The 144,179-nt window shown below is 42.3% G+C and overlaps 2 protein-coding genes across 2 annotated transcripts in view; one reads left to right on the forward strand and one right to left on the reverse strand.

Annotated features, from left to right (window-relative positions):
- The window catches only part of Ecrg4 (ECRG4 augurin precursor), a 13,001-nt gene extending 2,732 nt beyond the window's left edge, over window positions 1–10,269 (forward strand). Inside the window, exons 2-4 of the mRNA XM_069988436.1 lie at window positions 3,652–3,699; window positions 6,208–6,365; window positions 9,798–10,269. Coding sequence (XP_069844537.1) covers window positions 3,652–3,699; window positions 6,208–6,365; window positions 9,798–9,959 — 368 coding nt within the window. The 3' untranslated portion in view covers window positions 9,960–10,269. The remainder of the gene's footprint in view (window positions 1–3,651; window positions 3,700–6,207; window positions 6,366–9,797) is intronic.
- Window positions 10,270–24,435: 14,166 nt separating this feature from the next.
- On the reverse strand, window positions 24,436–116,946 carry Uxs1 (UDP-glucuronate decarboxylase 1). Its single transcript, XM_069988629.1, has 15 exons — window positions 116,776–116,946; window positions 87,795–87,822; window positions 85,651–85,699; window positions 84,667–84,710; window positions 80,401–80,461; window positions 72,576–72,756; window positions 60,996–61,100; window positions 58,340–58,399; window positions 55,478–55,599; window positions 44,734–44,853; window positions 37,748–37,791; window positions 32,915–32,975; window positions 30,918–30,975; window positions 28,954–29,057; window positions 24,436–25,338 (listed from the first exon to the last, which is right to left on the reverse strand). Exons 1-15 carry the CDS (start codon window positions 116,867–116,869, stop codon window positions 25,207–25,209), a joined length of 1,263 nt encoding a protein of 420 aa, XP_069844730.1. The 5' UTR covers window positions 116,870–116,946; the 3' UTR covers window positions 24,436–25,206.
- Between the last annotated feature and the right edge of the window lie 27,233 nt (window positions 116,947–144,179).

Consider the following 144,179-nt stretch of genomic DNA (forward strand, 5'->3'; position numbering starts at 1 on the left):
GTACCCCAGACTTTCCTGGAACTTAAGATTCTTCTGTCTCAGCTCCTTGAGTTCTGGGATTACCACACCTGGCTTTCAAGAAATACTGTTAAATTTTTAAAAATTATTTTTAAGTAGTTGTACAAAAGAGTTACCATTTACCAAAGCAGATTATGACTACAATGCATCTTGATCCACGTCGAGAGACTCTTAATGAGACACTTGGGACCTGTTTCCTCTCTGGGTACTAGCATGGCCACTGAAAACACTACATCAGCCCCTCAACTCTATGGCCCTGTGGCCCCCCAGAATCACAGCTTTCCTCCTAGAAGTTTTATTTCTCTTGATGAAATCTCAAATGCCTTTGTTTTTGAGGGCTTAGGCCCTCAACTATCTGCTCTAGATGTTCTCCTTCAACTCAGCTCTGGATTTTCCATGACCTTCTCCAAGTGAGATGATATGAAAAGTAGAGAAGTGGCCTGAACTGTCAATCAGAGCAGAGAGGGACGGCTACCTGTGTCAGGTGCTATCCGTCATCGATGCAGCCTTATGTCCTTGCTTCTTAAATAGCTGCATGGCTGTAGCTCAACCTGGCCACAGACAGTAGAAGTCACCATGTCTCCCCCATAGGCTGCTTCACACCACACTTAACACCTCAGCTCCCTACCCAGGAGCCCTCAGCCCTACTGTGCAAGATGTGAGGAACAAAAACCAACTCTGTCCCTGACCCTTCAGCATGGACCTCAGAGATTCTTCCCAAGCCATTTCCATGCCATTTGTCCTCTGAAATCAGGTAACCACAAAAGCTGTTGTTCAAGCTAGAACATGTCTGAGGTAGAACAGAAGCACTGTCATTAATTTATCAAGACAATAAATAAAACCAGAGCTGTGCTGGAATAGCCAGCAGGTGTAGCCACTGTACCACACATCACTAGGAAGCCATATGGGTGAGAAACAGGAAGCAGTAAGTTCTAGTTCTAGTCTCCCTGTCCCATCACAAAGGCAAGGCCAGTCAGTTCACTGGTTGCTACCACTATTCTGTGTGTGTGTGTGTGTGTGTGTGTGTGTGTGTGTGTGTGTGTGTGTGTGTGTGTGTGTGTGCGCGCGCGCGCGCTGGCCTAGCACTCAACCACTGGACCCACAGCTCCACTTCCAAGTTTTTGATGGTTAATTGGAAATAAAGTATCATAGACTTTCCTGACCAGGCTGGCTTCAAACCATGATCCTCAGATCTCAGCCTCCTGAGTAGCTAGGAGCTACTACCAATTGAATAGGGGTCAGAAGGTAGAGCTCCCAGTGCCAGTCTCCAGCAAGGGCTAATAGGTCAGGTGGTTTCTGTGTATGCATCATGGGCTGTGTGAGTGATACAGATGTGTAATTTCAAGTTTTGTAAACACCAGACACACTAACAAACTACCTGTGCAGATAGAGTCTTCAAGAGCCAGTTGTTGATTCTTAGCAAAGAATGCAGTTTTTCTCCAAAATAGTATAGGTAATTGTTTAACAGATTTTTTTGTTTTTTGGTCAGTTGTGTGGCTTGAACTCAGGGCCTGGGTGCTGTCCCTGAGCTCTTTTTGCTCTAGGCTAGTGCTCTACCACTTTCAGCCATAGTGCCACTTTTGTTTTTATGGTGGTTAACTGGAAATAAGGGTCCCACAGACTTTTCTTCCCAGGAAAGCTTTGAACCATGACTCTCAGATCTCAGCCTCCTGAGAGCTGGGATTATAGGCATGAAATACCAGCACCTAGCTAATTCTTTAAAGTTACTTTACTAAGCTGGGCACCAGTTGCTCACACCTATAATCTTAGCTACTCTAGAGACTGAGATCTGAGAATCAAGATTTGAGTCCAGCTCTGTGCTGGTGGCTCAGGCCTGTAGTCCTAGCTACTCAGGAGGCTGAGATCTAAGAGTTGAGGTTCAAAGCCAGCCCAGGCAGGAAAGTCCCTGAGACTCTTATCTCCAACAAACCACCAAAAAACTGGAGGTGGTGCTGTGGCTGAAGAGCTGAGGGACAGCACCCAGGCCCAGAGTTCAAGCCCTATGGCCGACGACAAAAAAAAAAAAAAGATTTGAAGCCAGCGTGTGCATGAAAATCCCAGAAACTCTTATCTCCAATTAACCAGCAAAAAGTTAGAAGTAGAGCCAGGAGTCGGTGGCTCATGCCTGTAATCCTAACTACTCAGGAGGCTGAGATCTGAGGATCGCAGTTCAAAGCCAGCCCTGGCAGGAAACTCTGTGAGACTTATCTCCAATAACCCACCAGAAAAACAGAAGTGGTGCTGTGGCTCAAGTGGTAGAGTGCTAGCCTTGAGCTGAAAGAGCTGAGGGACAGCACGCAGGCCCAGAGTTCAAACCCCATGATGGACCAAAAAATGCTGGAAGTAGAGCTGGGGCTCAAGTGATAGAGCACCAGCCTTTAGTGAAAAGGCTAAGCCAGAATATAAGGCCCTAGTACCAGCACAAAAAAAAATGTAGATAAGATAATTATTCCAACTTTACTGATGTATAATTGACAAATAAAACAATCAGGTGTGTGTGTATGTGTGTGTGTGTGTGTGTGTTTGTGTGTTGCTAAATGAAACTGAGCAACTCACCCAGCTCGAAGCAAGGATTGATTCTTACTCATCTTTGGGATCCAGACACTTCAGAGTTCTGGCAAAATTCCTGTTTTCTCTAAAAATTGTACCTTTGCAGACTCAAACATGATTCTAACCCTTTTTCAGTCCTCTGGAACTTGTCCATAGAACAAGAGGTGAAGAGCCTGCCCAGAAGGCAGGCACCCCTACCTCCATGCATTTTTGCATCCTGAGCAGCCCAGACTCCAGTTCCTGGCCCTGTAGATATTCTGTTCCCTACTTGGGATGCTAAGGGCAAAAAAGTTCCCCAGGTCCTTGGATCCTAAGGACAGAGGTTTTCTGTAAGGCCTTCATACCAGCTCATGTTCTTTCAGGCTGGAAATATTATTTTCTATTAAAATGGCCAGAATGATTAGAAACTTAAAAAAAATCCATTATAACAAGTAGTCCTAATAATACTTGATTATGGGATGCTATAATCAAGAGATTATATAGAACAAGCTAACAGGTATGTTCCAAAAATTGTGGTGGCCTAAATCCCCTTTCTGCCAGGCTCTGTATGTCAGGGCTGCCCGGTCTATATCTTCTCCTCTCTTTACAAGGACACCAGTCACCGGATTTGGAGCTTACTCTATATCCAGGATACCCACATCTTGAGTTCTTTAACAAATTACACTTGCAAAGACTCTATTTCCAAGTAAGTTTGCATTTGGAGGTCCTGGGTGGATAGGGATTGGGAGACACAATTGGATTCCTTCCATCTTGAAGCAGGCATTTTCAGTACATGTGTGGTACATGTGACCGATGGCAGGCCCTAAGAGATCAGAGTTAAAAGATAATGTCACCTTTTCTAGGAAGTAGTTGAAGTGGCAATCCCTTTGGTCATCCCGAGTTACTGTCATCAATATTAGCCACAAACTCTCTGGATTGCTTTTTCTGAAGAAGTATGCAAGAAACATTAAATCTTGTAATCTTGCTGAGTTGCTCAACCAAGACAGGGACCCGAGGTCCTTATCTCCAATTCTGATTTTTGCATTTGATACATGATAGGCTACAGGGAAACTCTGAAACTGATTTCTATTTTCATTCTTTTAGGTGGCATAAGTGGGAATAAACTCAAGCAGATGCTTCAGAAACGAGAAGGTAAGTGTGCCTTGTTATGGGCAAGGATGCAGTCTTTTCAGTGGGAAAATGCTTTGGAATATACAATGTGCTTTGTGTTTGGAGAATCAAAAATCTCCCTTAGAAGATTTTCAGGTCTGAGGGACTTCCTCTGTGGTATGTGGGGTGGTATTTTTATTAGGTTAGTATTATTGTGGTCAATGTTTGGAGGTTGTTTCCCTAAGACCTGTTGATGATGGAGATCTCTGAAGAACGTCTGAGATCATGACTGGACTTAGGGCACACAGTCAGAGCACATGAAACCTTACTTGGTGGGGAATACATGGATAAACATTATATAGTACTTTCACATCCAGTTAGCAATTGGAGAATGTTATCTACACAAGAAAACCTTATGTTTGTAACTTGTGGAAAAATGCTCCTAAGATCTATGTGATAGACAGCATCAGGATGTCATGGAAATAGAACATTTTGGGCATCACAAAATATGGGACAGTTGACACCAGTTAGGTCAAGTGGGTCTATTGTGTGGTCTCATGAACATCATTCTCCTCCTCTGAATCTAACTCAGTAAGACTAAGTATTTCAGAAATAACAATGTGTGGCACATTTCTAATCTGGCCATTTAATACCTTATTTTCCTCCCTCTTCACTTATGGGAAAACTCCTAAAGTGGGGCCCTTGATAATGTATTCTCATACTTACCTGATGATCTTTAAGAACACCCCATCCACATGCACACAGGTGCTTGGAGTACAGATGATCTCTCTTGGCCACAGGAAATTTCCCAACATCCTTTGTGGCTTACCTATGAGGCTCTATTCCCTGTCTGTGTTGCTCATGCTCAAAAGCAGCCTTTGGGAATGTGCAGGAGTGAGTGTTGCTCTCACAGGCCCCACCTATCATAATTATGACTCCTGGTGTGCATGCTTGCCCTCAGCCTTTTCCCCCTTTACACCAAGAAATGAATACTGAGCACCTACTCTATACAGAACAGGACAACAAGCTTTGAAGGTTTTTTTTAAATCCCTTTTTGCCAGGCATGCATTACTCATGCCTATAAGCCTATCTACTCAGGAAACAAAGATCTGAGGATCTCAGTTCAAAGCCAACCTGGGCAGACAAATTCCTAAGAGACTTTTATCTCCAATTAATCAACAAAAAGCCAGAAATAAAGGAGTGGCTCAAGTTTTACAGTGTGAGCCTGGAACAAAAAATCCAAGTGAGGGCAGGAGGCTCTGAGTTCTAGCACACAACGATCCCTTCTGATAATTCTATTCATGTAATTAACAGACATAGCAAACTTTAGTTCATTGTCCTGTGAATTCCTTGTGATAGAACCCCAGCAAAGACTGTCAGTACTGTTTTCTAGATGAGGGCAGAGAGAGGATACAAACTAGACTGTAGGGGCCAGTCCAAAGGCACAGCTGCATCTCTGAGCACAAACTGCAGATGAGAATGGGAAGGGAAGATGTCAGAGAAAATATTACTAAAACAAGAGTCAGTACTCTTCAATCTGCCAAACTGGCCACAATCAGATGGTAAGGCCCAGAGCAGTCTTAAGGGGGTGCTGTGTGCTCCAGCAACTTAATGTCCGAACCCGATGGTTCTATCCCTGCTTGCTCCTGGCTCATCATTTCCGTTTCTTTATTCTTCCTTGTTTCCTAAGTCCAACCCGCTTCTGTTTGTGACTACAATACAATATACATGGTATGATGTATACAACACTAGACACTGGTTCTGTTTCCAGAGTGCAGACACTAAAGGGTAAGCCACTAGCAGTAGTTGAGGTCTGGGCTGTGGGCATGTTTTGCAGGGGATGAGCTGAATTTCATTGCTACCCTAAGAAATAGAAGTTGACTGTTAGTGCTTGCCTCTTTACATGGCTGTATACAAATAGGAAAGCTTACTCATAAAGAACAGGGAAACTATTGACTCTTACCATATGCATGTAAGAATGAAGTTGACTCACACCTGCAGTCCTAGTTGATCAGGAAGCTAAGGTTCAGAAGATCGTGGTTTGAAGCCAGCCCAGGTGGAAAGGTCTGTGAAGTTCTATTTCTAATAAACCAGCAAAAAGCCAGACTAGATGCCTGATTCAAGTGGTAGAGCATTAGCTATGAGCTTGGGCAAACCAAGAGAGCATAAAGCTCTGAATTCAAGCCCTGAGACTGGGTGATACAAAAAGGTTGAATAACAGGTGCCAAAATACAGGACATAGGAGGAGTAAAGGGTCTTGTTCTACTACACACTAAGGTGACATGTGATAGAGAACAAGATGAAAAGAGGTCAGATCTTCCCAACAGTAAGAAGTGACCAATGGTTAAGGAGGTGAAGTGCTAGTGTGATGTGATCATTGTGCATTACACATGTGCTGAATTATCACACCATGCACACGCTCATCCCGTGTCGGTTCAGGAAAACAGAAGTAGCTCAAACACAGAAACTCTAATACTGGAAAGACTACTCTCTTTTTTTGGGAAAAGAAATCACTCTTTGTACTTTGGGGTGGGGAACTGACCATTTCAGCACCTGCTCTGGCTAAGACAAATGTGGCCATGGATGAGAACAAAGCCAAAGAGTTCCTGGGAAGCCTGAAGCGTGCCAAGCGGCAGCTGTGGGACCGAACTCGGCCGGAGGTACAGCAGTGGTACCAGCAGTTCCTCTACATGGGCTTCGACGAAGCGGTGGGTGTGCTTTCCTGCTGGAGGCTGACACCTTGCAGGGCAGGTTGGGGAAATGGAGGCCTTGGTTGGGAAACAGAACATGGAAAAACTCAGCTTCTTGTTTTGTTTTTGTCTGTTACCTGATGCTGTATCAAAATACCCAGCATGAGGTACATTATAAAGAAATGAGGCTTATTTGAACTTGAAGTTCTAGAAAGTCCAGGGACATGCTTAGCTCTGATGAGGGCTTCATAGTGCATGACCTCACCGTAGCAGGAGTGTGTGCAGAAGAGGTCACACAGTGAGGCAGGACGCAAGCCTGAGCTTGCTTTATAGCAACCCATTCCAAGGAATGAGAAGCAAGCAATAATCTCTTGGAAGGATAAAGCCTCATGACCTAGTTCCCTTGCAGCTCTTAAAGGCTCTGCCACCTCAGTACTGCCTTCTGGGGACCAAACTTCCATGAGATGTGCCCTGGCCAGCATACTGAAAGCATATCCAAAGCATAGAGCTGTTCATTACAAATGTCTGAGCCCTACTATGTGCCATGTGCTATCCAGACATTAGATTACTTGAACCAACAGTGAATGGGCAAGAGATACAATTTCTCACTAGGAGATTGGGGAGTCCAAGTCCAGCAAAGGCAAGAGCCAAAAGCCTGGGTCTCTGATACCTTGACGATCGATTTGCTAGACATACCCTATTTTAGCAGCCTTAAAATTACAGTGCGGGGAGCTGGTTGGTGGTTTATACCTGTAGCTATTCTGAAGGCTGAGATCTCAAGATTGCAGTTCAAAGCCAGCCTGGGAAGCAAAGTCCATGATCTCTAATCAACCACCAAAATAGGTAAATAAAGCGGGAAGTGGAGCTGTGACTTAAATGGTAGCATTTGTCTTGAATAAAATAAAATCAGGAACAGTGCCCAGGTGAATTCATGCCCCAGGATTAGCACCAAACAAAACAAATGAAAAGATTACTCACAGTGTCCCCCAAAACAGCCACGTTTTTTAAAAAAAATATCAAAACATGTCCAAAACATCAGTATGAGTATGAAAAATCATACAGTTGTATAAAAATCAAAAGTTATATACACTTCTTTAATTCAGGGAGGGGAAGGGAAAAAACAACATGCTTAAATAGGGATACAGGTTGACCCATTGTTATGTACAAGACACCATGTTGAAAACAAACTTTACAACTTGGGAGGGGAGGGTAGTTGTGGAAGTGGGAGGGAAGGGATGGAAGGGGAAAAACAAAGGTGGAGGCAACAATGCTCCACAGAAAATGTACTCATTACCTTGCTCATGTGACTGTAACCCCTCTGTACAGTATTTTTACAATTAAAAAATGTACAAAAAATCAAAAGTGACTATTAAATAGAGGAGTTTTTGCAGCTATTAGGAGAAACTTTGTCGGTACACTTGAGAAAGATGGTACAGCTCATGCACCTAAGTAACTTGAGTAGACAAACCCAGAAAATTAAAACAAAAGAAGGTTTATAATTGCAGACTCCACCTAGGGTGCAAGAACAGCTCAGTGGGGGCCGGGCTGAAGGCCTAGACTGAGTCTGGCTGAGGAGTAATTGACCGGAAACCATGAAGCCTGCACCCCACTCCCAGGACAGATGGGTTTGTCACAGATGGCAACCAGGCAGCTGAAATGGGTACCTGCTGTGTATAGAAGGTGTAACCAAAGTACTGCAATCAATGGGTATAAAGAAGAAAGCTTTAGATATTTCTTGTGTGTGTGTGTGTGTGTGTGTGTATGTGCGCGTGGGCGCTTGAATTCAGGCCTTTATGCTTGCTAGGTAACTTTGAACTTTTTATTCTGTTTATTTTTGAGATATACTTTTGTTTAAAGAACAGGTCAGACTAGATCTTGATTCTCTTACCTTGATTTCACTAGGATGACAGTTGAAAGCTACCACGCTCAATTGTTTTCTATTGAGATGGGGTTTTGTGCACTTTTTGTGTTGGCTGGCCTCAAACAGCGAGCTCTGGTCTTCTCTTTCTGAGTAATTAGGATTACAAGTATGAGCCACTGGTTCTCAGCCTAGATATCTCATTTTTAATGGCTGAATAAAAAAATCATGTGGTTGTGTCATGGATTCCTGCCCATTGGTTACTCTCTAAATGGCTTTTTGGGCAGTAAATGTAAGTTCCCTTTTGCTGTGCAAATAGGTAAGCATTTACAGCCAAACCTTGTGCCATGTGTGTGATGCTAAGTACTTATAGGAATGAAGTTATTCATTATTTAAGCAGTCCAAAGGGCATATACTATAATTTGCATCTCTGTGACATTTGTCTCTTACTGAAGTTGATATTTTGTCCAGAGTTACTGTGGAGGTAGATCCACATGTAAGAATTCATAAGCATTTTTAAGTTGCATGATCCCCTAAGTCCTACATGAAAACATTGCCACTTGTAGAATCCTTAGGTTATAATCTTATATTTGAAATGTTCAATAAGATAGACTGAATTCTGTGGCTCATACTTATAATTCTAAGCAACTCGGGAGGCTGAGACTTAGAGGATCATGGTTTGAAGCCAGCAGGAAAGAAAAGTCTGTGAGACTCCTGTCTCCAATGACCAGCAAAATGCTGGATTGGAGGTGTGGCTCAAGTGATAGAGTGCCAGCTATGAGCAAGCAAATAAAGTAAGAGCTGGAGGTCCTGAGTTCAAGCCCCTGCACTGACAATAAGTTAATTAAAATGCACTCATATACATACATATATGTATATTTTGTATGCATATGTATGCATTCTTCAGTAATTTGTATTTCTTTGGTAGCCATCAGAAATGGGCATGAAGAGTTTAATGTGGAGAATAGCTAATATAATATAATATCTAGCAACAAAAGGTGATTAAAGATAAGAAGGGCTTTGTGTAACTGCTATTAATGGGTAAAGCAGGAAATCAGACCACCTAGAAATCTTGGTATTTTTAGCAGCAGCTGAAGTAAGCACAGGACTAAAATTCAGCACACATCCATTAGCAAGCTCTAGAAACTACTGAAGTAGGTGTGAAGGGCAGGAATGCTCAGCTGTACCTACCAGTTGGAAATCAATCTTGATTGGAAAAAAAAAAACAAGCCAACATTGTTTTAACTTTAAAAAGTCATCTTCTAAGCTAGGTTCCAGTAGCCTGTGCCTGTAATCTTAAATAATATTAACTAACTACTTAGGAGGCTGCAATCTGAGGATCTTTGTTTGAAGCTAGCCCACGAAGGAAAGTCCATGAGACTCATCACCAATTAACCAGCAAAAAATACCTGAAAATGAAGCTGTGACTCAAGTGGTAAAGCATGCTAGCCTTGAGCTAAAAAGCTAAGGGACAGTGCTCAGGCACTGAGTTCAATTCCAGAACTGTAGATCTAATAGTTATTTATCTTCAAAGCAAAACCACGATGGAGGAGAGCTGTAAGTACATCCTCAATCTTTCTTTTTTCCTATAGAAATTTGAAGATGACATCACCTATTGGCTAAATAGAGATCGGAATGGACATGACTACTATGGCGATTACTACCAACGTCATTATGATGAAGATGCTGCCATCGGCCCCCAGAGTCCCCACAGCTTCAGGCACGGGGCCAGCGTCAACTATGATGACTACTGACCATGCCTGGCCGCTCACTGTGCAGAAAACCAATAGGATTTCTCTTTAGCCATACCCATGCCTTATACTACTTGTGTAAAGCGCTTTATTTCAGTGTCACTCAGCAGAGTTTAAGCACCAAATATAAGTGCCTGTTCATGCAAATCCCTAACAATGCATCTCATTTAAAAATAGGAATAAAGCATTTTGTTAAAAAGAAAAGGCTCAGCATTCATTTAGGTAAAAATTAAGCTACAAGATTTCTTACTTCCTTCATACCTTGAAGTTGGAATGTCGTCTGAAGACCCTCTCTGCTGTATCTTACAAGGAATCCTCCTAGTCCCAAGCACAGCATGGAAGCCAAAGGGTTTCAGTTTGTTCAAATGCAGTGGATAGTGAGTTCAAAAGTTAGAATCAGCAAGAAAATCGAGTTGAAAATGGTTTCTTCTTACAGAGTATGGTTTAGAGGATTATAATCATTGGTCAGGCTCCAAGTCAAAGTTGGATATATTTAATATATCACCTAGAAAATGAAGAACAACGGAAAATACCCCGAAGGTTAGTTGATTACAGAACCATGCTCATCTAAGAAAAACAATAAAATTTTGTTCAATGAATTCAAGGAAGTTAAAGAAACCACTTTGCCTTTTATTTAAACATCTGATGAATAGTACTGGAGTGGGAAGAGGGAGAGTGAGAGGAATCTGAGCAGGTCCTCATGAGAAGGGGGGTGCTCCAGCTGTGGCACATCTGTAGCTCTGTGCACATCTGCACAGGTGTGGTAGGAGGAGATTTAACAGCACGAGGTGGGGGGAGGTGTTTCAGAATGGCTCCCCATATTTTTGTGGCTCAGAGCCCCTGCTTTCATAGATCCTGTCTAAGGAAAACCTTTGCTTTTTCCATCAGAAAAATTGTATGGCATTGCTGTGCAATCATCTCTGTAAGGCACCTTCATTCACAAACCTTAGGGGATAAGTAGCCATGTACTCTACATTGGAGATAGCAGTATTTATGATAATTAAATACAAGCTCATCTGTTTCTTTCTTGGGAATCCTATAACATCATCATCATCATACTTAAGTAGTTGTACAAAGAGGCTTAATTCCACATGTCAGTTTATGAGTACAATGCATCTTGATCAATGTCATCATGTTCTTCATTCTCCCCCATTTCTCCCAACCCTACCTGTCTCTTGAATGTCCCTGGTTCCATTTTCACATAAGAATGTATTTACCCACCTTTCCTCTCTACATCCACACCCCTTTCCTTGACCTCCCCACACAAGTTCCCAAGGAGTTACATTATTGGAATCCCCCTAAAAATACCATACTTTAATGTGCTTGTGTATATATGCACATGACAATGTATATGTTTACATATATTTATAGTTTAGATCTGACTTCCACTATGTTAGAAAACATGCACCCTTTGTCTCTCTTAGCCTGACTTCACGTAACTTTTCAAGGTCCATCCATTTCCCTGTAATTTACATAATATTCTTCCTGATGGATGAGTAAAATTCACACATACATTATATATGTATGCATATGTATATAGATGATATATATCTGTAGTGAAAAAAGCCAGGCAAGAGCATGGCTGAGTTCCAGCTCCAGTATCAGCACAAATCAAAATCACTCAATACCCATATTGTAAGCATTAGGCCCACCTTTGGTCCTCAGCTCCACCCAAACCTGAGCTCCTCCCTCCTCTCCCCCCACCCCAACTTGTAAAGTTCATTTCCAATATACTGTCTTGTGGGTATCACTGTTGCAATGGGTCATCCTGTGTCCTTGTTTCAGTGTATTATCTATATATATCATCTATATATATAGATGATATATTCTGTAACACATTGTGATAAATATACACTGCACCAAATGTACCATTTTAACCAGTCTTAGGTGTTCAGACCAGTGGCATTTAATGCATTTACTTTGTCCTGTATATCACTATGTACCTTTTGAATTTTTCCAGCCTCCCAAGCTGAAGTTCTGTTAAAAACTAGTTTCCCACACTCACAGCCCCCAGTTCTCTGTAACCACTATGCAATTTCCTGTCTCTATTTTGACTACTCCTCAGTAGACATAAGGTGTTTATCTTTGAGCTAGCTTTATTTCACATGACATAGTGTCTTCAAGGTAGCATGTGTCAGAACTTCCTTTTTTCAGGCTGAGTAACATTTCACGTTTTGTTTATCTGCTCATCTGAGGGACACTTGGGTAAGTGACCCCCTGGTGGCTAACATGAATCATGCTACTATGATCTCAAGATTCTCTTTGTGTCCTGACTCTAAATTTCCTTTTGAATTATTGGGCTGTAATTTTGTATTTTATTTTTTTCCTGTTGGTTTCTCTTTTTTCTTTTGTTTTATTTTTAATTACTTTTAAATTTTATGTTATAGTAAAAGTGATGTACGGGAGTTACAGTTACATGAGTAAGCAAATGAGTACATTTCTTATCAAGCATTGTTACCCCCTCCCTTGTTGTTCTCCCACTATCCCTTCCCTCCCCACTTCCCTCACTTTTAAGTGAAGTAAGTCAGACACAAAGAAATATAGGTCCCATGGTTTCCCTCATTAGTAATACATAATATATGTCTAGGATAATTTTATCAGATGAGCAGAAAAGCTCAAAAACTATGTGCATATGGCCATATAAGATGATGCTAAGTGAAATGAACCCCAAAATATGGACACAAGATGTCTTTTTGTTGTTGTTGGTTTTAATGTATTTTTTTGTTTCTTTTGTATGTTCTTCCCCCTATGGTATATCCCCTGTTGTCACTGTACTTGATTTTGGTACTATGCATCTTGTATATACATATGTCTAATCTGGGGAGGGGAAGGGAATAACAAAACACTGAAACAAGGACACGGGATGACCCATTGCAACAGTGATACCCACAAGACAGTATATTGGAAATGAACTTTACAAGCTGGGGTGGGGGGAGAGGAGGGAGGAGCTCAGGTTTGGGTGGAGCTGAGGACCAAAGGTGGGCCTAATGCTTACAATATGGGTATTGAGTGACTTTGATTTGTGCTGATACTGGAGCTGGAACTCAGCCATGCTCTTGCCTGGCTTTTTTCACTCAAGGCTGGCTATCTACCACTTGAGCCACAGCTGCACTTCTGGTTTTCTTCTGGTTAATTGGAGATGAGAGTCTTATGTGCCTGGGTTGACTTTGAACTGTGATCCTCAGACCTCAGCCTCTTGTGTGGCAGGATTACAGGTGTGAACCGCCAGCACCCATCTTAGATTCTCCCTTCTTTATTAAGATGATATAACATTTCCTTTTAAGTCTGTTCATTAATATGGTGACTTTTATTACTAAATAGCCTATCATTAAGTAAATAAATCTAGCAATTAAAATTTCAGAATAAGCCTAATTGGTCATCTTTTGACTACTTGCTAAATCTGGTTTGAAAGTTTTGTTTCTGCCTCATCCGTAAGATTGGCCTGTCCCTTTCTTTTTGGTTCTGTTCCAGTGGGACAGTTGGTACATTTAGGTTAGGCTGGTCTTATAAAATGAATTGGCCTTTTAAGATTCTCTGTAAAAATGAAAAGATTTCCAGAGTGGCTGATAGAATTCAGGTGAAACCATCTGGAGCTAGACACCAGTGGCTCATACCAGTGATTGATATGATGGAGAATTAGAGATGAGTTATAGTATTTGACTTAAACTGTGTAAGGGGGACAACAAATGAATCTAATAATATGATGGGGAATTAAAAATGAGCTAAAGTATTTCACTTGAACTGTGAAGTAAATGATGAATGGATTTAAAATGTGAATGTAACTAAGCTTCTTGTGGATGAGACTTTCTTGGTACCTAACTAGTTAGCTTTTGTAACCCTACCTCTGCCCTTTCCTGAACCACGTGTGTTCCCCAACCTAGATGAGCCACTAACATCCTTTGTTCTATTTCTTGAGCTTCCCAGGGAATCCGAGGCGCTCCCAGCTCCAGTGGGAAGCCAATGATATCCTTGGGTGGCAAGCTCGGACTTAAACTGGCACAGCCATTGGCTGGAATCTGAAGAACAGCCTTATGACGTCGGGTTGTACCTCCCCTTCTCCTCCCCTTCCCCCGCCCCTGCGGAGATCAATTGCGATTGAGTGGTCTTGCTGTTACTACCAACCCCCCTTCCCCCACCACACAATCAGGAAAGAGACACATCTAAGCATCATGGTTCAAAACCAACCACAGCAGGAAAGTATTGAACAGTCATAGTCATGTTAGGCCACATGCAGGTGGCCAATGGAGTTAGTCTGCCTTATAGTAGTTGCTTAAACTATCCTATCCTTTTGGTTTGAATTGGCATGTGAATTTGGCGGGCAAAAGGCAGGGTTTCTCTCATAAGCAGGTGGTGCTGCCAGTTGAGCAAGATTACAACTTATGTGCTTTATGGGTCAGTCTTTAACTGAACAATCAAGGGTGGGTTAGGTTGTTAAGGGGAGGGGGACCAGATGCATTTTTTTCATTCCTGGAACTAGGTCCATCAAATCTAAAATCCCTAAAACAAAGGCAAAGCTCAAAATGGAATCATACCAGCTTGGGCCCCATCTCAGGGTCCACTTCAGTGAAAGTGGTATATAACTCCAGAAGGGACAGCATTCAGGCCTTAAGTTTAAGTCCTAGTCCTAATGAGTGCATGTACACACACATGTACATACACACACGTACACACACGCATATTCACAAGCTATTTGGATGCCAGGCTTTCTTTACTCTTTTTTTTCTTCCTTCCTTCCTTCCTTCCTTCCTTCTTTCCTTCCTTCCTTCCTTTTTTCCTTCCTTCCTTCCTTCCTTCCTTCCTTCCTTCCTTTCTTTCTTCCTTCCTTCCTTCCTTCCTTCCTTCCTTCCTTCCTTCCTTCCTTCCTTCCTTCCTTCCTTCCTTCCCTCCTCTTTCTTTCGTTGGTCATGGGGCTTACTCTGGGCCTGGGTGCTGTCCCTGCGCTCTTCAGCTCAAGGTGAGTGCTCTACCACTTGAGCCACAGTGCCACTTCCAGTTTTCTGGTGGTTAATTGGAGATAGGAGTCTCATGGACGTTCGTGCCTGGGCTGGCTTTGAACTGCAATCCTCAGATCTCAGCCTCCTGAGTAGCTAGGATTACAGGTGTGAGCCACCGGTGCCCAGCCAGGCTTTATGAGAAAACATTTTGATTATTAACTGCATCTCTTTTTATTATTGTTGTTATTTTTTTTTTCATTTTAATTGTTCAGGGGAGTTGTACTTCTGGATTCCTCTTCTAAGTATACACTGAAGGCCTTGCCTCTCCCTACAGCCCAATTGTTTTATGTACCCACCCTGTTTTCCCAGGTGTAGACCGCTTGATGCAGGCAGGGCAATCTACCTAATCCTGGCTGTAAATATCCCATTGTGGGCCCAACCAAAAAGCCCCCTACCTCCTCAGACCTTATGGCTTTTTCATCAACCTCTGCCCCCTTTCTCAGACCTCATAAAAACCCAACTCTTATTCCACCTCTTTGCACAGTCTCCAAGCCCACAGTCTTCACCTGTGGAAGATCAAGTCCAACCTGTTTCCTTCTTTTTTCCTCCATTTCCCTAACAGTGCATAGTTGTATTTTAGGTCTAGCTTTTTCTTTTCTCTAAATCATTTCAAGCATTTGTTCAAAGAGGTTTCAATTCAACAAGTCAGATTATAATGCATCCTGATCAGTGTCACCTCTTCCATCATTCTTCTCCATCTAGCCAAACCCCACCTCAAGTTACCTGGTTCCACTTTCACTTAATGTGATTACAGTGTATTTGCCAACCCTTCCTCTCCATTCATCTGTCCCCCAATGGTTCCCTTCCCCCACCCTCTACTTGTTCCGATAAAACATATTTCAGTTCCTGTATCCATTTGTTAAGCTGTTTAAGTTAGTTGTTCAAAGCAATTGCACTATTGGAATCCATAAGATTCCTATTGATTATATTTCTTTGATAGTTAGAGGTTTGTTTTGATTTTGGTGTGTGTCTCTCTAATGTCCATCTTTGCAGGAAGTCTTACATATCAAACTTCACAGTGTAAACAAGAGTTGCTTTGAACATCCCTCTTTGAGTCTGTGGCTATTCGTTTCCCATCCCATTCTACTTGTGCCAGGTGGCAAACTGAATTTAGACTTCCAAACATGTGGTTTGTTAGATTAATTTCTTCTTTGGTATACTTGTCTATTTTTATTAATTTCTGTTCTTTTCATTTTCTTCTATTTTTGTGTCTTTAATTTGATCATTGTTCCATTTTAAGACTTCTGTGTGTGTGTGTGTGTGTGAGTGTGTGTGTGTGTGTGTGTGTGTGTGTGTGTGTGTGTGTGTGTGTGTGTGTGTGTGTGTGACTGATTACAGAATAAGAATTTCTGGACAAGTCATGATGGTAAGAAAACTTGGCAGAGCTTTATTAAGTAAATAAGCAGGCAAGCAAACAGAAAGCAGACACACACTGAAGGGCAGGTGTGGGTGCTCTCATCAGGAGAGACAGAGAAAAACACAGAGACAAACAGGCAGAGAGACACAGAGAGAGAGACACATACACAGACACACATACAGACATAGACTCTGAGACAGAGACCCACAGCTCCTTGGGCGGTTGGGTTATTTATAGGGTAAAGGCAGGGAGTCTGGCTCTGATTATACCTGGTGTTACTCTCTGTGTTTCCAGGTGAGAATGCATCCTGCATTAAACAGATCCTTATCCTTGAGACAAGGAGGGGCCCTCATATCTATTTGTGAGCAGGTGGTTTAAGTTTGGGGAAGCATTTTTCTTAGGAAGGCATATATAAACGCATTCCTCAGGAATGAATGCATCCTGTTGTCTCTCTGAAGCAAAGATGGCACTTTTATGTTTCTAAATACAATAGTTCTGAGTTGTCTTTACCAATCCTCAGTTTCCTTAAATTATCCGACTTTGTTTCCGCTAAAATGACTTTTTTTTGGGGGGGGGAGGGTCCAGTCATGGGGCCTGAACTCTGGGCCTGGGCGCTGTCCCTCAGCTCTTCAGCTCAAGGCTAGCACTCTACTACTTGAGCCATAGCGCTACTTCCGGCTTTTTCTTTTTGCTTATGTGGTGCTGAGGAATCGAACCCGGGGCCTCAGGCATGCAAGGCAAGCACTCTACCACTGAGCCACCTTCCCAGCCCCGCTAAAATGACTTTTGTTCCCTTATTCTTTATTATTTTTTAATTTTTTAAAATAAGTTTTTATTGTGAAAATACTGTACAGAGGGGTTACAGTTACACGAGCAAGGTAATGAGTACATTTCTTATCCAATATTGTTGCCTCCTCCTTTGTTTTCCCACTACCATCCCTTTCCTCCCATCTCCACAACTACACTCCCCCCTTCCCCCCCTGCTCCAGCCTAAATTGTAAAGTTCATTCCCTTATTCTTAAGGGAAGTATATGAAGGGATATCTCCTATATTTGCTGTATGCTGACCATTCTCATTTTCCTTAGTTTATCTTGCTTCATTTCTCTTTAAATGATTTTGTTTCCTTAATCTTAAGGGAAGTATATGGTCAATCTTTAAGCTTGAGTCTTTGAATTCCTGGCAGTGTCATTTACCATCCCTCATTTTCCCTAGGCTATCCTGCCTCAACTCCACTTCCAACTTTTTGGTGGTTAATTGAAAGACTTTCCTGCCTGGGCTGACTATGAACTGCCATCATCAGATCAGACTCCTAAGTAGCTAGAATTATAGGCATGAGCCACTGGTGCCAGGCCTTCTCATTCTTTAGTGCTCTAATATTATGTCCCAGGAGTCTGCTGTGAAAAAGTAGCTGGCAAAATCTTCACATTTCAGTATTTCTCATTTGACCTATGCATTGATTGTATTATTACATTTCCAAGTGCATGGGCTTTTCTAATTATCTTCCTGGCTTTGTTTTGTAGCTTAACTGCTTTGTAGTAACCAAGGCCGTCTGGCAGGTCCTTGTCCCTTCAAGCAGTGCCTTACAGCAGTATATTTGGGGTATGTCACACCATTAACTGTTCCACACACACTTGAAAGGACTATCTTTCTCAGATGTCAAACAAGGTGAAGTTCATTCATTCAAAGCCTGCATTTTTCTTTTCTAATAGGGTTTTTTTTATCTTAGCTTTACTTAACCATCACCAAGAAGTGTGTTAAAATCTCCTTCTATGATGGGGGTTTTGATGTTTCCCTTTAATCTTGTTGGTATGGGTAGTCATATTATGAAGATATAGAACCCACATATTTGAGACTGATGCATTTCTATAGGGAATGGAATGTCTTATCTTTACATAGCCATTTTTTTTAGTTTTAAATTTTTTTTGCTTATTTTTTTGTCTGAATCCTATTATTAGACAATGCTTGCCTCTAATTTTAGTAATATCTTATTAGTCTATTAGGCTCTTGTTTCTATTTGGTTATTCTTTTGTTTCTGTGTGTGTGTGTGTGCTGGAACTGGGCTTAAACTCGGAGTTGAACTCTCACTCAGCTTTCTTGCTCATGATTGGTGCTATCAGGTTGGAATAATGATGTTCACTTAAGTGAGAGCAGAGAAAAGCCTGGCTGGGCGATCAGCACAAAGGCCCTCCTTCAGAACAGAGGTTCTGCAGCCCTCACCATGGCTTTGGGCAATCTCATGTACAGGCCTTGAGCAGTTGTGCATGCAGGGCCCCTGGCCATCATGCCCATCGTCCCTGGAAGATTGACATTTGAACACGGAAGTGTGCACCAGAACAGGCCTACAATCAGAATAGCCAAAAGATGCGTGGAGAGCTCGGGTGGGCTTCATGGAGTCTCTGATTGGGTCTGGGGACTGATATGGCCTTCAGGCTGCCCCAAAATCTTGAGTCACATCATATAATTCTCTCCTAGAGGTACCTTATTAACCCTAACCCTGGCACAGTGCACTCAAGGTGGTGCCCTCCCTTGGGACCCCTCTCGTCTAGTAGGAGCTATTTAACTTCTTTAATAAATCGTCACCATTTTACTTCTCCCCCTGTCCATGGACTCCTCCTTTGAGACCACAGAGACAAAGGACCATACCTACCGATTAGTTTCTCAGTATCTCAAGCAGCCATTACTTCCCCATCCTTGCCCAGCCTGTAGGAAAAAGAATCTAGTGCCAGATTCCTGTGATATATGATTGCAATTTTTACTCTGATTAAACAAAGAGGTTGTGCGCATTATGAAGGCTAGCAGCACTAGATGTAGGAACTAGATGTAGGAATTGTTAAGAGGCCAAAGGGACCTCCTGTTTCCCTCAGGCTAAGACAAGTCAATGAAAGCTGGAGGAAGTCAAAGAAGTTGGAAACAATTAAGCTACACCTTTGCCAGCCATTGGCTGTCATGTTTACTGTAGCAAATGGACAAAACAAGTTTAGTAGACAAAGGAAACTGGGATTCATAAAGAACTCTGTACGTTCACTGAGGTGCATCCTTATCTTGTCAGTGATCAACTACGTAATGTGAAGGACTTGGGAAGAAGACAAAGCTGTGTTGCTGGGGGCTCCAGCAATGTGACAAGGACATCACAACATATATCTAGAAGGGGAATCAACTGTATTACAAATGAAATGACGGGGGTGGGGTGGGGAGGGGGTTGGCTCATTCATTGTAACCTAAGACTGCTGCTGCTGGCTTTTTATTGGGCTTTCTTTTGGGGGGTGGGGGTGGGGTGGGGTGCCAGTACTTTGCTTTTTGCTCAAGCATGGTGCTTGAGCTACACCTCCATTTCTGGCTTGTTGTTGTTAATTGGAGATAAATATCTCTCAGATTTGTCTGCCCAGACTGGCTTTGAACCAGAATATTCATGTTTCAGCCTCCTGAAGAACTAAGATTACAGGCATGAGCTACCAGCTCCTGGCTTGTCTTGTTTTTTTTACCTCTATTTCCTTTTCTTGCTGAAATATTTTGCGAGAATAAACTGAGCAATGTAGCATGGTAAACATCTATTATTTAAGAAGCTTACTACCAGCTTCTTGGGTCTCTGAGGAAGGATGATCACTTAAAGCCTTAGACTGGGGACCAGTCTGGTCAACTTCAGAGAAATCATAGCTCAAAAGATAAATAAATAGCCCGAATGTTGAAAGGAAACCACTGGGCAGGTCTGTACTACACTGCTAAGAGAAAACCTTTACCTACTGCTTTTTGACCAGAGAAGCTGAGAATAAAGAGTGTGATTAACTGTCCAGCTGCCAGCCTCCCAGTCAGCCAGCCAGCTCAGCTGCAGTTGTGTTCTGGAAGTAATAAAAAGACAGTTATCATCTCATCTCCATGTTACATCTGCTTGGCAACCTCACTACCTAACCTTCTAAAGTGGGAAGGTCAGGTGTCAGGCACTTTCCCCCCATTTTCAGTTTTTAGCTTCAGTTTTGAAGCCCAGTCTCCTGTGACATTCAAGGTAAATGCTTCCATTTGTTAAACCTGTAAACACACACACACACACACACACACACACACACACACACACACACACACACACACACACACACACACACACACACACACACACACACACACACACACACTCATTGAACTGTATCTTTCCAAATATAATACCAGCACAGGGATAGAACAAACATGCCTCTTCCCAAAGAAAGAAATAGGGACTATTAGTTCAAAGCAAGACTGAAATACAAGGCAGGCATTAAATCCTAAAGCTCCATGTCTGGCATATTTAGGTAGAGTCCAAATAGGACTCATACTATGTACAGATTTTCTTTTCATACTTTTTTTTTGATGCCAGTACTGGGGGTTGAACTCAGGACCTAGAAACTATCCCATCACTTTTCCACCCCAGGCTGGAGCTCTGCCACTCAAGCCAAGGGTTCTTTTCTGGCTTTTTGCTAGTGAAATGGAGGTTAGGAGTCTTGAACTTTGCTGCCAGGGATAGGTCTGAAACATAGTCCTCAGATCTCAGCTTTCTGAGTAGTTAGGAATATAGGTGCGACCCACCAGTACCTGGCCTTTTAGTGTATTTTATGTCGCTACCAACTCAGATTGAATAACCTTTTAAAAAGTTTATTTTGACTCATGGTCCAGAAGCTGCATGTGGTGATGTCTTTGCTGGCAGAAGTTTGAGGTGGCACAGATATGCACAGGGCAATAGACATTGAGTGTCTTGGTCTTTCTTCCTATAAAATCACCAGGGATCAAGGTAAGACTGCACTAATGATCTTGTCCAACCCCAATCACCTCCCAAAGGCCCTGCCTGAAATGCCACAGTACGAGTACAGTCCCACTCTTCTATATCCCAATAGGATTCAATTTCAATACACAAACCACTAGGATACACACTCCAGCCATATTAAAACACAGAATAAAAAAATCTGTATTTTTTCCTTCCCATCCTGTTGATTAAAAATGGCCCTTATTCCTCAGTGTGCTGAGATACATACAGGATACAGTCAAGAAAGCCTACCATTAAAACATCAAACCTTTGAAGCAGAGCATCAGATACTGTGGTCCCAGTGCTCAGGGGACTGCAATTTTCCAGCTCCCTACCAACCACAGAAAAAGATTTGGCCAACTATACAAGTCACTTTTTGTTGTTGTTGTTGTTGTCGTCGTCATCGGTGGTGGGGCTTGAACTCTGGGCCTGGGCGCTGTCCCTCAGCTCTTCAGCTCAAGACGAGCACTCTATCACTTGAACCACAGCATCCCTTCCAGTTTTCTGGTGGTTTACTGGAGATCAGAGTCTCACGGACTTTCCTGGCCTGGACAGGCTTTGAACTGAGATCCTTAGATCTCAGCCTCCTGAGTAGGATTATAGGCGTGAGCCACCGGTGCCTGGCTATACAAGTCACAATACATTAAAACTCACAATTCCTGTGTACCAGGGAATTATTGGAGACTTTCTACATTATCCCTCAGTCTATGAAAAAAACTATGATTCAAAGCAATGACCAGAGCACCATTTCACTGAAGTCAACTTCACCTATAACTTAAGAACCATGAACCAACATGGGCAACCTGTTAGTACCATAAACAGGAGCAAAATCACCAATGGGACTCTAGTAGTGATGGTGCTGTGAGATTCCACCTGGGGCTGGTGGGTTGGGATCAGTATCCAAGTGGACACAGCTCTGCCACGTACACAGTACATTCACACTGCCGTTTACACCTTGCTTAGCCTCCCCTGTCACTAAAACTAATGAGAAGTATCTGTTTCATCAGGAACCATTTCAAATTTGCAGGGGCAGTGTTGTCTTCATCTCTTCAGGCTACTGTAACAAAATACCACAGCCTGGGTCGTTGATAAATGACAGGAATTCATTGCTCATGGTTCTGAGCAGTGGGAAGCCTGCAATCCAGTTGCTGAGTTGGGGTATGACAAGAGTCCACTTTCTGGTTCATAGATGGTGCCTGCTTGCAGGAAGAAGTGAGAACATAAACACAAGGTAAAAGGGGCAAACATCTCCTTTTGTCTTCTTCTATACAGGCATTAACCCCTTCCATGTGGGCTCTGCCCCCTTAATTTCACTGCTTCACAAACACACCTCACCTGTTAACATCACTACATTATCGTTTCAACTTGTTAACTTGAGGGGGACACAAACATTTAAACCATAGCAGTCCTCACCTGTCCACCTACTCATTGGTTCCAGTACCCTCAATTCTACATTTCTCTCTGCCTAGGATGCTTAATTTGAATCCCACAGTATCTCCCAAGGTGCATTAGCCCTTTCATCCAGTGTAATTACACACTGTTCCTCTTCTATTTGTTATTCCCTACTTTGAGAATGTTTTTTTTTTTAATTTTTTATTATGAAAATACCATACAAAGAAGTTACAATTACATGGGCAAGATAACGAATGCGTTTTATGAAAATCACACTGAATCCCATCTGGGATATTAGCAAGTATAAGGTAAGCTTTGCTCCACAAAACTTTTGAACCATTCCTATCTATGGCTTGAGCTCACCCTTAGTAGTTACCAAGTTAGCTTCCCAGTTCTGTCAAAGGTGCATCATCTACTTCAGACCAGTGACAGAAATAAAAATGTAAGAGGCCAAAGTGGGGCTCAGATAGGACATGCACTTATGTCAGGGAAAGGAGGGAAGGAGGCAAAGAGAGGAAGGGAAGGAAGCAGGTAGGCAACAAAGCAGGAAGGCAGAAAGGGTGGGTCAGCCATGTTTTTCTTTCTTTCTTTCCTTTTCTTTCTTTCTTTCCTTTTTCTTTTTTTCTCCTTTCCTTTCTTTCTTTCTTTCCTTCCTTCCCTCCATTCCTTCCTTCCTTCCTTCCTTCCTTTCTTTCCTTCTTTTCTTCCTTCCTTCCTCTCACGTTTTTTTCCTCTTCTCTCTTTTATACCACAAAGGTTTCAGGAACCTTTGGGGACCTCAGAGACTCTGACTTGAAAATCATGTTCAATTAAAAAGAAATCCCCAGGTGACTATAAAGGCCAAGAAAGTCTTGGGCACCCTGGCTCTCCTGTTGTCAGACACTGAGGACACACTTTTTCTGTCCTCTGTGACCTTTACCCCCTCAGTGCCTATTCTGGCTTTTTTGTTGCTAGGCAGAGCCAACATACTTGGAAAACATGCTGTTTTGACTTACTACATTGCTCTTCACTTATTATAAGGCAAAAAGAAGGTCCTATCATAGGCCTTGAAAGAGTTCTTGATGAAAATGAAAGGGTTTCACGTGTTCACAGAATGAGTTTCATTTGTAAACCTTTCTCTGCAAGACAAATGAAACTGTTGATCAATTTGGCCTAGGTTGCTAAAGAAAGATACAAAAGGGATTCTAACCCTGGGTAAAACCTAAGAACTTCACAAAACAGTGGACGTAAATTGAACACTCATCCCTAATCCAAAAAATTGAAATCTAATAGATTTGTACGTTGACAAACTTGAAGTTCCAGATTTCAGAGCTTCTCAGATTTTGGTGTTTGCCTTCCTGCCTTTTCAGATTTTACTGCTCAGGCAATAACACCTACCCAAATATCCCCAACTCTATAAAACTGAAAATCTCAATGAAATCTGTTCCAAGCATTTCAAATAGACACAACCTGTGTCACACACAGAGACCTCATACAAGTAGCACAGAAGTGTTTTCAATATCCACATATCCAATTACATAAACCTGAATGTTTTTTGAATTTTCTTTTAAACTGAATTTTCAGTTCCTTAACATCGAACAATGTCTGTTTTTGTTTTTTGTTTTGCCTCATGCTTATTTGATAGGTGCTCTATCATGTGAGCCATGCCTCTGACCTCTTTTTTGCATTGGTTATTTTTAAGGTAGTGCTTGCTGTATGTTGGGCAGGTGTGCTACTAGCACTTCCCTATGTTGCAGAGATGATGGTCATATGCCACAGTGCTGTCACTGTGCTTCTCCCATAGCCTGGATAATAGATCTGCACCACTATACCCAGCCACTGGTTGAGATAGAACCTCTTAACTTCTTTTGGCCCAGGCTGGTCTTAAACTACAATCTTTCAAAATCACTGCTCCCCAAGTACCTAGGATTATAGACTTGAGCCACTATGCCAGGCATCAATCCAACCATGTTATATGAGAAGTAGAAAGCCAGCCTTTGAAATGGAAAGCCCATAACTGGTGAGTTTCAATATTTTATTAAAATAGCATATTTATAACCACGGTTAACCAAGAATACGTTAATTTTGTCTCCCCACCCCTGAAAATGCAGCACAATACAGTAGTGATTTCAATATCCTTGGATCATAAGAATCAACACAAGTATTTCAAATTCAAGTTTGCAACTAAAAACTAGACCTTGGAAAAATTCTGGTTTTAAAAAAGAAACATAAAGCTCTCAAACAGAATTCTTTTACCTGTTCCAAAATAAATGCCGGTGCCCCATCCACCTGACAATACTGCTAGTTTTTTTTTCTTTTTTATTCTTTATGCATAGTATAACATCTCATTTATAAGTACCCACTTTTATAAATAAAATCGGCATTATTTTTTGTCCCATTTAACGTTCCTTTTCAGCTTCGCAAAGAAACCAGTAAATAAAACTGTCAACGACAGTCACAACGTATGCTCTCACAGCAAGATAAAAAACTGGAAAATACACAGAGATGCATCTAGGCTATTTTACATAAAAAGACAGATTTGAAAAGTGCAAGGCAAAGGCTGTAGGTTTTTTTTTTGAGGGAAATTTTAGGCACATCCACGTCTTTAAAGCAAGGTTCAGAATGAAATTCCAGTTGGTTCTTCATGACACCAGTTTAAGTCTTTCTTTAAAAAACAAAACAAAATAAAAACAAAACCCAAACAAAACAAAAATACATCTCATCAAGTGTAAAACGGAGTCTCGTGTCCCAAGTGGGGCCTCAGTTGTGGCGCGTCCGACCTTTTTTTATTCTGGCAGGCTTTGGTTTGGGAATGTATTGATTGTTTGCCTGGTACTCCAGTTCTTTCCGAAAGTAGTGAATTGCTTTGTTCAGTCCTTCCTCTAGTGGGACCTGTTGGAGAGAAAATAAGAGATGGGATCATATGAAAGCCAGGGGCATCTTTGAAAGAAACAGGATGGTATCATCCACAAAGTGCTGACTTGTGGTCAGGTGGTTCCTCTCTGGGGATATTCATAAAGCCACAAGCTGGTCAAGAGCCGAGGCCTCTTCTGTAGAAGAGAGATCCTTACAATCTGCTTTCAGAGCTGGGTCATGAGGAGGCTGAGAGTAGAGGACTGAAGCTCACAGGTGGCCAGAGGAAATAATCTTAAGACATTCCATCTTCAACTAATCAGCAAAAAAGCTGGGCTAGAGGTATGGCTCAAGTGGTAGAGTACCAGTCAAGTGAACAAGCAAGCAGAGTGAGAATGAGACCCCTGAGTTCAAACCCCCATATTAGCAATAAATAAATAAAAAGCTGCTTTTAGAATATGTGTGATTCAACAAGTAATGCACTATTGTACAGTGAGACCCTCCCCTCAAGACTCTAAATCATCTCTTGTCCAGTCAGAATTAGTTGCATCACTTTTAAAGTAATGTACAAAGGCCCCATTCTTTTGGGAAAAAATCCACCTAGAGGTAAAGGGAGGATGCTTTAGGAAAGTCATCTTTGGAGGCTGAGATCTGAGGAATGCAGTTCAAACTCATCACAAGCAGGAAAGTCTGTGAGATTATTATTTCCAATTAAGCACCAAAAAGGTTGGAAGTGGAGCTGTGACTCAAGTGGTAGAGCTCTAGCCTTGAGCAAAAATGCTCAAGGACAGTGCCTAGGCCCTGAGTTCAAGACCTAATACTGGTACAAAAAAAAATTTAAAAAGGGGAAACAAAGGAGGAGGCAATAATGCTTGATAAGAAATGAACTCATTACCTTGCTCATGTAATTGTAACCCCTCTGTATGGTATTTTCATAATTAAAAAAAATAAAAAAGAAGGTCATTTGCATCTGCCCTAGAACCTGATCTTCTCCCATGATCTTTGGCAGATGGGTCTACCTGCATTCTCAATGGCAGAAGAGGCACAGAGGGACCATGACAACATCATACCCTAGAATATGACATGGACTTAATGCCTTATAGCAAACAGGAAACAGAAGCCATATCAGCTGTTAATGATAAAGAGAAAACTGGAGAGAGGCATTACAAGGGCAAGCAGGAAACTGTTAGGAGGAAGGGGTTGTCTGTATCGATGGTGGTAGTAACTTCACAGGTGTCAAACCATCAAAACTTATACAATTGTGTATTTTAAATGTGACTACTTTGCCTCGCGTGCATTAAACCTCAATAAGCTTGGACAATTAAGACTTCTGAAGCACAGAAAACAAAAGCAAAATAGACAAAGGAGATTCTATCAAACTACAAAGCTTTGCAGAGCACAGGAAATAATCAATAGCAGCAGAGACAGCTATAAAATGGGAGAGAATGCTTGTAAACTACAGATCAGACAAGGTTAATGAGAACATGTAAAGAACTCTAAACAACTCAAAAACAAAACACAATAAAAAAGTGGGCCACAGACAAAACTTGACAACTTTCCTACGGAAGACACTGAGGTGGACAAAAGTACATGAATGCCCAACATCAGTAATTACCAGGGAAATGCCAATCAAAACCATGAGCTATCACCTCACCTTTATGAGAATGGCTCTGACTCAACTAGCGTGTGTGTGTGTGTGTGTGTGTATGTGTGTGTGTGTGTGTACCCACACATACACACACACACACAGAGGCATGCAAAGCATAGTCAGGTTTCTTTACATTTGACTGCCTTAAAACGTGTAACCCCTCTGTACAACATTACACACACACACACACACACACACACACACACACACACACACACACACACACACACACACACGCACACACACACACACGAACAGGCTGGGTGCTGGGTTCTGGTGGCACCTGTAATGGTAGCTACTCAGGAGGCTGAGATTGGGAGGATCATGATCCAAACCAAATCTGGGCAGAAAAGTCCTTGAGACTCCATTGCCAAAATAAAAAGTATAGTTCAAGTAGTAGAGCATCAGCCAAGCAAGTAAGCTGGGCAAGCTCAAGGCTCTGAGCTCCAATATTAGCAAAATTAATCAATCAATTAATCCCAAATAAACCAAACAAAAATATTCAAGGAACAAAGTCTCTGTCATGACTTGCAAAGTCATGCCATAACTGGTATTACTGCATTTTAAGTTGGGGGAATAATCATATTTTTATATCATACACTGCATTTCTGTGATCTCCAGTAGATCCCTCAGACCTCAGATATCACAAGACAGAGTAAATGTTGGTCTGAACTCTTATGTCCCTTTAGGGTTTAGCACTTACTCAGTTCTATTTCATTTTACTCATTCATTCATTCATTCATTCATGATATTAAAAGTCTGGATTTGGGGCCTTGTACTAGCTAAGCCAGCATTCTCTCTTGTCCTTTTTGCTTTACTTGTTTTTGAGATAGAGTCTCTCATTTATGCCAGGGCTTGCCTGGACCATGATTCTATTTATGCCTTCCATGTAGAGCTGAGGTGACAAATACATACCAGTACCCTAGCTTTTATTGGCTGAAATGGGATCCCATGAATTGTTTGCCTAGGCTGGCTTCAAACTGAGACTCTACTGATCTTGGCCTCCAGAGTACCTAGCATTACAGGCATTAACCACCGTGCTTTGATGACATTTTACATCTTTAAAAGGTAAACTGAGCTCTAGGCTCTCCCTTGCCTCTCTGACTGTACCTGCAGGTGAGGCAGCCATACCTACTGGACCATGTCCATCCACTAGGATGGCCCAACATTTATCCACTAGTGATGTGTAATGTGTTCTTGCCTCGGTGGCAGGAGACTGCTGCTACGCACAATACCGCACATGCTTCTGCTCCAGGAGAGCCACACTCCATTGGGGGTACACAGGAGTTAGCTATGAGGTAAGGATGAGACACAGCAGATAGTAAATGAGGCAGGCTGGCTCCTACAATAAAGCTGGAATGGGCAGAAATCTCTAAGGAGCTAGTGTCTGAAGGACAGAGTCCTTAAGGGGACAGAATGAAGCAGCCACATGACCCCCTATGGACTGTGGGATGGGCATTAGAAAGTGTGGCAGGAGCACTCAGCTCCCTGCAAGGGAAGGAGGTGAGTGCGATGGAGGCAGGCTGAGCACCCTTTACTGTGTGTGTGACAGGCCAGCGAAGGGTCTGACTTTGCCCAAGAGCTCCAGAAAGGCACTGGGATCCTCCCTACCCTTCAGGGCTGCACACTTCTAACCTAGGGTTCCACCTGCCTCGGGGCTGATGTGGACTGGCTCTTCCTCTTCAAATAGTAACCCTGCCCAGCCCAGTAAGTGTGCCCACAACTGAGTGAATGCTGACATCTCCACCTCAGTACTTCTTTAGAGATGGAGCCATGCATGTGATTTCAGGAAAACAGGGCCCACAGCAGGCCTGGGTCTTTCTACATAAGAGGCTGAGATACCTCGTAAGGGGGAAAGAAACCTCTTGTTGGCCTGGAGAAAACCCTATACCTGCCTGAATGCCAGAGCCCACCTCACTCTGCTTTTGAGATAAGAGTCTCCCAACAAGGGCCAGTGCCCAGGACACAGGATGCAGGAGGTGGCAGGTGAATCTCCCCACACTTACCACAGGCTCCCACCCCAGCATCAGCTTTGCTTTCCTGATGTCTGGTTTTCTTTTCTGTGGGTCATCCTGGGCTTCAGAGAGAAACTGAATTTCACTTCTGCTACCTGAGTTATTTAAAAAAAAAGAAAAAAATAGTTAAAAAAGAACTCCAGACCACCTGAATGTGTGCCATTCTACCATGTGCAATGAGGTAAAATACCATCTGTGGAGTGAATCAGGGCACAGACTGTGTGACAGCACCTCATACAAAGCCATGAGAGAAAGAAAAAGTGACAGTCCTTGGAAGTTCAGGCAGCATATGTGCCATGGCTATGGTTGGCTGACCCTGGCAACTGACCCTGTAGGTGTCCTGGCCTCTTTCTGTGCCTTCCAGCTGGAAAGGAAGGGGAAGGATATTCACCTGAATATCCTTCCATGTTAGTAAACACACATGAAAACTACAAAGGATATTCTGAAGGACAGAATAGCAGTGGGATAGTCAGCTATGATGTGGATCCCACCAATTGGCCATGCTCCCCTGGAATCAAGTAGCCTTTCTTTTGTTCAATTGATGAGTGCTGGCAGATAACTGACCAGCTTTAGCTCACAAGACCTAGCCACTGATACTCTGGTCAGAGCAAGCATGAGCAGAGGACTAAAACGTCTTAGGTATCAGATGGAGGGCTTATAGGGAGAACAGGAAAGCCTGGCTGGCTTGGCACCCTCAGTGAGCCCAGACCCACCATCGTGGAATAAACCCACATAAGTGACATCAGCCAGACTCACAGAAGAAATCTTCAGTGCAGGCTGGCCTTGATGGCAGAACTGGGAACAAATAAAAACAGCTGTTGTTTAAGCAGATAGGGTGGTTGATGCACTGGAACATGTAGTAACATGGTTGGGGATCCCTTTAACCCAACCTTCTTGGGTTGAAGATGGGGACTTCTCAAGCACCAAAGGGCAAATGGTCCACTAGAGCTACTTGTGAAACTGCAAGATTCTGATCTGGGAGATACAGGTGACAGGCTGAGGCCAAAAGTCCCTATCTCATTCACTGTCCGGGATGGCCTGACTGTGGGCAGCATGGCTTAGAAGGCATGGGTGGCACAAACACAGTGACCACATCTGGTGAGGGACATACAGGGTTGGAATGCAAAGCTGGGGAAGCGGTCTCAGTGGGGTTGCTGATGTTGAAAAGTGCTAGAGTTAGTGTGTCGGGAAGGCTTCTGCCTCCACTGTCTCCTGGAACCAGGATCCCTCCTGTCCAGTCAGTTAGAACAATGGCCCAATCCCAACCTGGAAGAGTCCACCCAGTTTGGTGGGGTATGGATGGTCACTCCAGAGTGGCCAACAGCATGCACATCATATCCCTGGCCCTCCAACCAGGACAGGCTGATGTGTACCTGAACTCAAATTTCTGGATCAAACTCAGAAAGGACCTCTCCAGGAGCCAGGCTTTCTGGAGCTCCCATAAACCTAAGGGTGAGGCTGAGGGATCACCTATTCTCTGCCTGTGGTCTAACCACAGAATCCTCTTCTACCTCGACGCAGACAATACTAAAATGTTGATCACCAACATAAGCCAATTTGGCCAGAACCACAAAGCATTTCAGACAGGCCAGAAACCTACAAGCTGGTGGTACTCGCTCTCTGAAATTCTATTCTCAACAGGACCTGTGCTTGCACATGAAGTCACATTACTGATGCAGGAGGAACTAACACAATCTCAAGTTAGACACAGTGAACAGATTACCTCCTTCCAATTCACACAGACTTGCAACTAAAATGATGAACCATACTAACCTATCACCCTTTGCTATGTTACTTGATTAAAGAACTAGAAAACAACGACGTGTTCCTCATAAAATGTTCTGCTCTGATCCAACTAAATCAGCTTGTATTCGTTACCCAATTTCTAGTCAAGATGTTATCAACAGATCAGGTTAAGTATATCTGGTTTCTTTTGGGTAGTTTCTTGTACTTACCAACTAGGTTTTTAATTAACTGGGCAAATTCAAGGATTGTGTGTTCTTCGGGGTTTCCCTAAGGAAGAAATGGGATTCAGTTAAAAATGAAATTACCACAGGAGCCATCCCTTATCAACCCACAAGAACAACTTGGGAAATATTGCTGGCTCAAAAGTCTGTCCCAAAAGCCACCAGACGCAGCTGCTGTCCTGTGTACTTTCACCTGAGCTCTCTGAATCACTGAAATGCTTCAAGGTGATGGTTACTCACCTGGCCAAGGGCTAACCTGAGTCCTCTAGTCTGTCAGTGCAGAAGAACAGCCTTCAGGCAGGACGGAGACACTACTGGCTGAATTTCCCTTCTTCCTTCCTTGTTTATTTTTGTACTCAATACCTTATAGCTGCTACACACGGGCTCTACCACTAAAGCTACTTCCCCAGCCCTAGAACAATTGCTGTATCTACATTCTTGTGAAAGCTGTGCTACTTTTCATGAAGGTTGGGTTCACAATCTTAGCTCTCCTAAGAAAATGTCCTTCCCTCTGGGTGCCAACAACTTCAGTAACAGAGGGCTTGAAGCTGGCAGAGAAAGCTGTGACAACCACGATGACTTTTATGCCAGCAGGTAGAGAAGCCAAAAGGACTGTCTCCAAGAGCTGTATAAAGTGTGCTTATCTTTTTTGGGGGGAGGGGGAGGAGTTAGGAAAATTGTTTTCCTCCCTCCTTCCCATCAACCCCCCTTCCTTATCTGGCTCTTCTCATTCTGCTGTCACCACCCCAGCTACAAGAGACCACAGTAAATTGGGGGGGGGGGATTTTGTGCCCTCAATTCTCTTTACTCTCAATTTCTTCAGATGGTCTGAAGCTAGACGGTGAAAGCAGCAAAAAGATGCCTAATTGTAAGCACAAAGAAAGCCAGACTGGCAAAGTGGAGGATGGGAACTTGGACAAAAATGGCTTTGTCTACTGCATATCAGGTGGGCAAAGGCTCCAAAAGAATGGAGGTACTTTCTGTTCTTTAAGTTAATTGGTTTTTCCAAAGTGCATCAATGGAACACTGACCCCGTGCTGCAGCCAACTTGTACCATGAACCCACAATAATCCAAGCACAGTTAGGTAAGCACTCTCCTGTCCACTTCCTCCAAGATAAAAACTCTCTCTCAACTCAGGAGGAAACCAATGGTTTTAAAGGTGATTGAGATGGCTGGTTACAGCTTTCAGGAACTTTCAGGCATGCATTCTGCCTCCCTACCTCCCCACCACCAACCCCAGACCCCTAAAGCACTGCAGAAGGTACAGTTCAGAAGACCTGAAATGACCTGAAGGCTCTGTGAGGGCCCAGCAGGGACTGGCAGCATCTTAACAGGTGACAGGGCTCTTGAGGTAGCTTCTCATTGGTGGAGTGTTGTGCATGCTAGACGGTTGACACATTTGGAACACAAGTTTTACAGGAGATGGGACAGAATCAGGAATCAGGGACAGGTTGGTGAGAGGACCTGGTGGGACACATGCTCTGCAAAACCCTTGGCGGTTTGCTGAGAATGGTTTCCAGGGGAAGTGAAGTTACTGGGTATGCAGGAGGGACACGAGATTTTAATCTAAAGATGAAGAACTTCCTGCTGGTGAGAACTGGCTAAAGACAGTGACCTGCTTTGATTTGAGCAGAAGTAAGCTCCTCATCCTGAAAGTGCTCAACTTTGGATGAGATGGAACAAAACTACTTAAGGGTTGTTCCTGCAACAGGAAATGGCAGGGCGAAGTGGCTAGGACTTACAGTCCTGATCTTTAGATGAGGGCCCTGCAGACACAGGCAGTTTTGTACTGTTTATTACCTGGGTCACTATGTCTGGCAGACATATTCTTTGTGTATCTTACTTTGCTTTGTTTTGCTTTTACTGAGTACTTAGCACACCACAAATAGATGTGCCCTAAACATGCTAAGAGCAAATGAAGCAAAGGGGCCTTTCACCATGACCTGGACTGCCTTGGGAGAGCTGGGCAGGGAGAAACACTTACCAGATTGACAGGGCTGCTGACATTACTGTTCATGAGAGCCACCAGGCCATTCACCAGATCGCTGGAAGAGAAGGGGAGGTGGCTCAGGCCTTGCATAGAGAGGCATGCCAGCATTGAGCCCCCTGCACCAGGGGCTGCCCTCCCAAAAGAAAAGTTACCGCTTCCCAGGAGAAAACAAACACCCTCATGGAAAACTGGATGCCAAAATAAAACCCTAAAAAAAATGTGGTACGTAATAATGCTAACATGTTTATGGATGAAATGACATGTATGACATCTGGGATTTGCTTTTGTGGGTGGGGTGGGAGAATTAAACAGGATGATGAAACCTGGGTGATAGGGTGGAGTTTGCCTCCCCCTCCCCCCCACCGTGCATTTCAGAAATCCTGGACCAAGTAAAAACAAAAAGGAAGTTAAAATAGACAATACACCTGAAAAAGATGGGGTTTGCAGAAGTCTCCAATGAAAGCCCAGGTTTACTGTGAACCCAAGTTAGTTGACCTGTACAAAAGCATGACTAGTTTATAAAATAAAATCTGCTGAAATGAATGGACTCCAGTATGTAGTCTCCATACTGGCAAATCACAGACAAAGCCAAACTACACTGAGTGTTGAAATCAACCAGAAGCAGTGCTCCCTACCCTCCAACCTCCAACCCACCCCTCAAAACACCTCACATGAAGCTGTAGGGGTGTCAGGATGTTTCAGATGGATCATGATTGACTGGGCCATGAAGGTGAAGGTAAGTAAGCAAATTTTCGCTTACCAAAGTTTGGTTCTTATTTTCAGAAGCTTTAAAGTGTGGCTCTGTTAAAAAAAAGTTACTTCGTAAAAATGACACCTCACTGCTAAACGTAAGAACTTTCTCTAAGGCTACTGTTCATCTGCTACTCTTATTAAATGTCTGAAGATTTTTTTTTCCTGGTGATCCAAAAGAAGTCTACTTTGAAACATCTCCCTCCTCTTCCTCCATAATTACCAGTGAGGAGCAGGTCATTGTGTGTCATGATCAACTTTCAAAAGAAAACCTAGGATTTCTTTGGCTTCCTTTTGATTGAGGGAGAAAAAAACTGGGGGAGAGGGGGCGTTCAGTAAACAGATTAGTTCTGCTTTTCCTTTCGCAACAAATGGGTATTTTATACGAACATGCTTAACATTCTACTCTCAGATCAAGTGTAAATGCAAATCACTGTTGACCTTGGATGACTCCTTTTTTTAAAAATAGGAACTGGCAAAAAGTCACTTCATCATTATGGCAGTGTTCTTAGGCATCACGATCTTGGGCATCTGCTATGCGAATTTAAAAGGAGACATTAAAAGCTGCCATTCAGTAGCACCCATAAGAGGTCTTCAGGCTGCATGAGAGGTGGGGTCACCTGAAGTGGGAAGATGCTGACTCTTAAGCAGTCATCTTCATGAGGAGAGGACAGGGGGGCCGTGCGTCTTTTATGTAACTAGCTGGCAACTTTTAAGGTCAAAATTGCTTAGACCACTCATTTCACCTGAGCCCTTTAAAAGTGTCATTTTGACAAAGTGACTTTTTAAATAAATACAGCATGCCTTGTTATGTGAATGGAGACAGAACCCGACTATGGAAATTCAGACAGTCATGCCAAATGCTGATGCAGGTGACACCTGGCCTCTGGGTCCCCGCAATGCTTTCAAGGCAATTGTGGCTCTTGGGGACAGTGAATTTAGTATAGTAAATATGGATTCAGGTATTCTAAAGTTTGTTTTTTCTTTTCGGTGAAGTAAAATATTCTCAATTCCTAAAATAGCAGCTGGTTAAGAACAAAACTGCCAGCAACTGCTGTTTCAAACTTGTAATTCTAGCTACTCAGGAGGCTGAGATCTGAGCATCTTGGTTCAAAGACAGCCTGGACAGCAAAGTCCATGAGATTCTTCTGTCCATTTATCCAGCAAAAGGCCAGAAGTGGAGCTTTGGTTCAAGTGGTAGAGTGCCAGCCTTGAGTATAAAAAGCTAAGGGACAGAATCCAGTCCCCAAGTTCAAGGCCTACTACTAGAATGAAGACTGGAGAGAGAGAGAGAGACAGAGAAAGACAGAGAGACTGAGAGAGGGACAGAGGGACAAAGAGAGACAGAGAGACAGGCAGACAGGGGAAGAAAGAGAGAGAGAAAGAGAGAGAGAGAGAGAGAGAATACGTGAACTGGTCAGTTCTCAGATGAATGTATGGATGAATGTATGTTGTGGAATTCTTGGCTCCAGTGTGGAAAGACCCTGAAGCTTGGTCACTAGCTATCACCACAGTGAGAAAGCATTGTAGCATCACGGAGATAGGGTATGCTAAGAGGATTCACACCTACGTTCTCAAAAAAAGTACCTAAGCCTTCTTTCCAAGCTGTCTGTGGCCTGGACTGTGTGTGTACATGCGTATATAGAAACCAAGTGTGAGCCATGGCTGTCAATGCAGGCCTGTCACTATGGGTTTGTCTTACTCTGACACGGATATGTCACTGCAGATGCACAGGCATTCCTGAGTTCTTAGAATATCTTACTTCGTACCCCAACCCCTATACCAAGAATCTGAAGCTATTTAAAGAAATTTTGTATGTGATACCTTCGAAATAATGCACCCAGTAAAAAGAAGGGAGGTAATTCGTTTCCCTTTATACTGCATCAAGTCTTGTGATCCTGCGTGTGATGTGGGAGCTGAGGAAGTTAGGAAATCCAAGGTGCGTGTGTGCCTGAGGATATTAACCCTGCCTCAGGAAGTGGGTGGTGGAAGATGGGAGACAAACATATTATTATGAAAAGGTGGCACTCAGTAGAAAGAAGTTGTCTGACTGACACGGTCCTGCTGCAGGAGAGTACCCTCACAGCTATGTTTCCCATGGCACATTGTGCCTGAGATACATGACTGGAAATGGGAAGAGTCTAGAAGCAGTGACAGCTGCCATCTCCCCACAAAACTAACTTCTTAGAATAAGGTCACCTGTTGGGCCACATGTGGGCTGGATATATTTCCCTGATAGGCTTTTTGCTTTGTTTTGTGAGACAGTCATACATAGGGGGAAAAATGCCAAAAATCACTGAATAAGGTGTATATTTGTTTCTTCTGGACTAAATCTAAGAATTTATGACTACTACTGAGAAAAATCAACAGTAGCTGATTTAACCTCGTAAGTTATTGCTAGTAGTTCTATGTTTTTCTAAGAGACTCCTTCCAGGTGTTCTGTCTAATGAGGTAAAAGCCCACGTGGTTGCTCTGGCTGAGGTAGAACTGAGGGCTGGCTAGACCTGCATTCCATAGCCAACCTAATCCTCACTGTGTCTCTGAGATGGCCCAAGACACCAGTAATGGCACTTCAGGCATTCTGGAGTATTTACATCAAAGAATAAAATTACATGATGACAAAATACAGAAACGGGTTTTTACAATGAACTGGGATTAGAAACTTCTACAGAATTTATAATAGCCATGTCAGTGGTGGGTAGAACTTTGGTATTGTAATTCTTCTCTCAAAATCCATATAACACTTTACAGTTAGTCAATTGCAATGAATACAAAAAATAATTTAAAAGGACTGCACACAAAAGTAACTAACTAACCAAGCAAAGAAAAAAAAGCCCACAACAATAAAAAGCATCACATGAAACTATTCTAAAGAATATACTATTAGCTGGGTGCTGGTGGCTCACACCTGTAATTCTAGCTACTTAGGAGGCTGAGATCTGAGGATCACAGTTCAAAACCAGCCTGGGCAGGAAAGTGCGTGAGACTCTTATCTCCCATTAACCACCAGAACACTGGAAGTGGCACTGTGGCTCAAGCGGTAGAGCACTCGCCTTGAGCTGAAGAGCTCAGGGACAGTGCCCAGGCCTAGAGTTCAAGCCCTACTACCGACAAAAAAAAAAAAAAAAAGAATTTATTTTTTCCTGCATTGTTTCAGAACAAATTTCTGAAGTTATACTACTTTGTCTTCCACCCTAGAAAGTCACTTTTTAAATGGAGCTGATTTCACTATCTGCAGGCTTGAAGGATGATTGGGGTAGCTACCTCTTAACTTGGCCTGCAATAAGATCACACAAGCTGCCCCTCAGCACTGGGCCTCTTCACCTCCACAACACTAGGTGGCAGTAAAAGACTAACTCAGCAGTCACAGAAGTGACGAAGATTAACATCAGATTTTTTTTTTAAATTTATTTATTGTTGTTGTAAAGGTGATGTACACAGGGATTATGGTTACATAAGTTACATGAAGTCTACATTTCTTCTTGAACAATGTCATCCTTTCCCTCACTATCTCCCAGTTTTTCCCTGTCTCCACCCACAAGTTGTCTAATTCATTTTCAACACAGCATCTAATAACAATCACCGCTGCATTTGTTCACCGTTTGTCTCACTATTTCTGTATCCTCCCCACTTACCCAAACAATATGCAAGGAGATGAGAACAAAAACAGCAAGTAAGAAAAAAACAAAACCTCTTGTTTCCAATTCCTGGAGTTCTTTTCAGTAAATATTATTTTATATGGCGATATGTACATAGCTATTGTGCCTATATGATCCTCTCCTAACAATGTCCTCTCTTAGTCTCACTCTGTGTGAATGCCTAGAGACCACCTGTATTTTTTATCATGTCCTAGTGTATTCTTTTTTCTTTTACTATCCAGTGTATTTACTTGTAGATTTATAGGCACATTCTAGTTAGTTTTAAGTTTCAGAAAAAGAGCAAGAGGTTTCCATTTCTAACATTAAATGTCACTGTTAACCAGCATATACAAAAGAGAGAAATAACACACACAGCAGATACTAAGCTGTCCAAGTCTATTCCCCAGTTCCCAGCCAGTGCTAAGTCACACAGCCTTACCTGACATACTGGAAAGCCCTCGTCTGAGATCCAGATCCATATACCTAGAAGGAAATGAACAATTAGGCCTGCCAAAAAAAAGCACACCAGCACTGGAAATTGGGATCCCTTGGAATCCTGGGGATACCAATACCAAAACAGACCCTTGAAAGGGAAGTGATACAGTTTCAAAGCATCTCAAGTCACACCTCACCCTACTTCAAAATTATGCCCAATAGTGAGAAGGTAGCAAAATCACCAAAATGTAAAGATCTTTTTTTTTTTTTTGGTCCAGTCGTAGGGCCTGAACTCTGGGCCTGGGTGCTGTCCCTCAGCTCTTCAGCTCAAGGCTAGCACTCTATCACTTGAGCCACAGTGCCACTTCTGGCTTTTTTCTTTTTGCTTATGTGGTGCTAAGGAATCGAGCCCAGGGCCTCAGGCATGCAAGGCAAGCATTCTACCACTGAGCCATCTTCCCAGCCCCAATGTAAAGATCTTCAAAGGACACTACCTGGAGGAATTCACTTCTCTCTGGGACCCATAATGGGTCAGACATCACATTAAGTTCTGAGGAATACAATCTCAGTCTGTTGGACAACTGACCCTCATGCAGAGAGTAATACAAACATTCAACTGGAGCTTTCTACCCGGGATGGCTATAGAATAGACTAGAACGCAGCCCAGACAGGACAAGACTCAAGATGAGACAGATGTGTCCTCATACTCTGCAGCTAAATGCCCAGTGATCCCAACAGCTGACCAATGTCAAGCTGCTAGCCTTCCAGAAGACTGGATGGGAAAAGAGGAGCAGACCTGAAAGAATCTTATTAATCTCTTCTTGTTCTTCCTGTATGAGAGGGTCATAAAAACTAAGGAGAGTAGGATGAGGTAGATGACTTTCTGTAAGGCTACTGGCCCTCCTATCTAGTCTGCAGCTCTATACGTAATCTCCACGTCTGTAATTCTCAGTCTTGGCTGAACAATGGTTCCTTGTAGCCTTCTAAAATTACCAGTTTCTGAATACCATGTACAAAGTCAGATTTAAATAATCTGGGCAAGACCAGGCTTATTAAGCTCCTAAAATAACTGCAGTAATTTCTGGGGAAAGCATCATCTCTGTGAGCTCCTGGGCCAGGCTCCTCTGTGTCCTACAGCAGCTCAGCATGGTTATGGATTTATAAAAGTTGAGCACCTCTTATTCTGAAGTGCATGGGACCAGGTGTTTGGAACGATATATTTTTCAGTTTTGGGATATCTATACAAGCACAATAATAACTTGTGAGTGAGATCCCAAGTTTTTTGTGTGTGTGTTTTGTAAACACAAAATTCACTTTTTTCTCTATACACTTAACCTACAAAGTCTAAAGGTAATTTTATACAGTCTTTTTGGTAGGTGTGAATTTGATTTTAACTTGTGATATAATTTTCTGTATGTGATATCATGTTGACACCTGGAAGGTTTTAGATTTGGGAGCGTTTGGGGTTGTGGATATTTGAGTTGGGGATACTCAACCCATACCATTAATGAAGCCTAAAACAGAGGCTTTGTGAGAGTCCTTGACCCTACAGTCCCGCCATCCACGGGCAGAAAATTTCTGCTTACTGTCTGCTGTGGAAGAAAGAGGGCAACTGGGACAGTGGCTTTCTTCAAGATAAAAGATATAATAATAATAATAATAATCTGGAGTGCCCTCTCTCTCTGCAAAGACAGCCCCAGCCCCAGGGTCCTCCCCTATTACTGCTTCTGGGAATTCATCTCACCTGATCTTGGCCGGAAAAGGGTAGCAGCAGGCAAGAGAGTAAAGCATGCCTCATATGCCATTTTAAAAGACAGGTTGCAAAAGCAACCCACAACATGCATTCACACATGCCAGTTCACCTGGCTTGCACTGCTATCTTTGAGGTTCTACTGCAGAGTCGGAGGCCTGGAAGAAAGGCTGGGGAATATCTGAGGCGAGGCATACAATAGCAGCAAATCTCAGCAAAAGAAATGGGGCCTCCGAGAAGCAGACTCAGCTACTTGTTGGTACTAACTGAACCCACCTCTCTCACTTCATTGATATTCAGACACAGTTGTCTGCAGGGACAGAGGCCTCACCTTGTCTATGGGCCTGGCACAGAGTAGGTGCTGAGCAAGGCCAGAATGTGAACACTGCAGGGCCTGGGGTGGCAGGGAACACCGGATCAATGCTGATGGCCCCTGTGCTGTCCTCCTCACAGAATGTGTGAGATCTAGTACTCGTGCATTTCACAAGATAGGAGTCATGCAGAGAACGTCTGAGTCAAGTGGTGACCTAGAAGTCTTCAACAAGGGAAGGGACAAGCCTGAAGGCAGAAGGGAGCTCTCTGCTGACAGCATGGGATTGTCCACTTCTACTATGTGCTGTGTGCTTAAGATGTGACAAAGATTTCCTGTGGAATCATTTCAGTCAGGCTCCAAAACTTCTCATAGATCCATCTGTGTTCTTATACAATCCTTCTGTAGCAAGCTCTCTGTGAAGTCCATTTAGTTATAAACCCTCCCTCTCCGTCTCATCACTTTTCATCTTACCAGTTTTCACAGCTCTGAACACTCTGACCTTTCTTCTGTAAGAATCTTGTGATAGCTGGGGACTGATGGCTCACACTTGAAATCCTAACTACTCAAGAGGCTGCAACCTGAAGATTACAGTTTACAGTCAGCCTTGGCAGAAAAGCCCATGAGACTCTTATCTCTAATTAACCACCAAAAAGTCAGAAGTGGAGATAGGATACAAGAGTACCAGCTTTGAGCAAAAAAAAGCTAAGGCCCAGTGCCCAGTTCAAACCCCAGAACCAGCACAAGAAGAAGAGAAAAGAAAGCAGCAAGAAGAATCCTGTTAGGACAGGGTGGCCAGGCTCCTACACTGTCTCCTACTTTTTTCCGCACACTGACAGCCTCCTTCTTGGTTGCAAATTCTCACTAATCTATGCTGTGCTTAGAGCTGAGAGTGCTCTCTCTCCGCCCCCCCCCCAAAAAAAAGTCAAGACTGCTATGTCTCCATATACATCCTATGCTTTCAAGTGTCACTGAATGACTGTTTCTGTAACAGAATGGCATTCTTCTTCTCTCCAAAAAGGGAAGGTCATGATCACCTAATATTCTATGGTGTCCATCAAACTAAATATCACATCCATTTTTAAATTGGTTAAGTGTAATTTCTCCAAAACTGCCCTTTGGAAAGGCTTTATAAATGACACAGTCTTGGATTCATACTCCAATTCTGCACATATAAGCTGACCTCTGCAAATTCATCTCAATATGCTGGCTTCTTGTCTGCAAACTAGAATAAATTTGTGGCACAACAGAATTAAACCCAAATGTGAATGTGTATGCCGTACCTACATTGTGAGCCAAAGCGTCTTCAAAGATAAACTTAGTAAGCTAGCTCCACCTGGGTATGCTCATCTACTTTCCAAACTTTCTAGTAGGATGCAGTATTTTAGAACTTCTTTGTGATTCAACTTAAAATACAACTTGGATGCATGGCAATGTACTTAACTGAGCAACACTCATGCCAAGTTCTCATGGCAGGCTTCTGATATGGTATCAAGTAAGAATCAAAGCCAAGGTATGCTCAAGGACTGAACTTTGCTGAGCTGTCAGATAACAAAGGCAGCTTAAGCAGGTTCCATTAACTGACTGGGAAAGTGAAGGACCAGACACAGTGGCTTATAACCCTAGCTACTCAGGAGGCTGAGAAAAAAACAAAGGAGGGGTAAGGGAGAGAGAAAAGCCAGAGCTGAGTCCATTTGCTCCCAAAAGGTCTTTCTTTCATCTCAAAAGAAACTTGTTGAGACTGTAACAGCAAAGGGAAAATAAAACATATCTCCCCTAGTTCCTTCCCTTAATAAAGTGTTCCAAAACAGGCTGCTTACAGAAAGCCTAATGTGGCTCTCTTCAGACTCCTTACCATTTGACAAGGGCAAGAAATATAATAAGGTAGTGACTTTATCAAGTTCTTGATGAGAGAAAGAAGTGTGTGTGACAAAAGGAAACTCTAGAAGCACACTCTAGAAGTTCTCCCTGAGGGCTCCTGCACGGGCATCTAGGAAGGATGGAAGCCTGGGATGTTCCGGATTGATGGCACTCTCAGTGGCACCGGCGGTCTTGTCCCCCCGTCCCTGGACAGAAATGTGTTGGGCCTGAAGACAATGCATGAGTTTATTCCACCTGCTAACAATGAGTGCATTTTGGGGCTGGCCAGGGAACTTACTCTCCTCCCGAACACTCCCCAGCCCTGACAGGGGCTCTTACTGCAGGTAGTTAAGGAGGTAATACATCAAGTAGAAGGCTGGTACAGTTTAAAAAAAATGCTCTGATCTCACTGTGTAAGGACGAGTTACAGAGAGCAGTATCTGAAAAGGTACCAGACACTCTCCTGAAGAGGCAGAATCCTCAACAGAACTGCTGGAGAAAGTTATTCTAGGGCACAAGTCCCTCTGAACTCTGTACTGTCTTGGTATCTACAGTAACTAGTTTCAGAACATTGCATGAATACCAAAATCTATGGTCGGTCAAGTGCCTTAGATAAAATGGTGTAGCAATTTGCATATAGATTACGCATATCTTCCTGTGGTAAATTAAACTATCTCAGACTACCTAATTCAATGTCACTACCATGTAAATAATTGTTATACTATCTTTATTTAGGGAATGATGATGAGGGAAAAAAGTCTGTCCATGTTCTGAACCAACATTTATTTCCCAATAATTTCAACCTAAAGTCATCTGAATTTGTGGATGTGGGACCTGCAGATACAGAGGCCAAGGATAGCAGCAAGAAGGACAGGGGCAGGATCCACCTTGGAATAATAGCTACAACCACTAGCTTCTATGACATGTTGTTACACTGCTTTGACTAATCACCACAGAAAGAAGCCACCATAAACTCAATCATTTTATCAATATTTATCTTACACTGCCTGAGTGCTGGGGCCTGGGACATACACAGCTGCCAATAGAATAAAGTTACTGGGTTCGAAGGGCTAACATGTACCGGCAGAAGGCTGGAAAACTAGTATTTTCATCGGCGACATGTATAACGAAAATGACAATGACAATGGTAACTAGGCCATGATATAAAGAGTGACATTTAGTGAGGAGACTGTCCAAAGAAGTACTCCCAGGACAAGTCAATGAATGGAGAGTGGGGAGCAGTGGGGCATATCAGGAGAGATCCGTGAACTGAGCTGTTCCTGGGAGGAAAGCATTGGAGGTTTTGTTTTTCTTTGTTTCTCCAGATGGTAAGCTGGTAAGCTCTTAGGAGAGAACAGACGGAAAAGAGTAGTCCCATGGCAATACGTCAGCCAGGCCATTAGGAGGTGCTGGTGTGGGAAGAAGAGCCATGCTGGAACCTTTGTCAGGGGCACAGAGATGCCACTTAGAGAGAAAAGGAGGTGAGGAGAGCTGGCTATGAGGAACTTAGAACTGGTGCTGGACTCACCTATGCCCAGCAAAACCCTCTTGCAGAGCACCTCTCCCTTGGGTATAAGCTAAGCAGCTAGCATATGAGTGACAGATATCATGGAAAACAAGGACTAAGAAGGGGCTCTGGGTTCAACTCAAGTTGTCATGATTTGCTGCAGAAGCCTAGAAACTAATTTTTGTGCCTCATTTCCTCACTTTGAAAATGGGCATAATGTCACTGGAACCCACAGAACTGCTATGAGTGTTGTGAGTTAAGAGCCGTAAAGATCAGAGAAAAGATCAGTCCACTAACTATTGATCAAGTGACTGGGAGATGGATACCAATGTACACATAGACAGTCCACAATTAATGATGGTTCAACTTTACGATGGCTTTACTTGCATGGAACCCCATTTGAAGCCAAGGAGCATCTGGACCCAGGATGATCTGAAAACTTCAACTTATGATGCATCTATCAGAATGTAATCCTAATGAGGGTTGAGGAGTATCTGGATAGTTACAATGTTTTTTTCCAAGATACAACCCACCAATAAATAAACTATGAAGCAGGATTTTCAGGACAGATTGCTAGTTTCCAGAGTCTCTAAAGGCTACAGACGAGAAGAGCCAACCAAGTCTTTGAGGCAAATTGGAGAAGACACTGAAGAAGTCCAGAGGAGAGAGAGTCAAGAGTCCAGAGTCAGAGGAGAGCCAGAAGAATTAAGCCAATAAAGAAACTCAACTAAACTTATGAGCGGACCAGGGGCACAATTCCAACAGGGAAGCAACCAGTCAGGGACTGATGTGGAATGTGTAGTACCTCCCACCCCCAACAATAGCTAGAGTGGTTAGTGTCAGCAGATATCCTCACAGTGCCTTGTGACCCCCAGACCAGGGAATCCTACTGGGAGGGAGGAAGGACCCAAGTGCTTGTCATTCTTGGCAGGATAAGTGCCCAGATCAATCCAGTCACATCACCTTGTTCCTATCCTGACCTGATCTTTCCCAGATACCCTTAGCTAGAACCCAGTATACCAGGAAAATGACAGGAGCTTTTTTGTTGTTGTTGATGTTGTTTGTTTATTTTGTGCCAGTATGGGGCTTGAACTCAGAGTTTCAGAACTGTCCCCTAGCTTCTTTGCTAAAGGAAGGCACTCTACCACTTGAACAGCATCTCTTCTTCTGGCATTTGCTGGTTAACTGGAGATGATAAGAGTCTCAGAGACATTTCCTGCCCAGGCTAGCTTAAACTGTGATCCTCAGATCTTAGCCTCCCCGGTAGCTAGAATTACAGACATGAATCAGTTGCCTAGTGGACAGGATTCTGGTACAAGCACACCGAGTCCCAGGCATGGGCAATGGACAAAATAGATGCACAAATTTCATTGTGAAACTGTTCCACATATGGGTTCTGTCTACATACCTTCGTTCCCCTTCACAAAAGAGATACAAAAGACTATGAAATGACAATTACAGAATCATTTTTCTTTGAATAAATGACTTGCTGTCTTTCACCTCTGTGGGCTGATTCTCCATCTGGTTAACAAGTGGCCTCTGAGCACCGCAAGTGGTACCTACCGTGAGGGGTTCCCCCTGAAGTGCCTGCAAGATGAAGTTGCTGACCACCCGCCCATCATTCATGTGCATTCGTGGCCCAAAGGTGTTGAAGATCCTTGCCACTCGTACTTCCACACCTTCCTGAAACAGAGAGAGAAGAAGAAGTGAGGGGAGCCTCCTTTCCCAGTCTGCAGGTGTGGATTTCAAGTCTCCTGCATAGAAAGCAGGCAGAAAATGGTTTGCTTTTCATTCCAGGCCAGGGCTACAGCGAAGATCATCAAAGCTGTCCCAGATCTCACTTCCCAAAAGGCACCAACATCATCGTTCAGGTAAGAGAGGCTATGTGACAGTCTTTGAGAGTATAAGGGGAAATTTATGTATGAGAATTGTTTCCCACTTTTACAAATGGCATCACAATTTGAATACTCTTTTATCACCTTTTTCACATAATACATTTTGCAAGTTAATCACTCAATATAGATTCAAATGTCAGTGTTTGATAGCTGACAAGAAAAAAAACATCCAAGTCCTTTATCTTAGAAAAAGAAGGATCTAAGTATTCCTAAACCGCTATCTTGCATCTATATCCTAAATTTCTGTACAGTGATAAATAAATGCAAGTTAGTCTCTAACACAGGTGAATGTCTAAGGGCCTGGACACACATAAATACTGTTTAATACAGTCGTCCTGCTGTTCATTTTTACCTCTATATTCACTGCCTTGTCTTTTTTTTAAAATGCCTATTTTTACAATGAAAGACACTTTTGTAATCTGGCAAAACATACTTTCAATGTGTTTGTTAAACCATAAAAGCCTTCCCAAGCAATCTGGTTCAACTATAAATGTCGCTGCTGCTTTGCCTTGGATAAAGAACTTCCGTGCTGTTATCACAAAGCCCGAGTCAGTGGGCTTTCACAGTGTGTTGCTAGTGTTTGATCCAGTATACTACAGATGTTCATGGTTGGGAATCTGAGGGCAGATGGGAGGAGGTGTGACCAGGTGAGGCTCTTGCTTTTCCCAGTTCCTTCCCACGTTGCCCCCCTCACCAGGCCTATGTCTCCTCGTGTTAATCACAGTTGCAAAGGGAGGGACCATTAACAAGTCAGTCCCTGTATGTGCCTAGCACAGGGGCCAATGATGGTAATGGAAAATAGCTGCTGTTGTTGTCCCTGCCAATCAAAACCTTTCTTTCCATTGCTAATTCTACCACTTCGGATCTGCATGGGCTAGAAATCTAACAGACCCTTAGCTAATGAAGCTGCTTTAACACAGAATTTCTCCACTCTGACAGTGAGTTAGAGGGAAGTGCTGCAGAGTCCTAGGGGCTCCTATGGGCCCTTACAAGGTCTAGTCCCCCAGCTGCCACCTCTGCCCACGGAAGCCTTATCTATCTCCCAGACAGTTGGTTGCTGTGCTGGGTTCTGGAAGGAGTTGGAATGCCTGAATTTAGCACACAGTTAATTTCTATTAACCAGAGAGATTTATCCATGCTAACTCTTCCTTCCTAGGACTATCCGATTGATTATAATTTCAAATGAGCTACTGAGATTCTTAGGACCGTGATATGAGGTCTTATTCTAGGCCAGGAATAAATTAACCCTTTTCTCTACTGGACTAAATAATCATCACACGTGTAGCTCTGCTTTCTGTAGTTTCAAGTTATCTTGGAAAATTACAAAAATAAACAACATCTAAATTTTAAACTGAATGACCTGGTGACATCACTCATGATCCAAGTGTGTTCTGTCTGGGATGTGAGCCACACCTCTATCCACACAATGGAGAGCCACACAATGGATAAGCTACCCACTCGTTTAGTTACTTAGTAGCAGTCCTGTGGTCAGGTTGACTGTGGAGATATGGCAGTGTGTGTGTGTGCGCGTGTGCACATACACATGCATGCACATGCACAGGTAACCTTTATTCTACTTAATGTCCCCAGACCCCCAAAGTGATTCTGACAACTAAGATATGCTAAAAAGAAGCCGCAGAATGCCTTCTTTAAGTGAAAAGATGAAAAAGAAAAGTAGACATAAAGAAAGAAAAAATTCATACGTGGAGGCCACTGAAATCTATAATAAGAACAAATCTACTTAGAAAATATGGAAGGATACCAAAACAGAAGTGTGCTAGCTTTTTTTTTATAGTCATTCATAGACTATAAAAGTTATAGCTACGGTGCCTGGTAAGCTACCAGTAAAGATAGAAAAGTATTAAACAATGGGGTCCAGTTTAATTTGTAGTTCCTAGCATCCACTGGGGGTCTTGGAATGCATACTCCCTGGATAAAAGGGTCTTATTTACAACAGTGGGAAAGAGGAGTAAAGGTGCTTTGCAATGAAACAAAACGCAAATGTACACTTTCATTTAATCACTGGGACCAGGAAAGAATTAGAAGTGGATGAAGATGGCTTTCTTCTAAGAAAACTGCAGCAAATTTAGGAAAGCTCAGTGTGCTCTGCCAAGTATGCCACAAATCAAGTGCTTTTATGCCTTTGACTTCTACTTCTTCAGGAAATATACTCCATAACATGGCCTCATTAAGAGCGGAGCTCTGCAGACATTAACTGGCCAATGTACACTGGCTGGCTTGTTTTCATTTCTCCATTTGAATCTGAAATAGTTAGGCCACACAGGACAAGGACAGCAAGTTAAATGCGATATGCTCCAGATCCCCAAGAGTCCAGTGAGCCCCTGCAGTGACTGGAGCCACTGGATCACAACCTCTGCCAGCCTTGTCCCTTCCTCCAGAGCATGGGGCTCTGTGGCCCAGTTCACAGCAGGATTAGCTACATTTATGCCTAAACCCCTTAAATGCAATAAAGATAAATCCAAGGCTCACTCCATATAGAGCTTAATTCCTCTCTTGGAGGCTGTCTTTTTGATTTTGTGCAATAGCATGTCTCTTTCTAGCAAGAGTAAGTATTTGTTTCAACAGAGGAAAACCCTTGTTCTAGATGTCCAGTCCACCTGACATCTTCCCAAATTCATGGTGGGACTTGGAAGGAGTCGTCTATTGTTGTAGCTGGGTTAGCAACCACATATAATATGAAGGTATCATCATTCTACCTCTCACACTTGGATAGAAGGTCAGTAGGTGACCCAAATCTACCTACCTAGAAAGAGAGAAATCAGGCTAAAAACCCAGGCCATGGTGTCTCAGTAAGGGAGAGCCTCTGAACTATCAATGGGTGAACATATCCATGCCCATCTGCTTGGCCAAGCCCTCCTGACCAGCTCACCGCACTCACTGATGGGATGTACTAGAATGCAAACAGGAAACACTGCATAGGGCAGATGGGTACAGTGCTCAAGAGAACATCACCCCCACCCACCCAGCTGCCAATGTCTTTTCTGCAGGAACTACCTAGGACATATTTACCTGGAGGGAAGCTACAGGAAGAACTCCCAGCACATCAGCACACATACTCTTTAACATTCCCTTAGTCTTCCTAGAGAGTGTCTCATGCTTGCATTTCACTAGGTTTGCTTCCTGGGTGGGAACAAGGCCACTGCAGCTCACTGGGCTGAAGCAGGATTCTCCTAGGTGCTAACAAGCTCACATTCACTAAGAGGGTGGCTGGAGGTAGCCACACCCAGGCCAGGGGTGGTAGGAACATGCCTGGAGCCAACTGGCTATCTTCCAACAGCCCTGCTTTAGTGCAAAGATTCCCCTTATACTCACCAGCAAGAGTGAAGACAGTGCATTGAGGTATGAGAAACATTCAGCTAACTTTTACTATAGCATATTGTCATAAATGTCATATTTTGCTATTATTGCTCATCTCTTACTGTGCTTGATTTATGAATTAAACTTTCATAGATGTACATGTAAAGGAAGAAATAGGATATAACTGGGCTCAGTACTATCCTCAGACATCCACTGGGCCATGAAATGTACCCATCTCTGGTAAGGTAGGACCACTGGATTAAGAACTAGAGGGAGGCCAGGCACCAGTGGCTCACGCCTGTAATCCTAGCTACTCAGGAGGCTGAGATGTGAGGATCACGGTTCAAAGCCAGCCCAAGCAGGGAAGTCTGTGAGACTCTTATCTCCAAAGAAATTAACCACCAGAACACTGGAAGTGGCGCTGTGACTCAAGTGGTAGAGCATTCATTTGCCTTGAGCTGAAGAGCTCAGGGACAACACTCAGGCCCAGAGTTCAAGCCCTTTGACTGATTAAAAAAAAAAAAAAATGAATTGGAGGGAAAGTGGGAGAAAAATCAGATAGGGGATGACATGTTTGACAAGAAATGTACTTTCTGCCTTACGTATGTAACTGTAACCCCTCTGTATATCACCTTGACAATAAAATTAAATTAAAAAAAAGAGTTTGCCTCATTTTGGACAGTCACACACTGTGAAACTGAAGGAGGATATATATATATATATATTTAATGTAGGTTGTAGGGCTTGAACACTGGGCCTGGATGCTGTCCCTGAGCTCTTAAGCTCAAGGCAAGCAGAAGGATATTCTTAGGAGAGGAATAAAGGGCACAAGGCCCATGTGCATCTGTTCATATAACATAATATTGATAGAAATGAACTCCAATAAATGGAAATAAGAGGTTTTTTCTTTGTTGTTTTTCTTTTATTTTCTTTTTATATTGTTTGTCTTTGGGAGGGCAGAGAAATGGAGTGGCAAAGGGTGGACAAATGCAGCAGGGGGCACTCACCAAACACTATGTTGAAAATGAACTACACAACTTGTGGGTAGGGACAGGAGGGAAAAACTAGGAGAGAGCAAGGGAAGGGATGACACTATCCAAAAAGAAACGTACTCATTATCTGACTTATGTAACTGCAGCCTTTCTGTATATCACATGTATAATACAATAAAAAAATTAAATGAAAGAAAAAGAATGGATCTCTCCTTCTTGATGTTCACTATGTAACAGGCTGTGCTAAAATACTTTACAAGGTCAAAAGAGCACAAATATTGTCCTGCTAGTTCTTAGGTGGGAAGCAAAATACAGAGCAAGTAACACCGCTAGGACAGCTGATCTGGTTCTGGAATGACTCTGGGAGTAAATTTTATCCATGAACACTAGGCCAATGTTTAGGTTTCTTTATTATAATATTATATGCGCACCAGCTCTTTCTGATGTTAAAAAAAAAAAGCCATACCCTCCAGGCCACTGCCTCAGATGACTTCTGAGTTTGCTTTCTGCTTGCCAGTCTATGGTTTTATGAATGGTTGCCTGTTCTGCGGAGCCAGCTCAAAGACAGATTCACATGCACACTGTGCTCTGACCACAGCCTCTGGGTGGGGTCTCACATTTTAAAACCACTGAACCCACAAGCATGCAGAAGTGGCATCCTAAACCCTCTCTGACAAATTCACATTATTCAAAAAGGATGTTCTACCCTTTGAGACCAACATCATCTCATTCATCTCTTTTCTGTATTGAAATTTTATTTTGAATACATTAGTACATTTCATTCATTAAGAGAATTCAAAAGAGACTATTTCAAAAGAATTCTTTTTTTATTAAAAGTTGCTCAGCCAGGCGCCAGTGGCTCATGCCTATAATCCTAGCTATTCAGAAAGCTGAAATCTGAGAATCATGGTTCAAAGCCAGCCCAAGAAGGAAAGTCCATGAGACTCTGATTTCCAAACAGCTGACAAAAAGCTGTAAGTTGACCTGTGACCTTTAGCCAAAAACCTAAGGAGCAGCACCAGGCCTTGAATTCAAGACCCAGTACTGGCATATGTACGCACATGCATATACACACACATGCATGCATGCACACACACACGTACTTTTATTTGTCCTATTTTCATTCCATATATACTATATATATATATATATATATATATCCTTATATATTACATTTATCTAGCATAAAACACACCCATAAACCATAAAAGATCTTCAAAAAATGACAATTATTACCAAAGAGGAGATATGTCCTGATATATAAAAAAAAGTAAAAAACTAAGTTATTACAACAAATTAACAATATGTCGAAGGCATACTATATTGTACTTGGGTCACTTTTCTAATTGTTTTCATTTGTCTCGATATCATAAACCTCAATAGTAAAATGTTAAATTTTTTTTCCAAAATCATCTCAAACCTGACAAAGTCACTGCAGCTACCTGTGGATTCATCTCCCTGTCTTGGGGGAACTGGTGATGGGGATGGCAACTGCGCCTCTGAGCTCTGTGATTCAGTGTCACCTTCTTCCTTTCAGTATGGTTTCCTTACCTACAACAGCTCACCAGAACAGCCAAAGGGGAAGAGGACATGCTCTTCGGGTAGCCAGCCCCACCAATGGGCCAGAGAGCTGAAAACAACATTTTAGATCCCACTTTACCATCTGTAAAATGGGTTAACCATTTCAACAGAGTGCAAGGAAAGACCATGTCCTCATCGCCTGCTCCTCTGTAATATCCACTCCAGGCACATACCAGAACCTCACATGATACCTCCATACAGTGGCACACTGGGCAAGCACATCGTCATAGTGCCCTGCAGGGGTCTAAGCTCAGTAAACAAGACACATACTGAAATGGACATGTCACAGTCTCAGAAAGCAAGTCTGAGCACAGAGAAGTCAAGATTAAGCCACACCCACAAGGCAAGCCCAGCAAGGCTCAGACCCAACTTCACTAGTGCTAACTGGAAATCCAGAGCTACAGAATGATCTCCAAATTTTCAATGCTTAAAAATCTTCAATGTCTTCACATAGTGGGTTTGCCTCATCTATTTTCCCTGCTTTTCTCTGTCTCTAGATGGCATTATGAGTAACAACTATTCTTTGTTGTGGTTTATCTTTGTTTTCTTGTTTGTATAACAACAAAACATCTTGCTTAACTGTGTGGCCTCTGTTCTGTACAGAGAGGAAAAACTGTTTCCCTTCCTCTTCAGCACTAATTCTAAGGTGTGTGTCATTCAGAGCCCTGCCAGAGACTCCTAAGAGGGAGCCCAATATTTACAACTCAGAAAACAGGAAGGAAAGGTTGTAAGTTTATATCATGCCTTCCTTGTAGACCTGTGAGAACTTGGTTAAAGGTCACTATGATATCCACCCTGGTCTGATTCTTGGCTCTACCATCCCCTCCTCTTCAGAAAGCCACAATCTCCCCTGTCTGCCTATTGCTAGCAGAACTGGAAGGAATTCTGGCCCACCGAAGCCAGGCTCACATCATTCTTTGACCTAATGACCAGACAGGGGGAATGGTCCAGGTTTTGTGAGGACAGGATGCTACACTGTACTTGCCTACAAGTCCTGATGCACACTCAGGCAATCTTCACAGTGTTATCTCCAGGATTACAGGAATGGCATTGCTCACCTGTGCAGACATGGGTCCTTGACCAGGTGTGCTGAACAGAGTGATATGGTCTATAGTACTACAGACTATCCAACCTGACAGCCAAGATCCTAAGTTCCACCATCTTTTATCCAAAGAGTGCTGAGTCTGTCTTCCACAGGGCAATTCCTAAGCCCAGTTCTGTAACAGGAAATGTTGTGGGTGATATTCCCACAAGTAGGAGCTACTATGTCCTACTGACAGGTGAGGTTGGCTATGGCCAGGACTGTTACAGTTATACCACGTTTGTCTGTGGCTCTCCTGGGTGGGAGGCCTGGTGATTCAGAGAAGAAACTCTGTGCCAGAGATGGTCCTTGCTGGGTAGGACTACCTTCTGATGGGGTTCTCGTCAGGGATCCTTAGTCATAGGCATGAGGACCAACTTTGCACACAGGGTTACATTCTGTTACATTTTCCAGAGCACTGCCCGACATGCAGTCAAACCCAAGACAAAGCAAGCAGAATGGAAGTGCTGAGTTCTGGAGCTGCTATTTCGTGAAGCCTAAAGTATGATAAGAATGGCCCAGTATTCAGGGGTCAGCGGCATACTGAGAGAGGGCTTGGCACGCAGTCAGTGCTCACTCAATAATCACTGGCTCCACTGTTACTAAACTGTGTAACTATATAACTGAATAACTGTCATAAGTTCATTCTTAAAGGATATGCATAATGAGAAAATTATCAACTAAGCTCAATTGTAAGTCATTTAATAAAACTTAAAAAGTTTCAATCAACATGGCCTACCAGCTTGTACTTACGTGATGATTCACTAAATAAGATACAGCTGTTTTAAGACTAGAAGACAGAACTGGGATGCATTTCTTTCCCTCAGTGGAACCCATTTACGTGTTCTTTCTCTTACTATGCTCCAGTCACTTCCCATAAGCACAGAGGTTGCCCTGTGGGTGCGTGAGAGCATCTCAATTTTAGGTCTAAATAATCTGGGCTTAAAAATGGTAAGTGTACATTCTTCCTATGAATGATACTCTTAGAAAAAGTTGCTAATATAAGACAACAGTCCAAAGGGACTTGAAAAGCAATCAAATCTCCTGTGGCAGAGAATGGAGAGAGGTCTAAATACCTGCACCAGCACAATGGAATGGGTTTTTTGTTTGTTTGTTTTTTGGTTGTGGGGCTTGAACTCAGGGCTGACCGCTGTCCTTGAGCTCTTTTTCTCAAGGTTAGCACTCTACCACTTTGAGCCACAGCCCCACTTCCAGTTTTGAGTGGTAATTGGAGATAAGAGTCTCACAAGGACTTTTCTGCCCTGATTGGCTTCAAACCATGATCTTCAGATCTCAGCCTCCTTAATAGCTAGGATCACAAATGTGAGCCACCAGCACCCAGCTACAATGGTTTATTTTATGGACCATTTATGTTAGTGTGTCACTAAGAAAGAGTATTGTACTCATAACCTGACATGTTGAATTAAAGCCCCTTTGTACAACTACTTAAATAAATAAATGGTGAAGAAGACCCCTCCCTCACAATAAAGAGGCAGCCTGTGTGGCTTGACATTATGTCATCGTCTTCAGTTCTTTGAGACAGAAGGTCTGCCTGCCTGCACAGAGCAGTCAAAGACTGGAGGTCTTGCTTTGCCTTGCCTTGCCTCAGACATGTTCTGACATAGCCCTGCTGTCTCTCAGTGTACCCAGTTAACCTGGAGGCAGGACCTGTCCTGGGACAATACTGCATCTCCACATTTATTTCCTTGTGTCCCTCATCAATACAGGGTATGTCTCTAGCACAAGAGCGACACACAGGCTGAGAAAAGACACAGAAGGACCCTGCCCCAGGCAGGTAGGGCAGACATGAAAAGCCAGCAATTAAAGAGAAGGCCCACGTCATGACTCCAGATCACACAGGGACAGAGCCAATTATAGGAAGCTTGTTCTGTGTGCAACTTTCGCTACAGCACATGGGTACTAAATTATTCATGGCAGAAGCACCCAGCACACTGGTGAATAATAAAGCATGTAAATAATATGAATAAGAAATATAACTAATACAAGTAAGTCACTTAAGAGGCTGAGGTTAGGTAAAAACAAGTTCAATTTTACTGCAAATAGAGAAAACTCCATGAATGAACCTGGTACCAGTGGAGTCACATCTATAATCCTAACTATTCAGGAAGCTGAGATCTGAGGGTCACAGTTCAAAGCCAACCCAGGCAGAAACGTCTGTAAAACTCTTATCTCCAATTAACCACCAAAAAAGCCAGAAATGAGGCAAGCACTAGTGGCTTACTTTTGTACTTATAAAATGTACAACTGGGGGGGGGGGGCTGGGAAGATGGCTCAGTGGTAGAGTGCTTGCCTTGCATGCCTGAGGCCCTGGGTTCGATTCCTCAGCACCACATAAGCAAAAAGAAAAAAGCAGAGTGGTACTGTGGCTCAAGTGGTAGAGCGCTAGCCTTAAGCTGAAGAGCTGAGGCACAGCACCCAGGCCCAGAGTTCAGGCCGGACCCAAAAAAAAAAATAAATGTACAACTGGGGAAAAGCATGTATTTATGGAACAATTATTTTTTTTTTTGTCAGTCTTGTGGCCTGAACTCTGGGCCTGGGCGCTGTCCCTCAGCTCTTTAGCTCAAGGCAAGCGCTCACCCACTTGAGCCACAGAGCCACTTCCAGCTTTTTGGTGGTTTATTGGAGATAAGAGTCTCACGAACTTTCCTGCCTGGGCTGACTTTGAATCGTGATCCTTAGATCTCAGCCTCCTGAATAGCTAGAATTACAGGCATAAGCCACCGGTGCCTAGCTTCAGGACAAATTTTAAAACTACTCAGGAGGCTGACATCTGAAGACTGTGATTCGAAGCCAGCCTAGGCAGAAAAATCCCTGTGAATCTCTTATCTCCAATTAACCACTCAATTACTGGGTGTAATGCTGTGGCTTAAAGTGGCAGATTGCTAGCGTTGAGCCAAAGAGCCCAGGGACAGTACCCAGGCCCTGAGTTCAAGCCCCAAAACCACCACCACAAAAAAAAAAAAAAAAAAAAAAAGCAGGAAATGGATATGTAGCTCAAAATGGTAGAGCACTAGCCTAGAACACAAAAGCTCAGGGACACTGCACTGAGTTCGACGCATCAGTACCAGTGCATGCATGTTCACATGCATACACACATGCATACACACATACATATACACACACACACATACACACACACACACACACACACACACACACACACACACAAAGAGAACTGTTCATAACTACTTACAGTATTGAAACCTAAGAACTCACCTCAAGGATCCATTTTCAACATAAGGAGATACATGGGAAAAATTGTTGATAATACCATTAACTTCTAGTAGTGGGCAACTAGGCCTCCCCCCAAACCACCCCAGGCACAATTAGCCACAGTATTCAATTCTTTGTGATGTTTCCTGTCTGACCTAAGGGGACCCTTCATAGCTAATGAATAAGCCCAAAGCATGGTTGGATACCTGCTTCATGTAGGCATAGCACATGGTCTCTGCAACACGTTTGCCCTCATCATAGCAGGCCCGGGGTCCTATAGGATTCACATGGCCCCAGTAATCCTCAGACTGAGGGTGGACTTCAGGATCTACAAGCAGGAGGAAAAACAAAAAGAAACTGTTCATCATTTCCCCCAAGTCTGTCTGTACTAGCAACAATGCATATTTATGAAGCAAAACAGAACTCTGGACTGATAGAAACATGTAGAACTGGAGAGGAATATCAAAGAGGAAGCTCAGTGTTCTTTGCCCCATTATCTTAAGTTCTAGAGGGACACTATGTTCTACTACTGATCAAATATGATATTAGCTTACAAGAAAAAGCAAAAAGGATCAAAGCCTCTTAATATCTTTTCTTTCTTCCACGAATTGTCATTAACTTTTGGGCTGTTAGATTAACTAGATGAAGAAATGCATGGCTTACTTTTACACTTACAAAATGTACAATAAGGGAAAAGTATGTATTTACGGAACAAATTTAAAATGCAACATCTATGTAGAACAGGATGGTTTTCATATTACCAGAACAAATCTGAACCCCATAATGAGGTTAAACAACAGCGAATTCAAAGATGAGGAGCCTAGGCAGTTAGGAAGAGGGAAGCAGTAGTCACAGATAAGCAGAATTCCCAGTTCTTGTTTACCATACTTCACTATCTGTTTAAAGTAACCAGGTAACAAACTCTTTTTTTGGAGCACTAGTATATTTCTGGAGTGTTTAGCTAGTATACCGATAACATCATACCCAATTTAAATACAACCATAGGATAAAAGGTACAGGCTTTGAAATCCAGATAAAAGGGCATGTAGACTCTGTTATAAATTCACATAGTGCTGATCTATGCCTGTCCCAGGTTCCTCGTGATCATGGGCTCCTGAGTCAGCAGGGCCTTCTGGAGGCAGCAGTAGCAATGCATCCCTGCTCCGCACAGTGAGGCAAGCCTCTGTTGTTGTGGCTTAGGAAAAAGTGAAGTTTTCAGTGCACAGTGGGAGAAAAGGTGAAGACAATGTAGAAGATTGTGCAGATAACTGATCCCAGATCTTTTTCTAGGGAGGTTTGGCATGAGTTGAATAAGCTAGAACCTAAACAGCATGGGATATAAACTTATGGCAGAGGATAAGAAAAAGCTGGGTGTACACATTTGGCTCTCAACAGGCACTGTCTGGACTCTAAAGTTTCCTCACAAAATCACTTTAGAAACCACTTCATATTGTAAAAGTAGAAGTCTCGTAAAAAGTGATTTCCAAGGCAAGTACAGTGGTGCATGCCTACAATCACAGAGCCCAGCAAGCTGAGGGGTGAGGATCATGAGTACCAAACTCAAAAAAAATATAGATAAGTACATAGATAGAGGATGAACAGATTCTGGATACATTTCTCACCATCACCCACTTTACCCACATCTTGTGAGGCTAACGGACTAAACAAATCCGCAAAGAATTAATAATCATTAGTATAAGGCAATGGGTGAATTCTAAAAATTAAACTCTTCAATTCATTTAAGAACCCTAAAGGATACCAAGTTTTATCAAATATGCAAACAATAACTTGGATGAGTGAAGAAGAGGGGAAAAGATGTCTCCATGCCTTTTGGACAGAGAACACAGGTAGAAGGATGCCCTCAACTGGCAGGCACTTCAAAACGGGATTATATACACTGAAGGGGTTGCAAAAAGACAACTATATTTTGTGGGATTTCCCTGTTGCTGTATCTTCCTACATATTTGGTGTTCTTACTTTTAAAAATGTGTCTCTTCTGATTTTACCCTTCTATTACCTCATTCTTTTTTATCAAGAACAAAAAATGTGAAATAGAGAAAATATGCCAGGCAGCACTGGTAGCTCATGTCTGTAATCTTAGCTACTTAGGAGGCTGAGGTCTGAGCATTTCAGTCAGAAGCCAATCCTAGGCAGTAAAGTCTGTGAAAGTCTTATCATCAGTTAACCAGCAAAAAGCCGGAAATACAACTGTGGCTCAAGTATAGTAAAAGCCTTGAGTGAAAAAAGCCAAGCAAGAGTGTTAGGCCCTGACTTTAAGCCCCAGTATTGGGACAAGAAAGAAAAAAAGAGAGATGGGTGGAGTGGGGGGAGGGAGAGGAAGAGAGGAGGATAGAGAGGAAGAGAGAGAGAGAGAGAAAAGGAAGGAAGGGAGGGAAGGAGGGAGGAAGGAAGGAAGGAAGGAAGGAGGAAGGAAGGAAGGAAGGAAGGAAGGAAGGAAGGAAGGAAGGAAGGAAGGAAGGAAGGAAGGAAGGAAGGAAGGAAGGAAGGATACCGCAACTATTATTATGCCAAGGAAGCACTGGCTCCCATTGCATCAACTGAACAATTCTCCCAACCCTGCACCTGGTTGGTGTGGGGATGAATAAGAACCAAGGTAGACTGATAGCTCACTTTTCCATTCCTCCCACAAGTTCCCAAGTGTGAGGTGTACTGGGAAGGATGATGGATGGAGGTTCTGGAGTATACTGAAATTCCCTATTAAGGTTCTCCCAGAAATGTACAACAGATGAGGCAGGCAATCAGCACATGCTTGTCAGAAAGCTCTAAAGGCCACACAACAGCAAGTACTGCTCTTAGTTATAGTGTATGCCAACCAAAGAGGCAAACGCTTTATAGTGAATGTCGTGTCTGGGGAACTTTGAAAGCAGAATAGAAAAATCACTTCTATGGAACCAGGCGTAGTGGAGGAGCTATGTGATTTTGCAGGAGAGTCAGACAGCCATCACACACATCCTGAGCTCTGGTTCCTTCTGTACATAAGCTAAAGGCAAACAGGCTGATGTGACCGTGGAGCACCCCAACCCTCAACAAGAGCCCCACTCACTCACCTCCATAAACTTCTGACGTGGAAGCCAGGAGCAGACGAGCACCCACACGCTTTGCCAGCCCTACGGAAGACAGACACATGAACAGAGAAGCTGCCACGTTCTGTGAACAGCCAAGTTTGTTTTGTGGCCAGTTTGAGCAATGTTTTAATATTAATGGTAGCTGATGATACCCATCAAATTATCTGATCACTGCTATCAGCTTTAAACCATCATCACCATCATAATCATGCAAATCGATCCTCAGAACAGAGTGGTTAGATACATAACTGTCAGTAGCAGGGTCAGAAGAAGAACCTGTTGGTTTGTTAAGGTATGATTTAGGAAAGCTCATGAAATCTCCTTTGCCCCCTATTTTCTTTATTTTTAAAATTTTATTGTAAAGGTGATATACAGATGGGTTATAGTTACATGGGTCAGGCAATGAGTACATTTCCTTTTGGACAGTGTTTCCCCCCTCCCTCATTCTCTCCCAGTTTTTCCCATCCAGTCTCTCTCCCCTCCAAGTTATATAGTTCATTTCCAATAAAGGGTCTGATACCCGTTTTTGCCCTACTGTTTTTGTGCTTTCCCTTCCTCTCCCCAAATTAGATAAATTTACATACATGACCAAGGGTACAGAAATCAAAAACACAGTGACACAAGGGAATAAACCAAAGGGGGGAAAAAAGGAAAGAAGAAAAGAAAACAGAACCTCAAACAGTATGATTAAAAAAAAAAAACCTCTTACTTCCATTTCTTGGAGTTCATTTAAATAAGCATCATTTTATATGATCTTACGTGCAGAGCCACTGAGCCCTAGTGATCCTCTCCTAAAAATACCCTCCTTTGTTCTCCCTGTGTGAACGTTTAGATTGCTGTTTTAATTAATCATGTCCAGGTGTAATTATTTGTCCCTTACTGTCTACTGGGTTCACTTGTAGATTTATAGGCACATTCTAGTTATGACAAATGAGGGAAATCATGCAGCCTATGTTTCTTTGGCTCTGGTTTCCTTTGCTTACTATAATTTTTTCCAAGTCTTTCCATTTCCTTGCAAATGTGTGCCCCTTATTTTCTGACTTTATTTAAATAGACAGAAGGCCCTTCTCACCTTACTTTCCGAAATGGACCACTGACTGCATTCAGAAGGCCCTGAGATCTTCTGCCACTGTCTGGGTAACTCTGAGTACACCCTCCAGCTGCCCTCCAGCTTCCCCATGCACAACACCTTCCCAAAGCAGCTGTGCCCTCCTCCATCCTCTCAAATCTCTTTCCTGACTTGAGAGCACCCCAGATGAGTACTATTTGTGGTAGGTCAAGCAACCAGAGAGTCCTTGAAACTTTCCCGCATTCCCAAAAGATAGAGGTCATTGGTAGACTGAGATAGATACCCAGGACCTTCACTTAAACCTGTGCTGGACTCTGGCTCGCATTCACCCTGCCAGGAGGAAGACACCCAGCTGCCTCCATCACCAAAGGGCAGTCATGGGGGAGGAGGCCAGGAATTAGGGTGAAGAGTGGGAATGGGGGGAAGGACTCAGGAGTACGAGTAACCATCTGGGGAAGGAAGCAGGGAGTCTGAAACATGAACAGCTAGGATGAGAGAAGAGTTGCTAAACAGATCCTCAAGGAAGGGGGTGGGTACCAGATGGAATACTCAGGACACCATCACAGGTATCACTTGCTTCACCCCACATAAGTCTGCATAGTGGGTGCATCACCAGTGTTTTATGGCAGAGACTGTGGTAACACGCTAACAGGATAACTCATTACAGGAGTTCCCTTTAGCAACCGTTTCAACTAGCTATGGTCAATCTCAATTGGAAAATGTTAAATAGAAAAATCCCAGAAAAATTTGAAAGTATTCAAGTGCATACTTTATTGAATAGCATGAACTCTTGTGCTGTTTCAGTCCATCTTGCCTAAGATGTGAAATCAAGTCTTTGCCTAGTATCATCTTACTGTATATGCTACCCACCCATTTGTCAACTCAGTAGCCATCCTGATGACTGACAGACAAGGTATCACAATGCCCAAAGTAGTGATGCTGGTGATTCAGACAGGACAAACAAAAAGTCATCAAGCATTTTCTTCAAGTGGAAAAATAGGAAGAAAAATAAGCTGAGATTATGAAGAGCCTCAGAAAGAACTAATCTAATCTTCATATGGGAGATTGTCAAGACAAAAAAAAAGGAAGAAATGTGTGCCAGTTTTGCTGTTGCACCTCAAGCTGCAGAAGAAACAGCCAGGTGCATAGTAAGTATTCAGTGAAGAGAGAAAAGGTGTCATATTACACTTGGTATAGTCTGAGGTTTGAGGAAAATAGACCCCTGTGCCCAAGGGGAAATTACCCTACCTGTGTTTGGAACTGCTTAAAACACTTAAAGGGTAGCAACATAAGAAAAGAACACCTAGTCAGGTGCTGGTGGCTGTAATCCTATCTATTTGGAAGCTGACATCTGAGGATGAAGGTTTGAAGACAGTTAGAGCAGGAAAAGTCCTTAAGACTCTTAGCTCCAATTAACCAGGAAAAAACAACAACAAAAAAAAAAAAAACAGAAGTAGAGCTGTGGCTCAAGTGGTAGAGTTCCAGCCTTCAGTGAAAAGTCAAAGGAGAATATAGACATTAAGTTAAAGCCTCAATACCAACAAAGAAATGAAAGAAAACAACACTTACCCAACATATTTAATGTCCCAATTGTATTGGTTTTCAGGGTCTTGATGGGATTGTACATGTAGTTTGGAGGGGAGGCTGGAGAAGCCAGATGGTATATTTGATCAACTAAAGGAGGCAGAAAGGAAACATTATTTCCAAGAAAAAAAAAAGGCAGAAAATAATTCTAAACTCTTAGGGGCTGTAAAATAAAAGTGTGAGTTTATATACCATTGAAATTCTAGTTGCTAACATATTGCTCTTTATAGAAACTTACATTTGCAATTAAAAGAACTTTAAACAGAAATAGAAAGTCTAATTATCTGGAAAGAACACATGGTGAAACAGTAATTGGAGTCTGTTTTCCTGTAAGTGAAATCAATGTGATCATGGAGTTGATGGTTTTCTGATGTGTCTGGCCCAGACAAAGCATTCATGTGAGAAAGAAGATTGATTTTTTTAGATCCAGAATTAAATATGACTATCTAAAGTAAATGTTTTTAGCTTATGGAGCAAAGTAGGAAAGAAGAAACACAGAACTATGGGAGACCAGAGCCTTTTCTCATATACTGAAACCAGACCCTGAGGTGATGGTTAGGGAGGATGGATTTAAAGCTGTGCATGGTACAACAACTCTGCACAGCTCCTCTCTTGCACGGGCACTGACTTGAACATTACTACCCAGGTCAGACATGGACTGTACATAGCATAGGCCTGTAGAGATCAGCTTCTCTTTAAATAATGGCAAATAAACATATACAAGAACGCCAATCTTCCAGACAAAGTCTGTGCCATGCCATTCCACTCCAATGTTCTTGGCAGAGCTGAAGACTAAGGGATCAGAAGGTGAGACTGCCAAAATGAATCCTCTTGTTCATCTGGGCAAGCACCTACAGGAAGCTCTGTCTGATCTTCCAGCTCTCCGATGGCTCCCGTCTTCCCAACTTGGGCTAGCTGTTGCCCCCCTTTTACCAGTCATGGGAATACGAGAACTAAGGATGAGGCTGTTGTACCCATACAGAGTCAATCTGGAGCTGCTTCATCAATCCCTGTGCTGCATTTCACCTCCTAAGCATTCAGTACCAAAGCCTAGTTCTCTATGGCAATATTGAGGGTTGTAAAACCTTTAAGAGGAAGGGCCTAGTGTCAGAAGAGAGTTTATCTCTTATGGGACTAGACTAATAGTTGGGAGAGGGGACTGCAATAGAAAGTGAAACTGACCACTCCTAGGTCTTTCTTCCTGTTTTACGTGTGATTTCTGTGTCCATTTCTCAACCTCTCTCTCATACTCTTGTATAACTCCTAGTATATGATGCTAACTTACTAGACAGCCCTCACCAAAAGCCACAATTAGTGTGATGCTCTTGGGCCTTCAGAACCATGCATTAAAACTCCTCTGTTCTTCATACATTACCTTATATCAGGTATACTGTCACAATGACAGAAAAAGAATGACAGTATCTACATGCTCCACTCTGATGAAGATGATGCAACTTTGTATATACCTTTTAAAAAACTAAGACCAAAATACTGACTTGATTTAAGAATAGAAGTCAATGTGAAAAGGGAAGTCTTTATTCAAGAGAACTAAGAAAATACAAAGCTTCTTTCCATGGTTGAGAGTATCAATATGCAAACTCTATTGAAAGGCTCTGCCCAAATAACAGCAAAATCTCATGACTGTTATTCCCCGTTCACCCCGCCAAGTTATTCCAAGTTGACAAACAAAAAGTGAACAAAATTCCTATTATGTGAACTGTGGGTTTACAAGGTAGCTTAAAAAATTAAATCTTATAAAATCTCATAACCCTTAGGCCACTCTGTTTTGGTCCAGCTTATAGAGATGACCAGCATGAGGCTGGGTACTACACTTTGGATCTTAAAAGACCATGCTTGGTCCCCAAGCCATAGTGCTGTTTCTAGAATGTGGATCCTTTGGGGTGGGGGATGGGGGTGCCTAGTAGGAAATCTTAAGATCAGCCAAGCATGCTCTGAAAGGGGAATGGGGAAGTTCATCCCTTCCCTTTCTTAATTTCCTTTCCCTGCTTTGAACTGAATAGTTTTACTCCACCATGCTCTCTCCATGATATGCTGCCTTGCCACAGGCCCAAAAGCAACAGGGCCAACTACCATGGACTAAATCCTTCCAACACTGTGAGCCCAAATAAATCTTTCCTGTTTTAAAATGGAGTAAGTCCAGTGTTTATTACAGTAACAGAAAGCTGATTAGGGTCAGTTTCTGCACATAGGAGAAAAACTTCCATGACTATTGGAGAATGTGGAAGAAGGTCAATCAGAGATAGGCACAGAATCTCTTTCTCAAATGTGTCTGCACACCTACTGATAACCTAGAGCAGACAGCCTCCAAGTCCAAGTCAAACCTTCCATAGACGTCTAGAGCTGAGTGTAACACCAGCAAACTCGAAGTGATAAGACCAGAAGCTTTTACCCATCCGCATTACAGAAGAGGAGAATTTCTGCTCTTGAAAATGGGACCTCCCTTCATTCCTCAGACAATGCATGCTCAAGTGAATGGGCTACGATCACACAGAACTAATCAGTCAGCCTCATTTTTACCATTTTTTCAGCAGGGAAAGACAAACGAGTGCAATAAGAGTAGGAAGGGAAAGTGTGTTGAGAGTGACTGCCTGGTATTTCTCAGATGAGAAACAACACCATGCTTCTCTCCTTTCCCATCACTCTACCCATAGGCTCTCTTTACCAAGGATCAACACTAACAAGTCTACTGTCCCTTGCTAGAAGAAAATCCTTCTGACCCCTGGCCATCTATGCTGCTACCTCAGTGATTTTGCTGCTTTGTTAACAAATTCAAGTCAGTATCCAACAAGTTTACTGAGCACAGCATAACGCACTTCTTCCTATCTCCATATAACTATGAGTACAGGAAGGGCAGCACTCTCCCCCACCCCTGCCCAAGGAGCTCTTGAAAGTACAGTCCTGAGCCTACAGGATCCCACTTCACTACCTCTCAGTGAGCCCAGAAACAAATACTCCATCTCTCATTTGAGCTCTGGCCTGGGCCTCTAGGACCAGGCATGAGTTAGCTGAGTGAAGAGATGAGCTGCTTTATAAACTGGAGCTTTTTCATCCTCAAAGACTTCTTGTTTTCCCATCTCACATTCAGTCCAAATGCTGTCCTGGAGATCTATCAAATGTCCCACAATAGTATGCCATGACCTTTGTGTAAGTAGAACTCTAAAAACACTATGAAAATCCAGGTTCTCCTTAGCCCCTCCTCCCTGGCCAATGGGCTCTGTTATGCTGACGACAGTAGCTTTAGCTCCTCACCTAAAAAGGGCACTGTTCAGAGTCTGTTGACTTAATTAATCTGGTAAGGAATCATAGAAGGGGGGGAAGAGGGACTTCAGAGCAGGGATAAACAAAGAGGAATGTGAGATGCCACAAGCGATATTAATAACAACTAGCTCTGGAATGTAAATAAAGCTGAACGTTAATCATAATCCAGAGAAAAGCCCTCAGCACATTTCAACCACGTAGTTCAAAGAACAGGAAAAACGAATGTGACATTCAAAAGCTCAAGTTAGGGGTCAAGAGAGACAGCCAATGTGAAAAGGCACGGCTACTCACTTGATGGACACACAGTGCCTCTGGCTGCGGACTGCCCCGTGACCAGGCCATGACCCTCTCACATTTACAAGGCTGTGACCTCAGCAAGAAAGGGGAGCCTTAGGAAATGAGCTCCCATTAATTGTCACCAGCACTCTTCCCAGAAGGTGGCATGTGCCTTTAAGTTGGGAAGAGGGGCTGGCTTGGCCTTCCTGGGTTCTGGAGTAGGACACACCACCAGCACCACAGTGGAGGAGATTCCTGTAGCTTCTCCAGGAAGATTTCACTGGAACCTACTAATGCCATGTATCTGGAAAAGGCAAAGTCATCACTGAAATCTAACACTTAAGATGATCCCAAACCACTATCCAAAAGCCCTCAAAGAAATTAGGCAACATCTTCCACGAGGGGAAAATCCACACAGGAACCAACCTGTGAGTTGTTTCCACCCTCTGCTCTCACCATTGTCTCTTCTGAGGTTCTGGCCTCCTAGGTGCCTCAAGGCTCTTCCTTGAGAGTCCTACTTATGCCCTAAGAAGAGCTCCTAGAGGATTTATAGCAAGGCTCTTCCAATTCTATGTTCCAAATGCACATGAAATACTATAACTTGCTATAGAATTCTCTTTTGCATACTTCACGGATCATATACCCAACCAACTTAACCAACCATGGATCAAAAGTATTCCCAAAATTGCATCTGTGCTGAACATCTGTAGACCCTTTTTCTTGTGACTCTTTTTTTCTTGTTTACTCTTGTTTTCTTGTTACCCTCAACAATGAAGTATAACAGCTATTTACACAGAATTTATGTTGTATGAGGTCCTGTAAATCACTTCACAGAATTTAGTTTACAGAAAGACCTGTGTAAGCTTTACAGAAATGCTATAACAGTATACAGAAGACACTTGCTGCACAACAGAGGTCACTCTATAGGATGAAGCTCCACATATAACCCTAATCCTTGTCCCTTGGTAACAGGATTTATGACAGGAAACAGATTTCAGAGGATTCAGTACTTTTGAAATCTCTGTCAACAAGAAGATCAGAGGAACTTTTGCCGTGGTTTTCATAAAATATTATTTGCGTACTGTGAGGACTGAACATGCCAGACAGAAATCTGGCTTAGCCCCAGGCCTGGGGTTATCCAGAGGTTCACTGTCCCCTGACACCACCACAGAGAGGGAGGTCTCCTGTGCTCTGCAGGAAACCCCTCCGGCTCCAAATTAAACAGATGAGACCTCTGAGCACTGCTGCTTCTGTAGCTGATATTTATTTACATTCTCCACATACGTTGAGATGGAAATTTGCAAGTTATAATTCAACAGAAAGACTCTCATCAAAGCAACATACCTCAAATGTCTACATAAACATGACCAGGATCTCCTTGGCAATCAGTTTCCCTGCACATTTTCACAGTGGGCACCCGGGACAGGAGAGGGGCTCTCTTGTTATTCCTGTCCTGGAATCCTTGCTTAACATCTTCTTATAAGATTTAAGCATCAGATAAAAGGTTTGTAAGACAAAGGGCTTTGTGCCCCAGTTTCCTCATCTGTGAAAATGATAACTGCTTGCCTCACAGGAGTCCTAAGTGAGCTGAATCTGTATCAAAGACAGGTTAAATGGTGTCTGGAATGCCAGAAGCATTCATTAAGTGCTCCACAGGTCATTCAGAGGATGGTTCAGGATGCTGAAAATAACCTTTGATTGTTTCATAAACTCTTCTACACAGTACTGTAGTTCCAGGAATTGAAACTGCTGTGTTTGTCTGATCCCCGCAGAAATGCTGATGCCAAAAGTTCCTGTCTGTGCCAAATACAGTTGGCTCACACCTATAATTTAGCTATTCAAGAGGTTGAGATCTGATAATCATGGTTCAAAGCAGCCTGGGCAGAAAGAGTCCATGAGTCTGCAATCAAACAGGAAAAAACTGGAAGTGGAGCTGGGGCTCAGGTGGTGGATTGCCAGCCTTGAGCAAAAAAAGCTAAGGGATAGCGCCCAAGCCCTGAGTTCAAGTCTCAGCCTGAGGATGCATGTGTGTGCACGTGTGTGCATGAGTGCGCGTGTGCGCACACACACACACACACACACACACACACACACACACACACACACAGATTCTTATTCATACAGATCATGATAAAGCTTTCCAGGGCAGTGAGGCTAAAGGCATAAAAGCTTAGATAAGTACCCTGTGATCACAAGGACAGAGACCCAGTCTTCCCAAGAGTATCTGATAGCCTCAAGCTGCATGGTACTATATCCATAGGGAACTTTGTACTAAGTACTGTTGCGGGGGGGGGGGGGGGGGGAATGTGTCAGTGGAGAGAAGTAGTATGGCCACATAAAAGAAATGAACCAGCTGCCAAAAAATGAAGTAGTTGTGCACATATGACATAGAAAAATTACCAGATCTAGTAGGTGCAAAAAATAAGATGAGACAGGTTAGCGGGAGACTTCTCACAGTATAAATTTTTAATTTCTTGAAGTTAGTTATAAAACTACATTGCTAGGGCTGGGAAGGTGGCTCAGTGGTAGAGCGCTTGCCTTACATGCATGAGGCCCTGGGTTCGATTCCTCAGCACCACATAAGCAAAAAGAAAAAAGCTGGAAGTGGCGCTGTGGCTCAAGTGGTAGAGCGCTAGCCTTGAGCTGAAGAGCTGAGGGACAGCGCCCAGGCCCAGAGTTCAGGCCCCATGACCAGACCAAAAAAAAAAAAAAAAAAACTACATTGCTGTTAAACAGGTTTTTACTTTTTAGAAAATCTCATTTAGAAAATGAATCAGGGCTGGGAAGGTGGCTCAGTGGTAGAGCGTTTGCCTTGCGTTCATGAGGCCCTGGGTTCGATTCCTCAGCATCACATAAGCAAAAAGAAAAAAGCCAGAAGTGGCGCTGTGGCTCAAGTGGTAGAGTGCTAGCCTTGAGCTGAAGAGCTGAGGGACAGCACCCAGGCCCAGAGTTCAGTCCCCACGACTGGACCAAAAAAAAAAGAAAATGAATCAAATGTTGCTAGAAGCTGGTGGCTCACACTTGTAATCGTAGCTACTCAGGAGGCTGAGATCTGAGGATCATGGTTCAAAGCCACCTGGGTAGGAAAGTCCATGAGATTCTTATCTCCAATAAACTATCAGAAAAGCCCGAAGTGGCGCTGTAGCTGGTAGCCTTGAGCTGAAGAGCTGAGGGACAGCACCCAGGGCCAGAGTTCAAGCCCCATGACTGACCAAAACAAAACAGAAAATGAACCAAATGTTAACATAGGATTATTTTTAAACAGGAGAGTAAGGATAATCTTGTTTGCCTTCCTATTCTTTTCCAAGTTTCCTTTAACACACACACACACACACACACACACACACACACACACACACACACACACACACACACACACACACACACACACACACACACACATATTTTTCTTCATTACCAGGAAAGAATATTCTTTTGAAAAGAGAAAAAATTAAAGACTCTCTTACATCACGTTCTTTATCAAAAAAATTTAATTCCTGCATTTAGTTTCAAGTGTATTAAATCCTAGAGATTTTTTTTCTTTAGCACATGCTGTGTAGATGCATGTTGCTTAATCTTTTCAGCATGTTGTGGTGTCTAAGCTCTTTCTTTTTTTTTCTTTTTTGTCAGTCATGGGGCTTGAACTCTAGGCTTGGGTGCTGTCCCTATGCTCTTCAGCTCAAGGCAAGCACTCTACCATTTGAGCCACAGCATCACTTCCAGTTTTCTAGTGATTTATTGGAGAAGTCTCACAGAGTTTCCTGTCCAGGCTGGCTTTGAACCATGATCCTCAGATCTCAGCCTCCTGAGTAGCTAGGATTATAGGCGTGAGCCACCGGTGCCCAGCTCGTCCGAGCTCTTTCCGCTGCTGGTTTCTAAATTCATATCACTGTGGTGACACTTTGCATACTCCATGGTTTTATTCTTCCAGGTTTGTTGAGATATGTATAGACCTGGAAACGCTCAACCTTGCTGGATGTCCTAAGGGAGCATGAGAAGAATGAGCTTTCTGTTGTGGGATATAGCAGAGTGTGGGGTGCAGAGTGAAGAGGTGAGACCCAGGGACAGAAAGGGAAAGGCTTTATCAATCCATGGAAAACCCCAACACTAGGGCTGGGCACATGGGTTTAAAACTAAGGGGGAGGAATACCTTATGCTCTTCCAACATATATGACAACTGGGGGAATTTAATAATCTGAGCAGAGGATGAAAAATGCTGGGCATTTACTGTATGTATGTGTGTGCACATGTTGTATGTGTGCCCATGCATGTCCTATGTGTAGATTACAGATTAGCAGTGGAAATGGCTGAGTGTAGCTTTGGTGTCAAAGCTCAGAGCTAAAGAATGTAATTTATTTATGAACACAGCATTTTTACTATGTTTTAGTTTCTGGTACTAAAGTTATATCATCAGTAATTTCATGCTAGAATATATGTTTATTGCCAAGTAAAAAACAAAAAACCACAGTGAGAGGGAAACCTATCATTTGAGGAGCAGGTACTGTGCTAAACCTCTGTGGTCTTTTTCTACTGCTGCTCCAACAAATATAGAGGTTTAAAAACTAGGAAACTTAACTGGACAACAGTGGCTTACACTTATAATTCTAACTACTCAGGAGGGTAAGATCTGAGGAGGATGACAGCTCAAAGACAGCTGGGGTAGGAAAGTCCATTAGACTTTTATCTCCAATTAACAATCAAAATCTAGAAATGGAGTTGTGACTCAAGTGGTAGAGCACTAGCCTTCAGCAAAAAAGGTAAGGGATAATACCCAGACGAGATCAAGCCTACTGGTGCGTGTGCATGCACACACAAACACATACACACACACAATCCCAGGAACCAGCTGGGTACCGGTGGCTCACGCCTGTAATCCTAGCTACTCAGAACGCTGAGATCTGAGGATCGCGGTTCAAAGCCAGCTTGGGCAGGAAAGCCCATGAGACTCTTATCTAAACTACTAAAAAACTGGAAGTGGCACTGTGGCTCAAGCAGTAGAGCACTCACCTTGAGCTGAAGAGCTGAGGGACAACGCCTAAGCCTAGAGTTCAAGCCCCACGACTGACCAAAAAAAAAAAAAAAAAAAAATCCCAGGAACCTATAATCTGCCAGTTGTGCAGGTCAAAGGTCAGGCCCAGAATAGCTCAACTGGCTAGCTGTTCTGCTTCTGTCAAGCTGAGATGAAGGTGTTGCCTCTGATCATTTCTTTCTTCTCAGGCTGATGCAGGATACTGAAAACTCAGTTCTAAGAGGTCTTATGCCAGCTGGCTGCAGAGGCTGGGAGGCTTCAATGTCGGCTGGCAGTGGTGAGTTAAGTCTCTCTCTACTGCAAGTCTTCCAAGCCTTCCCTCTGCCTAGAGTCCTCAGAGCAGCTCCTCCAAATGCCTTATTTTTCCACTTTCTTTTTCTGCTTCTACAGGGTTAGGTGATTGATTAGGACTAGCATAATCTCTACTATGGCCAGCTTGCTTATAATCTCTCCTGTACCAGCAAAAGTCATTCTCAGCATGTAAGTGGGATCTCTCAGAACTGTACCTCTCAGAGCCTGTCACAGTGCCTCAGCTGACCTACAGGACTCCAGAGGGAAGAGAGTCATTGGATTCATTATCTATCTAGATAAGCTGTTTTACTTTATAAAATCTACAGACTAATTCCAAAATAAAATTCAAGTTGATTAAATAATTAAGTGCTCAACAATAAGGGGCGGGGTTGTGTGTGGGGGACAATCAACCAACTAACCAACACAAAAACACCATGGCTTTTTAAAATGTAAACTTAGATCACATGTTCATTCATCTACTCTTGGGATCGTTACAGCATAAAGGACACAGATGAAATAGTAAAGAGAAAATGAGCAGATGAGACTATATTTACAAATTAAATTTTCAGTAGAATTCGGAAAATACAAAAGCTAGATTGGGGGAAATGCTAAATCACAGCCCAGAGGCCAAGATTTCTAGTATGAATCATGCTCCCCATTAAAGAATTAAAAAGCAGGAAAATGTTGAAGTAAACAAGAGTAAGTTTATTTGAAAGTGAAAGAAAAGCTATGAAAACAGCAAGCCCCCAGAGAGAGGCCTCAAAGAGGAGTCCAATGGAGTCATCTAGGAGGGCAGTTTTCATAGTATAGGTCTCCTCCCGTATCTCCTCCCCTTGGGCTTTTCACATTGTGTATAATTTGTATTTTGACTCTTATATGGAGGAACCAAAATTCAGACCAAGGTATTTATTTTTTTTTAAAGTCACGGAGAACTTTAAACAAGACTAAATAAACCATGGTACAGCTATACAATAAAAACTGCTCAGCTCAGGGATAACTCTTGACAGGTCACGACATTCTTAAGGACAAGGGAAAATGGTCTTACTTTGGTTATGTTAAGGAAAAGCACCGCCTGCACTGTATACCAGCAGGAGGCAACGAGCTTGGAGGCCCAGAGTTAGTTATGCAAGGCTGAATTCCAACTCTTGCCATTAATAGTTCCCAGACTTTGGAGAGGTCCAACCCAATTCTAATTCCAGAGGCAAGTTACCCGGTGGCAAGTCTCATCAGTACACCTCACAGAATTTCAGGGGAAGGAGATCTGTGAAGGTGAATATGTTTCTGTGGTTGATGTGACTAACATACCACACAGTAAGTGGTTTAAAATACGAATCATTTATTCTCAAACAAGTCTAAAAACCAAAAGTTTGAACGCAAGTGTTGGCCAGCCATATTTTCTCCAAAGGAAAGCTCCAAGGAAGAGTCCTTCCTTGCTTCTGCCTAGCTTTCCTCCACCTGGGGCTGCCCAGCTACCTGTTTATGGGTCATCACAGAAACATAGCATGTTCTCAGTATGCCTGCATCTTCTCTAATTCTGTCATAAGAACTGTTATCACTGAAATCACAACCTACCCTAGAAATCCAAGTAAAACCCATGGGGAGATTCTGAATCATCTAAGCCCTATTTTCCATATGAGGACACATGAAAAGGTTCTGGGGATTAATTACGATGTGGATAAATCTTTTGGGGACCCAAACTCAACCATGCCAAAACATAATTCTTTTAAAGTAGCATTTACTAAAGGGCTTTAAACACAACTGAAATATCATAATTAACTCATCATCTCTGGAAGCCAGCTATCTGCTACTTAAACAAAACACCTCAGATAAAATAAGTTTTTAAGAGAAAAGGGTTATTCTGGTAACAGTTCTAGAGATTCCCCTTCAAAATCAGAAGGCTCCATGATTTGGGCCTCTGGCAAAGGCAACAGTCAAAGCAGGAGTATGTGGTACAGCAAAGACCTGCAATCTCCCTTAAAAGCATATCCCCAATAACCTAAGGACCTCCAATAGGGCTTCAACAACCTTCAATTGTACCACTTTAACACAAAGAATTCTTGGCAACATTCAAGATCCAAACTGTAACATTAGTCTACAAGTCAGCTAACTTACTATAAGAGGGACGAGTCATAGGGAAGTAGCTCAGGTATTGCCTTGTTCAGGCAACAGGGATTGTCTTAATTGGCTCAGCATGCCGCAACCTAGTATCAGAGCATGGGTGGCAAGTCAACCGTGGTTTCTCACAGTTGTACAGGCTGGGAGTCCAAGATGATGACGGGATTGGCATAGTCAGTATATGCAAGGACCTACTTCCTGGTTTATAACTGGTCCCTTCTCACATGTCCTTGCATGGAGGAATGGGCAAGCTGCTCTCTGAGCCTATCTTCTGATCCCACCTGTGCGGGCTGATCTAATCACCCACTCACCATCTAATACCATCACCTTGGGATGAGGATTTCAATAAACAAATGTAGGGAGCGCATAAACAAACAAATGTGCAGCACACCAATCCTACCTCAATAGATTCAAGAAGTTTAAAACTAGGGGAGCCATGTTGCCCTGAAGACAGACACATGGTAATAAGCACTCTTACAATCGTAACGTTCAGTGTGTGGCCAAGTCAGACAAACCCTCTGGGACTGCACTCTAAAGAGCACCCCCACTCTACATGATGCCGTGTTTTCTCTCACCTTCAATGTAGAGAGGCTCTACCACATCATGGTTAATCAGCTCAAAGTTCTCATGGCCAATCCAGTGCTCCACATTTCTCTTCCTGCCTGTGAAAAAGTTGTCCACCACAGTCACCTCATGGCCATCCATCATGAGTTTGTCAGTCAGATGGGAGCCCACGAACCCTGCACCTCCAGTGATCTGTATTGGGAAGATGGGTGTAAAACACCCCCAGAAATAGCAGGTCAGAATGTTCAAGAGGAAGTGTACTCATTACCTCACTCATGTAACTGTAACCCTCTGTATAGTATCTTTACAATAAAAAAATAAAAACAAAAAACAAAAAAAAACATAGCTTCCTTTGAAGGGAAAAGTAGTGGCTTTCTTGGTGAACCAGTCCTTTGGTGTGGCTTTGGGAGTCATTCCTAGAGTTCAGTTTAGAGTCTGTTCTTTCAACACTCCCAACAAAAATCAATCACCTATAATAAATTCCTCCTGATTCAATGAAAAAAAAAAAATAGCAGGTCAGAACACAGTCATGATAGATACCATGGAGATGCAACTATGGCACAAGTACAGCTTAAACTTTGGAAGCAGATAAGGAAGAAGGCAAAGATTTCAGGCAGCATTATCATTTTCCCTCCTCAGCAAAGAATGGTACTATCTGTAAACTTCTAAGCAGTGTGCCATTTAAATTATTATTTGGGGAAAGATATAAAAAAAGCTGCAGTTACAGGATTCAAAATGACTTCATAGGGAGTTTTACATTACTAAACACATCTGGCATTATAACAGATGAGCTATTCAACATCCTTTACAGTCCACCCAAAGATGTGGGTTCCATGTCTATGTCCACCTGACCAAGCAAAGACTGAAAACACAGTTGCAGCTCTGTATTGAACATATACTTTTCTCTCCTTGGCATTATTCACTAAACAATGTCACAACTACCAGTTGATGTTTACATTGTACTAGATTAGATAATTGAGAGATGATTTAACATATGTAGGAGCATGGGTTCTACAAATAGCATGCCCGTTTATCTAAGGGTCTTGAGCATCCTTGGATTTTGTTAGCCCCTCCTGGCACCCTCCGAAGGGTACCAAGGGACAATTATGTATCATTCTAATCCTATAACTGAAAACTTCTTAGAATTACTTTATCTTTAAAAAGTGATGAGAAAGGACCAGGTGCTGGTGATGTAAGCCTATAATCCTAGGTAATCGGGAGGTTGGGATCTGAGAATCAAAGTTCAAAGCCATCCCAGGGAGGGAAGTCTTTGAGACTCCTATCTCTAGACACAAAAAAGCCAGAAGTAGAGGTGTGGCTCAAGTTGTTGAGAGCTAGCACACAAAAAAAAGCTTGTTTATTAACAAGCAAAATACAAAGAATTGATAAATTACTAAAACAGGATATTAATCTTACAACAAACATTCTAGCTTTTTACTAATAGTAAGAAGACATTTATTCTCCTAAAACTGACAGTATATAAACCTCTAGTTTTGTGGTTTTGTTTGGTTTTGTCTCAAGATAACTATATTTATTTGCAGCTTGAACAATATGATAGAGAAGGAGATGCTGAAACTGCTACTTTGTGTTGGCAAATTCAAAACAAGGAAAAGTTTCCATGTTAAGTTATCAAAGAGACTGTCAGTTTTGTATAGGACTTTAAAAATGTCTGGTGTTTATTGAGATAATAATGGAAGATGGAAATCTAGGACAGAAAATTGAATAATTCAGGCATTTTTTGATTGATTTATTTTTATCCTGATAACCTAACTATTGGTGAGGGCGGACTATAAAAGTCACCTACTATTCAAGAATACATTAGCAAAATTTTCAAGCATATTTTGAAATAAGTATTTAGAGATAAATGTATGTGCCACATAAGATTAAAAACATTGAAATTGTTTTTTCATAAACCTCCTGTTAAATTAAAATCTCACAGTGTGATATGTGCCACAGGTGTAAGAAAGTAAAGCAACCTGGGGAAAATAGAGGTAATGGTAGGTAGGCCTTGAGAAGAACTGTTTGATCAACTACCAGAGATAGTTACATGTGAGCTAAGAAAAATACCCATAGCACAGTAGAAAGTCCAGTCCTGATGTTTACTGGCTAGCAATCAGCTCAAGAGCATTGTTTTGCAAAGCCCTTTCTTGGGTTGAGAAGTTGACTTCTTGACTAAGATCCTCAGATCAAGCACTGGTTTTGACAGAATAAACCCACTTTCTTCCTACCTACATGCTCTTTTCACGCTCTGTAAATCTGTCTCACCTGTGTTTCATCCTAACCTTCCTAACAGCTAGTCTTGATGTGACTTCTTCCCAGGAATTTATAGAGTGGAAGCTTGGTCCTGAGCGTAATGATGTATCTTTAATGAATCTTTAAGACCCTATGTCACTGAAGATGCTCCTTTTTGTTTTTTTTTAATTGTTATTATAAAGGTGATGTACAGAGGGGTTCCAGTTTCATGGAAGGGATTAATGTAGTCCTCATTTCTCATGAAAGAAGAGGAAAAAAAAAGAGAAAGAGAGAGCGAGAGCGAGAGACAGACAGACAGACAGACAGACAGACAGACAGACAGACAGACAGACAGAGTGTCATCATAGAACAGCAAGTCTAGACTCTTCCTACTCTCTGGCTTTCTCCTTGCCTTTTGAATTTCCCTACATACACACAGTCCCACAATGATGTCCTCCACCAGGATGTCCTCTCCACAGGCCAAAGAGATGAGGCTGTCCAACCTTGGATTTTCAGTCTCTCAAACTACAAGCTAATTATTTTTTCTTTATTAAATGCCCATATCCAGGTATTTCGTTGCATCAATATACCTACATTCTACCTGTATGCCTAAAACAATGATTATGAAAAAAGATTTTTGGGAAAATATTGGAATTTCAAATGTGACACACCACTAGTCATGAGATTTCATTTTAACTTCTTCCTGTTGCCAATTTAAATGATGTCAATGGTTTTTAAAATAAAAACAATTATAATTACTTAACAAGACATTCTCTATTGTAACTCCATATATCTATATGCAAATGTTTCTGAAAGTAAGATTTCTATGGCACATAACATTATTTCTACATCAAGTCCAAGCTGGCAGAAATGCAGGTGTTTAAATCATACATAATCTCCTCTAACATTTTAATGGTTTGAGCAGGGATATCAAGTTGTTCAATGCCTTTAAGCCTTTACTGAAATACAATGGAATTAGTTGAGGTTATTCTGTGAAATGAATATATATATTCACTTATTAAATGAATATATACATACATGTAAATATGTGTATATATATGCTTTTCTATTAAAAAAATGTAAGGATTTATGTACCATAGTGAGATGCTAGAGAGTTATAATTATTTTCCTAATCAATTTTACTCTGTGATCAAGATTTTCAAATGGAAGCAAAACCAAGGGAGCTTCAGCTCTTTTAAAACTTCCTAAGGAACACTAATCACCAAATCCAAGTATATTCTTTGGATAACAAGGAGGAGCTAACGCCTAGGAGACAGTAAAAGAAAAGACAAAGAAGCTGAAATGGATTAGAATTTATTTAGCATTACACCACTTTGAACATGGAGGTTCAAAAAGGCTTTAAGTTTTAGCGCCAAGATGGGAGACTGGCACTAAATGACTGAGACATGCTGAACCTATATATGGCAGATGAAAGAAAAACACTAAGTGTACTGTGTAATGTGTAGAGAGAATTAATTCTACATGTGGCACTGACAGGAAGACATGCTACCGAGAAACAACTGGCAAGATAGTATTGTGTTCACAAACTTGTGCTTCAGGACAAACGTGTTCTCAAACTTCACACAGCAGAAATGTAATTCCCAGTAACACCGTTCTAAGAGAAGGAGTCTAATGAGAGCAGATTAGGTTATTAAGTCTCTGCCCTTATGGCTGTGAGACTTGATTCCTTATTTTTAAAAAAAGTTACATGCCTCTCTGTTTCTCGATTGTCCCTATTTGCCCTTCTGTCAAGTACAATGTAGCAAGAAAGCCATGGACAGATGCCAGCACCTTGATCTTGAACTTCCCAGTCTCCAGAACCAAGAGCAGTGAGAAGAGTCATGTTCGTTATAAGTTACCCAGTCTGTGGCATTCTGTACAACAGCATTAGAGGACCAAGACAACTGGCAACAGATCTTGTGATCAACGTGACACATGGCAACGAACAGATTAGGAAGATTAACTTTGCTACTTAAGACACTAATCTATTTCTAAATCCATGCTCAAATGTACACATATTTTTGATACAAGAATAACCTCAGAAAGTAGGCATACTGCCAAGAAAGAAGAGAAAGAGGGAGGGAATAGGAAGAGAGGGAGGGAGAGAAAAAGGGAGAAGGGAGGGAAAGAAAGTAGGAGGGAGATGGAGAAGGGAGAAAGGAAGGGGAAAGGAGGAAAGGAGGAAAGGAAAGGGGGAGGGGAGGGAAAAGGAAGAGAAAAAAAAGGAAGATGTAATCAGTCAGCAATTAAAAAGATATATTGTGAAACCAGGAGCTGGTGGCGCACATTTATAATCATAGCAACTCCAAAAGCTAAACTCTGAGGAATGTAGTTCAAAGCCAGCCCAGGCAAGAGAGTCTTATCTCCAATTTACCAACAAAATGGTGAAAATAGTCTATGGCTCAAGAGGTAGAGCACCAGATTGGAAAATGCTAAGGGTCAACGCTCAGGCCAAGTTCAAGCTACAGTACTGGTCCAAAAGCAAAACAAAAGCCCCCGCCCCATCCGAACAAATCAACACCAAAAGAAACATCTATATAGTAATCCTATGTTTAGCTTTTAGAAGAAGTGGAAAATTTCTAGAACAGTATTTTTAACCTTTTCTGGTTTTAAGATCATTTTAATGAATACTTTGTGGTTTCCTTGGCTAACAGTTTTCTCACTAAACAACACAAATTCATGGCGGGGGGGGGGTGAGGGGGAACTATTAAACTTTTATGTAGTAAACTGTCTGAAGAGATTGAACTGTTTCGTGATTTATTTTTTTATTTATTTAATTAATTAATTTATTTTTGGTGTGATCATGGGCCTGAACTCTGGGCCTGGGCGCTGTCCCTCAGCTCTTCAGCTCAAGGCTAGTGCTCTACCACTTGAGCCACAGCGCCACTTCCAGCTTTTTTCTTTTTTTGCTTATGTGGTACTGAGGAATCGAACCCAGGGCCTCATGCATGCAAGGCAAGTGCTCTACCACTGAGCCACCTTCCCAGCCCCTTGTTTCATAACATACATTTTTATTGAGATATCATTCACACAACACACAATTTATCCTTTGGAGTAAAATGCAGTGTTTTCAATATAATACAGAATTATGCAGCCATGACCACCTCCACAAAGAAGCCCTGCCATTAATTAACGATCATTGCTCATTCCTTTTGTTGTAGATTCACCAGTTCTGGATTTATCATCTTTGTGGGGAGAAGACTGGGGGCAGGGGAGGGTGGAGGGTTAGTTCTGACTTCAGGGCCTAGGTGCTGTCCCTAAGCTTTTTGCTCAAGGCTAGTGCTCTACCACTTGAACCACAGCTATACTTCTGGCTTTTTGGTGGTTAATTAGAGATACGAGTCTCATGTGTTTTCTTGGCCAGTCTGGTTTGAGCCATCATCCACCAATTTCAGCCTCCTGAGTAGCTGGGATTACAGGTTGGCCACCAGTACCCAGCCTAAGATTTACCATCTAGATGCAGTGATGACACACTTGTCCTCTCATGACTGGTTTCTTCCACTTAGCAAAATGATGTCAAGGCTCATCCAAGGGCTTATTGGTCATTTTGTATCTTTGGACAAAGTTCTTTTGAGATACTTAGCCCAGTTCTAAAATTGACAGTTTTTGTAAATTATTGGGTTAAAAGAGCACGAACAAGACGTTATGTCAAAAAACAAACTTTACAACTTTGGCGGGTTGGAGGTGGGGGATGGAAGGGTAGGGATGGGAAGGGGAAACAAAGGAGGAGACAACAATGCTTGATGAGAAATGTACTCATTGCCTTGCTCATGTAACTGTAACCCCTCTGTACGGTAGTTTCACAATAAAAAATTTATTAATTAAAAGAATAAAAAATAAAATTAAAAAAAGAACACTTCATATAATCTAGATACAGGTTCTTTATTGGTATCTGATTATCAGCTAAGGATCTGTCAATTTTATCAATCTTTTCAAATAACTATCTTTTGATTTTCTTAATATCCTTTTTATGGCCTCCTTTTATTCTCTCAATATTTCTAAACAATCTTTTTTTTTTAAGTACTGGAGTTAAAACTCAGGACCTGATGTTACTTGGCTTAATGGTTCAGAGCTAGCACTGTGAGCAATGCCTCACAAAGCCATACTCTTTGCTGGTTATTTTGAAGATGAAGTCTAGCCAACTTTTCTGCCTAGGCTGGCTTCAAACCTCCACCCTATAGGTCTTAGCCTCTTGAGCAGCTTAGATTACAGATGGCAGCCACTGGTATCCAGCTTTGTTCAAATCTTTATTATTTCCCTTCTTTTTATTTGTGTTGTTTTTTTCTTTTCTATTGTCTTAAGGTGGTAGTTAGGGTTTGAACTCAGGACCTCTGTTTGCCAGGCAGGCATTCTCCTAGCCCTTTTTTACATCCCTTGTTTTTGGGATTCAGTCTTGCATTTGGTCCAAGCCTGGCCTGGGCCATGATGAACTACGACATCAAGCTTACGGAGATGAAGTCTCTTTAACTTTTGACTCAGGCTGGACTTGAACTCATATACACCTGATCTCTGCCTCCCAAGTATATGTAGGATCACACGTATAAGCCACTTCACCTGATGTCTTCTTTTTTAAAATATAGATGTTTATAGTTTCTAAGTTTTTTTCTAAGCACTGCTTCTTTAACTGCATATGTTAAACCATAGGTTTTGGTATGCTTTTCTCTCTTTGTCATTTGTTTAAAAGGTTGTTTGTTTTTTTTTTTAATTTCTCTTGTGATTTTTTTCTTTACTTGTTATTTAATTTGTACATACTTAGGAATGGCTTACAGTTATTCCTATTTCTGATAACTAATTTAATTTTCTTATCAGAAAACACAGTTTGTGTGGTTCAATTACTTTTAAATTTGTTGTATTTGCATTATGGCCTAGGAAACAGTTTGTCCCACAGAATATTCCAGGTGAAGAATATGTTCTAGGACTTCTGGCTTCCAAACATAATTTGTGTATCCTGAAACGTTGGTTAGTTCTAGTAGTTTTAAGAAGCTACTCATTTTGGGTTTTCTAAATACAAAATCATGTTACTCACCAGCAATTACATGTAGTTTAAGTTTTACCTTTTTAATATAGATATCTTTTATTTATAAGAACACACAAAAAGAATTGAAAACCTATATTTACTCAAAAAATATGTCCAGAGCAGCCTTATTCACAGCATCCTGTGAATAGAAACTACTCCAAATGTCCATCCATGCAGAAAGGATATCCAAAACCCTACAGTGTACTATTGTTCAGACATAAAAAGCATGGAGTAGTGACTCATGTTACAATGTGATGAACACTGTTCTCAGTGAACAGAAATGGAACACAAAAGGCCACATGTTGTGTCATTTTGTTGATATGACACATTCAAAAAAGGCAAATCCACAGCAATAAAAAGTAGTTTCAGTGGCTACTGGGAGGATGGGTAACAAAGAACTACTAATGGATGAAGGGTTTCTCCTCAAGGTGTAGGGGAGGAGTGGAAATACTGTTGAAACTCTGAAAACATATTACCAACTGCTGAGTTCAATACTTGAAGGGGTGTAACTTTATGGCAAATGAATTATCTTGATTAAAATAGGAAGGTCTCAATATTACACATATTAATCAGATGTGCAAACTTACCAAAATTCTTTTGCGATCCTTCTCTGATAAGAACTTTACTGGTGGGTATTTCTGGGTGAAGCTGTATAATATGAAGAGATTAAAAAGCAAAAGTCAAATGTCGTGGTGGGTATTTGTCTCCACCTGTCAGTGAACAATGCCATATTCAGGACCTCTTCTGGCTTCTCCTTTCTTTTCCTTCACTGGGGCTGCTGAAGGGTCATTGGCTAACAATGGTTCAAGACATCCCCACCTGTCTGTGGGGGATGATGAAGCTAAGGACACAATTTAAAGCTCCAAGATAAGTAGAAGTGTTAGCTAAGAGGCTGCAGGCTACCAACAGCTGTAAAATATGGGTAGTATACCCCTCTGGGGACAAGTGACAATCCAGGAGAGGCCAGAAATGGTGGCATACAAAAGGATGATCTCAGATTCCAGACTACACAGTGAGAGCCTGTCTCAAAGTAAAACAATTAAAAGGACTGATGTGTGGCTCAATGGTGAGAATCTGGCTTCAAGATCCAGCAGCAAAAACAAAACAAAACAAAACAAATCAAAACAAAAACCCCACAAAACCACCAGCAGAGGTGGTAGAGATGTTGAATCAGAGCTTAAGTGGAAGACAGAGGCTGTGTGGAGTCTCAGCCCCATGTGGGAGGGTGTGGCTTCCTAGGATGAGAAAAAAATTGAATAAAGCCATCTCCTGTTCTGAGAAGCAACACAGGTCCCACGGCTCTTTTTCGACCAGTGTCCTGTGTCCAGTGATTCAACACCTTCACATTCTGTCTCCCACAGCTGGCTCTGACCCTGTCAAAATCTCACCTTATCTTTCAATGTCCTTCTGTTCCCCAAAGGTGCCACAGGCCCCCCAATTACACTGATATTTTAGGGGACGAGCAACATAAATGGCATAGCAAACATCCACGGAGAGAAGACAAATGCAGATGTGAACTATGCATTCTCAAAAGATGCAATCAGGAGGAAGCAAAAAGAGCTTTGAGTAAAATCTGCATGATCAGCAGATTAGTTAATCTCACTGCAGGTGCTGGGCCACACAGAACCTGTCCCCAGCACCAGCTCTCCCTACAATACAGGTGCATTTCCTTAACTGTTGCTGAAGCAAATGGTGTGTGGCAGCAAATCAGACAGGAGACCTCGGAGCAGATGTATAGGGGAAGTGGAATAAGGGCTTTCACAATACACAAGAATTCCCCCATGAAGCGCTTCCAGCCTTCCTTGTTAGCTCTGTGGTCACCAAGCAAGACTCGCAGCAGCTTTGTGCAGCTCAGCGGTAAGGGACAGAGCAGCTCTCCATCCACACAACCATCCCAGTCATATACAGCACACATTGCTCCTAGCAAGCACATGAGGAATGTTTTCAGTGCTGCTGGGGAGTAGAAACCATGATGGAGGAATTAGGAAGAGCCAGGCAGATGTCCTGTTGGCCAAGTAACACGTTCAGCCACTTCACCTCCATTACTCATGTGGAGACTGATCATGTACAGTTCTGGTGTGCTGGATGCAGATCCCACAACTGCTTCTCTGAGCTCAGGACATCCATACCTGTTGCCTCAACCTTGAAATGCATTCTTCACTATGTGGTACCTTTCTCCCAGGGCAGTACTGCACACCAACATGGCAACCTCCAGATCATAGGGGGAACAGTGGGACCATCACAGACTCACCACCTTCCTTCACCCAGGCTGTTGAGCTCTGTATATGTGTGTATCGTGTGTGTGTGTGTGTGTGTGTGTGTGTGTGTGTGTGTGTGTGTGTGTGTGTGTGTGTGTGTGTGTGTGTGTGTGTGTGTGTGTGTGTGTGTGTGTGTGTGTGTGTGTGTGTGTGTGTGTGTGTGTGTGTGTGTGTGTTTTCTTGCAGTACTGGGGACTGAACACTTGTACCAGTCCAAGAATTCATTCTCTACGACTTCTCTACCATCTAGGTGACTTCAAAGAAGTTCCAAATGGGGAATATGTGTGTGTGTGTGTGTGTGTGTGTGTGTGTGTGTGTGTGTGTGTGTGTGTGTGTTTTCTTGCAGTACTGGGGACTGAACACTTGCGGAGTGTGTGTGTGTGTGTGTGTGTGTGTGTGTGTGTGTGTGTGTGTTTTCTTGCAGTACTGGGGACTGAACACTTGCACCAGTCCAAGAATTCATTCTCTACGACTTCTCTACCATCTAGGTGACTTCAAAGAAGATTGCAGCTACACATTGGAAAATGAAGTAGACGGAGAGAGAGAGACCAATTTAAAGTGAGGACTGTAGGCAGGAGACGGCATGATAATCCCAAGAATACACACACAGGTCACCATGAAAACAAATTCATCCAAGTTAATAGCTTAGAATATTGTGGGTCCCCTAGTTTCCTCAGAGATGGGTTCCAGGACCCCTAAAGATATAAAAACCTGGTTTCTCTGCCAGATGCCAGTGGCTCATGTCTATAATTCTAGCTATTCAGGATTAGGAATTGTAGGCATGTACCACCACACATAACATTTTCATGCTTTGCTTTTTTTGGGGGGGTCTGGTCGGGGGGCCTGAACTCTGGGCCTGGGTGGTGTCCCTCAGCTCTTCAGCTCAAGGCTAGCACTCTATCATTTCAGCCACAGTGCCACTTCCGGCTTTTTTTTTCTGCTTATGTGGTGCTGAGGAATCGAACCCAGGGCCTCATGCATGCAAGGCAAGCGCTCTACCACTGAGCCACCTTCCCAGCCCCACTTTTTTTTTTTTTTTATACAATAGGATGCAACTAAATTTTAGATAACATACACAGGATCATGTTGTTCAACTTTTTTACACTGTCTAACACCTTCATATCTCCCTTGTAGAAGTCACATACACAAGGCTATGAGTGACAGGCTGGGGAGTCGTCAGGGCTCCTGGCAGTATTAACACTACTACTTGCCTTCTTGTAGCCATGAGTGACAGGGCAAGGTGGCAAGAGCACAATATTAAGTGCAGTTGGCTGAATGGTTCCATCAGTTGGTCCCTCAGTAGTCCCAAACACCTGTGATTATGGGTGCTGAGCAGTGGGCAAGCAGAGAGGTACAGGCTTCTCTTAAGGCCTGATGGAGGTAAAAATTCTGCCCAGTATACTAGCTCATCATTTATTCAGGAACTCTAATTGAGCACTACTTCCACACTCAGCATAGGGAGGTGAAAGCAATACTCTGCCTAACCATTCAGTTGAGGAAAGAAGAAAACCAATGAATGGGCTGGATGAATCTCCTCCATCTCTATTTCCATTTGGTCACTTACTGAAAATTGAAGAAAAACTGCACTTCTTTTCTTCCTTTTTGTTCTAGGTGTTATAAAGAGCTACAGAATGGCAACATAAACCATCCAAAAGGGCGAAAAGAACATAAATTTTAATGGATGTTTGTTTCATTTTTCCTTTTCTTAAATTCTGAGGGTCCAACTGTCACTCAACATACACATTTTTCACATATGGACCCTCAAGCTCCAGTGCCAAAGACTGAATTGATTTAGAAGTAAGTGATGGAGACAGAGTCTTTGTGTCAGACTCACAGCTCAGAGAGGAGTGGAGGCAGGAAGGTATTTCACTACAATTCTGATCCCAACAGAAATTCTGTTATGTAACTCAATTCTTCCTCTCTAGTCACTTCACCTGGACTACATTCTGGTCCCTCTGCGGTGCTGCAGTGACAAAGGGGATGTGACTGAATGTGACACTTCCCTGGCTTCACAGTTTCTCAGAGTTTACAGTGGCACTTTGGCACCTTGCAGATGGCTCTACAGTTCTGGAATCAGACAACTGATAGATAGTTGCCACTCACTGCCATACAGAAGCGCAAGGTAGGAAAGATCCCGTCTCAACTGCTCTTTGTGGCCATTCAAGCTACACTGTAATGTTTAACTAAAGAAGATTTCAACACATCTAAATCCTTCTTCCAGTGTTCCGACTGCTCAGACAATGCACAGATTATCATAGTTTTTACAAGTTAAACTGATTTAGAAGGTTTGAACTTAGTATCTGTGTTTGTGCTACAACAATGCCTCTGGAAAGAAAGTAGCAGTATATTTATTTTCCTGGTAAGAAACTATACCTTTCATATAAAATAGTCCTTACTAAGAAGATAAAGACTTAAAATACTACATCCAAACTTTAAATTAAAAAAATTATCTTATCGAAAAATTGTCTTGAGGAAGACATGTCTTTCATATTTTACAAGTTCATACATAACTTTCCGAGATAAATTATACTTATTTGATATTGACTTTTCCTGACACCCAGCTAAGACCAGAAACAAAACAAAAAATGCACATACCTTTTTTCCAAATCTCTGATTTTCTCTCTTAGTGGCTCAACAATCTAGAACAACAATAAACAAAATTAGTTTTAGACCAAAAACATACTTCCCGTTACTTACTCTTCTGATATTTCAAGTGACCATGATATGACATAGAATAAATTTTAATGCATTTCCACTTTGAACCCAACACTAGAATTAAGCAGATACACTCTACACTGAAACTCTTATTATTAGCACCTTATAACGAAGAATGTAAAAGACATCAGAGGTTCATAAGAAGAGGTACTACCCTTCACTTCAAGAACTAACAATTGTACTATGGTCAACAAATCTTAACATCTTGTCTCTGTGATTATGTCCACGTTATAAGCTCGAGGACAGAAACTGTAGGCTATGAGTCAGGCAACCCACATCCCTGTGGGTCATCACCCACCATGGTCTACAGCAAAAAAGAGCAATTCAAGGGTTTCCCTAGGACTCTAACATTCAGCTTCAACCATAATGTAAGCCCTCCTCCTGTCTCAACCCATGTTACAATAGTCTAGCTATACCTCTGTCTACTTGTCTATAAACTACAGACAGTAATTTTAAAATAAGAGGTTTCCAACTCTCAGGCACTGTGTGGCTATCTATGCACCCAGATGCTCATTGTTTCTCGAGTTCTGGGACTAGTCTGGGGTTACTCTTACTTTCAGCATCTGCTCAGTGTGGATGTTGGTGCTTGTCTCCATCACTTAAAGCAACCCCTTCCTTTCTTCTAAGAAACGCTCACCTAGACAGTACTGTACAAATCCTGAATGCATTCTGCTTTTAGGGAAGAATATATGTAACATGCCCCTTTACACAAATGGAAAAATGGTGACACAAAGGGAAAGGAATTTTTGAGAACTAGTTTCAAAACCACCTGGCCACCACAATAAAGATAACAGCATGAGCAAAGGAAGTCAATGTGACAGATAAATGAGTAAAACAAAAGCAGAAGATGGAAAAGAGACTAACCTCTTCAATCTTGCTTTCAACTTTTAGTTCGCCATTTTCCTGTATAGACCTGTTGAGTAGAAAGCTTTGAGTAGGAAGCTAACAAACTGAGATCAGTCAAAAAAGGCTTTTGTAATTAGTCAAGTTCAGGAGCACCTGAACTAACTACCATAATACAAACTAAAGGCTGAGACCATCTCCCAGTCTAACCCCAGTACCAATCACAGGTGCTAATTCACTCCAGCAGGGGGCGCACAAAGAAAAAAAGAGGACTGAGTGGGAATTTCCTTAAATCCATCTATAAACACGCTGCCTTTTCCATACTTGATTGTTTCTGTCAAAACTAAAATAATCCCATGTTACACACTAACACTGGATTTTAAATTAGAAGTAGGAAGCATGTCTATAGGAGTATGTCTTTGGGTTTTCCTAGAGGTTTAACACAAGATGGAATTTTTCCAAGCTAAAAACAGAGTTCCTCTAAATGAGATCTAAGAACCCCACCTAGCTACACACAGCTACCTTTGTCAGGAGACATGTAACTTGGTGGTAGGGTTCAGATCAACAAGCCCCACCCACCTTGCAAAACCAACTCCACATGAAATGCCTAGTGAGGGGCTCTAATCTTCCACCCTTGTAGGCTGGGCAGCAGCATTAAAATTCCAGTGCCAACCTCATAGTCACACTCTGCAGTGAAACTCTTTCATTTCTTGACACCACAGAATAGCAAAGTGGGGAGAATTTTTCTTTAGATGGAAAATTGTACAACAGAGCCAAATCTGCTCTTACAATAAATGCTTTTTTACATTTCTAGTGATTTGTTTCAAAAAGCGTTGTTTTTTTTAAGTTTGGCAAAGATAATCCACATGAAGATTTAACTTTTATAAGCATCCCTCCTCTCAACTAAGAAACAAAGTCAAGCTGGGTGTGACAGTACACACCAATAGTCCCAGCACTTGGACAGGGAAGTGGTCTCAATAGCCATATCCAGTATGAGCACCCCCTAACTTGAAAATCCAAAAGTCTGACATCCAAAATGCCTCCAAGTCTAAAACATAATAGCAGCAACATGAAAATACCAGACCTGACCTCACGTGATTTCAACACCTGCCTCAATACTGATACACCAAAACTATTGTATAAAATTTACCTTCAGGCTTTGTGGGTAAGGAGCATAAGTGAATAAATGAATCTTGTGTTTAGACTTGGGTTCCATCCCCCAAATATTTCAGTATGCATATGCAAATATTCCAAAATCTAGAAGTAGAAAAATCTAAGAGCTGATCCTATTCATTTCAGATAAGGAAAATTGAAGCAGGGTTCATATCCCTGGTGCAGAAGGGCCAGCTAGCATCTCTCTAAGACACCCATGTTCTTACTCAGGACATCCAGAAATGCCCTAGGTCATATGAAAGCCAGGGATAGCCCTCTATTGCTGAGGAAGAGGCATAGACCACCTTAAAGCTCACCTTAAGCTTTAGATGAGTAAATTTTGAAATTAGCTGTATCCCCTGGAAATGTTCTCAGAAGAAAAGAAACAGCCCAGATTGGTGACCAGCAAAAAAAATTCCATTAAGAGCACTGGTGGCTCACACCTATAATCCTAGCTACGAGGAGGTTGAGATCTCAGGATCGTGGTTCAAAGCCAGCCCAGGCTGGGAAAGTCCCTCAGACTTTTTTTTTGGGGGGGGGGGGAGGGTCTGGTCATGGGGCCTGAACTCTGGGCCTGGGCGCTGTCCCTCAACTCTTCAGCTCAAGGTTAGCGCTCTACCACTTGAGCCACAGCGCCACTTCTGGCTTTTTTCTTTTTTGCTTATGTGGTGCTGAAGCATCAAACCCAGGGCCTCATGCAAGGCAAGCGCTCTACCACTGAGGCACCTTCCCAGCCCTCCCTCAGACTCATCTCCAATTAAACACCAGAAAACTAGAAGCGGTGCTGTGGTAGAGCGCTGACCTTCTGCTGAAGAGAACTTAGGGACAGCACCCAGGCCCAGACTTCAAGCCCCACAACCGACAGAAAAAACAAAACAACAACAACAACAACAAAAAACCCAAAACAGTTATTTATTAGTCCATGACACCAACAAAGTATAGATAACTGAAATATGAAATGAAATGTCTTTATAAAACCCAACTACTATATCCAAGTAATGAAAAACAATTACCTCATATTAACGAAGTTGCCCCAGACAGCTATAAGAGAAAAAAGGAGGGAAAAAGTCAATATTTATGTCTATAACATTCAACTGACAAAATTTTAATTTTTAACCAATATTCTAAAGTTCACTGAGAAACCCAAATTAAACTTTAAGAAGATAATAATGTACACTTGTTGAAATTCAATTAAGAACAAAAACATGATCCTCCTATCAATTTGGTAGTTTTGGCGTTTGCAGTTCAAGTATGCATGTGCATATGTGTTTGTTTTTTGCTGATAGGGGGCCCTGATCATAGCTGGCATTCTCTCACTTGAGCCACAGCTCCATTTCTGACTTTTGGCTAGTTAATTGGAGATCAGAATCTCACAAACTTTCCCTGAGCTGGCTTCAAACCACGATCCTCAGATCTTAGACTCCTGAAAAGTCAGGTAATCCTGTTGCCAGGTAAGCCATTTGCAAGCCACTGGCAACTGGCTTAGTCCAATTATTTTTGAATAAGGGAAGGTGATCCAGTACCCCAAACATGAGAAATCACATGATACCACCACTAATCAAGATACCTTGGTTTTAAATGACTGGTATTAACATCTGGTCTACGTTCCTCTCTGGCCTCTCCCCAGATACAGAATGTATCTTCAGGCCTGGCATTCTTATGTGTAAGCAGGTGCAGGGGAAGGGCACAGAGCAGATACAAATGCCCCGGGACCCAGGCTGTTGACTCTGAGCTTGGGAAGACTGTGAGGTTAATATCTAATAAGCCCAGGCCTTGTCTCCCTGCTACCCTTGGGACAGAGCAGAGACATAATTGATGCTTACTGCGTAGGATTCAGTATCCAAGATCATCGCTCAGAAGAAGCCCCATTGCCAAGAAGGGGAATGCTGTTGATATCATAAATCTCTCTTCAAATACAGAAAGAGAACTGATAAAAAAGGCAGCAATCAATACCAAAACATGACTGGGGAAGGTAAGGCCTCCAGCTCAAATCAGCCTGACCTGGTCTATTTTATAGGACTCCATTCTGGCTGGCAAGAAGGCTGTTTTACTTTGTTTTGCCAAAACTGTTCTTCTGAAATGAAGCAGAACCCTACCACTGTCCTGTTTTAACAATGGATTCCTGGAAAGGATTGTATAAACTCTTACACGCTCGTACGCACGCGTGCGCGCGCGCACACACACACACACACACACACACACAGAGAGAGAGGCAAAAAACATTAAACTGACCACTCCAGCAGCTATTTGGCATAGATAGCTGAACTAAAACTACAGAGCAAAACATTAGCAGTCCAATCCTTTTATACCTGAAATGTTCTGATCCCAGTCCTCACCCCATTCAGCATATGGTACCTGCAACCTTTCTTCCCTTATAAAGAGAATAAACTTGTTTTCTTGTTTGCCATCCTACCTTCATTGAAATCTTTCACATCCTTTGTACCAGGTGAAAGCCACCTGACCTAAACAATAAAAAACAAACAAACAAACAAAAAGCAAGACCTGGGAGAAGTTAAAATGAAGCTATACCACAGCAACTATTTTTTACTTGTGTGTGTGTGTGCGTGTGTGCGTGTGTGCGTGTGTGTGTGTGTGTGTGTGTGTGTGTGTGTGTGTGTGTGGTGTTCATGCATGTCAGTACGAGGGCTTGAATTCCGGACCTCATCCTCTTGCTTGGCTTTTTTGTTCAAAATAGATGCTTTACCACTTAAGCCACATCTCCAACTTCCAGTTTTTTGCAGGCGAACTGGAGATAATTTGTCATATTTGTCCGCCCTGCCTTGCTTTGAACCACACTCCTCAGATCTCAGCCTAATGAGTAGCTACGATTACAGGTGTGAGCGATTGGTACTCAGCTGAGTCATTAATCATTTAAAAGCATAACAGAGAGTTATATCTCTGAATTCTTTTTGAGTATTATTCTCAGGAAATAAGCACCAAGAGTAGAAAGACATAGGAAAGTTGCCTTCACAAATACCATGCCCTATTTATAATTTCTCACACACAAAGGAATAAAACTAAGTGCCTCACAAATGAGACCTGCTGTTATTTATAGCCAATGGATGAGATCTGAAAGCATTTTGTAGAAGAAGTGATAGGAAGTGTGGGGGGAAGAATGGGGGAGATCCTTCCTAACAAGGGGAAAGTGTTATGAAAATGTTTAAGCACAGGATCCTTCCAGATGAAGACCGAAAGACATAAAGGGAACTGACCATTTGATGCTTAAGTGTCATAAGGCCTAGTAGGAAAGTCACTGGACAAAAGGGTCTCAGGTAATGACGTTGGGAGGTGGGGGGGGGAGCCAGGCCGGTCTGTCCAGATTCGTTCTGACAATGCCAGCAGCATTCCTTCCCCCCAGAATGAGGCAGGGCCTTTCTGCCATGAGTGTCTTACTGTCTACTCTCAAGCAAGCTGGTTCGGGAATTTCCTTCTGGAAACTGAGACAAGAGGGCAGTGAGGGTTACAGCAGTATTCTCAGGCTTTATGGCTTGCTAGGAAAAAGAATTCAAGTTTCTATGACCTGCTTAGGGAAGAGGACTCCTGGGTTTTATAAGAGGCTGGGGGGAGATTGAGAGGAGTCTGGGACTTCTAGAAGGGCCCAGGTTCTGAGGAGGCTTCCGAGGCCCTGACTATCCTCAGTTCAAAGTACTCAACACACCAACATGCCACACGTTGGGGGTATCATCTTCTAGGTCTTAGTACCTGAGAAAGCAGTTATGACGGTGCTAGATGAAGATATGTTTGTACAGTATGATTTCTGCAAAGAAATACATTGAAAAACAGCATGAAAGACAGGTGTGATAGGCTGACACCTGAAACCCCAGAACTCAGGAGATCTTAAGTTTGAGGCCTAGGCCACATTAGCAACTTCCAGACCACTGTGAGTGATACAGTGAGACTCTGTTCAAAAGCACTAAAAAGTAGACTAAAAAATTGCCAGAATCCTAAAGTTATGTGTTGATATAAGAGAGTTTATTTGTCCTTATACTTATGTGCTCACTTTGCACATAATATGCAGTGGGGAAGAGATAGCTAAAGGTTGCTAAACCCCACGCTTCGGTTACCTTGCTCTCAGCCTCTTTTTAGATACCTGAGGATATCTGGGTTAACAGACACCAGGCACCATGATCACCCATCAGAGCCTACAAAGATCACCTCACTGAGACACCTGTGGCCAAGCAATGGGAATGTTTCCTCACTGTGCTAGCTCAAATAAATACACTGTCTCACTCTGGCTTTAGTCCTCAACATAGACTAAAACCAGACCATCTCTTTTTGTAAAAAGGAGCCATGTAAGGAACACCTATAACCATTCTTAAGCATCTTGTGTTAGCTCCTTGGACAACCTTTTCAAATCATTCCATGGCTACTGGCTTGTGTAGTTTTCCTAGCCACATTTGCTGGCATCCATTTTTAGGAGCATCTCTCAAGCTTGTTGGTCATTTAGTTCATTTCAGAACATCTAAGGCCATCTTCCTGGAGGACTCTTTCTCCTTCCTGGCCCTCCCCACTTTCCCACTGGAAGCTGGTAGCCAAACCCCTGCTTTACTACTCCTTGTAGGTTAAGGAGAATGGGCATAAATGGGTAAGTTCCAGATATACTTCACAACTCAGACCTATTAGATAGTGGCTGGCATCTGGACATATCCCCTCATGCCTGGCTCAGCCAGGACAGCTTGGACCCCCATAGCAGCCCACTCCAGGAATGCCTCATTAAAGAACTCTCCCCTACTCCCCACCCCTTAACCTCTACAGGTGGTCTAGGCCAAGCCCTCCTGAGCACCATCTCAGGAAAGTACGGGACTCTGTCCTTACTGCTGGGGATCCTATGCTACCAGTGTCCATGTCATGCTTTTCTCTAATGGACAGCTTACATGAGAAACCCTGCAAGATACAGAGATCTCATTCACATGAGCAACACATGCCACCCAAGTAGGAAAATGAATGTCAAGAATGTTGTCCCTTTTCTCACAATATCTATCCTCAATAGTGCAAAAAGAAACAAAAAAACAAAAAACACAAAAATCTCTATGGTGCTTTTTGTGTCAAGGGGTTTTGGCTTTCTTTAAATGACCAAGAGCTCTACCTGCTCTGCTTGGGAGCACACAAAGGAACTCAGAGCCCAGCACAGGCCAACATCTCAGCCTGAAAGCAGTCCACTTGTTTGAAGGGAAGCACATAAGTAATTTCCAATAGTTGCAGCCTTCCTCCTGTAGCTTCCTGTGGCAGTAGGCTGGAAGTAGCGGGACATAGGCTTTAAAAGTCAAACATTATTGAAAACAATTCTTTTAATCCAAGTACCAGTGGGTCACACATGTAATCCTAGCTACACAGGAGGCTTAGATCTGAGGGTCGCAGTTAAAAGCCAGTCCAGGCAGGAAAAACCTATCTCCATTAAACTACCAAAATTCTGGAAGTGGAGATGTGGCTCAAGTGGTACAGTGCTCGTCTTGAGCAAAAGAAGCTCAGGGACAGTACAGAGGCCCTAAGTTCCAGCCCAGGACCAACACAAAAGAAAAAAAGCTAGCAGTAGAGCTGTGGCAAGTGCCAGCCATGGACAAAAAACAAAAAAGCTAAAGGACAATGCACAGACCCTTAGTTCAAGCCCCAGTACTGGCAGGAAAAAAAAAAAAAAAAAAAAAAGGTTCCAAAACTTTACAACCTGATTTACAGTGCCTCAAAGAGACAGCTGGGAATTGATTACTCTGTAAACATGTGAACCAAATAAGCTGACATAAGCCCATTATACGTAACACTAGAAGTCAATATCAAAAGGCATTCAGCAACACTCTAGCCCATGCAGACTGAAAATACAATGGTGGTCCCACAAGATTTTAGTGGAGGGGCAAAGTTCCTGTCATTTCTGATACAACAGTCCAGTGACATCATTAACTATTGTGATGAGGCAATGCAAAGCAATGCAGCACACTGCTCACATGCTTATTGTGATGTAGGTATGAATTGCCAATCATATAAAAGTACAGCACATGTGCTCATGTACCGCACATAATACTTAATAGTGATAATGAAATACAACATTACTGGTTTATGTGTTTAGTATAGTGTTTTTCTTACATGTTAACAATAGCTTCATATATCTCATGTTTACCAAGCCTCTTGAGTACATCAGGAGGACATGTAGGAAGGGGCGCTGTGGCTCAAGTGGTAGAGTGCTAGCCTTGACCTGAAGAGCTGAGGGACAGCGCCCAGGCCCAGAGTTCAAGTCCCATGACCAACAACAACAATAAAAAAAAATTAAAAACAAAAAAGAGGACATGCAAATGGTATAAATGACTGTAAAATGGGGAGTGTTTACAGGTGACAGTACGGATGTAAGAAGGAGAGGGTGATGGGGTAAAGATGACAGAAAGACTATCGTCTATCTATGTATCTGTATGTATGTGTATATGTATGCATGTATCTATGTAAGTACATAAATAGCATAATGAAACCCATTAAGAACTGTTAAAAAGGAGGGGAGAGGAGGAAGGAGGTTAAGAAAGAGTAATATAGATGGGGAAGGATTTGATCAAAGTACATAAGTACATGTATGTAAAATCACAGTGAAACCCTTTGTCCAATACATGCTAAGACATTTAAATTTTAAAAAGAGAGGCAACATGGCTCATGGCTGTAATCCTAGCTAATCAAGAGGCTGAGATCTGAGGATTGTGGTTCAAAGCCAGCCCAGTCAGGAAAGTCCCTAGAATCTTATCTCGGATTAATCACCAAAATAGCCAGAAGCAGAGCTGTGTCTCAAGTAGTAGAGCACTAGCCTTGAGCACAGTAAGGCAAGGACAGCACATCTGCATCCAAGCCTTGAGTTTAAGCCCTAGACTGACACACACAAAAAGAGGCCAGATGGTATGGATAGTATATCATCTGTGTTGATAAAAATGTACACTTACTCTAACTGTGACAAAATCACCTAAGGATGCATTTCTCAGGACATGATCTGGTTATTAAGTGACCCACCACTGTACCAAAGAAAAAAATAGCTAGTCGCTGCTGGCTTATGCCTGTAATCCTAGCTACTCAGGAGGCTGAAATCTGAGGATCATAGTTTGAAGCCAGCCTAGGCAGAAAAGTTTCTGTGAGACTCTTATCTCCAATTAACTACTAACCACAGCAGAAGTGCCGCTATGGCTCAAGTGGTAGAGCCTTGAACACAGAGAAACTAAGGGATAGCACTCAGGCCCTGAGTTTAAGTCCCACAACCTGGGGAGAAAAAGAAGAAAAAAGTTTAAAAGAATGTATTTGCTGTTTTTGATAAAGGGATTAAAACCCAATTCCCTTACATGGAACACAAAATAAAATTTTAAAACACCCTGTAAATAAATAAGGCACATCACTCACAATCTGTACCACATGTATATCTAAATATTTGGGTATGCTGGAAATCCAGTTCAAGAAAATCTATGAAGAAGTAACAGGATATAAAAGCAACTTCCAAAAGTCAGTACCTTTTCTGTATACCTTTTCTGTTTACAATGAGCAAATGGAGAAAGAAACTAGGAAAACAACTGTCTGCAATAACATCAAAACAATTTTTAATAAATTCCTAGGAAGAAACATAGAGGAACTCTATAGCAAAAACCATAAAATGCTGAAGGAAGTTCTACCAGGAGGTAGAAAGATCATGTGTTCGTGGATTACTAGAATATAGTGAAAAAGGCCATACTAAAAAGACGCTATCCTATAAAATCAATGCAAAATCCCAACATCATTCTTCTCAGAGAGAAAGAATACAATCTAAAAGTACCTATGAAACCACAAAAGGCTCTCAAAAGCTAAAGCAATCCTGAGCAAAACAAGTAATCCTAGAAGTATCACAATTCCAGACATCAAACTTTACTACAGAGCTATAGAACAAAACAGCTTGGGACTGGCACAAAAACAGACCTGAAGACCCACGGAACCAACTAGAAGACACAGAAATAAACCCTACATACCTCCAGCCATCTGATTTTTGACAATGAATCTAAAAACATATGTTGGAAAAGAGACATCCTCTTCAACAAATGGTGTTGGGTAAACTGGACATCCATATGCAGAAGACTGAAATTAGACCCTTGTCTCTCACCTAGTACTAATATGAATTCAGTCTACTGGAGACCTCAATGTAAGAATTGAAACTACTACAGGAAAGAGTAGAGAAACATCAGAACTTAGTAGCACAGGCAGGAACTTCCTGACTAGAATTTCAAGGCTTAAAAAATAAGAGAAACTGACAAATGAGATTGCATCAAGCTTAGAAGCTTCTGCGCAGTGAAGGACATAGTTACAAAGCTAAAAAGACAGACTACAGAATGGGTAAAGATCTTTGCCAAATGTTTGACAAGAGCCTAATAATTAGAGTATAAAAGGAGCTCAAAAAACTTAACTGCCAAAGATTCAATAACCAAATTAATAAATGGTCAAAAGAGCTAAATAGAAATTTTTCAAAAGAACTGAAGATAGATAGTAACATGAAGAAATGCTTAGCAACATTGGCCATAAAGGAAATGCAAATCAAAAAAAACAAGGAGATCCCATCTCACTCCAGTTAGAATGGCCATCACCACAACAAGGATGGAGGCTCCACTTCAGATCTCAGCATCCTGAGTAGCTACCATTATAGGCCCGACACACCAGCACCTGACCTCCCCACCCATTTTAAATGGCTGCAAAGTGCCTTGGCACCTTTTCGTTAGGCATTCTGATCAGCACTCCAAGCTTGAAAGTATATACCTATCTCACAGATGCGGGATTTCAGGAAACTGTTCTCCTGCCCCTCACACAGACTTACACTATGTAACACTGTACCCCAGAATGTCTGATGCTCCCCAGTCAACTGGGCAGCATTTAAGCAATTTAGATCATACATAGGCTCCATGCTGGCTTTGCTTTCCTTTTCCAAAGTCTCCTAAATCCTTCCTCGCTCATCCACCAACCATTCAACATACACAGGTGATGTGCCCAAGCTACACAGTGGCTTTCCAAAGGATAATCTGGCTGGTGTTGGCAGAATGGGTCCTTCTTGGACTACAGGAAGCAGACTAGAAAGCAAGCGCTGAAAGCAAGCACCTACCACCAGCATTTAACCCAGGATTTGGTGATCAGATGAACACAGAGGAGAAATACATGCCCCCAAATAGCAACAAGAGAGCTGCAGTTGCTGAACATAAGTGTGGGCCTCATTTGAAATCTGATTTGTTTTCTTTTTTTTTTTTTTCAGTCCTTGATAGGAGCCAAGCAATGTGTGAGGTCTGGCAGCCAGGCTCCGGATTCACAGTAGTTCAGCCTTGAAAATGCTCTGCTGACCTAACAATAACTGAGAACTGGGAACCAACTTTCCAGTCTCAACCACTAAAATCAAGGTTTTCAGGCCTGTGAAGTCAGTCTTTGAAGAAGGCCCAGTATTTAGCGGCCCAGGTGATTCTAGTTTCTGGAGCCCTGATACTATTGAAATCACTGAGACCATAACAGACCTGAAGCCAGGACACACATGCTTACACGACCAAGTTCTTACACTGTCTGCCTGGAAAAGCTTCTGGGCCTTTCATAAATAACCTCTATGGTTGGGAAGGCACTTTTCAGGAATGGACCAGAGAAGAAGCAACCAGTAGGCCTGGTCAATAAGGTCACAGCTCAAAATCTTCCCATGAACAATGTCCCTGCCCCTACAAGAAACATGTATCACTGCCTTGTCAACCAAAAAGCAATTGCCCCCATTTCCAGTAAATACCACCCCTACCATAATCCCCCACTATTAACAAATAACTGCTCCCATATCTTTTCCTACAAATGTTTCCTATTTCCTCTCCCCTACTGCCAAGGAATAAAGAAGTAAATTATAGTTTTTAGCTCCTGACCTCCTTGTCCATTTGCTGTGTGAAAAGGCTTTCTCTTTTTGCAAAAATGCAACACCATGTTACAAGCTTTTCTGTGTTAAACACCAAGGGCTTTCTTGATAACGTTATACCTCGTTCCAGGCTGGAGCCAGTATGCAGAAGCAGTTTCTCCACCTTGCCAAGTCTGTCCCAGCTCCACGGTCTTTGCACTTACTCTTCTTACAACTGTCTTTTCATCTCCTGCCATCTTTCAAGTCATATAGGTCTCAGCCCCAAAGTTCCGTACTTGAGAAAGTTTTCTTAATTACTTGTCAGAACACCTCTGGCATCCTCATTCCTACTTCTTTATGTTTGACGGCACATTTTACCAGCCTATATACCTGTGTAGAGTTCTAGACTCAGTATACTTGAAATATTTGGGACCAAGAGTACTTGGGATTTTGTGTTTTCTCAGATTTTGAAATATGTGCACATGCATAATAAGATTGAGCCTGGGGTCCAAGTCTAAATACAAAACTTGTTTCATATATGCCATATGCATATAGCCAGAAGGTAATTTTGTTACCTTCTGGCAATATTTTTTTAATAATTTGTATGCTTGTAGAGGTCGAACCCACAGAAAGCAAAGCTGTATCTTGGCCACTCTGATAGTACCTTGATATCACAAGATCCCTAGATCTGAATTTACACGCTACCAATAACAGATCACTTCCTACACTTTCTCGGACATAATAATCAAAGATATGGTGATGGAGTATCGTGTCAGTGCTAAAAAAAAAAGTCCTGAATTTTTTAGCTTTTCTGACTTGGCACTTTAGATTAACCTAAAACCCATATATCTAATTGCTTATAATCTTACTATCTAGTGCCCCCTCCCCCAAAGGCAAGCTCCAAAGTGGCAAAGGTGTTCTATTTTTTGGTATACTTCCCTTACCTGGGACACCAAGAAAGATACATAGAACTTGTGCTAAGTACTTGCTGAATGAATGTGTGAATAGATGAAGGAATGACCATAACTCCTTTAAATGAGAACTACTGCACCAAGTTAGCAAACCTTTCTAAGAATGTATAGAAAGGTGTATTTCCAAAACTTTATGTCTTGAGGCTCTGGGGCGGGGGCACACAATCTCTGCTGCCAGGACTCACCTCCAGTACCTCAGGACACCTAGACACAGGAAACTCATAAAAACACAGCAGCAATCCCAGACAGGACTCAACTTCATATCATTTCCAGGTGTCATGAAATAGTACTCTTCTTTTAACTTTTTTCCTACCATTTAAAAATTGTGGAAACTTTCTTATCCCCTGAGTCCTACAAAAACTAACAGCCTGTTGGAATTGGCCCATGGGCCACAGTTTACCAATCCTATTATACTAATCAGACCAGAAGTACTAGGCCCATTCCAGCTAGAAGAGTTCTTGTCCTTCACCACAGTCAACAGCAACCTGAGTAAAATACACGTCAGAGAAGTACAGGTTGCAGTCAGTGTTGTCCTGGGGAACAGAGGGGAGGCAAGTCATGGAACCACGCACAGGAAAGTAACTACTATATCCTGTAGTAAGTGGCAGGGAAGGGCGAGCAATGCTGGCAGAGGACCCTGAAGAAGAAGGGAGACTGCAGGATCAAGGTGAGCCAGGATGGCAGTTTCTTATTTAGTTTCCACAGACTCTGCTAATGAGCCAAATATCAGAACCTTCATTCTCTTTTCCTATCACATTCCTTGATGCTGAACTCTGGTTAGTAGGCAATGGACAACAGCTCCAAAGAATGATGAAGTCCACAAGATGCTCCAGCTTGTACCTTCACTGGAAACAAGAGTGTGAGGGGTTGGCACAGCAAGAAGAAGGTGAGTGGCAGAGGATGGTGGTGGCAGTGGAGCCAGAAGCCATAAATTTAATGCTTTGGTGGAGGTGGGGATGACCTGATGAAGATGTCAAACCAGAGAGTAGAAACTGAGACCTGGCCTTGGGAAGATCGGTGTCAGCACAGGGAGCAACTAAGGACATGTGTGAGGCCATTAGAATACAACCCTGCCTGCTTCATGCTTTCAAGTACAGCTCTGGAAAGCCTCAAACCCCATGATGGGGACAATGCCTTGTATTTTCACTGTTTCTAATTCCAAGGTCACATGATAACCCTCTACTATTTCAATGCCACTAGCAAATAGGAAGGAGTCAAGAAATTGCCTATGGCTTGCGTTGGCCAGGAACCTAATGACTCCCAGTGCCAAGCCACCTCTTCTTCCTAGCATGAGGCCTCATGCTAAGGCCTGTGTGCCTTGTCCAGGGCTTCAGAACCAAGCATACGTATGGAAGAAAAGAAAGGTACCTGTTCATTTCCAAACTTGGCCTCTATGATAACCTCCCAACTTCTGATGCCATGTGGTTCAAACTCAAATGGAGTGATAATCACCTCAGTGAACCTTTCAGGAGCAACTAAGCCTAGTCCAACATGGAAAACACCCCCCACTTCAGGACATGCCCAGTGATTCTAGCCCTCAGCTCCTCTCAGGGCCAGAACAACTTCAGTTTAGGCAAGCAATCAAGCACATTAAAGTATGACGACCACAGAATGTTCTGGAACACTGCTACTGCATCCAGTCTGCTGCTGGGGTTTACTGCATCCCTCAAGTTCTCCTGGGCACCAAAGTGTATCACCTGACCTGTAACTGTGTCTACCAAGGGTTCAGTGCAAAGCTTACAGTGTTACTGGTTTCACACAATGGGGTTGGGCTCCCAGTGAAGCTTTTGAAATGTGTCCTAGGGTCAGATGTGGCAGCATACACCTGTGCTACCATCTCGATAGAGACATAAGTAGAAGACTACAGCTTGAGGCTGGTTACCAGGAGGTATTTATCTAAAAAAAAAAAAATAAACTAAAAGAAGCCTTAGGCATGATTCAACCTCCAGGGCCACCTTAGGCACCCCTCCAAAAAACTAAAGATTAAAATATAAAAAAAAAAACAAAACTTGTCCAAAAATGTCTTGACACACCTCCCATGAAGGTGGGTGTGTCTGTCTTCCAAGGTGGCTTGGGTTGCTTTGACAATAAAAAACAAAGGTGACACTGAGTGGCTTGTGAAGCTGCACTCAGATGGCATGTCACTTCAGCTGCTCCAACCCCTAGTCTAGGAGTCCTGGGTCATGGCAGAAAAAAAATCTGAGGCACAAGACTGGAGTGACTAACCACCAGTGCTAAGTCTGCTCCTCTGGGGGTGTGAAGAAGCCACCTGCAGGCAAATCCTCCAGCATGGTTGATAGAGGTCGAGACATTCTAAAACATGGAAGAACCACCATCATTTTCCACATTCTCAACCCGAAAAGCCAGGTGAGCACAATATATCAGTAGCTGGTTTCTACCACTTCAAAGTGGTTGGTTAAACAACCAGGACCAAAACAGCGCTAGATCTCTCTCCCCTGTTAGCCTATACTAAGCAAGATATCTTAGTCAGTCCTCAAAAGCAGCAAGGTACTGATTTAAACCTCTCCTGGCCCACAGCATTCCCCACCAAGTATGGCTGCACCCCTCCTTATAAGATACTGCCCACACACTGGCCACCTGAGTACAAAGGGAGGGTCCAGTGCGCAGCCCTGGGCAGATCTGACCATGCAGCACAATACTTCCAGCCCCAATGAACAAAGCATCCACTTTGCCTCGAAAAGATGTACTTCACTTACCTCCGAAGAGCCCCAACAATGCAAGTACTCTGGAAAAGATCCAATTTGTGACTCATTCTGGGCAATGAAAAATCTTCTCACAAAGCAGATAAGGAGGCACATTATTCTCAGAATAAGAAAAGTACTGAACTTGTGGCGTTATTGACCCGAGGCTCAAACAAGGAGATGCTGCATTGTCATTCATCCTTTCGGTACAAACAGGGGCCGTGCAAAAATGCAGAAACTTCCTTGTCTTGAGGTCCCACTTCAGGAATAAGGTGCTAAAGTACAGGCAACAAGAGCCACCAGGGTATCTCACAGAATGGGCCCAGGAGACCCACTAAGGCTAAGAGCTATCCTCAGCCAATTGGGCCGGGTCTGTGCACACACTAAAAGTACACTGTAGTAACTGGTTTACTATCTATGCCTCACATACAAGAGCAGACTTGACAGCCCTCCAAGGAACCCAAGCCCTGCTCTTGGTACCAGGGGCCAGGCGTAAAGCACGGGAGACCAACCTTTCCATTCCCTGCCTTCCCAGCCCCCATTGGATGGTATTGAATTCCAACTATAAAATCCTTATAGGTGACTCATACCTTCCCACAGGCTTACCTAATAACACCCTACTGCTATGGCTGGAATGCCCTCCCGGACACAAGGGGAAATTTAACTGTCAATGGAGCAGTATTATGAAGTGGGGTCTTCCTAATCAAAAGTGGTCAGGAAGAATAGCTGCTTGTATTACAGATGTACTTCCAACCAAAAATAACTGGTTCCATCACAAGGTCTCTAAGAGAAAGCAGGGAGTTCTCAGGCCAACCTGTGTGGACTAGGCATGATTCAGAACTTCCTGTGGACCCCACTCTGCACAGCAAAGCCCTGTGTGACCACTGGTGTCTTCTATTTCCTCCATGAGGGTGCTCAATACTTCCACACTAGGCTCCTCATGGGTGGGCACACGCAGATGTTTTCTCCACTGACGCAAGCCAACACTGGAATTCCCTGGACAGGACATCTAAGGAACCCTCTGTGATAAGGGTCTACCCACTACCTCTAGTCTCATCTTCCACTCCTCCCCCTTTTCCCACTGCTCTCTCCTTTACCAGGCCCTCCTCTTCCTCCCTCCATACTTCAGTCAACTTGCAAAATGATACTTGTCGCTTCTTGTGCCCTCTTGGACCCTTTGTAATGCTGTGGAACCTTTACCCACACATGGAAGTTAGGGTCTTTGTCCTAATTACTCTGCAAGTTACACAATGAAAGGAATGAAGACTGCAACACAGCTGACCTTGGAACCCCAAGGCAAAAAAAGTTCCTAATAGTGAGCTTGACCCTACTTGTAAAAATAGAACAATAGTTTGAAGGAACAAAGCTCTCCCTCCCAAACCTTCCATCAGACTTTTCATTTAAATGAACATGCAGTATATTCTGAACAACCATTCAGATGAATGAGTGGATCTCTATATTGAAATTTTTTTTTTCCACACATAAAGGAAAACAGCAAATCATAGGAAAACCTAAGGTAGAGAGCTGTTACATATTAAAAGCACCTAGAGACCGTTTACTAACACAAAGGGAGCTCCATGGTGATTTGTACATACAGTACTAAACTGTCATCCAGTGTCTGATGGGCATGGAACTGGATTAGCTAGAAGTCAGAGGTTTCCCAAATGTCCCCATAATTGTTTGAATGTTAAAACTTGCAAATGATAAACTAAAAGTAAGCTTCAGAAAGACAGCTAAAGTATCAATAACCCTTGAACATTACTACCCAATTTCACACTATCCTTAACCACAAAGTAACCGAGTCCCAAACTTGGTCACTTAGTACCTAGCAGCAACAAAACCACAATGAAAAAGCTTCCTGAGCTGGGTGCAGGTGGCTCATGCCCGTAATCCTAGCCAGTCAAGAGATGAGATCCAAGGGTCAAGGTTCGAAGCCAGCCTGGGTAGACAAATCCAAGAGACTTTATATCCAGTTAGTCAGCAAAAGGCTGGAACTGGAAGTATGGTTCAAGTGGTAGATCCCTAGCCACAAGCAAGCTCAATAAGAGCTCAAGGCCCTGAGTTCAAGGCCCAGTATCTGCACAAAAAAACTAAAAAGAGGCTGGGAAGGTGGCTCAGTGGTACAGTGCTTGCCTTACATGCATGAGGCCCTGGGTTCAACTCCTCAGCACCACATGACAAGAAAAAGCCAGAAGCGGCAGTGTGGCTCAAGTGGTAGAGGGCTAGCTTTGAGCTAAAGAGCTGAGGGACAGTGCTCAGGCCCAGAGTTCAGGCCCCGTGAATATCAACAACAACAAACAAACAAACAAACAAAAAAAAAAACTAAAGGAAATCTTTCTGGAAATGGACATTCCTAACAACAAACCCATGACTAATTCTTAGACGGAAACTAAGATACATTCTGTCTGAAAATCTGACAGATTTGACACTGCAAGGCAGAGCTTTCCTCAAGATTGCTAACATGTAAAACCTTTTGTTCAAAACAGATTACCTGGATGACTGTAAACAGTTTCCTCCTTTGTATCACTCAAGGTTCTGCAGTATTGCTATGGAATCAGTAAACATCAGAAATCTCTTATTCTCAGCACCAAATAAGGAGAAGAGGACAGGTAGGAATAGAAAGAAGTATGCTAGACCAATTGTGAACAGCAAAAAGTACTGCTGAGCAGATCATGGTGGCGTATACCTGTCATCTTGGGAGGCAAATAAGGAATTTCAGGCTAGCCTGGTTGCATAGTCAGACACTGTCACAAACAAACAAGAATTTGTACTTTAACTCTGCAAATGTCTAGAGACAAGCATTCTGGAGATTCCCCAAAAACTAAACATAGAATTAACCTATGATCCAGAGATACCACTTTTGTGCATTTATCCAAAAGATTATACAAATCAGGATATAATACTTGTACAACCACGCTCACTGTTGCACTATTCACTATAGGCAAGATGTCCTTCAATGGATGAATTCATGAAAAAAACATGATAAAAAAATTTTATTCATCCATCAGGAAGTAGAATATATTCGCTGAGAAATGAATGAACTTGAAAAAAGTATGCCTCTTAATTCAGGCCCAGAGATCAATGGCATGTTATTTCTAATTTGTGAAGTATTATCTTTAAAGTTAGACTTTACTTATAATACATATGTAAATATATACAGGTTTATATGCATATATATATATTCAAACACTTGCTAAAGTATGGTATATGCAGCAGAGGATTCTAATGATGTAACTTCTTTGAACTTGAGTTTATCAGGAAGGGTGAAATAAAAAAGGAGTAAACAAATGAATATTGCGGGGGGGGGGAGTGGGGAGGATTGGGTGGGGGACGGGGGGGGGGGGGAGGTGGAGGATGGGAAGGGATGGGAAGGGGAAACAAAGGAGGAGGCTACAATGCTTGTTAAGAAATGTACTCATTATCTTGCCCATGTAATTGTAACCCCTCTGTACAGTATTTTCACAATACAGCACACTGGTACAAAACTAAAAAAAAAATAATAATAATAATATCTTATGCAATGAACGCCAAGAATTAAAATAAGAGATTTAAAAAAAAACAAAAAACAAATGAATATTCAATGTATATAGTGAAAATGGAATAAGGAAACTTGAGGGCATGGATGGGGTCAGGAGACATGGGGGAGAATGATGAAAAGGGAGACCCTGCTCAAGATGCACTGTGCTCATAAACTGACAGGTGGAATTGAAATCCCTTAGTATAGCATAGCTACTTAAAAACAAGTAGCAAAAAGTAGACTCTCCTTTTCTACCCAGTTCTAGACTTCCCAAGTAGGATTAACTATCTGCTGTATTCCCAAAGTGTTGCCACAATGTTTCTCTTGATTTTGCAACTTACACAGATGTAGTGTCAACCTCAGGACATGTAGCAGTATTTTCTCTCTAATAATGGAAAAATGAAATAACTTTGCCCGAGGCTACCAAACAAACACCATCTCCTTAGTTTTCTGATGAAAATAAAATCTTAAAAGAAAAAAGCAAGAAAGGGGCCAAAATCCAACCCACAAAGCACGTCTGTGCATCTCTGTGCATGAAGGAATGAATTAGGCAATTAAAACACTGGTCTCTTCCTGCCCATTACCACCAATTCTCCAAGTCTATCAGTGGCCTCATTTTCATTGATTGCATATTAAAGTGAGCCCTGTGCTTTGCCCCTCCATCCATTTCTTGAAGAAAGAGAAAGCAGAGCATGTCCAGCCCAGACACAAAGCTGGCCACTAGCGAGTGGGCTGCCAGGGAGCTAACACCCTGCTGAAAACGGCCACAGGCAATGAATGCTATATGCACAGCTTCTCCACCCACTTGCAGAGAACACAAGGACTAATGTGGGAATAACAGTGATGAATCTATTCTTAGAATACCGAAGGCAAAAAAAAGTACAAGGGGACCAGGTAAGAGGAAAAGTCAAGTCAGATATCACTCCTACTAATATGCAAAGCTGTGCTCATTTTTTTTAAGAGAGTAGAACACCACAATTATATGTTGTGGTGAGGAGGGAAAGGTAAAGGGGAATTTTAGGGCCCTGAGGTTAACTGCATTGCTGCCTTGCTACTGAAAAGTTTTGTTAGTAATTGATACTTGAACTTTTAGGTAGAATTCACATGAGAAGCTGACGGAAATAAACATCACACAAAAGGCATAAAACCCTTATGAAAGAAATAACCAAATTTACCTAGGGGCCATAAATACAAAACTGTTAAAATGAAGAGATGTGGTATCTCTGAATGGGAAGACATTTTAATAGGCATCATTATGAATATCATGATTTTTTTCCATTTTCCTTCCTCCCTTTCCACACTGAGCACCTGATTTTACTATCTGTACATTACTCTGTAATATTTAATGGAGCTCTGAAAATCTTGATCATGGTAAGTCAGCCTTTTCAGTATGTGTTTATAAAGACAGAAAGGGGCAGGATGCTGGTGGTTCTTGCCTGTAATCCTAACTACTCAGGAGGCTGAAATCTGAGGATCACTGTTCCAAGCTAGCCAGTGCAGGAAAGGCTGTGAGATTCTTATCTCCAATTAACTACCAGACAAAGAGAAGGGGGGGGAGGAGAGAAAATGAAGGGGAATGGAAGAAGAAAAGAAAGAAGGAGAAGGAGAAGAGGAAGAAAGAGGAGGAGAAAAGAGGAGGAGGAAAAAGAGGAGGAGAAGAGGAAGAAGAAGGGGGAGAAAGAAGGGAGAAGGAGGAAGAAAAGGAAGAGGAGGAGGAAGCAGAGAAGAGGAGGAGGAGAAAAGGAAAAGGAAGCTCAGAAAAGAAAGGGTGAGGGAAATTTAGTAGGACCGCCTCCAAAACATAGTACCCAAAGGCATTACTTAGCCATGACCTGGGTCTCTAAGCATGACCATCAGCAGACTGTGCCCAAGTAAAAGGGCACTGTGGACTCATTACTGTGTGGTATCAAGTCTCATAGCTGGACCCTGTGTGACATAGCTGTCCCCAGAGGTCAGTCTAACGCCCTGACAATTACTAGGTCATTAGGAGAGTGGAGTAGTCCGTGTGTGTGTGTGTGTGTGTGTGTGTGTGTGTGCGTGTGTGTGTGTGTGTGTGTGTGTGTGTGTGTGTGTGTGTGTAAATAGATGGGGGAGGATTCAAGAGCAAGGGGATGTCATTAGGAGAGTGGAGTAGTCCGTGTGTGTGTGTGTGTGTGTGTGTGTGTGTGTGTGTGTGTGTGTGTGTGTGTGTGTGTGTGTGTAAATAGATGGGGGAGGATTCAAGAGCAAGGGGATGAAGCCAGGAGGAGTGAGAGGCGAGGAAAGAGGAAGAGGTGAGGATGGGAGGTGGGGACTGAGAGGCAAAAGAGGAGGGTCACAAGTGGGATACTGTCAAGAGTGGAGGGGGATGTGCAAAGATAGGGGAGGAACAAAGGAAGTATGAGTGGCTGGTGCCTTGGGATGCCTCTGGAGGAATCAGCAATGGGGGAGGGAGGCAGAGCAGTACCTACGAGTGCATACAGGCAGGTGTATGCAACAGGTCCAAGTCTTGCCACTCCACCCAGACTGATTGGATGCCCTGCAATGGTGCAGAGCAGCTAACTAGACCAGTAATACTAGCTCAGAGGAATGAGGCTTCCAATCACCTATACTAGGGGAAAGAAAGTCATGAGGACTTCAATCTGCACAACCTAACACCAGGCCACCTAGGACCACCATACTGTGGGCCTATTCAAGGTGCAGAAAACATGGAGAGAGCTCCCACTGGAAGTTGAAAAAAAAGAGGATAAGACGTCACTGCTACCCACCAACACCCATGACAAAGTGGGAAACATCTCCAAATTCCATCTCCCCAACCCTGGAACATGCTTAGTTACCAAAATCCATAAACACCCAAATCCCTCTTATAAAATGGCATAATATGTGCATATAACTCCTACACATCCTCCTAAATAGTCTAAATCATCTCTAGATTACTTATTATAACACCTAGTGCAAAACCCTGTGTAAACAGTTGTTATGCTTTAATGTTTAGGGATTGAAGATTAAAATATGTCTGTGCATGTTTAGTACAGAAATAGTTCTAAAATATCTTTAATCCATGCATGGTTGGTCAAACATGGATACAGATGATTAACTACATTTCTTATCCCTCTTCTGTTTTGTAGGCAACCCATCAGGGCTTCCTAAAAGTAACATTTCTTTCAAGACCTTTCATGAAAAGCTTATATATCCACCTCATACTCATTAGGATTTCTACTCTAATAAAATGATAAAAATAAAGTCTGGAAATGTACCTCAGTGATAGAGGTCCAACATGTATTGCCGAGCATCACAAGGCCCTGGGTTACAATCCCATCATTGCCAATTTTTTTTTCAAATATAAAATAAGGATAACATATGCTGCCAAGGAAATGGAGAATGCAGCCCTGATGCACTGCTGGTGAGAATGTAAAAACAATGGGGTGGCTGCTGTTGAAAACAGTACCAGTTCCTCAAAACGTTTAAGAGAATTATCATGTGACCCAGCAATTCTTGGTTTTGTTTTGGGTTTTTTGTTGTTGTTGTTTTTTGTCGGTCGTGGGGCCTGAACTCTGGGCCTGGGCCCTGTCTCTGAACTCTTCAGCTCAAAGCCAGCACTCTACCACTTGAGCCACAAGCGCCACTTCCAGGTTTTTCTGCTTATGTGGTGCTGAGGAATTGAACCCAGGGCCTCATGCATGCAAGGCAAGCACTCTATCACTGAGCCACCTTCCCAGCCCCTGATCCAACAATTCTGCATCTAGGTATATACCCAAAAGAACTAGAGGCAGGGGCCTTAAGAGATATTTATACACTCATGCAACATCTCAGTGGCTGACACCAATAATCTTAGCTACTCAGGATGTTGAGATACAGAGAATTGTGGTTCAAAGACAGCCTGTGAGAAACATCCATAAGACTTCAAAATAAGCTGAAGATTTGACTCAAATGGTAGAGCCCCAGTCAAGCAAGCAAGCAAGTTCAACAAGCAAGCTGAGCAAGCTCAGGTAAATAAACAAGCGATAAATAAATAAACAAGCAAACAAATAAGATAAGCACCAAAAATTCAGAAGTCAAATGGATTGATAAAATGTGGTACATACATACATTGCACGCCTTTTGTCTTTAGGAAAGAAATTCTGATACATGCTACAACTTGGATAAAACCTGAAAACATGCTACATGCAGCAAGCCAGTCATAGAGAAACAAATACTGTATGATTGTACTAATACAAGGTATCTTTGGTGGTCAGACTCATATATGGAAAGTATAAAGGGAGCTGCCTGAGCTGAGGATGGGGGAGAGGCCACGGGGAAGCTATGTAACAGGTACAGATCAGCTGCTGAAGATGAAACAGTTCTGGAGATTGGCTATAAAACAAGGTGAATGTCTGACACTACTGAACCATATATTTGAAAGTAGTTAAAATGGAGGTAAGGGTTGGTTCAGTGATAAAGCTCATGCTTAGTACACATGAAGTCTTGGAATCAATTCCCAGTGTGGGGTACACACACACACACACACACACACACACACACACACACACACACACACACACACACACACACACACACACACACACACACACACACACACACACACACGATACATTTGTGCTAAGTGTATCTAATGAACTGAATAGAAGCAACCCTGGGGTCCATGCATGACACCATGGAAACCACATACTTGAGGGTACTTATTGCTGCATGCCTCTCTCTCCCCCTCAACTCCTTACTGCAGGACAAGCTGGTCACCGGTTAGGGGACAAATACAGGTAAGGGAAGAGGAGGACAAAGAAGGCCTTAGTGAGCATGAAAGATGTACAGGGGTAGGGGCTTATTGCACTAAGAACCTAGGAGAAACATTTTTGTCCTTAAAGTAATAATGAAAATACAGTAAGGTAAGGGAAGCAAGGAAGTTCAAATTAAATTCTATTTAATAACAAAGGAAACTCAGGGGGAAAAAAGGAAGACCCTGACTTGGCTACAAGCCAGTTTTGCTGTGAACCCAATTTCCAAGGACCCCATATTCACAGCCCACAATAATTTACAAGAAACACATATTACTGTCTCCTGGATGGATATCAGATTAGCCTGCTTCCCTTACTTGGTTATAGCTGAGCCATCTAGTCCTCCAATTTTTATTGCTGACATCTTAAGACAAATACATACGTGAATGCCAAGAATGCACAGTATTTGTGTCAATTAGAACCAGTATGTTCTGTTCTCAATTTTACAGCATTTCTGAAAATGCTATAAAAATATGCAAAGATACTATGAATAACACTCCAAGATCTCACCACCCTGACAAAACTGTTTGGGTTTGCTAACACATTCAGACTCCCTCTAAAAAAGCCTGCTTTACAGAAGTCCAAATGTTTTCTGATGTAGTTATTTATTTTGGTTAAAGAAACTCTGAAACTCTTAACTGAAAAGAAACTGGCTGATAAATTCAAATTCCGTCCACCTAGGAGTTCCCACTTGGCTGCAAAGGGTCAGCCTTGAAGCTGTCTCCCTTACCTTTACTCCTCAGGTAATTCCTAAGTCCGTCACATTTGTAGAACATAAAGCAAGAGAAGAAAGGTGAAGACAACATGAATGGAGGTGTAGTGCACACAGTAATCTGCTATCTGACCTCACCTACAGACACTTCTGTATGGAGGAAGCCTTCAACTTCACCATAGACCCTTCCTGATGACCTGCCTGTCTGAGCCAGCTCAGGATGCTCTAGCAAACCCTACTGTGTGGCTTATACACAACAGAACTTTCTACCTCCTAGCTCTGAGGCTGGGAAGCCCAGGAACCAGGCACTGGTGAGGACCAGCTTGCCTGTTCACAAATGGTACTTCTTGCTGGGTCCTTACATGGCAGAAGCAGCAAGGCTTCCCTGGGACACTGACCCCACTCAGAAAGGCTCCAACCCCATGACCCGGTCACCTCCCAAGGCCCAGCTTCCTAATGCCAATGCTTTGGGGTAAGGATTTCAACAGATGAATTTTCACAGTCAAGAACAGACTGATCCATACAGCAAAATATATGTCGGCTAAAATCCACCAGCACACCTGCACACAGGCACAGAGAGGCACATAGCAAGACGCACTGTTCAGCCATGCAGAGGCCCAGAATGCAAAAGTGGTTATCTCCTTTCTTAGGATGCTTGATTTCTCACAAAATGTCCATTCATCCCATTGAACTAAGTTTCCCGTAGGGTCAGCCTTCCTTACTCTGCCTTTGGGACCCCAAGAACTCTGCTCCCCAAGCCTGTCCCTCAGTAGCCTCCACACAGGCCTCCTTTTTACCTTCAACTCCCTTGTCCAAGCCCTAGTCATGTGCTAAATGTCCTCTCAATAACCCTGCCTCAAAGGTAGTCCTGTTCATTGAAGGTCTCCTGTCTCCTTTCTCTTTCACAAGTTACCTGGCACTCAGCAGGACCAGTTTCTTAAGCACTATAGGGACCCAGGAGAGTAGCTCAGTGGTGGTGTTCTTGCCTAGCACAAACCACAGGAACTACACAGGGAAATTGTTGAAAATGAAGATTCTCGGGTCCTAAGCCTACTTCTACAGAACACCTCTGAAATCAAAAGAGTGGGCTTTTCCCACCCCAACCTGAGTCTGTCTAGGGCCCCAGCCTCACAAATAGGTGTTATCAGAAGAGGTTCTCTTGGTAAGAGAAGATATTGAGGCTTCAAGGGTTTAGGAAATCCAGCCAGGTACAAAGATCAAATGTATTCTTTGTGTTCTTTGACAATACTAGGATTTAAAAAAAAAAAAAAAAAAAACTGGCTTCAATTTACATCACTAAGGACCATTACCATCCTCAACATATTCAGACTTCTTAGAAATGAGAGGTAAAGGGCAACCCAGCAGAAAGATGGGCAAAAATATAAGCGGATCACAGAAAACACCTATCTGCCTGTATCTACTAAATTAAACTCAAACTAACAAGGAAACAGATTGGGATAGAGATAGGAGGCATCTGAGTGAAACTTGCTGGTTTGGCTTTTAAACCACTTAATGGTTTGCACCAAAAAAAAAAAAAAAGGAACAACAAAAAAAGAATGACATAAGCCTAAATTGGATTAGGCATAGAAAGACATCATGTTATGTAATTTGGGGTTTTTTTTGAGACCTGTTCTCACTCTGAAGTCCCAATTCTTCGGTATCTTAAGTGCTGGGATTATAGGAATGCGACCCCATATGTCAGGTTTATATGATAGCTGAGCACAAGTGCTCTTAACTATGCATCCTTAATGCAAAATAATCTAAGAGGAGAAAGAATTATAGAGAATTTCTCAAATTTCCTGTTTCCTGACAGTGGTACTGATGCTGTAAGTCTAAATTAAAAGTACCCCTCTAGTTAAGGTGGATTTACATCACGGTAGATTCAACAAACTGGAAATTATCCTTAACAGAAAATATGCTTAACCCACCTAAACTCTTACATCCCGGCTCATTAGTACTGCACAATGCAGAGAGTGAGCAGTTTCCCCTGTGATCCCAGAACTGATTGGGTTGCAGCCCTTTGTGACTCAACATCCCAAGAGTGAAACCAACTGTTTTATCATCAGCCTGACAAAGATCCAAATTCAAAGTCTGAGGTCTGGTTTCTACATAATTTGAACAGTTTTAGGAAAACTGCACACTTGAAAAGTCATCATTAGTATAATAGCTCCTGAGCCTTACTAAATGTGAGAAATTTCCTTGAATATTTTTTTGGGGGTATTCTTATTGAAGGGACAGTCTATACAGACTAAGAAAAGCAAAATGGAGAACCAGGAACACAACATTGATAGAAGGTAGAAAGAAGATGGTAGGTGGGCAAAGAGGTTCTGGGAAGATAGGCTCAGAAGTCAGCAATGGGAACAGCTGACTTATTCCTAAGAAAGGCCAAGCACTGGGCGAGCCTGGCACATCTATGTGAGAAGAAATGGTAGCTGAGGCAGTCTGATTTCAAGCACAACTTCCAAGATTAAGTCCCATCCTGACAGAAGACCAGCAGCTCCATCTCTGGACTGGGGAGTTCCGAGCCAAATGGAATGATAAGATTTTGTTACTTGGGTCTACAGCCCTGTCCCCATTTGGGCAACCATTCTTCTCTACCCAGAAGAAGGCAGGGAAACTCTGGCCATAACAGCACTTCAGCATCGAGATCAGGAGAGTCCTCTCCTGAGCCAGAGCTGCCTCCAGAATTCCCACTCTGAGGTAGAAGCAAACAATTTCAGACCTCCAACACAAACCCTGAGGACAGCGACCATTCAATGAGAAAAAAGATGAGCAGGCAAAAGTATCATTAAAAGAATGCAACCACAAAGAAAAGATCATTTTTCTTCTATTCTGTGAAGGGGGGGGAACGATACGACTACTGGAAATTTTAAAACAAACAATGGACATGACAAGAGTACAAATACAAAGATGAGGGCAAATTCTAGAAAGTAAAACTACAACTTTAAAATACTGGAAACTAGGAAATAAATGCATTGATTTGGGGCCACTCTATATCACAATAGAGTAGTTCCAGAGCAGACTAGGCCCACTAGTGGCTCAAATCTGAATATCATAGCTACTAAGGAGGCTGAAATCTGAGGATGAAGGTTTGAAGCCAGTCTGGACAGACAGATCTAAGACTCTTATCTCCAACTAACCAACAAAAAGCCAGAAGTGGGGGTGTGTCTGAAGCAGTGGAATTCCAGCCTTAAGCAAGGGCCTGAGAAGAGCTGATGGGGAGGGAAGGAGGAAAGAAGGAAGGAAGGAAGGAAGGAAGGAAGGAAGGAAGGAAGGAAGGAAGGAAGGAAGGAAGGAAGGAAGGAAGGAAGGGAGGAAAGAAGGAAGGAAGGAAGGGAGGGAGGGAGGGAAAGAAGGAGGGAGGCAGGGAAGGGAAGGGAAGGGAAGAGAAGGGAAGGGAAGGGAAGGAGGGGAGGGACAGAGGGAGGAAGGGAAGGAGAGGAGAGGAAGAGATGGAAGAAAGAGAGGGGAGGAGAAGAAGAGAGGGAAAGAGGGAGGGAGGAAGAAAGAAGAAGGGAGGGAGGAGAAAGTGCATGAGAGAGAAGGGGGGAGGAGGAGGGGGAAGGAGGAAGGAGAAAGGGAAAAGGGGAAAGTTTTCAGGAAAGGGAAAAAAGGGAGAACAATTCTAGAAACTGCAAAAGAAACATCCAAAGGAAAGTAGAAATCATGAAGAGATTGATTCTTCTGATGAGGTCTGTGGACTGGAGAAAAAGGGAGGGAAGGTCCTCTGTATACCAAGCACTGTTGTCTTGAATGTAGTAAGTTACCAAGCCATACTAAAAAAGAAAAAAAAGGGGTGGGGAGGGGTGAGGAGCAACAACTTGCATTTGTGACAGAGCACAGGGCCCAGGAGTAAGAGGTGGTAGGCTAGCTCAGCTTCCTGCAGACATGGGTTCAACCTGGATGAAGTGAGTGGATAAGACCACCACGCAAGATAAAGAACAGTCATGTAAGAAGAGGGGCAACAGGATGGAAATAAGTGATGCCCAACAACTATATGGGGCACATAGAAGAGCCTTCAATCTTTCAGAAAGGCAAACACTGGCTTGAAATTCCTCTACCATACAACAAGGCTGGCGGGCATGGAACAATACCTTAGAAATACTGAAAATACTTTTTTCTGGAATGCTACATGATCAGTTCATCAAGTATGAAGTCAGAAAAACCACTATGGATAAAACCTCACATTTTACCTCATGTCCCAATCCAAACCAGGGAGTAAAATAAGAAAGTCAAGAAATAAAACCCCCAAGGTGAGTAGATCCAGGCAGATGCGGGGATGAGGCACAGGGTCCCCAGACAAGTTCTGGAAAGTGGGTCATCAGGGATGTCCTGGTGCTTGCAAAAAGCCTGTTCAAAGACAAATGCAAAGAAGTGTAGACTTATTCAGCCATAGTACGTAGAAAGCAAAGCAAATTTTAAAATAAATAAATAAAGGTCAAGTGGTAATTACAGGTTCACACCTGTAATCCTAGCTACTAAGGAGGTGAAGATAGAGAGAAGTAGATAGTTCAAGGTTAGCCTGAGCAAAAGTTATTGAGACCCCATCTTAACCAACAACTGGGCATGGTAATGCATGTGCTTATTATTCCTCCTGCCTCGGAAGCATCAATAGGAGTGTGATCCAGGCTATCCCGGAAATAAACTCAAGACCTTATTTCAAAAACAAATAAAACAAAAAAGGCTGGGGGTATAGCTCAAGTAGTAGAGTGCCTGCCTAACATGCACAAGGGCCTGCTTCAACCCCAGAACCACCAAATACAGTAAATACAGTTAAAAAAAAAACACCAAATACAGTAAAATATAGAATATCAACTTATTAGCTCCAGAGAGAATAAAAAGTAATGTAGGTCATGGCTCATGACCTGTAGCATTTACGGTCATACACAGAAACACTAAGTGGTCATAAAGGGAGAACAAACAGTCATCTTCTGAAGAACAAAATCACTACATACATGTATATATGACTGAGAAATCAGGAAGCTTGTGAGAACAAAGTCACTCCATATATCTATGACTGAGAAGTCAGGAAGCCTGTGATTCAGGAGAACAATGATAAAAATAATAATAATAAACAATGAGCTAGAAGTCAAGGGCTTGCTTCTGGGTAGGAGAGGTGGTGGCAGGAAGACTACTGAGCCAAACAAGCTTTGCAGAGGGCTTATGACTACAAACCTTTCAGGGACCCACTTGGCTTTTCAATCTGCAAACAACCTAAAAAAACAAAAACACTAGCCAAAGTGCATGGAGCTCACATAGGTAATCCTACTACTCAGGATGATGAGATATAGTATCAATATTCAAAGCCTGGGGCTGGGAAGGTGGCTCAATGATAGAGCGCTTGCCTTGCATGCATGAGGCCCTAGATATGATTCCTCAGCACCACATAAGCAGAAAAAAAAGCAGAAATGGAGCTGTGGTTCAAGTGGTAGAGCGCCAGCCTTGAGCTGAAGAGCTGAAGGACAGTGCCAGGCCCAAGTTCAGACCTCACGACAGGCAAAGAAAAAAAAAAAAAAAGATTCAAAGCCAGCCCAGCAGGAAAGCTGAGAGACTTTTAAAATCTCCAATTAACCACTAAAAAATCAGAAGGGGGGCTGTGGCTTCAGTGGTAGATCACTAGTCTTGAGAGAAAAATCTAAGTACACAGGTCCTGAGGTCAAGACCCAGTAATGGCACAAGAAAACCAAAACAACAACAACAACAAAACAACAAACTACTAATGATAACACGAGTTGGATCTCTGCGTGCAAGTTACCCAGTAAGTTGGCATGAATTTCAGTTTAATCCCTTGGGTAGTTACTGAGCTTTCCAATGTGCTATTAAGCACTGCCTTTCACCAGCTGAAAAACAGTGAGACTTCATCCTTGTTGAGGACCAGATTTTCACAAGAGTCGAAAACATGTGCATGGACAGCTCAAAGGGGATTCTACCTCAGTGGACGACAAAACCAAGGGAAGTGAACTGTGGAATGAGAAAAGCCCCATAAATGTAGGTGCGATCATTGTAATGATAGGATTGTTATTACAATAATCATTATAAAGACAGCTATAATAAGACTGTCACTCTTGTTCGATTGTAAGGGTTTTTTTCTGGGGTCTCAACTTTCTTATTATTGATCTCTCTCTCTCTCTCTCTCTCTCTCTCTCTCTCTCTCTCTCTCTCTCTCTCTCTAACACTCTCTCTCTCTCTCTCTCTCTCTCTCTCCAGGACAGCTCGTCTTTGCAAAACTATTCAAATCTAACATCTATCAGAAGCCCCAGCCCGAAACTTCTCCCAGCACCCAGGAGTCCTGCTGGAGCGTCCAATGGCTCCACATCCTGGGAATAGCTGGGCTTTAGTGGACAAGGTAAATCCTACTCAAGGTCTTCTTTCTACCAACTGAACTCATTTTCTCCAGTACCTACTCACCTGGGAATCAGACCCCCGGTTACTCAAACCCTTTAGCAAGTGGTTTTATTTCAGTAGGTGTCTATCTGGGTGGCCAGGATTCAAAAAGAGCTCACGCTGGGAGCTATTTTTAGTCCAACTTTGGTGCTTTGGGAAGTATTAATAGCAGCAAATTTCCCGACTAATAGATCGTTTTTAAAAGGACAGCTTCTGCCACCTCTTGGAAGCCAGAGGGGCCTCCCCCTCCTGCCCGCCTACACCGTGGCTCTCCCGCCCTCTCTTCGGGCAGCAGGCTGAGTGGGCATAGAAAGGAGAACCGCACACACCGAACCCACGCCCAGCCGGATCTCCAGTGCGATGACCCTGAGGGTGCCCAGGGGGACACCTGACACAGGGGTGCGGGTATGCCTGCAGACCCGGGGGGGGGGGGGGGGGGAGGAGGAGGAGGAGGAGGAGGAGGAGGAGGAGGAGGAGGAGGAGGAGGAGGAGGAGGAGGAGGAGGAGGAGGAGGAGGAGGAGGAGGAGGAGGAGGAGGAGGAGGAGGAGGAGGAGGAGGAGGAGGAGGAGGAGGAGGAGGAGGAGGAGCTGACAACACTTTGCCCACCCCCGGAGTTACATGCGGAGTAATTTTCCCGAGGAGCAAGCACTCCGCACGGGGACTCTGCCAATGGCAACAGTATTTTTATCCTCCGTAACGCGGCGCGTGGCCGGGTGTCCCCGCGCGCGCCTCTCTGGAATCGCCGGCCGGGACACAAGTTGGGACTTGGGGGGGGGGGGGGGACAGCAGTGTAGCTGAAGGGTCCCGTGCAAGGACCGCAAGATCCGCGTCCGCTGCGCGGGGCCCGCAGTCACCGTGCCCCAGGCAAAGGCCCCTGCGCCCGCCACAGGGTTCCCGCGTCCGGGCCTAAAGGATCGCGGGTCTGCGCCCCAAGCCGGCCCGCAGCTTCGCTGCAAGCGTGGAAAGGGGTGGAGGCAGGAAGTGCAGGTACCGTCCGGGCAGGAAGGGACACTGGCTAGGGGGCCGCCCGGGCCCCCCCCCGCACAGCCCACCGCGGGCTCCCCGACCCCAGTCCCCGCAGCCGTGCGGGGAAATGAATGGAGCTCCCCGGCCCTCCACGGGCGCGCACTCACAGGCGACGTAGGCGAGCAGGGCGAGGCCCAGCAGCAGCTTCATCCTCCTGCGGTTGACGGCAGACACGAGGCGCAGCAGAGTCTTGCTCACCATACCCGGGAGCCGCACTCGGTCCAGCGCCCTGCCGCGCGGGCCCGCCTGCTGCACAATGCGCGGCGGCGGCGGCGAAGGCAGCGGCCGGGGACAGCCCTGCCCCCGCCGCTCCAAGAGCCCCGCCCCCGAGCGCCCGGGTTTCCTGCCGGTCGGCCCATTGCGCGCGCGCAGCTCCGCCCACTCATCCAGCCCCGCCCCTGCCAGCACCCCACCCTCCCCGCCTCCTCTACGGGCAGGCGCGGTGGCTGAGGCTTGCTGCAAGATTTTTCAAGACTGGCGGTGGGGGCGGGAGGGGCCGAGGCGCGCGCATGCGCGAGCGGGCATGTTTTTTCCCCCGCGCCTAGCGGCGCTGTGCGCCCGGGGCTCCTAGGGTTTTGCAAGTTGCTAAGGTGCGTCCCTCACCGGGAGGTGGGATCAGTAGTGGAGGAGTGTGGGGAACCTGACCCAGTGGGTGGCACGTTGGGTTGCCAGCAAACGAAACATGTATGGCTTTGAGTTCTTTGAATGGTGCCCTCGGAGAGTTGCCTAGCTCTGAGTCTGCCGGAGTTGAAGCCAGAGCGGTGAACATGCTAACTACCCCTCTCCCCAAGTGAGGCCAGTGTCGACCGGGTAGCATTTCCGTCCTGCTCAACTGGGATTTCCTTCTTTTAAAGATAAAATATCTGATTACTAATATAAAAAGTCGTCCTCGTCACCTACATTTAGGATAAATCAGCCAAAGGGAAGGGGAAGATGAACTAGCACTTAGTCCACCCAGAGAAACAAACTAAGAAGACGGATGTCTTTGATTAGACCAAACTCTGCCACGCCCATTGGTGTGTGTGTGTGTGTGTGTGTGTGTGTGTGTGTGTGTGTGTGTGTGCGCGCGCGCGCGCGCGCTATATTGAGGCTTGAACTCAGGTCATGGTCCTATCCCATAGCTTCTTTGCTCAAGGCTGGTACGCTACTACTTGAGCCACAGTTCCATTTCCAGCGTTTTGAGGTAAGAGGCCCACAGACTTTTCTGTTCTGGGGGGGGGCTTCAAACAGCTATCCTGAGATCTCAGCCTCCTGAGTAGCTAGGGTTGCAAACGTAAGCCACTGACAACAGGCTGTGGGCCGACTACACCATTACAGGGTGAAATGTGCTGCTGTACTGATAATGGTACCTACATATCAGGTACCAGATTTAATGTCTATCAGAAGCTCAATGTGTTGAAGGATGACACACAGGTACCTGTAGTTCATCATCAGATAGACAGCTGGCTGAGCAAGAGAAAAGTGGATACACTGAGATCAGTGTTATGCCAAGCTCCCAAACAATTAGGAGGTGCTAATCTTTGGCTCCTGGGAGCAGTCTTAGTATCATGGTCTCGAACCCCCTCTAACCCATTTTGCTAAACGTAACCACTGAGCACTCTACTTCTGCGTTATTAGAAACCTCCAAAAAAGATAAACAACCCAACTATTGGTAAATGAAAAGACTGATGTCTACCATCCTTCCAACTCCTAAGCACAAATGTTGTGCCAATGACTCTGGTTTGTCCTTTCTGCATTGCTCACTTCCCCATAAATACATGGATAATCATTGAATGGAGAAAACAAGGGGAGCAGTTCCCACTACTATTCATGCTGTCTCCTGACAAGAAGATCACCTCCTTATCTTTCAGGTGTTCAAGGAGGCTGAATTGTGACAAAGCACCTGGCACAGGAGGCCAACTCTTGAGTTTCCAAAGGGGAACCAGGCTCTTGAGCAGAGCTATTTGGAACTGTTTTGTCTATGAGTCTTGCTTTCCTTTTCATTGACATTCCTTTTCATCTGTGATTTTTGAAAAGAAGAATAACTAGAGAAGATGGCCTCTGTGCTCTTCCCAATGTACACCAACCTTTGGTTTTTAAAGATGAAAAACAGAGATGGGAGAAAAGGTTTTGCTGGCCTAATGACAATATCAGACTGAAAGTTCTAAGCAAATTTTAAATGTATCCAGGTTTTAGTTGATAAAAATATCCAGATAAATAGACCTATATTGTGGTATAGGTGCCATTTCTACACAAAACCCATACTTTTGACTGTTTTTTTCTGCCACTAGACACTGTTGCCAATTTGTCTGCCCCTCCCCATGCCCCCCTACCTCTGGCTTGAATGAAGTGTATGGGAATGCCATTAGCAGCTATGGCTGAAATACTAATTGCCATCATTATTGCCAGAAGGTGCTGGTACCCCCAGACCCAGATGGCAGCCAGTTAGAGTTCAGTGGGCAAGAGTAAGAACATGTCTAATGCGCTGAAGAGGGCCTCTGAGCTCTTCCTTGGGTCCCTTGCTTTTTCTTTCACTCAGCCCATCCCACACCCATGTCCTTACCCCTACTTTGCCCTTGCTTTCAGTCCTTTATTTTTCCAAGTCCTTACCCCTACTTTGCCCTTGCTTTCAACCCTTTCTTCTTCCAATGATTTCCTTAACAATGTTTTTTAAGCAGTTACTAGTTACAGGGCAGTGTGGTTGACACTTAGGCTAATTTAAAAATGAATCATAATATGCCTACTCTCCTACAGTGTTAATAGCCTAAAGAAGGGAGAAAACTAGCATTTATACAACTTCAACAATGGGCCAAAGACTGTTAAAATGTTATCTTATTTAATTCTTGCAATAACTCTATGGGTTGCAATTGTTGCTACTTTAAAAATATAATATTCCTAAAATAATTTTTTTCTTATTTATATTGCAGTCCCAGAGTTTGTTCTCAGAGATTTGTACTTGCTATGCAAGTGCTCTGCCATTTGAACCACACCTCCATCCATTATATTAATTTTTAAAGTAATAAAGATTATACGTATATATGACATATAAGATCATATTTTATATATATATGTTGTAGGATGGGTAAACTTATGTAATTAATATATTCATTATCCCACATGGCTATTTTTTATGGTGAGAATGTTTGAAAATCTATTCAGGTTTTTTCTTTCTTTCTTCCTGTCCTCTATTCCTTCCTTTCTTTTTCTTTTCTGTTCTGTTATGCCACTATTGGGCTTGAACTCAGGGGTCTGGTGCTGTTCTTTAGCCTTTTCTCTCAAGGCTGGTGCCTCTACCACTTGAGTCACATACCCCCTCTAGCTTTTTGCTGGCTAATTGGAAAAAAAAAGTAACATAGATTTTCCTGCCTGGGAAATGGCTGGTTTCAAACCTTGATTCTCAGATCTCAGACTCCTAAGCAGCACTGGGCAGCCGGCCTTCCTTTCTTCCTTCTTCCTTCCTCCTTCCTTCCTCCCTCCCTTCTTTCCTTCCTTCCTTCTTTCCTTTGTTCCTTCCTTCGTTCCTTCCTTCCTTTTCTCCTTCCTTTCTTCTTCCTTCCTTTCTTTTCTTATGAAAACTGTCAGAATTTCTAAGTAGGAAAGGCTCCAGAACCCAGTCAGTGGGAACATGCTGTGGGTTTGAAGGAAGAAATGTTTTGTTTTTGATTTTGAGTTTGTGTTTTTCTGATTTCATTGTTGTTGTTTTTTTAAGTTATGTTTTATGCTGGTAGTATGGCTGGGGGGTTGAACTATAAGGCCTCTTTCTCTCCCTTAGCTTTTCTGCTTAAGGCTGGAGGTCTTCCACTTGAGCCACAGTTCTACTTTCAGATTTTTGCTAATTTAATTGGAGGTAAGAGTCTCATGGACTTTTCTGCCCCTGCTGGCTTAAAACCTTGATCCTTAGATCTCAGCCTCTGAGTAGCTAGAACTACAAGCATGAGCTACCCCCCACATTTAAAACTACCAGTTTTGCTAGATGTTGGTAGCTCATACCTGTAATCCTAGGTATTCTGATGGCTGAGATCTGAGGATTGAAATTCGAAGGCAACTCAGGCAGGAAAGTTTATGAGACACCTCCAATTAACCTGAAAAAAAAAAAACACAAGTGGAACTATGGCTCAAGTGATAGACCATCAGCCTTGAACAAAAAAACTTAAGGGACAACACTCAGGCCCCAAGTTCAAGCCTCAATACCAGCACAAAAACATAAACAAAAATATACCACTACCAGTTTTAAAGATAATTTAAACAGAGAACTTCGAGCAAAAGCCTTCATAGACAGTGTTTCTTTAATCTAGCTTATGACCATCCTGCACCATGGACTGAGGTAAGGACCTGGGTTAGAGCCTATTAGTGATGAGTTCCTTTAAGCCAGTCAAGGGTTTTGCCCAGAGCACCATGTGATAAGCAGTACTGAATTGGAAACCTGCCCAACTTAGTCATCCTTTTCACATAGAATGACACCTTCAAGTGTGGATGCAAATGCCAGTACTCCCATAGGATCTTAAGAAGCAAATGCTAGTCCACACAAGGTTGTGCTAGGAAGCAAAAAATGTCTCCCCTTTCTCAACACACTTTATTTTTACCTGCCAGGAAATAGTCATAGTAACTGCATGCATATGTTTTCCATGACAATGTATTTGGTCAGTACATGCACTGGACAGGAATACGTACTACACATGGCTAGAAGTGGGCATAGGGTGGAGTGATCCAGTGGGAAAATGAAAGACAAGTTAGGAAGAAAATGACTTCTCTGTATACATTATGGGCTGTGGAACTATTGCAATTAGATTTGCTCTGATTAGATTCTCTAGTGCACAACCAATTACCACTTACAAAGGCACTTTCAAGCAGGCAAGCAGCTGATGCATGAAAAATCCTACACAAGACAGTCTGCTTCCACATGTCCTCCCTTTCCACTGTCAAAAACACACAGTCAAGGATGGAGTCAAAGGAAGGTGGGATTGTGACTGAATTGAGTCACATGTGGGAGGAGGTAATTGGCATAAATATAAAGAGCCTCTTAAAATAGATGGGCAGACAATCTCAAAGTGAAGATTTGGAAAGACAACTTTCATTTGGACACATGCAAATCAGTCACTTTCTATCATAGTTCATGTGCAGCTTGACAATTGCTGTTACATTACCCATGTGAGGCAAAAGCACAGACTATGTGCTGGCAGCAAATCTTCATCTTTAAGTTATGTGGACAAGCTGAAGGCTGAAATAGGGGATTGCTTAAGGCACAAAACAAAAGTATAAAGAATAGACAGGATTAGGAGGTAGAGCAGAAGAGAAGATTCAGAGAAAATGGGTGACACTTTGTTCTCTCTCTCTCTCTCTCTCTCTCTCTCTCTCTCTCTCTCTCTCTCTCTCTCTCTCTCTCTCTCTCTCTCTCTCTCTCTCTCTCCCTCTGTCCCTCTCTCTCTTTCTGTATGTGTGTGTGTGCTGGTCCTAGAGCTTGAACTCAGGACCTATGCACTGTCCCTAAACGTTTTTGCTCAAAGCTAGTGCTCTACCACTTGAGCCACAGCTTCTCTTTTAGATTTCTTGGTAGCTGATTGGAGATCAGAGTCTTCTTACAGGTTTTCCTGCCTGAGTTGGCTTTGAATCACAGTCCTCAGATCTCAGCCTCCTGAGTAGCTAGGATTACAGGCATGAGTCACCAGTGCCTGGCCAACACTTTAAACCTGTTGAGCTAGTATACAAGCTTAAGGAAAACAGAACCCAGTAAAGAACAGCAGTTCAAAAAAGCACAAAGTCAGGCTGGGAAGTTGACTCAGTGGTAGAGCGCTTGCCTTGCAAGCATGGGGTCCTGGGTTCGATTCCTCAGCACCACCTAAGTGGAAAAAAGCCAGAAGTGGTGCTGTGGCTCAAGCAGTAGGGCACTAGCCTTGAGCTGAAGAGCTGAGGTACTGCACCCAGGCCCAGAGTTCAGCCCCCCACACACAAAAAAAAGAGAGCACAAATTCTAGCCAAACTTGGTGGCTTATGACTGTATGTGATATATATATAAAGATATATATATATATATATATACATACATACATACATACATACATATATAATGTAATTCTATGCCTCCATCAGAAAGAATGACATTTCCCCATTTGTTAGGAAATGGAAGGACTTGGAAAAAATTATACTAAGTGAAGTAAGCCAGGCCCAAAGAAACATAGGTCCCATGGTTTCCCTTATTTGCAATTACTAATATATGTCTAGGACAAGCAAAAAAGGTCAAAAGCTATGTACATATGACCATATAAGATGATGGTAAGCGAAACGAACCCCAAGACAGGGACACAAGTGTTTTTCTTTCTTGCTATTGTTTTTAATGTACTTAGAATGCACTATGTGATTCTCTTGTTTCTTTTGTATGTTCTTCCCCCACAGTATAACCCCTGCTTTCACTGTATCTGATTCTGGTGTCCTGCATCTTGTCTATACATTTTTATAATTTGGGGAGAGGAAGGGATATTACAAAATGCTTAAATAAGGATACAGGTTGAATTAAAAAAGAAGGATACAGGTTGACCCATTGTAACAATGAGATGTACAAGACACTATGTTGAAAACCAACTTCATGGTTTTTTGTTGGGGGAGGAGTTGGGGAAGTGGGAAGGGAAGGAATGGTAAGGGAAAAACAAAGGAGGAAGTAACAATGCTTGATAGGAAATGTACTCATTACCTTACTCATGTAACTGTAACCCCTCTGTACGGTATTTTTACAATAACAAATATATATGGAAAGAAAAGAAAGAGAAAACAGAAACATAGGGAGCACAAGAAAAAATGAAGGAAAGGCGAAAAGGAAAGGACAGATTTTAAAAGTGTGGGAAAATGGGGGCAACAAAAGCAAACCATAGAGAAAAAGACAAAAAAACCCATGGTGCAAAGACATCCATCCACAAGAAGCAATGGCCAGATGAAAGAAAAGGAACACCTTTAGAAGCCCTATAAGGAAGCCTGGACATGACATCTGTTAAGAACAAGAGATTTTATCTTTGTTGCTGTTCTTCTTAATGTACTTATAATGTACCATGTGATTTTTTTGTTTCTTTTTTATGTTCTTCCCCCGTGGTACAACCCCTGTTGTCACTGTATTTGATTCCAGTGTCCTGCATCTTGTATATACATTTTTCTAATTTGAGGAGGGGAAGGAAAATAACAAAATGCTAAAATAAGGATACAGGATGACCCGTTGTAACAAGGAGATGTACAAGACACTATGTTGAAAATGAACTTTACAACTTTGTGGGGGGGGGGGGTGGCAGTGCGAGAGGCGATGGAGGAGTTGGGGAGGTGGGGAGGAAAGGGATGGTAGGGGAAATATAAAAGAGGGTGCAACAATGCTCAATAGAAAATGGACTCACTACCTGGCTCATGTAACTGTAACCTCTCTGTACAGTATCTTTACAATAAAAATATATAAAAAATAAAAAAGCACAAATTCTAACCAAATTTGAGGGCTTATGACTTATAAATCCAAGAGTCAAAGTTCAAAGCCATCCTGTAAAAGAAAGTTGACAAGATCCCATCTCAATCAGTAAAAGCAAGGCAGAGTGGTGAATACCTGTCATCTCACCTGCAATGGAAGTATAAATAGGAGGCTTGATAAGCTGCTGCAGGCATCTCCGCTGACACACCTAGCAGCTGCACACACCCACCCCCAAGGCTGCCACCGCCACCCGTCACCTCCCACTGCCTCGGTTGCAGACAGCACGCCCCGCCCCCCCCACTGTCCACACCAGCCTGCTGCACCAACCTCCATCCAGTCCTCCCAGCTCCAGGACTCCCCAGGCCGCCACAGAGGAGACCTTTCAGCATCAGCAGAGCCACCCCTCCCCCCCCCCACTCAGATCTGCCAACACCCAGACCTTCTGCCTGAGAACCTTCCAATTCCATCTTATCCACCACAGCACAGGCTCTGTGGTCCAGTGTACTACCAGCTACAGACCTCATGAGTAACCCAATTGGGTCCACTCCCCGCAGGTGGCAATTCCCTGCGGGATCTCAAATCCCTCCTGCCCAAGCCCCCTTCCAAAAGGGAAGGATCACACCAGAACAGGACATGGACATAAGCTCTGTTCCTAAGGCTCCTGTGGCCACCTGGGAAAGCCTGGGAACACAGCTCCAGGCCTATGATAGCAGCCTACAAACCTGAAACCCTCAAAACACCCTGCCACCAGGCCTTAGAGTGGAACTCCAGAAATCAGGCACCCTCCCCCATCAAAAGGCCATCTGCTCCCAACCAAGCCACATGGAAAGTGGACTATAGCAAGGCATACAAGCTTCCATCAGGAATCTGCTCTGAGGACTAAGGGGAGACTAAAGCTGCCCCAAAGAACCTGAAAAACCTGCTCTTTAGTTTTTTATAGTTGTTTTTGTTTGTTTGTTTGTTTTTATGTCTGATCATTTGATGTTTGTTTTCATTTCTATGTGTTACTTATGTGTATTGTGATTTAGGATTTGCTATTCCACTTAAAGCTTCTATTTTTCATTATTATTTGTTTTTTTTCTTCCACTTTCCAATTTCCTAATTTGTAAGCTTTTTCTTCCTTTTCCTCTCACTCTCCCCTTCTTTCTCCTTTCTCTCCACATTATACTACGCCATCAGAGCTACCCTGTCTAGTTCTATACAAAAAGTAAGGCCTCTTTCTATGTGTGTAAACAATAATTACAGGAGTTAACTTAGATTAAGTGACTTTCCAATAATATCTGAATAATCTTTTTCTAATCTCAGCAAGTCTCTCAAATACATTGATATATAACTTCTTTTTCTTATCTTCATCTAACTCTCTAAGCTACTCCCTACATAACCTTTCTTAGAATTATTTTCCACCTCTTACACTTGGTAACAAGGTCTTAAGTCTCTTCCTACTACATATACCCCTCCCCTAAGCTGTTCTTACCCCTCTACTATCATTATACCCAAGTTCTCTTCTGAAGTTAAATTCATATCTCTCCAATCCTAACCCTTCACTTCTCCATCTGCTCCAGCTCATTGAGCCCTAATGGTTTTTATCTGACCCACCTTACATTTTTTTCTATATTTGACTACAAAATTGGTTCCATTTGACTATTTTGAGTACAAGGGACCCATCTTGTTAACTCTAAGGAGCAGACTACTTATCAGCCAAACCCAGATTGTCTCAAAAGTTACAACTATATGTAATCTCGACCCTGAAGCCACAATATCCCTCTCCAAGCAAAGAAAAAGAGAGCTAAATAGGAAAACACTTACCTATAACTCTGAAACCCTAAAGTCTATACTTCTACACAACACTGGGTTGGCTCTGGTCCTAAAAGACTGTCGTACCAGTGTGGTTCTTGTCTCCAAATGGGTAGAATTGCACAGATGAAACATGGCCAATCAAGAAACCCCAACACCATCTCCACAGAAGCAAGCTACAGAGCAGTCCCAGAATGACCTAGAGGATAATGCTCAAGATAGATTAAAAGCATAACTGGTAAACCTGCTGATTGAAAAATTGGACACCCTGCACAGGGTTATCAGAGAACACGAGGAGGCCAATGAAAAGCTAACAGTTGACTTCATGGCCTCCACAAATAAAATGATAAAGGAATTCCAGCAGAGGGAAAAAGAATCTAATGAAAAGATAGGAACCCAGATTAAGGAGTGGGAAAAGAAGTCTGATAACCAACTCCAGGAGGTAAGGCAATCTATTCAAGACTTAAAACCTTAATAAAGAGCTGGCCACCATTAAGAAATCTAGCAAGAAGAAAAGATGATAAACACCAAAGTAAAAAGCCTTGAAAGTAGAATGGAGGAGGCCAAAGAAAGAATATCGGAGGCTGAAGACTATTTAGACTCCACAGAGAAAGAGCACACAAATATTCATAACAAAACTAAGAAGCATGACAGACCACTGCAGGAAATACAGGATACATACAAAAAGCCTAATTTGAGAATAATAGGTATACAAGAGGGAAGGCAATGGATTAGGAAATATATTCAGCAGAATCCTAGCCGAGAACTTCCCAAATATACAAAAGGACAGGCCCATCCAGATACAAGAAGCTTTCAGAACCCCAAATAGACCAGACCAGAACAGGTCATCCCAACGCCACATTATAATCTGTACCAGCTCAACAGCCACTAAAGAAAGAATCTTAAAGCTTCCAGGGAGAAGAGAACAATCACATATAAAGGTAACCCAATCAAAATTACCTCAGACTTCTTAGGAGACATCATAAAAGCAAGGATGGCCTGGAAAGAGGTATGCCACACCTTAAAATCAAATAACTACCATCCAAGAATAATCTACCCAGCTAAACTCCCATTCATAGCAGAAGGACAAATAAAAACCTTCCACAGCAAGGAAAATCTGAAGCAATATATTGCTACCAAGCCAGCTCTTCAAAAAATCCTCGAAGGCATTCTACATATAGAAAACCAACAAGAACAGAATATAGGCAATGATGCAGTCCACAAACAGAGAAATACCTAATCACAACAAGAACACCCAAGGCATAGCTTCCCCCCAAAAAACATGGATAAAAAGGTACAGACAAACACCTCTTAGTTCTTAACTCTCCAATAGATTGTCCTGTTGGATCAAAAACCAAGATCCTTCAATCTGCTGTCTTCAAGAGACAAAAATAGACATATTCTGAAAGTGAGAGGCTGGAATAAAATCTATCAAGCAAATGGCCCCCATAAATAGGCGGGAGTTGCAATCATAATAACAGATAAAATAGACTTCAAATTAAAATCAATGAGAACTGATAAAGAAGGTTACTACATACTAATTTAGGGATCTCTTTTTCAGGAGGATATTATGATTCTAAATATCTACTCACCAAATAACGGAGCACCCAAATTTATCCGAGAAAGACTACTTTCCCTCAAATCTCACATAGAACCAAAGACATTAATTGTTTTGGACTTTAACACACTATCTCCACTAGATAGATCAACCTGGCAAAAACTCAATAGAGAAACTTCGGATCTTAAAATCTGCATAGATCAACTAGACTTAACAGACATTTACCAAATATTTCACCCAGCAGCATCAAATTGCACCTTCTTCTCAGCAGCACATGGAATATTCTCCAAAATAGACCACATCCTAGGCCACAAAGCAAATCTGTCCAAATTCAGAAAATTGAAATTATACCCTGCATTCTCCCAGACCACAAGGGAAAAAAATTATAATTCAAAACCAAAAAGACCCCAAAGGAAATACTGTAACACACTGTGTTGTTCAAACACATTGTTGAGCCACAGTGGGTCATGGCAGAGATTAGAAAGGAAATCCAAATGTTCATGCTCTCTTCTCTTTCCTAGCTCTCTTTCTTTCCCACCTTTCCCAGACGCTCTCTTTTCTAGCTCTTTTCTAGCTCTTTTCTCTCTTTTCTAGCTCTTTTCTCTCTCTTTCCCAGCTCTCTCTCTTTCCCAGCTCTCTCTCTTTCCCAGCTCTCCCAGCTCTCTTTCCCAGGCCTTTCCCCACCGCATGGAAGACCAAGATGGCCTGTGCCAGCTGGAACGATGAATAAACCTACCTCTTACCTGAATACTACGTATGTGGTGCTGTTCTTACTCGGCTACCTCTTTTTAAAAAACCTAACCTATCTGACTAGACTGATTAATCGTAAGCATTTTGATGAGAGATCAAGCATCAAGCCTTTCCTTTATCCTTATCGAATAATATTTTTTGAACAGGGGATGTGATATATCATTGTGACTTATACATGTTGTCATGAAATAAAATGTGACAAAGATATGAAAGTAGATTATATTGAAGATGGCCTGCATTCCAGAATCTGTCTCATCACCATATTCTTGTGTATTCCTTTTTACTGTGAAGAATTATTTATATTCAACTTATCAAGAGAAAGAACATTAATGACTTTTTTTAAAGTAAATTTAGACTAAAGTCTCACACAATGAAGACTTACACATCACCCTACCTTTAAAGATGGCTGGCTGTCACATAACAGGAGGAAATAGCACACATGAGTCAAGGTTCCAGTTCTAAGCCTGAAACTGATGTGTTTCTGAACCTATTACTTAAGCCCTTGGTGCATTCATCTATAAAACTGACTGAGAAATGAACCCTGTTCGGATGGCTGAAATGATTAATGATACGATGTATAAAAGAATGCAGGTCTTGTCACCTAATGGACAGTCAATAAATATTAGTAATTGTTATCATGGCTAATTTTGACTTCATTAGAATTTTGCTGACTCTTCCAGCAATAAACATGGATAGCAACAAAGTGTCTTTTTAAACCTTTCAGATTAATGATGGATGGAGAGCAATGATAACTCTAGCAATTAGTACTATCAGTAAATTTCAATAGCACCTTTTTCATGTGGGTTTATGAACTAAACTTCCCTTATAATTTTGCCCTGTTTTTTTTTCTTTTTTTTTCGGAACCAAATACCATAAACAAATGCAAGTTAGGACATGCTGACAATTGCCTTTGGTGAAAATGCGAATGCCTGTTTTAAAATGTGTCACCTCAAATGATAAAGACTGTCACAAACAGCAGGCTGCAAACACAGAGGTTGTGAGTTAGCAATAGGTATGAACACACAGTCGCCAAGAGAAATGTCCCACAGCTGTTCCTAGCCTTCAGCAGTAGGTGTGATGTGTTGAAGATTTGTCACATACCATTGTCCTCAATTTTAATCACATAGAGAATTATCTACGAATCATTGGCTTTTCTACAAATAATAAACTTCAACCCAAATAATGGTATGCCTTTTAAGCATGTAGTTTTCCCTACCACCACCATCATTCCTTCATCTTTCCCTGACTTTTCCTGAATCATGCTGGGCTGTGAGTATTCACACTTCTGGAAATTTTCTCCTTCTACATGTTCTAATACATTAACATACCCTTTCTCCCTTTCAGTCTGTCTTTGTCAGCTCATCCCAGTGAAACTTCAGAGAGAAGAGGGGAAATTTTCACCCATCTCTACATCACAATTTAGCCCAGTATTTATCAGTTCAGTGGCTAGCCAATGGCAAAGTTTCAGTACACCTTTTTGAGGTCAAGACTATTAAACTTCTAAACAAAAATAACTGCACTTAAACTCATTATCAAACACTGACTGGCTTTGGACATTATTTTCTATCTCAGACTTGCTAATGTTTCTCTAATAGGTCCATCTCTTAATTACAAAGTAGAACAACTCTTGCATGTAAAACTTAAACTTGTGTGATGCCATTTAATCACCAGTCACAGCTAATGTCTAAACCACAGTCACATCAAGCTCCTTCACACACTTTTCATGCTGTCAAAATTAAAAATAAGAAAAAATACCTTTGTTTCTACCCAAATCTGTAGCAGATATGTTTGAACCTCAGGTTCTAGCTCTCACAGTGTTTATTTATCAGACCTTGGTACAACTAAGGGAATTTTGTATATTCCCATTCTTTCTAGCAATGCATTAAGAAGCTTTTTAACCTTTTGTTGGAAGTGATAGGTCCAAATGTAATCTTGTGTTAAGGAGCACACATTAAGGCAAGCATCTGATAGAATTTCTTTGAAGCCTCTCAAGCAATGGCAATTTTTTGATGATCATGTTCTTATAAGTTCATTGATATCTTTGTCTGTGTGAAGAGAATGATGAAATAAACAGTAAGTCATTACGGATCAATATTAACAAGTGAACATTTGCAATTGGTTTGGCCACAAATACGCAAGCTATCATCCCATAAACAAGAATACTATTCTTCTCATTCAAAAATCTGTACTACAAAAAAGGTTAAGCGATCCTAATACTTTGAATTTTCAATAAAATTTTTATAGAAATGGTTTTTCCCAAGTTGGGTACCAGTGGCTTATAATAAATAAATAAAAGCGAAAGTAAACAAAAAAAGGTTTGAGAACTTTTTTTCTTTCGTTTTTTTCTTTTTCTTTTCCTTTCTTTTCTTTCCTTTCTTTCTTTCTTTCTTTCTTTCTTTCTTTCTTTCTTTCTTTCTTTCTTTCCTTCCTTCCTTTCTTCCTTCTTTCCTTCCTCCTTCCTTCCTTCCTTCCTTCCTTCCTTTCTTCCTTTCTTTCTTTCTTTCTTTCTTTCTTTCTTTCTTTCTTTCTTTCTTTCTTTCTTTCTTTCTTTCTTTCTTTCTTTCTTTCTTTCTTTCTTTCTTTCTTTCTTTCTTTCTTTTTTTGTCAGTTGTGGGGCCTGAACTCTGGGCATGGGTGCTGTCCCTCAGCTCTTCAGCTCAAGGCTAGTACTCTACTACTGGAGCCATAGCTCCACTTCCGGCTTTTTCTGCTTATGTGGTGCTGAGGAATTGAACCCAGGGCCTTATGCATGCAAGGCAAGCACTCTACCACTGAGTCAACTTCCCAGCCCTCAAACCTTTTTTTGAAGAACAAGAATTTTTACCACTTACTCTAATAATTACTTAGGAAAGTGAATAATTGGCCAATCTTTTCTCAAGTGGGAAACTGAAGTCATCCTTAAACCAGTTACTATGGCCCACAGGACTGGGTACAGTGATTGGATTGGCCTGGGCCACATGCTAGCACCTGAAGCCTGAGGTAGAGTGAGAGAGGTATTCTCTAAAAGAATTCAGGAACAGTTTGCTGGGAAGCCTGAAATGGAGAATAGTAGCTTTAAATACATGGAAAAAGCAGATTAGGATGTCAATATCATGACAATTCTTTTCCAACACAGATAATATAAAATAAAGAGTATCTATTCCAATTGAACAGAAACTCCTGTTAGGTTCCATGTTGATGCTTGCAATAGTTGGGAATATAGAAGTATAATGTAGATATATGGAAAATGTGAAATGGAAAACAAAACACATGTACCAACAACAATAGTTATGTTAAATAGTCACATGCAAAGGTAATATAAACTAGGAAATAAAAATGTGGAAAATAGAATATCTAAGTGCATATATTATGTTATATCATGTACTATAGCTAAATTAATAGATTAACTATTGCCCATAGACACTGGAACAGATCTACATTTATATTCCTAAAAGTGTCTATACTCATATGTCTATAAAGAAATGAAACAAAAGATAATGAATGTCTTAGCTTGCTTTCTGTTGATATAACAAAATACCAGAGAACTAAACAATCTATATTTTAAAAAAAGAGGTTTATTGGCTCTTAGTTCGGGAGGATGGGTAGTTTAAAAGCAAGGCCAAAAACAGCTGGAGTGGACCTAGTGTTGCATTGTAAAATGACAGAGAAAATCCATGGTGCAAATACTCTAGCACAAGTTTCTCTTACTTTTCTTGTGAACCTACTAATGCCATCATGGAGGCACCACTCTGATGACCTCTTCTAACCTAATTACATCCCATAGGCCCCACCTCCAAACACCATTAAGATATGGATTTGGGGATGAAGTTTCTAATGTGTGAACTTTGGAAGGACACGTTTAAATTGTAGCACCATGCAGTTACTGAAAACATTGAGCTGAGGAAATTGGTTGCCATCAGGTGGCAAGAAGTGTTTTCTGTATTTGTATAGAGATCTTGCTTCATTAGACCACATACACCCTGGCCTTTGGAAAGAAAAAAAAAGATTAGACACCTGCTTCCTGCCCATCACCACCCCTGAGCAGTCTTCTTGTGGCTCTGAGTTGTAGATATTACTGTTCACAGAGGAGAAGGGAGGTGGTCAGGTTTATAGAATAAACACAGGGCAGATGCCTGTGTAATGTACCTTCAGCATATGGCCTCCCTTCTATCTGCAGGAAGAACTAGAGGAAAAAACAGAGAACAAAGGAAGAGTTTCTCACCTCCCAACCTCTGCCTTTTGTCTGGATAACTTCCATTAATCAGGGTTTGAGGACAGGGACCCAGGTGGCAGTGAGGGCTAGGGATGGCTATCTGAATCTGCCCTTATTGTCTGACCACTCTGGGGCCTGGTGTTCATGGATCTTTCTACTGCATCTGCTCCTTGTGCCCTGGGAGAGTTAAGAAGCAGCACACTGTCATTCCTTAGCACCTATAGGACTCCAACAGACACCAAAGTCCATAACAATTGAGATCTGATCAGGTTAACACTGTAGTGTTTGCATAGAGCCCCCATATTCCTCCAGAATACTCCAGAATATTCTGGAGTGTACCTAATACACTATAAATGTGACAAAAGTAATAGTCATAATGTATTATCTCAGAAATCATGGTAAGGAAAAAAGGTATGTGCATGTTCAGCACACAGATGATGCTTCTTTAAAAAAGTATTTTCTACCCATAGTTGATTGAATTCATGGATGTGGAATCTGAAATGTTGATGGTATCAATATTGAGGAGAGCATGCGGGGGTGGGGGGGGAACAGCCATACCTCTATTCTCCACAGATGCCTTTAAGTTCATTACTGTGGGGATATGGAGGAGGGTTGGCTTGGTCACTCATTGTGAAGTAGTCTAGGTCACTTGAGCTAATGAAGAGGTACCCAATGACCAAAGGGTGGAGTGCGGTTGGAGCACAGCTGGGATCCTTCTAGCAAGACAAGAACTCCAGGCAGATCATCTCTGCCAAGCAAGATAAACCGTGAATGTGTGCTATGAAGTGTAAAGAGTTCTAGGGTGCTGGCCTCTATCTAGTTCCTAAGACATTGTATTTCCAGGATAAGCCCAGGCATTGACAGAGTACTGCAGATCTCATAGGACAGCTTTTCTAATCTGCACCTCTTTCCCCATCTTGCTGGCATCTGGCAATCAGCAAAACAAGTTTAGGAGGAACCTAAGTTCACTTTTGTGTGACTCATAGCTTCTTTTATCCCATCCCTCCCTCTCTCCCTCCCTCCCTCTGTTCCTCCCCTCCCCTCCTTGATTCCTTCCTTCCTTCCCTCCTTTCTTTTTGTGCCAGCACTGGGCCTGTGTTTTGTCCCTTAGCTTTTTCTCTTAAAGCTGGTGCTCTTCCACTTGAGCCACACATCTACTTCCAGCATTTGGCTGGAGTTAACTGGAGTTGAGCATTTTTCAGACTTTCCTGCCCAAGGTGTCTTAGAGTCTTGATACTCAGATCATAGCCTCCTGAGTAGCTAAGATTATAGCCACTGGCACCTAACACTTTCCAAAATGTTTAATTGTTAGCTTCTTTAGATTTTGGAAGATTGGTAAGAGGAACTTAAAACAGACTTGTGTGCCAAATAACTGTTCGTGAGGAGGGGAGAAAGACATACCTGTGGTTTTTTCCTTTAAGATTTCCTTCTTGTTTTATTTTGCATCATAAAAAGCATTATCTATGATTTGTCTGGCTGGCTGGCAATGTGGCCTCTCTAGAAAAGAGAGATTTTGATGAATTGGTAATAAATTCTAGTCTTTAATGCACATGCCAACTGTCACTGTAGCTACTCAGTAAACACTATCTGACTCCAGAGAAGTACATTATACAAGCAAATCACCTTTTCGATTTGTTATTTTGTCAAGTTTGCATTAGCCATTAGAGAGCATGATTTCTCTGGGGTGTGATGAGCAATTAGTTTCCCATCAGGGAAGAAAAAAAAAGCAGCCGTCAGATGTACAGCATCAGTACTCACGAAGTCTGCTTTGAAAACTGCTATTATCATCAAGTTTACGCACAGGGTCCTTGCCTTTTAAATAATCGCCTTGATCTCATATAAATCTGTTCATTACCAGAAGCCCAATTAACTATTAAGCACTTTAATTACATGGTTATCTTGTGATACTAGACCATTTTAAGTGTCTTTTAAAAAAAAACCCAGTGTAACTCTGGGCTCTGTAACTGCTTCGAAGAGATAGTCCTTTATCTGTCTGCTTTAATTACTACCTAAATCGCAAACCCATGTCATATATTTCCCTCCATGTGGGAGAAGAGCCTTGTAAGATTTGCTCTGTCACTTGTGCATAATATATCCTGTTTGTCTTTCTCCTATAGCCAGCATACCAATTATTTCCAGATTAGGCAGCTCCTGAAAAGTATACTCAGAACATTGTCTTGTGTAGAAATAATGTTACTTTTAAAATTAAAAGCACTGAAAGCCATGTTGTGTGTGTGTGTGTGTGTTTTTTAACGAAAAGCTGTTGGGAAATTTGTTAAGAGTAATACAATGATTTCTCCAAATAGTAGAAGGAGTACATTGGGTTGGGATCCGGTGTCTCACACCTGTAATCCTAGCTACTCAAGAGGCCGAGATCTGAGGATAGCAGTTCAAAACCAGCTCAGGGAAGGAAAGTTTATGAGATTCGTATCCCCAAGTAACCACCAGAAAACTGGAAGTGGCACTGTGGCTCAAGTGGTAGAGTGCTCGCCTTGAGCTGAAGAGCTCAGGGATAGCACCCAGGCCCAGAGTTGAAGCCCCACGACTGACCAAACAAACAAACAAAAACAAAAACAACAAATAAAAAGAAAGAGTGCATTGGTTCTTTTAAATGGTTGTCTTACTATCTGCAATCAATGTAATTCTAGATGAGTCATCAGAGATCAGACAGGGCCTGACTTCAGTCTTGTCTTCCAGCTATGTCCTAACTGCTGCATCCTAGTGGATCATCCCAGAGGAGAAAATCTTCTCCTCTTATCTGACAGTTTCCTCAAGAAAAAGCATAAAACCTCAACAAGAGGTGATTAGTCAGTGGACAAGAGGTGTTCGAGAGCTGGAGGGGGGTTGTCTAAGCAATCAATCAGGAATGATCAAAGGCTTTCTTCAGGAGATGAGTTTTGAATAAAAATTCTTGATATTTTTATTGTAAAGATACTGTACAGAGGGTTATAGTTACATGAGTAAGGTGATGAGTACATTTCCTACTGAGCATTGTTACCCTCCCTTTGTTTTTCCCCTACTATCCTTCCCTCCCCACCTCCCCAACTCCTCCCTTATTCCCCCCCTAAGTTGTAAAGTTCATTTTCAACAGTGTCTTGTATGTCTCATTGTTACAATGGGTCAACCTGTATCATTGTTTCAGCATTTTGTTATTTCCCTTCCTCTCCCCAAATTAGAAAAATGTATATACAAGATGCAGGGTACCAGAATCAAATACAGTGACAACAGGGGTTATACCTTGAGGGAAGAACACACAGACACAAAAAAACCAATTATTTTTTAAAACTTAAAGGACATGATCAAGCTAGAAGGATAAGAGGAAGAATGTGAGAGTATATAGGTTTTAATTTTCCCAGCATCTTTTTTTTCTTGTGTGTGTGTGTGTGTGTGTGTGTGTGTGTGTGTGTGTGTGTGTGTGTGTGTGTGTGTGTGTGTGTGTGTGTGTGTGTGTGTGTGCTGATACTAGATACTAGGGCTTAACTATGATTTTAGATTTTCTTGCTCAAGACTGGTGCAATTGAACTATAGCTACACTCAATTTCTGGCCTTTTGGTGGTTAATTAGAGATAAGAATCTTACGGCTTGTCCTGCCCAGATGAATGTCAAACTGTAATCGTTAGGTCCTCCCTGTTGAGTAGCTAGGATTACAGGTATGCACCACTAGTGAACACACCCAGCATCTTTTTGAGACATCAATGGCAAACTTGCGTTCTAAAGACTAGAACTATACTATTCTTTGTGAACTTTTGCTGCTGAATCCTTAGGATTCAAAGAATAAGGCACAATCTGTGCTACATTATAGTCTTTATTTCTTTGCTTTCCCTTCACTTATTGTGTCCACCCTGTACTGTCCTAGGCTAGCTTCATATTTTATTAACTGTGACAGTCTATGTAACAAATTGTTCCCTAGACCAAGACAGAGTTTCCAAAAGAAAAATCTCCAGTTAACGTATAGGTATATGATCTTCAGTGTTGTAACTTTAGCTCTATTTATATTTGAAAGCCCTCTCTCTGCTGACCCCATATCCCTAAGGAGGAAAGGGCTAGGCTTTAACAAATAAGACTTGGATTCAAATTGTTGCTCTTTAGAGTACTCTGGTTTGGGGTAATAATGCTTCTGAGCCTCACTGTCTGGTTCCCAAGTACCATTGGAGTGTTTAAGGAGCATATATGTCTGTGACACTTAGGGTCCTGTACACTGTACACAGGATGTATGAAGGACCAGGACAAGCAGTAGGGGCTGTTCACTCCTCACCCATTATTTAGGAACAATTCTTTGCTTCCTTCTTTATGAAGCAGAGAAGCCAGAAATCTCTTCAGTACTCAAAACTGCCTAACTCAGTACCTGGCTTGCCAGGCAGATATTCAAGAAATAATTATGGAAGAAACATAGCTGTAAAAACTAATTGTTGGTTGCAAAATGACTATCTACTAATGCCAAGTTGGGACAAATCACCCTGACTTGGTCCTTGTGAGCCACAGCACAACAATATGGCCTTCTTTGCCAAGTGTCCCCCGTGCTATGTAGGCATACAGCAGCCATCGCTACATGTAGGGAAATTGCAAGGTATTTTCTTGGATAGAGTTATGGCTAGGTTATATGGATGATCACTGGTGGGGTGAACCCTAATCTCCAATATCTTAGAGTGTGACAGTATTTGGGGAAAGGCCAAAAATGTTTTTAAGATGTTAACACTCCTTTATTATTTTTTTTGCAGTACAATCCGCAATAACTAAATAGAGTATATATGATACAATTTATTAGTATAAATCTTTAGGAGGGAGAGTCTTTAAAAAGGTGATTAAATCAAGATGAGGCTGTTGAAATTAGGACAGGAAGCTATTCAGTCTGACACAAGACCTTGAAAGAAGGAATTTGGACCCATGAGTCAATGCTCATAACAGTAAAAAACAAGCCACAGTGAGAGAGCCATCTACAAGCCCAGGAGAGAAACAGAATCTGTGGACACATAGACTTTGAACTTGAAGCATTCCAGAATAGTGAGAAAATAAATGTGTGTTATTTAAGCCCCAAAGTCTTTTCATGGGTGTCCCAGAAGATGAATAGACTGTATTGTATTCACTCCTTACAACCATACTATGGAGCAAGTGTTGTGTCCCCTGATGTACAAATAGAGGAATTTACACATAGAGCTGTTCTGTGGCCAGCTTCTGATCTCAGTTAATAGATAGTGGTTCTACATATATTTGTCCATCTGAGGGAGCTTCACCATTAGCTGTCTATCTCATCTCTCCTCCACTGTCCCAGTCTGTCTTCTCCTGAGGGAAGGTCCAGCTACAATGTAGAAAAGAGAGTTCCTAAATCATACATGATTGTAAACAATCCTAGATCTATCACAAGGCCACACTTCACTGAAATATCTATTTTTTTCTGCTATGTTTCTTTGCTTTGGGAACCTATTAAAAGAAGAGTAAGTTTTGATTGCCAGGAAGTTTGCCTGCCTAGTTCCCTAGAATCCTGAGAGTAATACATACTTAAAATGGAACTCTAAACCCCAGACTGCTAGAAGCCCTGCCTTGATAAACAATAGCTACTGAGTGTTACTGAATTGTTCGGTAGACTCATAGATCGTAGAACTGAAAAATTCAAGACCTGGACAAACAAGAAGCTGAAGCTGAGGGAGTCTGAATGCACTGATTCATGTCACCATATGGCTCTGATGCAGTCTAGGGAAATGAATTCATTTTCTCTACCCATTAAAGAATTAAAAAGCAGGAACCCATTTAAGATAAGCAGATTAAGTTTATTTGAAAGTGATAGGAAAGAAAGAAAGAACCTAGACTCCCCATCCATTTGGAGAGGGTCTCGTAAAGGAGTCCAATGAAAGGCAGTTATAATGCCAGCTTCTTTCAAGTCTCCTTCCCTGTGCTGACTGCTTGATGGCTTATGAACAGCCTATTTTCATTGGCTGAGCTGGCACTCAGTGCATTATGGGGAGGAAAAATGTTTGAGCAGGAACTTAGAGCATTACAGGAAGAAGTACTATAATAGGACCGTGTTTATCTGCTATGTGTTATGTCCATCACTTTTTAATCTCTGTTTACCTACCAGTTCCCCTTTCTCTCACCTCTAACATATAAAGACCTTCATGTTTCAGCTCATAGATAAGTAGTGGAAGGGAATTATGGGGTGAGGTAGGAGTAGCCAGGCAGAATATTGGCAGCCATAAGAAGCAACTCTTTGATAGCCAGGAGTAGGCTGATTACAGTCTCAGTCTGGCCATGCCTACCACTCAGAGCTGCTTATGCAGAAGCAAACAACCCCACAATCCCAGTCCCTCCCAAGGTGCTCATTAAGTAATGAGCTTCCAGCTCCATTAAATAATTAATGTTTATGATGACTCAAGTCATCAAGAGAAGTTAAATTGTGCTCTATTTTCTGACTCCTAAAGCAGAACTTACATAACATAATTTATGAACATCAGAAATGACTCAGACTTATGGAGTGCTGTGTGCCAGGGTCTGTGCTACAGGCTTTATAGGGATTATTTCATTTTAGAAATATTTCCATCCAAAATGGTTTTAACTAAAAACATTTTGATACTAAAGTGGCACTTGGCTGAAAATTTCACTTCCATGGAAAAACACACTCACTAAGGAAGACTTGATGAATTATGGCTCTCTCTCTTTCCCTCATTCATGTGTATGTGTATGTGCATGTATGTATAAGCATAGGAAGCCCTACACACATGTGCGTGCAAACATACGTATAATAAATAACTCCACTCTCCATGGGAGATACCCTTTAACCCCTTTCAAGAACACCAGAAACTTTGGAAGTACCAAAGTTTTCATACCTACAAATACTACTTTTTTTATGTACTCACATTTTAATAATTAAGCTAATTTATAAAGGAGGCATGGGAACAGATTGACAACATCCAATAATAAAGAAGAGCAATGATAACAAACATCACAGAAAAAGTTATATGGAAGTACTTTCTCAGCTGTCAAAGGAGAGGCTCATTCACACAGCCATGTTTCTGTCATTCATTCATCTATCCTTCAAGAGCTTCAGTTTTCTCAGATCTATGGTAGTGATTATTCTACCTACCTTATGGAGGCTGATGTGGACTTTAGTCAGAATGACACATGAAAACAGTTCTGTTGCTTTAGCATTGATATACGTGTTATTTGATGCATTTTAAATATGAGTCAGCGCACTGAGAGGTGGCATTCACATAGCTTTTCAGGGACATATCTCTTATGGATGATGGTGGGAATATCTCCCCAGCCTAAGCCTTGACCAGTACTCAACTCATTGTGGCTGGGTTTGCAGAATTAACCTTGGAGCCAGCTCTTCTGAGCATACTTGCTAGATCTTCTCCAATTGGGCTCCTCAGAGATTTTATCTCTCAGATATGACTTTGACCTACAGAAACACTAGTCACTGATATAGACTGAATTGTTATATTCCTCTGAAATACATAAGTAATAACTTTCCTCCCCACCCCTAATGTTATTGAGAGGTGGGTGATTAGATTATTAAGTCATGAGTATGGAGCCTTCATGAATGTGATTGTGACCTTATCAAAGAAGACCCTAGGCAGTTCCCTATCCCTCTGCCAGGAGAACACAGTGAGAAGACTGTCAGTGGACAAGGAAATGACCATCTCTGGACCTCAGCAGGCATCCAGTGCACTGGCACCTTGATTTTGGAGTTTCAACCTTTCTCTTGTTTCTGAACTACCAGTCTATGGTAGTCCATTATAATAGCCTGATACACCTCAGATATTCTCTATTAAAAGAACTAGAAATAAACAGAAGCCCTAAGCCATCTTCGGATAAATCTAGAGACAGGGACTTTGAGTGATGAGAACGGGGCAGACTTGGAATAAACAGCCAGGACAAGACCATTAATTGTATAACCCTATGGAAATGGAGAGAACATTCCTGCCCACAGCCCCCCTCCACACCATTTTCTTGCTTTGGACTTTTCCCTTTCAGAGGCCCCATCATTTGTCCTGCTACTGGATTCTGGAAGATGCGATTCATCTACAGTTTGCCAACATCTTGCCCTAGCTTTTGGGTGGTTTCATTTGTTTTAAAGCAAAACAACCTCCAAATTGGTAACTTTTAATGTGAAGGGCATTGTCCTCTATTTTCTAGTCAAGCCAGGTATTTTGAAATTGAAAACAAAACAAAACAAAAAAAGGTTTTAGGAGAACTTGAGGCTTTTTTTTTTTAACAAGATAAAGGGCCTTCAAACAATTATTACAAAGATACCCTTAAGGTCTGTAGTGTCTATCACTCAGTGTTCCCTGAAATTACTTTCTTAAGTTTGAAGTGTTCAGGCAATGTATTTGTTTTTCAAAGCATACTCCTGCATTTTTATAAGCACTTTAACTAGTGCTTATAAAATGAAGCAATGCAAGCATGTTCCAGGAAGTGGGTGAGGCCTGACAAAGTCACACACTTTTTCCCACCCCTAAATTGAGAATTCTCTACTTCTACTTTTCATGTTTTTAATGTTTCTGTAACTCATAGTCTTGTTAAGTAATTGGCTTTGTCCATTGACTCATTCATTTGTTTGTTCATCTGTAGGTAACTATTGTCACTTAGAATCCTTTGTTTTACTTTTTGGTTCCCCAAGATAGAGGCTTGCTCAGGCTGACCTTGAACTTTTGATTCCCCTACGTCAGTCTTCTGAGTACTGGGATTGCAGATGTGTACTACCATGTGCAGCTCTGAAACACTATTCATTTGACTAGCTTTTTTAAAAAATCCAATGGTTTCTTCTTTGTTGAATCCTTAATGTATCACTTTCTTCTCCCTTTCCAATCTTTTTCTCTTCCCTCTAATTTTCATTCTCTCCCAGAACCTGACCTGGAGGAGCAAAAACAAATCACAGTACACCAAGGATCAAGATTTTTAAATGAATGGAAGTGACCCGCAGATAGAAATCCAAACTGGTTGCTAGGAAACCCACGGCTCTTCACAGCCCTTTGGAGTGTTGGGGCAGGAGGGAGGTCCCGCTTTCCAGCCTCATGTTCCACGACCACATGCACTGCCCTTTCTGTGTTGAGCTGTGCATCCTACATAGAGTCTCTGGCTGTCACCTTACTCTCTTTTTCCCTCTCTTCTCTTTTTCCTTTTTTTTTTTCTTCTGAGTGAGCTCTTGGCTCACAGAAGTGCTCCAGGAAGTCCTCCTTGTCTCCCTGGCCAATCATGGTATCATGCTTACGCTTCTGGCAGGACACTTGTTTCTTTTTGTGTTATCTAAATGCTGCCCATTCATTCTGTCTGCTGTCCTTGTTGGATTGTCAGTTCTCCCTTAGAAAGGATGTGCCTCATGTTTCTCTTCTCTTTCATCTGTGTATTGTGGTATAAGCCTTCAGACGTTCAATATTTTCTACATCTGGGAGGTGGTATGGTGTTATGTTTAAGAGAACTGAGCCCCAACTCAGACTTCAAAGGTTTGAAAAACAACAGCTATGCTTTGAGGTTCACATGTTGGAAACTTGGTAATGTGAAAGATGGCAGAACCTTTTAGAAGCAGGCCCTAGTGGAAGCTGGTTAGGTGATTGTGGGCGTGGCCTTGGATGAATGGTAGTTCTTGTGGGACCCTGGTCAGTTCCCACCAATATGAGCAGTTTATAAGCTCTTGGCTCCTTCTGCATGTGACTGATTTTGCTCTAGTTCTCTACCAGATGGTAATCTATCCAGGAGGGCTTCCACTGACCAGATAAGGCCACATGATCTTAAATTTTCAGCTTCTAAACCAGCTAAGTAAACCTCTGTGCTTTCTAAAGGTCTTAGCATTGGGTGTATTCTGTGACACAAATGGAAAATGAATCCAGCAATTTTTCTGTACTTAAGGTGTGTGATTTCAAGATGATACTTCAATAAGATGAAAATAAAAATAGTACAGTATATAATTCTGGCACTTAAACAATATTTATGTTATCTCTTATGGGCAATTGACCCAAATGCTTAGTGAGTCATTGAAAACCAAGTCCTCTTACCAACATAGTTGGAGTAGGGGAGAAGGTTGTTTCTATTTCTTTTATCTTGCAGAGAATTTGAGTACTTACAGATTGTTTTGGAGCTGGCTTACCTATGGTTTTATTTTTTTTCAGGATCTGTATTTTCAGCCATTTCTCTCTGTCCCCGCCTCTCCCTTGTTGTTGGTTTTGATGTGTGAAAATTTGAATTTAGTGCTTTACTCAGGGCTTTTCCAGGAAGTTGTTTTTCCAATCTGAGCCACTTTACCAGTACTTTTTCATTGGTTAATTTTTGAGTTAGGGTCTTGTTTGTAATCTCCTTACCACTGAGCCCAGTCATTTTGCTTCTCAGGTGGCTGGGATAATCGATATGAACCATTGCACAAGGCCATTTGTTGAGATAGAATCTCTTGAACTTTTTGCCTAGGTTGGCCTCAAACCTTGATCCTTTCCAATCTCCACGAAGCAGCTAAGATTATGAGTTTAAACTATTTAATCTGCTTGAAGCTGTTTCGAAACACTGATTTCCTCATCTCATTAGAGCCTATCCATGATCGGTGAGGTTCTTAGATGTGAATAAGGATCAAGACTTCCTAGAGGGTTTGATCAAACAGAGATGATTCCTCACCCCACCCTCACCCCACCTCCAACACGAGTGTCTATTGTGGAGATCTGTTATCAGTGTTGGGAATTTGCATTTCTAACACACTGTCTCAACATTTCTGGGTAATGCTGAAGTTGCTGGTGTGGGAGTACACTGAGAACCACTGTGCACTCTGTTGGGAATGCCATGTGGATTGTCATGGGCATCATCTGGAGTCTTTTAGGATAGAGCACTTGGAAAAGCATGCTTCCTCATCGAGAGGAAAGATTAACAGAAAAATTGAAGATCTTTTCATCTCAAGGCTTGATTGAAGGATTATGTTAATAATTTGTAGATTATTATACTGCCAGTCTCTATAAATATTTTTAAATTATTGAAGTTAGCTACTCAGGTGGAAATATTTCATCATCACACTAGACAGGTGCTGACTTGGGACTTGTCAGGTTACAGTATCTCATTAGCTTGATGGTATGATGTTGCTTGTTTTGGCCAGGCTAGCATAACCAACGTGGGCCTCCTCCTGGTGCAGGTGGCAGGTGTCAGCAGAACCTGGGCTTAGTCAGCGCTGTCAGCACCTCTACAGGGAAGAACTCTCTCTCTCTCTCTCGCTCTCTCTTTCTCATTAGTGATCAGGACATGTTAGGAGGGGAACATAAGCCAAGGCAGATTAGACACCCAACCCATTATCTATGAAGAATCTGGTCCCTCTGGGATGGATGTGCTGCTCACCCAGAACATTGGCTCATTAATCACAATGGCCCTCTTCAGAAATATTTGCTAATATCTTCCTTGTGTAACCATGGAAACAGTGGCTTGTTGAGGATGTTCGGTAACATCAGGAAGATCTGTTACTAAATGTCAAAGCTTGAATGGAGGCCCACATAATGGAGTAGAGCTGGAGAAGTAGTGCCTTTGTCTCTTCACTGTCTGACTTCTATGTTGGACATCGTATGGTGTAATTCACTTATTTATTCATACATTTATCAAGTATGCAATTTATCATGTAAAGTATTATGGAGGAGAAGAAGCTGAACTAGTCAAAAGATATTACCTTAAGATATCAATCTAAACATTTTTTAAGAAGAGCTCACATAATAAGCTGGTTAATGAACCAGATTATTAACATGAAAGCATTAAAATAAAGGGAAAGTTCAGTGTATCTTCCCCCTTCCAAAAAGTCCAGTTATTCAAATAATAGTGACTTTTCCAGTTTGATATAGGAAAAAATCTCTGG

This window comes from Dipodomys merriami, unplaced genomic scaffold (genome assembly GCF_024711535.1).
Source record: "Dipodomys merriami isolate MVZ:Mamm:240054 unplaced genomic scaffold, mDipMer1.0.p SCAF_36, whole genome shotgun sequence".
Lineage (NCBI taxonomy): Eukaryota > Metazoa > Chordata > Mammalia > Rodentia > Heteromyidae > Dipodomys > Dipodomys merriami.

Coding starts and splice junctions, on each gene's coding strand:
- Uxs1 (XM_069988629.1), bottom strand. CDS start 116,869: ATGGTGAGCAAGACTCTGCTGCGCCTCGTGTCTGCCGTCAACCGCAGG. Junction 84,711..85,650: donor TTGAAAGCAAGATTGAAGAG/GTTAGTCTCTTT, acceptor TTGTTGTTCTAG/ATTGTTGAGCCACTAAGAGA. Junction 30,976..32,914: donor TCAGCAGCCCTGTCAATCTG/GTAAGTGTTTCT, acceptor TTTCTTCCTTAG/GGAAACCCCGAAGAACACAC.